Source organism: Solanum lycopersicum, chromosome 9 (assembly GCF_036512215.1).
Source record: "Solanum lycopersicum chromosome 9, SLM_r2.1".
In the NCBI taxonomy this organism is placed as follows: Eukaryota; Viridiplantae; Streptophyta; class Magnoliopsida; order Solanales; family Solanaceae; genus Solanum; species Solanum lycopersicum.
The window spans coordinates 67,439,057-67,580,812 of NC_090808.1; the positions used below are offsets into that span (position 1 = coordinate 67,439,057).

Here is a 141,756-nt window from a genome sequence, read left to right on the forward strand (position 1 = left end):
ACTGCACTATATGATAGATACAATGTTTGACTAACTGTACTGTTTGTTGGTGAATAAAAACAAATAAAAATATTTTTATTTATGATTTGACTTTATCGTATTGTATTGTAATCTATGAATTTACTAAAATTATCTTTAATTATTCTAGGATAGGAGATGTGACTAGAATTAAATAACATAGCATAAATTATGAATTTACTGAAATATCCTTAAGTATTCTAGGAGAGGAGATGTGACTAGAATTAAATAATATAGGATAAAGGGTAAAAAAATATTATGAAATATTATGTGTTAAGTAACAATGGGAACACATGTTTCATCAAATGGGGTTTTTCATTCTTACGGAACAACGAAATTTGACAATATAATACAATACATTATTAAATAACAATCAAAACAAACATTAAAGGTACATTACAATACAACGGACAACAACGACCCAAACAGAGGGTAAAATGATTAAGATTAAAATCAAGACATCTTGCTCTATCAAAAGTTGAAAATATTTTGAATTGTTAATTTATAGTAATAAATATGTAAATTTTATTTCAAGAAAATTAAAAAATTCTATGTCGAAATTTACCCTGAATATTATTAGTTAGTTTTATGTACTTTTTATACGTGTAAACTTATGTGAAATAGTATTAGTTTAATCAAGTTAAACAAATTGAAACGGGAGTAATTATTTTTAAAATGGAATTAAAAATAACTGTGAGATACATGGACATATATTAAATGAAACTTATTAGAACAACTTGTTATTTCAATAGAATAGTTACGGTCAAATAAAAATACATTTTAATTAAAATTATCTGAATAACACGACTCATACATATATTAATTAAATGAAACTTTATTTCAATAGCATTTTAAATTATGTAATTTTCACTTCTTTTTTTAATTTTCTCGACAATGTGATTAGTAACGATCGAGAGTCAGAAAATTATATAATTTGTATATAATTAAAATTATTTTTTAATGTATATATATAATAGATATTGAACTATGTACCTCTTCGGGTTTTTTTTTGATATATTTTTAGGTGTAAACACAAAAATTAAGAGTATACATACACGTTGGGTTGTTAGAAGCACACAGAATAAACTAATAATATCCTTATTTCATTTGAATTAGGAGTATTTCAAATTAAAAAAGAATGATTAAACTATCTAATTAAATTATTAGAGAATAATAAGTTATTATATTTTTCTTTAGAAAACAGTTTCTTCTTTTTTTTAACAATATTTAGTTACTTAATTTTCTTTATTCGGTTCATTTTTTCTTATTTCGTTAATCTTTTTAACCAAAACTCTCTTAAATTCTTCTTTATATTAGCGTTATAATTATACAATGTCCCAACTTTTATTAGAAAGAAAACTATAGCAAATTATTATCTCGATTAAATTTGATTGTTGCAATACAATTGTCATTTTATTAAGAAAAAATTGACCGTTGAGTTATATAATATTTTTTATATAATTTTTAAATAGATAAATTTATCTAAAATATTAATTAATTCGATCTAGTTAAACAAATTAAAATGAAAGTAATTATTTAAAAATGTGTATCGAGAGATGCAACACTTATATTAAAGGGAATTTATTGGAAGCACTTGTACTCTTGTTTGTTTGAGAAAAGATAATATGAAATTTTGTTATTTCAAATAAATAACTATTTGTCTATATTAATGGGACCTTATTAGAAGCACATGTACTCTTATTTGTTTGAAAAATATAATGTGAAATCTTGTTATTATTTCAATAAATAGCTATTGTTAGAGTGCAGACAAAAAAATACATATAATAATTAAATAAAAATTTATTTAAATAACATTTTAAAATTAGATAATTTTCACTTCTTTCTCGACTGAGTAATGAAAAATTATATTGTTCATACATGCTTAAAAATATTTTTTTAATATATATATAATAGTGGTTGAACACTTGAAACATTTTTTACTTTTTTATTTGTGAAACTCACCTAAATCTCATTAGTTTAAGAGCTAATTACTTAGATGCACACTATTTTTCAATATTATGAATCTTATCAGAGTTGTGCTTTTAGATACATGTATTTCGATATACATGAGGTCAATATTAGGTATAATTCGTTCTAGGTACACTGCATTCAAGTGATTCGTATGTATCTGAGATACATAACAAATCTCACATCACCTCTCATCTCACTCGACACTCTCCTTTATGTCTACATATAAATCACAACAGATACATACAAAATATTCCTCCCAAGTAACTACTCTACCTAGAATATTTTTCTCGATTCCTAAATTTTACTACATTTTATTTTTTTATTCGATTAATTTTTCTCGATCTTGATCTAAAACTTTTAAATTAGATTTAAAACTCATAGAATGAACCAATTTGAATTAGAACCATTTTAGTTGCAAATCTTTATTTTGTTTGAGATTGAATTTGATTGTTGCAATATAGTTGAAGTAAGTTGTCATTTTTCAAATATTGACTGACCATATAACTTTTCATAATAAGCGGAAATATTTAATGCAAACTTTTTTCATAATAAATAGAAACGTAGAAATGTTCCATATAAAAAAAAATATAAAAAGTGATATAATAAATTGGTTATTCTGATATTGTAGGCTAGATGATATTTTGATATTATACATCAGATGAGCTTAAGATGAACTTGAATTTTTTTTCGTGAACATTCGAAAAATAAAAATAAAAATTATATTTTTTTGTGTGAATAATATTAATATGTAGGTAGCACCCAATTTTGAAACGTCCCTAATGGGTCTAGTTGGGTTCACGAATCCTGATTATAAAATTTAATTTATATACATTGATAATATTAAAAAATATTTGCACCATCAAATTTATCTAATTACTTTAGGTGACTTAATTATATAAACAAATAACAACTAAAATTAACACTTTTGCCCTCTTTTTCGAAGGATAAATTTGTATTTTGGTATTGTATCGCAAAAGGGAAAATATATAAGTACTCTTAATCTATGTTCAAAAATCTCAGAAAGACACTTATATTATACTATATTATAATGACACCAAACAAATTTGAAATAACAAAATTTTTTTTGTGATGATTTTCGATTATATTGATAACTGAATTAGATACAAACTAAGCAAAATAACAGAAAATGGAGAAGTCAAATTATAGCTCCATGGCTCGATAGATCTACAGAAGAGATTGAGAATGAAGAAATTGGATAAAAGGAGAACGATTTTGGAGAAGAAGATAACATGCAAATTCATGCCCTCTCTATTTTGTTAAGTCGTTTAATCAAATTGACTGAGTTGACAAATTTGACTAATCCCAACAATTGAAGCTCACTAACTATCAATCAATCTCAACCCTTCACGTGATAATTATTACGACTATATTCTAAATAGGTCTCAGCTCATGACATGTTCTATTATTCCTCAAACTTATTTTATAAATAATTTTTTTAATTTTTTCGACTTACCTGAACACTATTTTTTGAGCTCAATACTTGTTCATAATTTTTTCAATCTATCTATTTAATAATGTTACATATACAAAAAATGAATAGAAAATTATTATAAAATAACTTTTCAGTTATAAAACTTTAGTATAGTATAATTGTATCTCGTTATTGCAAATCCTTATTTTGTTAAAAGGGCGAGTACCACTACGGTCCACCGGTGCTACTCAGAGCTCAGCGCTAAGAGAGATATGAGCGGCACTTCAGGTCTTCTTCAGCTATGGCAAGTTCCATCCTCATCACTGTTCTTCGGCCGTTCCAAAGGTACTGTTTTGTGTTTTTCAATGCAGTGAATTTAACCTAAAACACAATTTTTTTTCTCCAGATTGTTCTTACTCCGTGCACTTTGTAGAAAATTTCATTTCTCTATATTGTCTACCTATTGGTCCTACACGAGATTTTCAAATAGCTTGAATTTTGGTAAGAATTTGATGAACGTTCCGGGGCGCAGGTCTGTACTTGGTTCCTGTGCGTGTTATGTATCCAATGTCATGTTTCTGTAAGCAAATGCAAACTACTACTTATGCAATTGTTAAAGGAAGCTATGTATCAAATCCACAGAACCAACAAGAAAACAAAGTATAGCTACTCCATTACTTTCAATTTTAGATTTCTAATACCATTTTGAATTAATTTTTATAGTTGGATACTTACTGTGAATTAGCTGAATGATGTTCTTTAATTGTTTTTGTAGGAAAAATTGACACCTAAGGTAGAAAATGTAGGTGCTTTTCAAAAATTACCCATGGTAATGCCGTCTGTAGATATTCTACATTCAGCACTGAGGAAAGCAAAGAGGGTCTCGCCTACAAAGGGTAATCTCGTGTTCTGCATTTATGTACTTTTTACTTCCACCTCATCGTTGTAGTATCAGTTCTTGTACTTGACTTAAGCATGCACAGATGAAAGGAATGATTGCATTTAGTTAAAATGTTTAACAGGCATTGCTAATGCTGCAAAACGTGAGAGAAATAAAGGCGCAAAACAAATTGACGCATTAATGAAGGTGACAGACTAATGCTTCTCATTGGTGGATACATCTATAATTTTGATATTCTCATACGAAACAAAATTTACATTTATCATTCATTTTGTATATGCAGGAGTTGGCTGTGCCCTTGAGGACATACAAAGAGAACTTCCCAAACAAAAAATATTTGCACCCTTATGAAAGATCTTTGATTGAGTTAACGCTCGGAGACGGAAACTATGAAGATGTAACTTACAATCACCCTAGTATCTTGTTCCAAATAATGTTATTTCAGGGAAATTTAGGTCATCGGTAACTTTTCCTGCAGGCAAATAGCTTTGAATTTTGAAAAATGATTTTTTGACTCTTCAGAAAAGTACATGTAGTTTAAATTGGAAGTCTTAAATGTCTCTGTCCTGAAAATTAAAAGATAGTATAGAAGAAAAAAAGGATCAATGCTAGGAGCATACATCTTGGGGTTTGTTTTGTTTTATGTCGTTTTTAGCTAATCTAAGTAAAGCTCTGAGTTTGTGAAGTTATTTGACACGTATATTTGACAGACATGTAATGATTCTGTTGGGTCCTTCAGTTGGATGGAGTGATTTTCAGGGTCTGGCTTTATGTTTCAATATTCATTGAACTAGCATTTTAGATATCCTCAACCCCTCTCAGGAGGTTATGGTTTTCATTTTTTGCATGTTTTAATGAAAGGTTCAACTGTTGAAACTCTAAATTTATCTGAAGTTTATCTTTATTACATTTTGTTCAATATTTGGGACGTAATGCTGGCACTCTGCTAATTTTGAGTTAATTGATTGAGAAGAGAAACTAATGTATGTATTCCGGGTTTTTTTTGGTGAATTGAGGTGTCAACATTTAGTGGTACATCATTTTTTTCTCTGTTCTTGTATGGACTTTTTTTTTTGGGGTCTTTTCCTATGAATAGAACTATAATTTTTTTTTCCTTCTCAAAAAGGCAAAAAAAAAAAAATGAAGATGTGTATCCATTTTTTTCATTTTCTTCTCTACCCTAGATATTTATTTCAATACTTTTGGTTTGTACCTCTCATGTCTAACATCTAAGTAACTACACTTTTGCAGGTATTGGGAAAGTTAGAAGCTCTAAGGAAAAAGGTGGTATCAGTTGGAAAGGAACATGCATCATTATGTGCTAAGGTTGGAAAACTAATTGCATAAAATAGTAACCTACTTTGTATTGTATGCTGCTATTCTTCTCACGTCTCCACGTTATGTTGAAACAGTTTTAGGTAAAATAGCCCTCTTGATGACATTCTTCTTTTTGCCCCGTATGTATTCCATGTTATTGCCAAGATCTTTCATAGAAAATTCTCTTCCAAGTTGTAAAATACCAACTCTGAGACATGTGATTGATTTCTTCTTGTTACAATAATGTCATCTACATATATCAAGAGGAATATGATACCTCTGTGAGTTTGCAGTGTGAACAATGAGGGGTCTGCCTTACTATAGGTGAAGCCAAGGTGTAGAAGATGCATGCTAATCTATCAAACTAGGGTCTTGTTGTCTGTTTTAGACCATACAGTGCCTTCTTTAACAGATAAACATGGTGTGGATACCTAGAGTCAATAAATCCAGGAGGTTGACTCATGTATACCTCTTCTTGCAAGAGACCATGTTGGAATGCATTTTTGACATCTAGCTGCCTGATTTCCTACTTAAGCTAACAACAACTGAAAAATCTACCACTCATCAACCCATACACGATCTTGAGAATGGATGACATGCTAACAGTTCATGTTTATTACAGATGTTATTATGTTCTATTTTCTCATTATCGATTTGATGAAGTATTTAAGAAGTTATTACTTTCTACTTTATGGTTTCTGTTTCTATTTAAGATACAAATCAAGTAATTGATGCAATTTGTGCCAGTCATTATCTAAACGAGAAGCAGAGGAGCGACTGAATGAGGTAGTCTGATAGTTTCAGTTTTACTGAATTTTATATTTATCTGATATAATCCATAAGTTGATCTGTGAAAGAGTGTCTTTGTAGGGATTGAAAAGAATTGAGGAGATATTTGATGGCGATGGAAAAGCTGTTGATGAACTATTGAACATTGCCAAGGTAAGGCCAGTTAGGGATTCGCTATGAGTCGTATAGATGAACTAAAAGTAGAAAAAGAAGAGGTTAGATCTATGCTGACATTAGTATACTGAAAACTGAAATGAAGTTTCAAACAATTATTACTGCGAACCTTCATTTAACACATCAGAAGGATGTCAAGAAAAAAAGGGACATGATGCAATTACATCCAGTGTTATCTTAAGAAAAAAGTGCAAAACAACTTCAAGGTCTGTCGGGGCTTTACGCGCAAAGTGCAAATAAAGCGTAGGCTTTAATAGAAAAAGATGCAACTGGAGAAAACATACCAATATATATGTTTAGTCCAAGAATAATAATTATAAGCATGAATAAAAATATATGGATAAAGAAACTGATTTTTTGTTAACAGTTAAGTGAAATAACAACTGCTTAGTGTCTCCTCTTCCTGAAAGTATACAAGTATATTTGTTTAGTCCAAGAATAATAATCATAAGCATGAGTATCATATATATGGATAAAGAAATTGAATCTTAGTAAAAGATAAAGTGAAATAACAATTGTTTAGTGTCGTCTCTTCAGGAAAGTTTGTCTTAGAGCCTTGATGACGACATCTAAGCACACATTTAGCGAAGCAAAACACTCAACATGTTTTGAGCCTCGCTTTAGGGCTTAAGCACGCTCCTTTGAGCTTTGACAACATTGATTACATCAAACGTCTGTGTCTATGATTTTACAACAAAATACAGTAACATTACATGTCATGATAGCTGGCTTCCTGATTGTGTGGAAGCATTTTAGTTGAATTTCCTAACAGATGATTATTAAACAATGATCTTTGCTTGCGTAATCGAAGAAAGTGGTTTCTGCCAGTCTCTGACAAATTTCATGGTGGCAGACATTACGGGCAATGCCAGTTGTCGATCTGGAAACACCAACTCTCTGTCTTGTCGGTGCTCCCAATGTCGGAAAATCATCTTTGGTTCGTGTACTTTCGACAGGGAAGCCTGAGGTATGTACTAAGCTGGCTAGCTTTCGTTCCAGTTTTACTTGTTTTTTATCTGGGATAAGGGATTTCACCCATCATTCTTTAGATAGTTATACATAATAATATGTATGCTCTTGAGGAAGGCAAATATTCTAGAGTTACCATCCATTGAAAAAAGGCTAGTGCTAGTTTTTCAACCATGGTTTTTACTTGGGTGCGAAGAAATTTCTTAATCTGAATCTTGGTTTGCCTTCAAATGCTTTTCTAAAATTTGACCCGTATTAGTTTTGCAAACTCAGGTCTCAAATGTTAGTATCTGTAAAAGTAATAGTAAGGAAAAAGTGAAGTGGAAGATAAGCAATGAGATGGAAGCTTATGAAATGACCAGATATGATTATAAACTAACAATTATTACCAATCAATTTAGTTTCCTCTTTACCTAATTACTTTTAGTCAGTTATTTTATCTTGCTTGTTATATAGATGTTTCTTATGCTAGTATGGCAATATCACAGGCATGGATTCATTGGCAGACAGATGAGTTTTGAGACTTGTCTGCAGCTTTACGAATGAGAAAGGAATTTGGTTTGATGGTTTGACTAGGACTAAATCCAAACTATACATACTTCCTTGCATGCCCCTATCAACCATATAGAAAATTTTCGATGTACTTTCTCCAGTTGATGGCATCCTTTTCATCACATACTTTTTTTTCCTTGATTGAATTCCCATTAATGTAACTGAATCTAATCAGATCTGCAACTATCCCTTCACTACTAGAGGAATTCTGATGGGTCATATTAATTTGAGTTACCAGAATTTTCAGGTTAGTCTTTATTTCAAAGTGAAAAGGTTTTCTCAAATGCTTCATACCTTTTTGCTTCTTGTGCTATTGTACTGATTAAGCATTTTCATCTTCAGGTTACTGATACCCCTGGTATCTTAAGAAGAGCTGATGGTAAAAGTTTCTTCTTGATTTACCATTTGAATAACATGAATATTTTTCTTATGAACTCCTTTACTTTCTCCTACATAATGTAAAGAAACCGATGACACATTGTCACTTTTGTTGGTCACAAAGATAATTTGTACCATATGATTTGTACAAATTCTCTTGGTTTATCTGTGGATAATGATGTGTTTATGGGGAAGAGAGTTAGTTGGATTAAAACTTGGTATACGATTGACAGAACTTTTACCTTTGCATGCAAAAATCTTTTGGGTAAGTGTACTACTTAGACGACAAATTATTATACTAATAGCTGCAATTTTGCTTATCCAAGTAACAGTATAGTTCTCCAAAGAACTAGAATAAAATTGGCTTGTTTGAGATGAGGAGGTATTGCTCAATTTCTACATTAGAATGAATCTAGTGATGGGAAGTTGTCTGGAATAGGTGTAAATAGAATTTCCCACGTTTTGACTTAAAAGAAAACTAATGCAACTACAGTATTCTTTTTGCTAGCTTCTTAAAACAGTGAGACATTACTCATACTTCTCTGAATTTCTTTCTTATAATCTGGACTTTTGTATTTTGCTGTAGACCCACTTAGTGGGATTTCTGGGTATGTTGTTCTTGTGTTTTGTTGTCAAGGATTACATCTCTTATCTTTTTATATTTGTTTTTAACAGTTTTTCCTTTTATTTTGATTGAACCTGCAGAGGAAAGGAATAACTTGGAAAAGTTAACACTTGCTGTTCTCACTCATTTGCCTACTGCAGTACTTTATGTTCATGATTTATCTGGAGAATGTGGGATGTCACCTTCTGATCAGGTTTCTCATTGATTTCTATGTTTCTGTTTTTTACTGGAACTTTAATCTTCAAATCCACTAGTGGAGAGGAATTCTTAATTGTTGTATACTGGAATGATTTAACCTGAAGGTGGGATCTATTATATATGTGAAGTAATTATGCATGTGTTGGAACTTGCGCATTCATGATTTTGATAAGCTATTTTATATTATTCTCCAAATAATGAGAAGATGGATAAAACGGGAACCATCATGTACTAGTAGTGTATATGGACAAAAAGTTGACGTACTAGACCTTGCATATTGGTGATTTAGGATGAACTATTCTCTTCAATAATGAGAAGATGGATCATATGAGGATGGTCACGAGCTAGTAAGGTGTACATATTTTCTCTATCAGGAGCTAGTGATGTATATAGTAAGGCGGTAGCTGTGCTATTTAAGAGATTCCAGTGAATGCTTCCCGTTGCTTTCTAACTGTTTTATTGTTTCTTCTATTTGATTTGGGGATTGGCTGTCTCTACATAAGAGCATCTGTCTGCTATATAAGGTTTCGTCTGCCATACAAGAAACTCTTTTCTTGTTTCTTTTGTTTGATTGGGGGATTGATATGCAATGTTGTAAATGTTCATCAGTCATCTGGAAAGCTTAGGAGAACGTCAATACGCTTTGTGATACTGTTTTTTGCTACAGCCAATTTTTAGTCTTCTCTATTTTTTCTCATAGTATAGAAAATGTTTGATTTCCAAGTGTGGTTTATGCAGTTTGTGATCTATAAGGAAATGCGAGAGAGATTCAGCAGCCATATTTGGCTTGATGTCGTGTCCAAATGTGACTTACTGCAAGCATCTCCTGTCATCTTTGCAACAGATGATTGTAATGTTGATAACTTTGAGCTGGTGAGGTATAGGAAGATGGGACCTGATGGAGCCCTAAATGTGTCGGTAAAGAATGAGATTGGTCTTCATGAGGTACCATTCTGTTCCCCTTCTGGCATATTGCTAGTTATTTTTAGCTTGGACACAAAATATATAGCTTATGAGCACCTATCTGAAATTGGCCGTGAATTGTTAGTTTGTTTTTATAAAGATTTAATTCTGTATCAGCAGCAGAGGCAGAGACATAAACATGGATGTTGAGTATTTTTACTTAAGTTTCTTCTGCTTTCACTATCCATAGTTTCTCGGAGTTCACCCTATAGGCTGATAGAACTCTATAGTCAGCATGAAGTGCTATGTTATTTCGCTGAAGCATTTTTCTTCGTTAGTATGTTCTGAAATGTTCGTTTGGGTTCTTGTAGTTGAAGAAAAGAGTTTACGAGCTGCTTGTTTCTCAATCAGAAAGGATCAAAAATCAACAGAGCAAGGAGGAAGAGCTGGAAGTTCCAAGCTAGTTCGTCTAGTGAAATTCCTACCAGATCTCTAACCTGCTGGTAATTAGCTGCAGGTTTTCGCGCTTGGTAATTAGCTGGATCATGGTCTATCGTGTATGTACATTCGTGATTCGATCTGTGGTGACACTAACACACATCTGCAGGTCCAAGAATATGACATGTTTCGACGCGTATTTCTCGTGCAGTTGGACAATGAGGTGCTCTATAAGATACACAGATATTCAGATCATTTGTCAAATGGTGCAGATGGGGTTGCCATATTCTGTAAGTTTTAGTTATAGCAATCTTTGATAATTTTTCTTTGGAAAAATCTCTCAAATGCTTTTTAAATTTGATTTATTTTATCTTTTTGTAAATGTTATTAAAAATTTCTCTTATTTAGTGGATGGAGATATACCATTTGAATTTTTTTACAAGAACATATAAGCATTTATTTTTTCTGAAATAATGATGTTATAATGTGTCACAATTGTTAACATGGTGGTTACTATCATCTTCTCTAGACTCAATTATGAAAATTGAAAAGTCATTTTAGCATATAGTTGACATTTATTATAATGCAAAATAAAAATAAAAATGAATAGACAAGACGAAGAGGACATTTTAATATGGACACATGAGCTTTTTCCAATTTTTTGTTATCCTCAAATTGACCCTAGTGTCACGGACTTTTCAATCTAGATAAGACTCCGTGCGGCACTTGACGGTTTGCTCACGAATCTTTCACGTATTTCACAAACTCAAGTAAGCCTCACAATTTTGGATCGCTAAGAGAAATCAAGAAGAAAGACAAAAGACAATTTTGGAAGAAAAGACTTGTATTGATATGTTGGTTGATAGATGTATTACAAATATAATGACTACCTATTTATACTACTCTAAACACTAAGAGTAAATAAATGCTACTCTATATACAAGCCCCTAAGTCCATGCCCACAAGACATGCTTCTAAGTCTTCCAAAAAAGGACTCCTAGCCTTGACTAGTCTGCCCCACGTCCTAGAGGCCTTGAGCAAGCCTCATCAAGGCTTGAAACTGCTGCCCCTGAACCTTCTGTGACGGCTGTAACTGCTGTAACAGCTGAAACGACTGAAACTGCCGAAACGATTGTAACGACTGCCCCTCCAATTGCTGCCTGCTTGGGCGCCTGCACCTTGGTCTGACCGGTGTGGGCCACTAGACCCTTTGCGCCTGCTGCTGGCTGCCTAGGCAGGTCACGATCTGCCTGGGTATCGGGCGGGTCGTGACACTAGGCTCAATGTGAGTTTGAATCATTTAGTTGCACTTTATGATAAAGAAAAACGAACATTATAGAAATATCTCATTCAGTTTAGAAAAATAACGTAAAGTTCGTTGAAATGCATATCAAATACTATTGGAGAAATTATCATACTTTATTAATTTTCTTTTGTTTGACTGATTGAAGTCAAAGTTCCTACCTCGATTGATAAATTTAATGTGTTGAAATTAATTATCAAGAAATGTCACTTTTATTTTCATTGAAATTACTCCTATATACAGAGTCGTTTTTGTAGACTAAACTTCTTTAGGAGCGAAAGAAATTGTTGAAATTTTATGATAAATATTCACTTTTTTAAGAAAAATTGTCAAAAAATTAAGCAAGAAAAAAAAGATCCTATTGGCTAGGGTACTTTTTTTTTTATTTGTTTCACTTTGACTGAAAAGTAATATTTAAAATTATAATATTCTTAAAAACAAATACGAAATTAACATAAAACATGTGTAATTTAAGAATTTACCTTTTTTATAAATTCATGAAGTTATGAAGATTCACAAGTAGAATAACTAAAACATTTATGTTTTGATTAATTGAAAAAATTAAACATAATTAAATATCGTAAGGATCTACTCTTAGAAAATATTATTTGAGAATAATTTGATTAGCTCCAAGAGATAAAAACAAGTAATTAATGTGTCTTTGAAGCCCTAAATTGACATGATAGAGAAGTCCTAAAAGTTATCTACGTAGTTATCTTGGGATGATTTATGAATTCTTCGTTCTTAATCAGAGATATAAATTTGAATATATAAGAATAAAAAAGTTTGTTGGGAGCGAGCAAAAATTGAAATTTGATTAAATTTTAATACAAATATAAAATATAAAGCAAAAAACAAAAACGAAACGCAAAAGAACACATTAAAAGAGCCTTTTGACTAAGCACAGGCTCACTGTACGCAGTGGCTGAGATTTCAAACAAGCAATAACTATCATCAGTTTGACTTTGTTTTTCTTTTTTTTTTATCGATGTTCAGTATTCATATTGAAATTTGATTAAATTTAAATATAAATTAGAAAGTCTTAAAGATAAAACATTCTCTGCCAAAAGAGACTTTGTAACAAGAGGGACTCATACCCTAGACTTCGGATTAAGAATAAAGGACTACTTAGCATTCTATCACAATCCTAAATGCAATCATTAGTTGTAATCAATTTGGTTAAATCAGATTTATATCACATAGAACTCATTAAAGAAAATTGGTTCATACAAAAAAAATATTCTTCATTCACATAGGCTCAAATATAAAACCTTATAACCAATAAATTGAATTTGCATCATACATAATCAATTACAAAATGCTTAACACAAATTTGAGAAAAATTATAATCTCAAACACTTAAAACTCTGAACCTTAATCCAAGCACTTTAATTAGAGTCCACCAAAAAGAGAGAGTTCTAAAGTTCATTGATTATAATAAATATAATATTTTAATGTCAAACTTTATATTATTTTATATTAGCACACCTACAAACTTAGAGATACATAGTAAGAGAGACAATACTCTATATTTCTAGGCTCTTTTTTGAGCCACTTAAATTTAAAAATTTTGCTTTTTTATATATTGTGACAATTACCATCGACTAGCAAATTTAATCGCGATTCATTTTAATTTTTTAACTTTTAATTTATGAAAAACATGTAAGTTCTTGTTTTAATGTGTTATATGTTCATTCATAGAAGAAAAAAGAAGAAGAGTTTTTTGGAGGCTGAGAATTGACTATACTTGCACATGTTTTTGTATGGTATATCTAGAAGAATGGAAATATAAGTCAAAAAGGAAAATGAGTGAGAGTGATTTGTAATAAATCTTCAAATGGAAGAAAATTAATAATGTCATATTCATTGACTATTAATCAACTTTATTCCAAACCCTAATGTGAAAACTTATTTAGAAATAGAATCATATTCGTACTTTTTTTAAAAAAAAAAAATATCCCCACTTTTGGGACCTTTAATAATTATTAGTATAGTAAAATCTGATACTTTATGATCAAACGATGTACTACAGTGAATTTAATTGTTTCTTTTTTAATTGATGGTTTTGAGTTTAAATGTTGAGTATAGTAAAATCTATAGTAAGAAGTGTTCTCCTTGTTCTCCTGAATGAGCCCTATGTAGCATGAATTTAAATTAATAAAAATATAATATGAATATCGAATATCAAATCAAACGAGAAACGAATAAAAAGAATTTGTACCATGCTTAGCAAATATGCGAATAAAAGAATATAATCCCTTTACTGATGCAAATATTCTTTTTTGTTATTCTAGGTGTATCTTGTTATATACATTCTTGAATATCGTGTAAAACATTTTTAAACAAGTGATGAAAATTACGTTTAGAATTTAATTTGTTTTGTGTTTTTTGACTTTCATATATCACACCAAATTATATAAAAAAAAAAGACAAAAATATTACATATGAAATCATGCCATAGTTTAGGGTTAATTACTTGTCTATTACGGAGCATAATTATTTTAAACTGCTTTAAGAAAACACCAAATTTGATTAAGACGACCTTAATTAAGATAATTAATATAAATTTAAATTCATCGAAAGTTAAAGCGAGTATCAAGCATAAACGTCGTCTGATATATCTTTTATTTATAAGTTAAATGTGAAAATTTATTTTTTAAAAAGACGCTAAATAGTATTATTATGAAAAAAATCCCTTTTTAATAATATGGATAAAAGTCCAAACAAAAATAAAGTATATATATATATATTGCATAAAATGTCAAGGCTCTACTAATACCCGCTCCGTTCCGTATTATTTGTCATGTTTTCTATTTTCAAAGTCAAACTATAAAAATTTTGATTAATATTTTAAAATGTATTTTTTCATTATATTAGTATACAAAAAATTGCAATTTATAGTACTTTTCATATAGTTTTAGAATATCTAAATTTTTGTTTAAAATATCAAATTAATGTAATTCAGTTTAACTTTGAAAATTAATCAAATTTTTGAAAAGCGCAACATGATATACAATACCGGATGAAGGGAATAATGAATAAATAACAAACTCAATTGGACTATGGCTGATCTAATTAATGAGATATAATAAATAAATATCCAAAGTCAAAAGATTTGGTTATTAGGGTTACTATAGTAATTTCGATTCGTATAGAAAAATTTCACATTGCAGATCTTCATAAAACGACTTTATATTCAGAGGAATTTTAAATTTTAAATTTTTGATTAAATATAAATGATTACTTATCACTTTATTCAAATGCCTCGTACTCAATATCACGAGAGTGAAGACGAAGAATATTAAAAAGAGAAAACAATATCATTTGTAAAACTTGTTTTTTTCTATTTCCACTATGAAAATAATTTAATTTACTTTTAAAAAGTTATTTTCATAACAAAAATAATTTTCAAAAAAGTTTGACCGATCATTAAACATAAAAAAGTAAAAAATATTTTTCTTTCACACAAAACACACAAGTCATTCTCTATTAATTTTTCTTTCTTGTTGGCTGGAGGAGGTGGGGTTAGAGTTTTAGACATCTAAGTTTGGTAGCAATAAATTAAATTAACATAATTATTGTATAATTAATCCATTAAAACAAGGTTGAATATTCTGCAAAAAAGTAATTAAAAAAAAAGGAAGATTCAAATGCCACGTAGCATATAGACTAATTGTAAAGAAATGTGCTTACAAAAAGAATTCAATCTTTAATTTAATATTTAGTCAAATCAAACACTAATTATTACCTAAAAAATTACTAATTATTTATATATCAAAGTTTGGTTCGATTTCCTTCATTGGCGGTTGTAAAATCAAAGTAGGATTTACTTTAGATTTTTCTTTTCTAACCAACTTTGAGATATTTTATTTGAATCGAGTGATTTTTTAAATAGTTTTATATTTATCGTAAGCTTTACAGATTCACCCGTTATGAGATTATACTGAATATATATATGATAAAATAAAATTGACAAATTTATTATGATTCATTAGAAGATTTTTTTTTTTAAACATGGATCAAATAATTCAGTTGGATTTTCTTAAGGTCAAAATTAGCACAAGATTTTATATATGGATTTTTATCTAATGTGGGTCACCAAAATTTAGAATCTTAGGTGGGAAAATTAAATGAAATGAGAAAACACTTTTATAAGTTTCTCTCAACAAAGTCAAAGGAAATGAGTAAATGGTCAACATGGCAATTGCAGTATTTATTAATTAGCGGCGGAGTCAAAATATTTAATTAAAGAATTTAAAATATAATGAAATAAATATATTAAAAAAGTTGAAAATATTTACTATATATACATAAGATAAAATAATTTTAATTGCGTACAAACACAATAATTTTTCGATAAAAAGGGATTCGAATGGAATATTTAACCTTTATTAGGCTTTGACTCTGAAGTACTTCAACATGTTGATGATTAAGATCTCTTCATTCTTACTTTGAATGTTGCCCTAAAAAGCGAGTTTTATAACGCATCAATTTGAATTAAGTCAAATTTCAATGACTATCAAACATTAAATGAAAAATAATTTTCTTAACAAAAGTTTTTTTTTTTGTTTCTCACCTAACTTCGAGTTTAGAAAATAGAAAAATCTTAATAAAAATTTTCAAAGTGATTTAAATAGACGTTCATTCCACTGCTTAAATAAAATATTAACACATGTACAATATAATAATTATTGATAAATCAAGAATCAATCAAATTAAAAGAGTTTGAAGAAATATTCTGTATTTTCTTATTTACAATTAATAAACTATTGACTATTTATATACAAAAAAAAAATATAATTACAAGCATAGCATTATGTCTTACACTACATCAAATCATATCTTACAAATATTAATATTAATAATAATATTAAAAATGTGATTTCTACATAATTAAAACACAATATTCTTCTCGGACTCTTAAAAAATCACAATTCACATATGCTATTTTTAAATCATATCATATAATCAACACAATCCATGTTCCCTTAATTATTTATCTACCTCCACTAAAAAAAATATTTACTAACAAAAGTTGATTGAAATTAGCAAATTTAAGTATAGTAATTTTTTTAATATAATTATACTATCAAGATTTATGTCTATATATAACTATCTTATTTATAATTAGACGATATAAATATTCTTTTATATTTTTTTTAGTATCTGATATTCATATTAGGTTGATCATAATTAATTAATTTAAATATATGTCACATAAGGCTCATTTAAGAAAAAGAAAACGTCTTAACAGTATCTTTTTTATATTCACCAGAATCTCTGATTAAAAATAAAAATATTCTATTCATCCCATCCCGAAAATATACTTTATACTTTTGAAATGACTTAAGATAGAGAAAAGTTGTGGTCTATATAAAGGTAGTAATGAAAACAAACTTTCTATACTTTCTCAATAATATTTGACTTAGTGGTATTTTATCCATTTCTCTACAATTATGACAACTTCTCAATATGTGGATGAAAATGGAGAAGATGATGGATACACAAAAGATGGAACTGTGAATCTCAAAGGCAATCCTATACTTAGATCCAATACTGGTGGATGGAAAGCTTGTTCCTTCATTGTTGGTATGTTATGTTATTAGCTCTCCCCCCCTACCCCCTACCCCGCTGCGGTGTCATAGCCACATATAGCTTAGGATGACCGATTAGATATCTTTCGTAAGAAAATTATAAAATGGCTAGTTAGATATCTTTCGTCAGAAAATTATATTACAGTGTCTGAGGTTATAGACACGCAAATAGGCATTTGTATATAGTCAACACTCTTTTTGAAGCCTAGAAGAGAAAAAAGTTCATGAGTTATGTTAATGTCATATGTCCATGAAAACCATTCTAAGTGTAGGAATCATCCTCTACACTTACTTCTTTCCACTTGATCAATATTTTTAATGTTCGTGTAAAACAAGAGCTTAGTGTATCTGATTTTTTTAAAAAAAAGTAAAATATGAATATATATTTGTTTTAAGGAGGTTAATTAAATAGATAAATTAGATATAAAGTTAAGAAAAAGAAATATCTTAGTACATTTGTGGCCTTAGACATTAGTACAATTATAAATTATTTCAGAAAAAAATTAAGATTAAATTATTTTTAACGAAAAAAGAATATAATATTATCATATAAATTAAGACGAAAAAAATTATGTACGATATAGGGGCGCCCCTAGTAAACCATTTTCATCACTTTTAGCACGTGGCTAGACTTTGTCCAATCGTATAATTCATTAAGAATAAAAAAGCTATAATAATGTAAAATATATATAAAAAATTCTTTTAACCTATATTAAAAATACTAAACGACAAATATTTTATTTCAAAAAATGCTAAAATTATAGTTTTATCATAAGATATTGATCTTTATAACTTCTTGTGTTTTTATTTTAAATATATTCAAAGCTAATGATAACAACATTTAACCAACTGGCTGAAAAACTAGTCAAATAGTAAAATAAATATACACAAAATATCTTTTTTTTTACTAAAAGAACTTATATCTCCAAATATATTCTTTGATACTTCCAAATGGATAATGGAGATCATATTTAGACATCCCTTCTTCAAGAATTTTATCGTTTATTCATTGTTATTTTGTTCGTAGCTGATAAAAATATATTACTAATTTATTATTAAATAGAATTAACAATGAATTTTATTGTTTAAATAATACAATTTAGCGATTGCTAAATTCTTTTTATGATAATGCTCTAATAATGCATATATAGATGTCCCAAGTCACTATAGTAAATCTATGTCCAATATATGTGTGATGTCTTAATTAAATGTTTTGAGTTTGAGTGTTAAATTAATTTTAAATTTTTTTTTAAAAGTGTCATATTTAGAACTGAGTCTTGCAGAATTAAAATTTAAACGAAATTTAATTATATGTCTAACGTGACATCAGATGGAAAACAAAACAAAAAACCTATGTCCCACCTACTCATTAAATCTAGTAAAATAAATATGTTAGTTTTTATTTTGTTTAAGGAATCAGCTGATTTATTTATCCAATTAAATTATAAGATTTAGGAGTTATTTCATAAGGTAGGTTAAGGCTAAGAGTTGAGATATTAAATTTATAAGTTTTCAAGAAAATAATTTATTTAAATATAAATATAAAATTTATTAAATTTTAAATTTATAAATAAAATTTTAGATACGCCTCTAATTTTCGTAGAGTTTTTGAAAAGTCATGTAGTTGCATTTTATTAATGAGTATACTACGTAACTATGTGGTACTCATATTCTAAATAAAGAAAAAACTCTAAAAATTTAGACTTTATAATCTTAAAGATACATATTATATATCTTTTTTTTTTAATAATCTAAATATATATACTTTATTTAAATTGAAGAAAGAAATTAAAGTCCGTTTTATTATATCGACTATTAAATGCATTGATTTCTCCATCAATCTTTTGGCAATTAAATTAATAACTTGTCCTACACATTCATTTTAAGTTCCACCAACTCTTTGTTGCAACCAACTCAACCATAAATAAATAAGTTAAAATACTATCGATAAATATCGTGCAGTGGCTGATAATGCTTTATTTTTAATTGAAAATTTCAAATTCTAATCTAAGTATAAAAAGATCCTTTATAGGAAGCTTTTTCCCTCAAAATGACACCCTATGCCATATGAATCTAAATTAGTCAAAATTCAATATAACTATCGAACATCGAATGTAAAACCATAAAAAAAAAATTAAGTTAGAACAACCCAAGACCGATGAGCTCATTATCAAGGGCGAATCTAATAATTTCTCCTCCAATTATACTATATATATTATTATTATTATTAATGGCGCGACTAAAATTTATAGTTTATCATATCATAATTTTCTTACGTATTGAATTTACATAGATTACTGATACAAAATAAATATTATTATTTTAAAATACAAATATAATATTTAAATTATTTTATTGAATTTAATCGAATTCGTAGTTATTACCGTGACTTCATCCTCAATTATTTGACTTTGTTATTATTGTTAGCAATATAATATTTTGTTTGATGAATTTGCAGTATATGAAGTTTTCGAACGTATGGCATACTATGGTATATCATCAAATTTAGTAATATATTTAACAGAAAAATTGCATCAAGGCACTGTTAAATCATCAAATAATGTCACAAATTGGGTTGGAACTATATGGATGACTCCTATTTTGGGAGCCTACTTTGCTGATGCTTATCTTGGACGTTATTGGACTTTCTTGATTGCTTGTGGCATATATCTCTTGGTACGTATCGATAATTTTCGTAGCTAATTTCATATTTTTTACTAGCCGTAAACAGCGGTAGAGTCACCTAGTTTGAACCCTCTTTGACAGAAATTTATATTATTTTCATATAATTAAAAGGAAAAATGCACAAGTATCCCCTCAATCTATGTCCGAAATTTCAGAGACACATATACTATATAAAGGTTTATTATCCCTCTGAACTTATTTTATAAGTAATTTTCTACACCTTTTCGGCCTACGTGGCACTAGCTTGAAAAAAAATCAACCAGCGTTGGGCCCGCAAGATAGTGCCACGTTGGCCAAAAAGGTGTAGAAAATTATTAATAAAATAAGTTCAGGGGAGTAATAGGACCTTAGTAAAGAAGTATAAGTGTGTCTCTGAAATTTCAGGCATAGGTTGAAGGGATACTTGTGCATTATTCCTTATTAAAATAATTTTTTAGGTATATACCGTAGATGCCTAACTCCCTTTGCTTACTTCATGTGTATATTTCTTCAGATTTTGAACTCTCTTATAAATTTTTTTGACCCCGCCTGTTATTGTGAATGCACCAATCCAAACTCAAATATTTCTTTTGTTAAAATGACATTTAATTTAAGACAGAAGAAATATATGAATAAGGGCTAGGGTTATCTGAATATGAACGAATTAAAATAAATTGAGTTAATAAATAAATACGTCACGAATATATATTGTTGTGTAATTTCCATAAACCAAACTTGTTGACTTAATGTAAGAATATTCATGTCCAATAATTGGGTAAGAAAAAACTCTTATCTTTTATGTCATTAATATGAAAGATTGACTTAGGATGAATTGTCATGTTCATGTATATAATTTAAAATAATATAAAAGCTAAGAAAAATTTCATAAATTATTTATTTTTGTAACTTGACAACTTGATTTTACGTAATTACCAAAAAAATAAAAAACAAAATAATGAAGTCACGACAAAGATATAATAGGACCATGCTATTATATTTTCTTGTATTTAATTCTTCCAATTTAAAATAGTTTGATGTTTTAATCTCGAGTCAAAATAATTATAATATTTTATAAAATCAAGAAGATATTTGATTTTTTTATTGATCCATTTTTTTTAAAAAATACTAATTATTTTGAATCGAAGGGAGCAATATTTGTCAGTTCAGTCTATTATTGACTCTACAGAGTCTATTTTTGGATTTTTGCTTGAATTTTCCACTATATACAAATACTTTTTTGTTGTTTTTTTCTGCAAGTTGTTTTCCTCTAAATTATGTTCAAAGTTGGTGTACTTATCTAGAAAAATTAGTTCAAATTAATCAATAATTATCTATTGGTGGAAGCTAGCGAAACGCATGATGTTAAAATTAGATATATATTATAAATATTATTTAAGTTAAAAACGATAGAATTGACCAATAATTATCTATCAAGTTTGAGCCTTAGCTAGTTGATGTAAAAGATTACTCAACTATAAAAAATGAGAAAAACACCATTTTACATATGATGAAAAGGTCATGTAATGTCTGTAAGACTCTAGCCAATAGACTAAACCTTCAACTCATTTCAAGAGGTGTCAGTTTAATCATTATATACAACGTAATTTTTCGACGAAGGAGTGTCGCTCGACACCTCTTGGACCAAGGTAGGTTCGCCACTGGGTCGATCCTATACTATTTGAACTTATCTTGAGAACACATTATGAGAGATGTTTGAAACAGGTTAATTGATTGATTATATGCATATCGTGTCTTGAAAATTGTAATATTTTACTGCATGTTAGTACTAATGACAATAGGAGACGTTATAATTAACCAAATTTCATTAAAAATTGTCACAGGGTATGTCATTACTAACCCTAGCAGTATCAATCAATGGCCTAAAGCCTCCTCATTGTTCCAATCCAAGTTCAATTGACTGCAAAAAAGCATCCACACTTCAACTAGCTGTGTTCTTTGGTGCACTCTACACCTTAGCGGTCGGCACGGGTGGCACGAAACCCAACATATCGACGATAGGAGCCGATCAATTCGACGAATTTCACCCTAGGGAAAAATCCCAAAAACTTTCATTTTTCAATTGGTGGATGTTCAGCATTTTCCTAGGGACACTATTTGCTAACACTGTGCTTGTATACATTCAAGACAATGTGGGCTGGTCACTTGGATATGGGCTTCCAACATTGGGCCTTGCTATATCTATAGTGATATTTTTGGCTGGATCATCTTTTTATAGACATAAAAAGCCCAGAGGAAGCCCATTTACAAGAATGGCTAAAGTCATTATTGCTTCATTAAGGAAATGGAAGATTAAAGTCCCTAATGATCCAAAAGAGTTATATGAGCTTGATTTGGGAGAATATACAAAAAATGGAAAAGTTAGAATTGACTCCACTCCTACTTTGAGGTTTGTACATATTATACTTGTTCCATCGAAATTTCTAAGAAGTCAAAAGTGTTTATTTTAGAAAGTCGAGTCGTTTGACCAAGCTTTAGAGAAAAAAAAAAGAATGTTTTTGAGTGTTAGCACTCTTTGATAAAAAAAAAAAATACGTTTCAAGATAAGCAGATTTTTGAAGCTTGACCAAACAGACTATTAGTTATATACACTAACAGTATTAGTGTATAACCTTATTTGTTTAGAACCTACCCTTACTATAAACAAGTACTGGTATTTTAATTGACACGAAGTTTAATATATTAGTTTAGCGTGTTTATATGATATAGGAGTGCTAATGATGAAGGAAGAATATACATAAAAAAAAGTGTGTAGTTCAATGAAATTTAATACGATTTCTCGATATGACGGATTTTCATGTTTGATGTAGGTTTTTGAACAAAGCTTGTGTTAAAGTAGATACAACTAATCCATGGATGTTATGTTCAGTTACTCAAGTAGAAGAGACTAAGCAAATGCTAAGGATGATACCAATTTTGATTGCTACATTCATTCCAAGTACAATGTTAGCTCAAATCAACACACTCTTTGTCAAACAAGGCACAACTCTTCAGAGAAACATTGGTAGTTTCAGTATCCCTCCAGCTAGTCTAAGTGGATTCGTTACCATATCGATGCTAGTCTCCGTTGTGTTATATGATCGTTTCTTCATGAAAATCGTCAAAAGATTGACGAAAAATCCAAGAGGGGTAAACATACTTCAGAGGATGGGAATTGGAATGGCTTTTCATATTGTGATCATGTTAGTTGCATCGTTTGTTGAGAGGTATAGGCTTAGTGTAGCAAGGGATCATGGACTAGTCGAAAATGGTAAACAAGTACCGTTAACTATCATGATTTTGTTGCCTCAGTTTATTCTTATGGGAACTGCTGATGCATTCTTGGAAGTAGCCAAGATTGAGTTTTTCTATGATCAAGCTCCAGAAGGAATGAAGAGTCTTGGAACTTCTTATTCAATGACTAGTCTTGGTGTTGGGAGTTTTCTTAGCAGCTTCTTGCTTTCGACAGTTTCTCGTATCACTAAAAAGCACGGGAATCACAAAGGATGGATATTAAACAACCTGAATGTATCTCATCTTGACTATTACTACGCGTTCTTCGCGATACTCAACTTATTGAACTTCTTCTTTTTCCTGTTTGTGAGCAAGTTTTATGAATACAAAGCTGAAGTCTCTGATTCACTGTCTGTGCTAAGGCAAGAATTGGAGATCGAATCGAGACATCGGGTAACTAATAGCCAAGAAGGTTCAACCAACACACAGGTGAATGGTTCTACATAGGAATTTAACTAACATTTATATTTTGCTCCATACTTCTTTTCTGTTTTATAGCTAGGTAGTGTATACTATATTGTTTATGGCTTGAATCCTCCAAAAATTCCGCTGCACCCATGTCAGATCCTCCGAAAATGCAGCCTCAGTATTTTGCATTTTTAGAGGATCTGACACTGATGCACCAGTATTTTTGAGAATCTGAGCAATATAGCTATACCAGACAATAGTTTTGTGTACCTCCCCTCTCTTTGTTATGATTTTCACACGATTGTAATGATAATCATTTAAATATAGTTGTTTCGAGATATTCAAGGCCATGCTTATCTTATTGAACAGCATTTTCAATTTCATAGCTGATATCTCTAAATGAAATAGTTCATAATCTGAGTAGAACTTGATGATCTATTTATTCTACCTTTGCTAGAAATACCGTCTCCAACTCGTATGCTAATATGATAATATTCACTATATACAATAATATGTGGTCAAAATAATGATCTCTCAAGACATGCAGAAGATAGCAGAAGTATTGTACATTAGCGCATTCCACCACGTAGAGTAAAGTACTCGTAATGCCTAGTTAATGAGGAAAATAAGAAGAAATATTAGTACACTTGCTATTACTCTCAAGTGATTCAGGGTTTTTTAACTTATCATCCATCCTTTGAAATCCTTCAAATGAATCAATCTTATAGCAGATTACCTGTAAGAATCCGTCTTTCTTCCGTTATCTTTACCCTTTTTTTTTGTACATGTGATATTTTTTTTATGATATGTTGGCATGTTTTCTCTAATATGGCCTCCTTTTTGCTAATTGGAATGTTTTCTTCAAGAAGTGATTAGCAACTTTGTCATTTCTATGACAAACTACCCTCAAGATTGTATTGGGATCTGCTCGATTCCATCGTCCTGTTGTTGGAGGCATAGGTAGTTTCTGTCCTGATCCCACAACTCCCATTCCGCTAGTTTCACATGCCACGATGCTGAAATCTTCAACCAATTGCTCAGTTGATTGTCCCATTAAAGCTATCACCCCCTCGACCGTCTCAGCTTCTGTGTCCACAACATCCTCTACTACCAATCCTTCACCACAAGTACAGAACACCCTCTTTAGGCTCTCAAAGTCCTCTTCTATTATCTGATGATCCGCTCTCGAAAAGATTCTTTTGCTTCCTCCTGCTAGTAGAACCATGAGGTAGGCCTCAAATGAAGCCTTCATTACTTCTTTTAAGGCCAATGGCTGAGCCTTGTCAGTGAGGATCGCGCATAAAAGAGTGAGGTTTTGCTTGAGTGCCCTTAATGCGGGTCGTATACGTGTGCTCTGAACATCCCTGATATAGAGGTTACCGTAGAATACGCAGTGAGAATCGAAGAAAATGAGACGATAAGCAGCAACTTCTGATACGTGTTGTAATGCTACTTGGATGGCTGAACGCGTGTGATCAAAGTAGGAGTAGCTTCCTATCTGCCTATTCTTGCTGTGACGACTTCTTGGAGTAGGGACAGTTTTCGAGGAGATTGATAGAGTTTTATCAAGGGAATGGAGTTGTAGAAGAAAGTAATGCAAGGTGTTTAGCCTTATATATAGGCGTTGTGTCCCTCGGCTCGTTGAAAGTCGGGGATGATTGCCTTCATCTGCTATATGATGGTTCTGTTCATCTGCTCCTACACTGCAAACAGCAAACTTCCACAGTTTGGAAAACCTCGAATCTTGGCTACATCTTGTTAGAGGAGGAAGTGTCGGAATGTAGCTTTGCTTTGACCCTATAAAAGGAACCAAAGACAAAAGAACAGATTAACTATTTGAGCACTACAGTTACGAGTTTAGCAGAACCTAGTAACTTTGGCTCAAACTTTGTACATTCGTTAAAACATTTCATTTAATATGTACACATTCAAAACTCGTAAACTAAAAAATATGGCGTTGCCTCGTTCTTTAGGTATGAAATGAAACGAGTTTTAGGAATTATGTTCTTACCACATGATGTGGCAAAGGTAACATATTCCTTGAACAGATGCTCAAAGCCAACAGCAAGATCCTCTACTAAGTCCTCTGACATGGCCATCGGGATTTCGAAGAAATTGTCCACAGCTTCTTTAGCATGTCTCATTAGATCAACTGCTGATTGTGCATATGGCTCGCTTTTGGATTTTGGATTCCACGTCTGCATATCAAAGTTTACTACAGTGTCGGAACCAGTATTTTCACTAAGTGAATTCAAAATATAAAGAAGTAAACACACGAAGACTTACTTCAGTTTCTTTTGCCCTCATTATAATCTCTTTCCCTTTCTTCAACCTTTCTTGAATCCATTTCCGCAGAAGATTCATTATGATTGAATCAGTTTCATAAGGAATCATCTCTGACAATGTGGCTTTGCCTCCATCTTCACATTCATCCGAATCCTCCACGACCATTTGGATTAATACTTTTTCGAGTTTTCCAGCCTTCTGCAATACAGAAACTGTCTGTTTTGTGAGTAAAGTCGCGCCCGTGAGATATTGCTTCAACAAAGTTCCATAGCAAGAATGTAATGCCACAGCTGCTACTCCTGCTGCAATAGGATGCCATTTCTTGAGTATAGGGCTGAAAGTTTCCTTCTCCTTATTTGCTAATTCTTCAGTTTCATAGGCTAACTTAATTAGTGTCTGACTCACATCTTCCAATTCAAAACTTGCACCATCTATGCTCATTTCTTCCAATATCTGTTTTGCACAATAAGAATAGTGTTACATCAAAGAAACTTGAAGATAAATAAAACTAAAAGGACGTCGACAACCATACGGTCTCATGTTCCATCTGTCCTAGCCTTAGTGGACAGAGTTATCTAGTATCTATTACTAGTGGGAGGTGACAGGTATCTCGTATCGGGACACTAGGGTCGAAACCTATGCTGCTCAAACCCTTCAAAAATCTTTCACACCTCTTTCGGATCCTTCAAAAGTGCATAGCTTTTGAAGGATTCGACAAACACCCTCGAGAATATTCTTAAAGAGTCCGAGCAACATAGGTCGAAAGAAAGGCTAAAAATACTAAAGTTTAACATCAATGACTCAACTTCATAAAGTTAAATGTAAACTAAGGAATGTGACATGCTATAATGAGATTGAAATACACATTCGTCAGTATATATAACTTAAATCCAGAATACTAACCTTAGCAAATGCATCCCTCATTGACGAACGAATAAAGTAACAAACTTTATTTCCATCTGAATCATCCTCCGCGAGTTCATCCCTTTTCTCCAAAACATCAGAACTATACCCCGGAACATCTTCCTCTAATATCTTCATGGACGCGAAGAATAAAGGAAGATTATTCTCCAACAAACCAGCACTCCCCCTATTGAAACTATCGTGATAGTTAACCAATCTTTTCTCCGACCATTCCCTTATCAATATCAAAACATTTGCCAACATCTTAACATAAAAAGGATCATTATCAGCTTTCTTAGCATCAGTAGCAACTTCAGTACTCAACATGATCATCGCTGCGCCTAAAAGATCAGGCTCAACCTGACCAGTAACGATATACTGCTCGAATAACACCCAAGTGAAACACAAGTTATGAAGTGATTTGTTTACACCCAAAATCACCCATGTTTTTTTCATCAATTCAAGGAGCTCGTCGACTTCATCAAGAACCATTGTATCGTCTTTTAAGTCGAAAACAGAGGATAACAGAGCAGTATAAATGTGGATATTTAAAGGGAATCCATCAGCCCAATGACAAATATCAGTTGCTGAACCATCACTTGTTCTCCAAGCTAAGGACACTACTGAATTGCAAAGTGCTCTCATTGTCTCCGAATTCTTCCCAGTGTCGATAGCTTTCGTTTCAGCTGATCTTATGATATCTCTGAAGCGTTTCGCGGATGTGTTTGATTTTTCTACTGGCAATGAAGGGTAAAGGAGAAGCCCTGCTTCAAGGATTCTGAACTGACGTTTTTGCCATTGATGATACTCGTGTGAATCGTTGAATTCGGATGGTTTAAGATGGCGTAATAGCTCTAATGGTAAGATTATTGTCTCTGCTCGTCTTCCCATCTGTATAAAATTTCACAAATATTTGTTCAATTTGCCATACTCTTCAAATTTTAAACTCATTCACATAAAAAAAAGGTCTTATATGAGCTAATGTTGCTCGAACTCTTTAAAAATGTCGCTAACTGCGTGCTCGATTCTCCAACAACAATTTATCTTTTGAGAATCTGATACACGTTTAGCAACATTTCTGAAGAGTCTGCATAACATAGTTGTGGCACTACATCAAAAATGAGTTTTAGCGACAATCAATTAGCAATTGCCACTAAATATGTATTTTTAGCAGCGACATGTCTAAAACATAAACATTTGAATCTTTTGATATTAAAAGTGTCATAATATTTCGATGGCAATAAGTAGTTTTGCATTAAGGGTAAAATGAAAAGGGAAAATGATTTTCATGAGAAAAAAAAAATAGGTATACTAAGGGTGTGTTCGGTGCGAACTAAATATTTTTCTTCGTAACAAACACGTCGGTTTGGGTGCACCCAAACCGCTCTTCAACCGCTTGCGGCAGAATTTCGATAGAGCTACAAGCCTAGTTATTTTTTTTTTTGTTTTATGTTGTGTGCTTTTAAAATGCATGCAAAAAGACATTAAACATGCAAAATAAGACATAATGTACGTACTTGTCCAACAAGAGTTCTCATGAGAGTTTTACGTAGCCTACTATCACTTTGCTCCGACACCCTCATTTGCCGCCTCATTATCTCGGCCGACGTCATCGGTCTTCGTGCCCTCGAATGGGGCACGGTGAATCCCACCTTAGGGCTAGTACCGCCCCCGGGGGACGAGGGGTTGCCTCCGTAAGAGCTAGCTCTTCGTGAACGTGACCGTTTCAACATCTTCAACCCTAGCGCGGTTTTCACCTTGCTAGTCACGGCCATCCCTACCCCGGATGGCTTCACCGGTGATCCGGGGCTGGTAGATCCAGCCCCGGACCCGCTTCCATCTCCTCCTTCAGACGGATTATGATACGAGATAGCCATCCTACTCCCGAACCCCGGTGATGACCGACATGCGGTGAAGAATATCTCGTAAGCCGCGTCGCGGAAATGGTCACGATGAAGACCGTCAATATTTTCAAATGGACAAATAAGGTCAATGTCAATGGACGCAACATCTTCGCCAATAGTATTTGCATGGCGAAGATGTTGCGTCATGGTGGTCGTAGTAGGTGCCATTATATATATGAGCTAGCTACTACGACAAACTATGTGACGGATATTTTAAATTTGTCAAATATCCGGCCGTAGAAGGCGGAGAGAGAAGCCGGTGAACATTAGAATTATTATTATTTTTTTCGAGGCAAAGAATGAAAGAAGCGAGAAAGAGAGAAAGAAAAAACAAATAGTAGAGAGAATAATAGATGGTTATGTGAAACTCTTAATTTGTATTTCTCCGATAATAACGAAGAACCAAAGGTGGTGAAACAAGAGATAATTAGACGCATACCTAATTTTTTAAAAAATTAGTAAAGAAAAAAAATGGTTTCTCTTATTTATTATTAAAATATTTTGACACCATTTATTTATTTCCTTAATCTCTACAAGGTAACCACACAGGTTTTTGTTTTTAATTTGATTTTCCGCTCGATGTCTGATATTACTGTTCAACTAAATCCAAATTCTAGTTGATTAAATGTCGATACGCATAAGAACGTCATGCACACATGACACAACTAGTTATTAAAGATGGATTTGGGACCCAGACAATAATTAACAACTATCTAAAAGGAAGACGGATGAGAAAGAATATTTTTGTAACGTATATCAACCTAACGCTGTTAGTTTTTTTTAAAAATGAAATATACCCTAAAATGTTACTGTGATATACGTTTATCTACTTTTGTAAAAAAAAAATTTAAAAAAATATTATTTTAATGAATTACTTTATAAAATGACTTAGTTTGGTCAATAATTCTATATAAATGTCTATATATGATTAATAAAATTCATATGAAACATTTTTTCGTTCATATTTTCTACCTTACTGCTTACACCCTCCCTAATAACAATATCAATTAGAAGAAATTTTTTTACTATCATACATAACATTAAAAAACAAAGTTAAGGATTTAAATTATGAGTTCAGAATTTTATAATAATTATTTTAAGTGATAATAGTAGGTTATAAATTTAATATCTATACATATTTAATAAATTTATTAACACAAATACATCATTTAAACAAAATTTACAGAATTCAATCAAACTCGCATGCAGACTATTAACTCTGGCCTTGCATAATACGATAAACATTAATAACATAATCCTTTGAGATTAGAGAGTTCAGTTTATGTAGAGATTTATTTCTTTGTAGTTTCATCTCATATATATATAAATATATTTTATGTTGCTTTTTATGTTCTTTAATTTATCATTGTTCAATAGTAGTAAAATTATTTTTTTCATAAACTATGACATTATACATCCATTTATGATATTACAAAGTTTAGCCTGCTTGATTTATTAAAGAACTGGATTATGCTGAAAGAAATTAGTAGGCTTGAGCTCAAAACCAGTGCTTAATGTTGGCATAATTGGAAAATCTTCTTGTTTGGGTACATGATGAACACCAAATGTATACCATAATATAATATCCTTGTTCTTGATTTTCCTATCCCTTATCGTAAAACAAATACTCCCGAACGTTAGAATTAAAAAGAGTTGTCAGAAGAGACGTTAACAGATTAAAAAAGAAAGTAAGACAAACGACCTAAAACAAGAGAGTAGTACTATATAGAATCTATTGCGCGTATTACCTAAGGCTCCATACGGCTAATGTATCATCCCCATGGCTTTGATCAGTATACAATCCTCCTGCCCATTTCTCGGACTTGTTATAAGGTGTTACCCACACATTATACTTGGTAAAACCTCCGCGCGCTTGAGGGTAATCGTTGTCACTTAACAATGGACTTGTTGCAGATCCACCCGGGATCAAACAGTAGCCTATTTCATTCCCAATCTCTGTCTTCTTGTTCGGGTTCACCACTACCATTTCAAAGGCGCCTCGTGATGAACCTAGCTGAATCTTTGCATCTGATTCTGTTTCAGCTGTTTCACTAACAACTGTCCAATAACTCTTTCTTGGTGAACTTTTATGGATTACGCGTCTAGTTTTTAAGTTATTTTTCACAAAGGAGTTTTCATGACCGTCTACGTCTAAATCAAGGTGATAGGTAAAGAAATGATCATGATATGCACCTAGTGTGTTTTCTGCTATTAGTGTACCATACACTTCTTCTTTTATCTGATCGCTATGAGTATATATCGATCCCCTTACTTCAAGTAGACCAGTTAACCCAACCTGTACATGTCAATGAATTCGGAAAAAGTTGATACTTAGTGTAAGCTACGGCCTAAAACAGACGTTTTACCTTACTCATGATATCGTGGTTTACTTACCGTGACTTTGATGGTGCCACTTCATTTGAATTCATAGTCAGTAATGTAATCATAATTCCCTACAGTCGACACCATTCTCACCACCAGGCTTACCTCCGGTCTAATCTTTCGTATCTGCAGCTCCAAATTTTTTGAAATGAACGAGAAGTACTAAATAATCCGAAAACACTTTATCAAACAAGAGGATTATATACTATACTAACTTACCTTTTCTCCGGGAATTGCATCCTCTGTATGGCGCCACATGATATCTCCAGCATAACGTTCGAATATACAAATTACATTAGGCATTTTTCCTGGTGTACCATCTTGAGATATGAAGTAGCCATCAATAAACTTCGCGTTCTCTGGACAATCTTTTGATGGTTCAAGCTCTACAGCGCATAGACCAAATCCAAATTCACCTGCATTGAAATAAGTCCTGTAGTACCATTCTTCAGTTAAATCCATGTATGGCACAAAAACTTCAGACGCAAATCCTCTGTACATTACACTCCGAAATTCTCCTTTGTCATCATCAAACATCGATGCTAGTGATATGATTATTCCCGCTCTCATGTCATACGCTACGTGGAACTTCCAATCAACCCACCTAAAGCAAGAAAAAAAGATAGTACTCTCAATTCTCAAAACCCTCCATTTCAATTTGTTTGTCTAGTTTTGACTTGACACGGACTTTAAGCAAGTAAAGAAGACTTTTGAATATTCTGGTCTTAAACAGAGTAGATATATTGTAGAATGTACCAGAACGGACTAAAAAGGAAAGTAAGACAAACAAACTGAAACACAGTGAGTATACTCTTTACCTCACTGTGTTTCCATCATCTAGAGTAAAACTTGGTCCATCAGGCTGCACTATTTTTATTGAGTTAGATTCATGAGATGATCTACGCCGCTTTGATCCCATGTAATCTGTCCCATTAGCTTTAGGGACAGGAACAATCAAACGATCAATATAACTCGCGATTGTCATTTGATCAAGAAGAACAATAATTGTAATTCCTTCAATTGGTCTCATATAAAGATTAACTGTGCCATCTAAGTAATAGCAAATGACTTTAACCATTCTGTTAGTACTCTTCTTTTCCTCTCCATACCATCCAACAGGATAGCCTTGACACGCGACTTCTTTCAGCTTTAGCCTTCTCTTTTTAATGGACGATATAAATGGTGGATACGATAATGGTAACTCATTTGCAGCTGTTTGCTCTTGTAATGTAAGCATGGGGTAGCCATGTCCATTATAGATTTTATCTGATAAAATTGAAACACTCGATAAGTCTACGATGATTTCATGTGTTTTTTGATCAATTCGAGTGATAACAATAGCTTCGCGAGGTAGAGAAGGATGATGAGTGGATGATAGCCATGAAAGGACTAATTGTTTGTTTGGTTCATTTAAGCCAACATAATGAAATGTTACATTGAGTGGAAAATAGGAATTTTTGACTATGTTTGTTACTTGAGTTAGTTCAAATAGAGTGAGAGACTCCAATGGGTGGTTGTACTCAAGAGGGGATGATGATAATGATGTACTAACAAAGAAGAAGAAGATGGAAATTTTGAAGAACAAAGGCATTGTAAGTTGAGAAGCTATGAATCTCAACATTTGTTAATCCAAGTAAGACATGATTCTTACCCTTTATATGGTTTGCGAGTGTATTCTCATGATTTCTTTGTTGTTAAAATAAAAGGGAAAAGGACCAAAATACCCCTGAACTATTCGAGATAGGTTAACTTTACCTTTTGTAATGTTTTTGACTAAAAAATGTTCTTGTCGGTAATCGGCTAACTCAAAAATGTCATCCAACTAGACTTGACCTATTTCAAATAGTTTAAGGTTATTTTTTACGACCCATAATATATGGATAACTTGGAATAATATGTGTATAAAATCATGGGTGGATTTATAGGCAAATTTACGATGATACATGTAAACTCATGGTCGTCTCTGCGTCAAACTAGGTATTTTGTATGCATGTTTCTAGAATTGATACAATTTGATTTTTTGGTACCTCTAACCTAGAAATGGTAAATGGTCCACTTGGTTGAATGTTGAGTTACTTACCGAGAGGGACATGGATCAACTTTACCATATTATAAAGGTATGAATACATAAATATGCACTTTAACTTGGCCTCAAATCACATATATGCCTTCCAACTTTGAATCTGCACAAGCAGACACTTAAGCTTGTATAAAGTAATTAATAAGCTATATTCGATGCATACAATCTAATACACGTTGAGTCTGGCTATATTCGATACATACAAGTTCTATCACTTGCATTTATAATTCTTGTATTGCTTGTGAATTCATTTGAGATTAGAAAAAAAAAAAAAACAAGTTCAGTTCCATATGGAGCTTGTGACTTTAATTTTGACTTTTAACTTTATGTGAAATTGTTGCATGTGCTTGAGGGGGTGGCCCTAAATATGGAGTGGCCTTTTTCTGTAACTTTTATATACATTTTCAAGTGTTTTGGTTGATGTGTTGGTCCTTATTGACTTTAATGTATTTGGTGATTTAGGGTTATGACTTTTATACCCCATTTATTTTAATTTGTTTGTCTGTTATTTTACTAGAAGTTCAAAAAATAGAGAAGAGACTTTTGAATATTATGGTCGTAAATTAAAGAAATGTCAAATCACATACAGCCATAAACAAAGGTTTTTTCACCACGAGTAAAATAATTGTATTATAAAACATGATTTTTCCACTTATTTTCCACTGAACCAGCTCACTACGAAAACACATGGTGGAAAACAAATTTCTAATTTTTTCATCTGCTTTACTTCTTTTTTCAATGTTCTCATCGTTTCAATTAAAATATACATCCGATTAGTCCGGCCGTAAACATTTTTCAGTGAAAAATTTTAATAGGAAAATAGTAATTTTTTTAGTACTGAATGAATCAAAATGTTCTTTAATTTTGTGGTTTTAAACATGTTACGTGGAAAGGTAGAATCAACAAGTTGCCAATAAAAAGAGATATTCTTGTTTAAATGAATTAAAAGAATAATGACAAGCAACTCGAGACGGAGAGAGTAATAGTTACTCTGCTCTTTTTTTTACCATCTCGACGTTAGGGGTGGTGGAAAAAATTTAGTGTTCGGAGACTTGCTTATACCTTGTTTTTCATTTATCTAAAGACTTTTATCTCTCATATGTATCACTCCTACTCATGTGGCTTGTTTGGAAATTCGTTTCTATTTTGTTATTAAAATTGGTATTACTTGTCATATTTTTAGATCTCATTGAATTATACTGAATATATTGTTGTTTTCAGAGTTAAGGATTAAAAAAACACATCTAAAATATCTCAGTTTTTTTTAGGTTTACACCTGAAATATTAGGGGTGTGAATTTTCTACATGAACTCATTATACAAAAAATGATCGTTAGCGGTAATTGATTAATGACCGTAACATAGTTGCAGCTAAATATGTATTCTTAGCGACAATTATCACTCTTTGTAAATGTTCTCAATGCATATAGCAAAATTGTATCCAATGACAATTAGTTAGATAAAGACTAAGCATTCTTTGTTAATGTGTATATGTATTGCCACTAAACTATTTTTGTTGTAGTGACTACCGCCAAATATTGACCTATAGTATCAGTTATTCACTTTTTCTACTAGAAATTCCAGGTATGAAACCCAAAGAACGTACAGTTCAGATGTATTTCGATAAACATTTGATGATAGTTCAGGTACACCCCTGATAACCCCTGAAGATGACTCAAGCTGAAATTACTTATGAGAAAATCTGCTGTTTCAGATTCAAAACGAAAATCGATATTTTTTTTGGATTTTTGGATGATGAATTGAGTTTTTAATTTTATTTTTAAAATTTATGAATTTTGTATTAGATAACGGTCTACTTGTTAGTTTAACGGTCTACTTGTGCACATTCAAAGTTGAAGGGCAGAAACGTTAAAGGACACATTTATGTATTATGACACCTGAGTCTAACTCAACCCCAAAAGCTAGATCATGAGGGGAGAATTGTCCAAGTCTATATAAGAAGACCACTAGTCCATTCCATAGCCAATGTGGGACTTTTACCAACTCTAAAACCCCCCTTCACGCCTAGGCCCAACTGATGCGTGGATCGGGAGCCCAAACGGAGATAGACCTGGCTCTGATACCATGTGAAGATATGACACGTGCGCTAATTTATCCCCAAAATTAGCTCATGAGGGGAGGATTGTTCAAGTCCATATAAGGAGACCACCAGTCCATTCCCCAACCAATGTGAGACTTTTACCCACTCTAACGGCCTTGTTTAACTTTGCCTCCAAGGACGATCTTCTATCTAGATATTGGAAAATAGGCTTATGTCTATATAGGATGATATTATTGTATCTAGATATTGGAAAATAGGCTTATGTCTATATAGGATGATATTATTGTATCTAGATATTGGAAAAGAGGCTTATGTCTATATAGGATGGGCTCCATTTGGCCAAAAGAATAGTTCACATTACACACTCTATGAAACAATAAAACTTCTTTCCCTGGACTTTTTGAAGTTCTCTCTGTTAGTCCAAGGGTGATTGTCTACCTTTCATTCTCCTCAGGTTGGTGTGGTTGCTTCAAATGGAATTGTCACCAACATGGACTGAAACAGGCGCACGCCATCTCGTTACGAGATTTTTCAAAAATTTCATCCAAACAGGATGCATAATGTGAGTGCTGATCCCAAAAATAGCAGCAGAGACATGTCTGACAGTTTGTTTATTTCTTATTTTATCACACCCATGATCTTTTTATTTGAATGGTAGCGAAACGCAGAATGACCTTCTTTATTTAGAAAGTACACTTCTTTTTGTCCAATATCTTTGGCTCAAAAATCATATACTAGTCGAAAATCATGCTGCAAGACATATCTAGTGTGTGAATTGCGACATATTTTGTTCTACTCGGAGATTTTTGATATCTGGATGATGGTTTTATATGTTTCGATATACAGCTTGTTGGAAGAAGGAGGTTCAACTTTCACATTCCAAGGCACGGAGGGGAAATGCTCTCTCAAAGTTTCTCTTACAGTTCGTAGTATGCAGTTTTACTGGAAGGTAAAATGAAATTCCCTTTTGCCCCTACAAGTGATAAAAACTTAACCCAAAAAAGTTGAAAAGTTTCCCATCTGTTAACAGGTTGCAACTCGAGCTGACATAGGCCTTGCTGATGCTTTTATTCATGGAGATTTTTCTTTCGTTGATAAGAACAAGGGTCTTCTTAATCTTATCATGGTAAGGAAATGACTCGATATCTTTGTAAATAGCTTTTTGTTGGTACTTAGCTTCCCTGAGTTCTTTTTGCAGATATTTATTGCCAACAGAGATTTGAAAGCATCTGTTAAAACATCTAACAAGAAGAGGTAAAATAGTTTACTGACTTTGAATCAAGAAATGTTAACTTCTGTTCACATGTTAAAGCTCTTCATGACTTTTCATCGCTGTAGAGGCTGGTGGACACCACTGTTTTATACAGCAGCACTATCATCTGCAACATATTTTATTCGTCATGTTTCAAATCGAAACACCCTGACTCAGGCTCGTAGGAATATATCTCGTCATTATGACCTGGTAATTGAACTACTCAATTCTAGTGTATGATTTTGCTAGTTTCTATGTCGTATAGATGCTAAGCATTTTGGTGTTTATTGTTTCATTCCAGAGTAATGAACTCTTCTCACTCTTTATGGATGAGACAATGCTATACTCATGTGCAATATTCAAGGTTAGCTCTCGAACTTGTAAACGCTCTACGTTTCTGTCCTGTTATCTAATTTTCTTTCTTGTTTTTTGTAGAGTGAGGATGAAGATCTTAAAGTTGCACAGCGGAGAAAGATGTCTGTTCTCATCGAAAAGGTAAGTCATCATCAACTAAGTAAAAGTCTTCACTTTTTTCGACATAAATTTGATAATGATTCTGTTCTATTTAGGCAAAAATCAGCAAAGAGCATCACATTCTAGAGATTGGATTTGGATGGGGAGGTTTTGCCGTTGAAGTTGTCCATCAAACAGGATGTAAATATACCGGTATATCTCTCTCCGAGCAACAACTGGAGTATGCACAGTTGAGAGTTGAGCAAGCAGGTCTTCAGGTATGATAGTATGATTGCTATAAACTGACGCAAATTATAAGAGCTCCCAAACAAGCTAACATATGATTAGCAGGATTAGTATTTCAATTTACTGAATTTTTCGACAGGATCAAATTACACTTCTCCTATGTGACTATCGCCAAATGCCAAATAAGGACAAATATGACAGGATTATAGTATGGTGAGCTTTTATCCATCAACATTTGTACATATTGTATTACACATAACATGTTGAGCCAGTGTTATAATTGTACTAATGATTAATCATTTTCAGCGAGGTGTTAGAACATGTTGGTCATGAGTTCATAGGGGAATTCTTTAGTTGCTGTGAGTCAGCATTGGCAGAAGACGGGCTTCTAGTTCTGCAGGTAATGAATCAAAAGTTTAATCTTTGTTCACTTTTTTCGTTCAATTATTAGAAAATTGAGCACTCTCAAATTCTCTTGTTAATACAAGAACTAAGATAATATCATTTCTTACACTTGTTCCTTTGTACTGATTTCTACAAGTGTTGGCTTTCTTTAGTTCATTTCACTGCCAGACACGATGTATGACGAAAACAGGCTCAGCTCAGGCTTCATAAAAGAGTATATATTCCCAGGTGGATACTTGCCTGCATTAAGTCGCGTAACATCAGCCATGGCTTCTGCATCCAGACTATGGTAACAAAGAGTAGTTGATTTTGTCATTTCGTTCTAACATGCTTGTCGATCTTTAAAATGAATCTAATAAATGATAAAAATGCAGTGTAGTGCACCTGGAAGATATAGGAGTTCATTACTATCAAACACTGAGGTGTTGGCGAAAAAACTTCCTGAATAACAAAAGGTAACAAAGCCAATATAAGTAAAACTCGATTTCTTCATGAATCATTTGTAGCTTGATCTGTTCTAAATTCTGATACTCAACTATTGATAACTCTGTGTCACTAGCCAAATTCGTGCTTTGGGATTCGATGAAAAGTTCATCAGGACATGGGAGTACTACTTTGACTACTGTGCTGCTGGATTCAAAACGCGCACGCTAGGAGATTATCAGGTATATATGTAGAAACTATTTCGCCAAATTTGAGTAGTAAAACAGCTGATCAAGTGTTGCTTCTTTATTACCTTTGTAGATTGTATTTTCAAGGCCAGGCAATGTTGCAACATTTGGTGATCATCCTTACAATGTTACTATATAGGCCTTCAGCTTATAGAGTTATTCCTTTATTTGAATTATATATCGTAGTTTTTTCTTCGCAAATAAATCAGTTCTTCAAACACAGCATGAAAGACTTTACAAAGACATATCATGTCTCATTGGTTCATGCTGAATTATGTGATTAAATTTCTTGTATAATTATATTGTGTAAACTTCTTTCAATTACCTAATAAAAGTCATTCAAGCAATTTTACTGTTATTGTATTGAGATAGAAAAATTTGGGCTGGTTGAAATTTGATATTATTCAATTATATACTAAGGAAAGAAGCAACAATATGGTTTTGGAGTGGAACAAAAGAGGAAAACCTAATCAGACTAAAAAAGATATTGTTGGGGTTCAAAATATGAAGAAATAAATATACAAAAAAGTCAAAAGGAGTTCCACGCATCTACTATTTATACATAAAAAATATATATATATATTTTTAATCATGTATGAGTAGTGTTGTTTTTCGTCAAATGGGGCCCCTACTTGTAGGCTCTATCACTGACAACAACAACATATCCTGTTAGTCTCACAAAGGAGGAGTCTGAAGAAGATAAAATATACATATATCTCATCCCTACTTCAAATATAAAGAGATTATTTCTGATAAATTCTCGAGAAGAAATATGTTTAATACTAATTGTGAAGATTGTGTAACATTAATGAAAATAATCCAAAAAAGAATTGCCTCAACATTTTTTCCCTCAAGAATTTAAATGGTCCCTTTTTTCAATTTGCCAAAATTCATGCCCCCTTTCAGTGCATGTGAGATTTTATCCAAATTAATGATAAATGTGGTCCAAAGTTTGTTATGCAAGGATAAAAGAGGGATTTTCCAAAAAATTATCTTAAAATGTGATTATTTTTTTTTGTGACTTTTTAATTTTCAAATAAAACCTACTAAAATGAAATAAAAAATAAATATCAAAATTAATCCTAAAAAGAACATTTAACTCCAGAATTCACATTAATATCACATGGCTACATTCACTAATTAAGTATTCTTTATATAAATAAATAAAATAACTAGGAAAATAAGGCTCTTTATAATTGAGAAATATGACTTTCTTAATCGACGTACATATGAAAAATAACAATTCAATGACATTTCAAGTTTATCGTCTCCTACCTATCAATCAATGCCCAGGGGTGGAGCCACCTTATTATACTATGGGGTTGTTTGGATTCCTTCGATAAAAAATTATATTATTTGTACATGATTAAAATATTTTTTTATGTATATATACAGTGGCGTAGCCACATAGTGGTAAGGGTGTCCAACTCGTCAGGGAAAAAATATCATATATATATGGGATAATGCACAAGTATCCTCTCAACCTATGCCCGAAATCTCAGAGACACAATTATATTATATTAAGGTCCTATTACCCTCTGAACTTATTTTGATAATAATTTTCTACCCCTTTTCGTCCTACGTGACACTATCTTCTGGGTCCAACGCTGGTTGAATTTTTTCAAGTTAGTGTCACGTAGGTCGAAAAGGGGTAGAAAACTACTAATAAAATAATTCACGGGTAATAGGACTTTAGTATAGTATAAATGTGTCTCTGGATTTCGGGCATAAGTTGAAGGGGTACTTGTACATTTTTCCTATATATCATATATTACTAAAATCATATTAAAAAAAAGTTGAAAGTTGAATTACGATTTTGCCCCTTCTATAAATTAAATTGTTATAAAATATTTAAATATTTGATTGTATAAATTTAATTAAATGTCAATGACTTTTAGACTTCCTAAGATTAATTGCTAATTAAATATCTAATTTATTAATTTTATCATCTAAAATCTAATATGTATATAATAATTATAATTTTTTAAAAAAAAAAAAATCTTTACTTAAATTGCTATACTATATTTCTAATTATCAATAACCATGAATTTTTAGTTGAAAAAGAAGATGGAACTTTATTTCTAAGGGATAAACAATGAAGAAGTTGGAAAGTCATTACTAATGGATAAATAACCATTAAGAAAATAACTTTTATACTATAAATAAGAAACGGTGCATGTCCTATGCATAATGCATTAATGAAGTGTTAAAGATTGATTTATTGTTTTAGTAAAATATAATTTTTTTTTCTTTTACAGAATTTCAGAAGTTCTATAGTAATGTAGGCTGATTTAATTTAATACATATAATCAATACATCTGTTAAAGGAATCTTAAAGAACATCAAAGAAAATTATTTCCATTTTCCTTATGGACATATTTCAGCTCAGTAGGATTTCTTTAATTTTTGTTTTTCGACTTCTTTTTCATCATTTTCCCCTTTTATTTAAAGCAATATTTGCATGAAATAAAAGATGGTGAAATATGTAGAGTTAATGAATATATATCGAAATCATAAAATCGTCAAATTCAAACTTTATGGGATGATATATGAAGATTACTATCTCCATAATCAACATTAGCAAGATTAATGAGGTATGAAAGAAAGAAGAGTGGTTTCTTTGGAAAACATTTTTATAATTTTCATTAATTGATATATTCTTTATAATTTCTTGTGATTATATTATTTGTAGATGAAAAACAATGTGTACAATTTAATATGTTAGCATCACTAAAGAAGTAGTGTATAGTGTATTTGTTGGGAGTGATATCATGCTTAATTATTTTTATTCAATAAATTTCTAAAATTTTGCTCCATGTCATTTTTTACTAAGGTTTAGCAGATCATTATTTTGAATTTTATTATAATGATGAATATCGATAAATGAGAGTGTTAATGTAATTTTACTATACTAGATATATTTATTGTTCTTGAAAGAAATAAAAAATAATTAAAATTGCCACTAAAATTATTTTTAAAAACTCAAAGGGAAGCTTCAAAAGCTTAGATAATCAATTTCTCCGGTATACTGATTTTGTTAGTTTACTTAATTGGTTCATTATTTATAGTTTCCACAAATAAATAATAGGCTATTAAGATCAATGATTATTATACCATATAAACGAAAAGTCAATTCAAAATACATTTAAAAAAATCATACGTAGTTTTTCTCATTTAGTTATTCCTCTCACACTACTAATAAATAATAATCTCAAAAATATATTTTAACTAAAGTAAAGCACTCCATCGATAGTCGCATATCAAATTAACTGATTAATCTTCATTATGAATTTCATCAATAATTAAGAAATATAAGAGAACATAAATTGTATATCACTAATTTTCATACAGGACACAAGATATTTCAATCGAAAAATAAAATCATAAGAAAGTATCGATCAAAATATTAAAAAAAGATGTACAAAATACTTAAGCTTGACAAGGAGGAGCGGATAAAAACAAAAGAAAATTACTGTAATACAAAATGATAAGCAAGATTAATTTTTTGCTTGATAATCTCTCATCCTCCTCTTATCACTTACATGAAGACCATGCTAGGTATTTTATAGTAATAGGTAGGATGATTTTTGAATAGGTAAAATTAATTTGCATTAAATTAGTTCGACGATTTTAGTCCATATAAAATTTATTTAAAGGAAAAACTCTTCAGATACTCTTGATTTTTACAACAAAAGAGAATTAATTATTAATGTGAATTTGATTCATACACTGATCTAATGAGTTATTTATTAAATATTTAATCATATTTTCTAACATTTGTTTTGATTATTTTAATATAAGGGTAAAATAGTAATTCAATTTTAAATTTTAAATCTTTCCACTTATAATAATATATATGATATATGATATTATATGATTTCTTTATACAATTGATCGTAGGCTTGTTTTTATAAATGTTTTGAGTTCATTGTTCGATTCTACTCTTGATTTGTTGCTTAAAAGCGGCGGTGATTTTTCTTATATTACTATATAATAACCTACTTTATGCAAATATATTTTGATCCCTTATTAAAATTGTCAATCCAAACAGGTTCTAATTAAATATCATATTTGAAACGCGCATTTGCATGAATTAATGTCCTTTATTTTTTGAATTTTTTTACACGACTCAAAATTTAATCGAATTTCAATATAAATAATGACGTGGGTGGAAAATAAAATTAATAATTTTAAAAGGACAAATTGTATTGGACTTTTCATTGTTCTTGATTTGTCACTTGGAACTCTAGTTTACCAAATGTAGTGATAGGTCTCCATCATGCCACGTTTCTCTTAAAGTCCCCTTACAAAAATGTGGTTTAAAAATCCAAAATGACTATTCAAAATGCATGTGTTAATTGACTTTATAATAAAAATTGACATTTTTTATTTTACGCAATTATTAATAAATTATTAATAGATTGATTAATTTTTTTTTCTTTCAATTAGTTGCAGGGATAATATAAAAAATTGTTATACTTTAATTTAATAAGTGATCAAATAATATAATAAAATAAATACTTTGTAATAAAATGTTTATCTAATATAAAACAAAAGATGGTATAATTTGTTATGATTAGCTTCACTCTTCATGCTAACAACTTTTTTGAGAACTCAAATTTCATCTTTTTCATTAATTTCCTTATAAAGAGAAATTGAAACTAAATTACTCCACTTTAAATAGAGGTATTGAAGAAAATTTGAAAAGGATTAAGGTATTTTTGGTATAGAAGAAAATTATTTTATGAAAAAAAAAGTACTCTTTCCGTTTTTTATTCTACGTGGCATTTTTCGAATTTTGAGATTTAAATAAATTTATTTTTGATCGTAAATTTTTCATATATCTTTTAAGCATTTTGAATTATCAGTTATTATTATTTTTAAGGATCAGTTGATGCGCTGGGATGAAAGAAAGTTCTTCGGTGCTCCTCCGGGACGAACAGTAAAGGCACATGAAGGTATTGGCTCTTACTATCGATCGGATGGAGAGAACCGCGGCGCTTTACCTTACGAATATCTAAAGGCGAAGATCTCTTTTCGACTAGCAAGTTTACGTACCTAGGTCCTAAGTTTCTCATTACTCGGTGAAGTCTGATTTGAGCCCTGGTCAAACTGATCTCTCCGGCGGGCGGAGGATGGTCTCATATTAAGTAGTTTACAAATATACAAATTTCATTTAAAAAAAGTTGAAACTCTCATAGCAGATTTCCAGTCAAACTTAAACTATTTAACTTGAGAAACAAAAAAAATGACACATAAATTAAGACAAGAAGGAGTATTATTTTTTAATTTGTTTTTCAATATTCGATAAGTAAGTTGAAAACATTAATAAAAAAAATTCCTCCGCAAAAAATATATAAAGGTAAACATTTTAGAAAAGAAATCCACCAAAAAATAAGCGATTTTCTCATTTATTTTCATTTCGCGTTTGAAGTATTTAAAACTTTCGATGCCTAATATAAATTTATATGCATTTCGCCTTTTTAAAAGAATAATTATTTCAATCTTTCACCATTATAATGTCAAGTTAGGACTAAATCGAAAGACTTTGTATACAACAACAAAGTAGTCATTGTCACTTTAAATAATGTATTGCTTACTCTATAAGTTATGTTTTATAACTATTAAATTATTTAAACAAGATTTATAAGTAGAAAATATGAAATTTAAATGTTATCTATAACCATAAATAAAGATGATCTGAATAATATAAAAAAAATTTTACATTGTATATTAATCTATAGATTTGTTCATCAATATTTATCATTTTAAACTTTCTAACCGCCAATCTATATGTTATTGTGGATTCGAATCATAAAAATAACCATTAATATTTGTGTTATGATAAATTGTTTATATCACCTTAAAATACGATTCTTTTCTAATTTTACTAATGGCATAATACATATATTGGATCCTAAACATGGCTTCAAATTTTAATGTTGACCTCCAACTCTCATAATGCACAAAAAACACTTTAACTATCCAATTTTTAAATTAAAAAACACGTGAGTCCTACATGACACAATACACGTAGGACACCACGTATGACAAAAAATGACATGTAGGACATGTGTGTCTATTTGTTCGACTTTATACAAGTTTAAGTGTCTACTTGTGCATACCCAAAGTTGAAAGACATAAATATGATTCCAAACTAAGTTAAAGGGCATATTTATGTATTATGCCCTTACATGATATGTTGAAAATCTTACTAATACGATCTTAACTATCAAAAGGTGTTAGCTAATTTAGACCTCAAGTTGCCCTTTAGAGATTACGAAGGTTATAATTAGCGTTTGACCATAAATTTTTAATAGTTTTTAACATCAGATTTAGGTGCAATTTGGGTTTAAGTTTCAAAATGTGTTTCGCCATAGTTCTTTAAAAAAATATATCTCATCTTTATTATTTTTTTGAGAAAACATAAAATGTGATTTATATTTATAAGTTCTAAAAGCTATTAAAAAATACTCAATTGTACCAACCAACATAATTGCTAATTCCAAATATGTAGAATAACGTTCAATATCATTATCATAAATGTATAATCTATATACAAATAAATTCGACAGTGAATTATAATTTTCATAATAAATTAGATAATACATTATCCTAAAATCATAATACAATATTTTAATAAAAACTACTAATAGTAGTGCACTTACTAGCCATATTTATTATTCGTAAAATTACAATTAGTTACGAGGATACATCATTACAAAAGTAAAATAAAATTATAATAACGGTAGAAAATGAAAAACCTACGTATTAGCAAAGATTTATAAATACGTAGAAATATTTATACATTACAAGCAAATTAAATACTATTTATTATTAATGTAAGAGATAAAATAAGATTATATATTGACAAAGAAGTATAAATCATATATACAAGGAATCGTAACAATAATTATTATTTTTTAAGTAAAAGTATGATAATAAAAGTTTTATTTTTTCAAAATGATTTATTTAAAAATGTAACAAATCAAGGCTATTGAATTCGTCCAAACATTAACTACTAACGGAATATTGAAATCTGAAAAAAATTAGATGGCGTTTGAATGATTAACTATAAACAAAATTATTATTTTTTTAATTAAAAACATAATTCTTTATAATTAATAAAATCTATAAAAAAAAAACATGTTTGAATTTCGTTTAGGTTTAGAAATCTTTTTTTAGATGTAATTATTATTTTAAACTTGTTATATTATAAAGTTAATTTTTCATATCATTTAAATTATATTTATGTTGCTTTAAAAAAGATTGTTCTCATTCAAATAAGGAGTCACGTGTAATATAGGTACACTAAAATTAAATTATATTATAAATAAAAATACAAAATATCTTAACAAAATTTACCTTTAGGTATATACATGTTCTAGCTTTGATAAAATAGTAAATACAAATAATTTTTTTTTAATAAACACAAAAAGAACGAGTATTAATAAGAACAAAACTATATTATAATGAAAAATTTATATAATCGGAGAACAAATAGGAAACTTGTTAATTACTATTTAATCCTATTAAAGAGGGTTTAAAAACTTCATTAGTAACCTAATTCTTTATTCTCCATGGATATTAATTGATTGCTCCTAACCAGGTGAGTTCTTTAAGCTATATTTATTTCATTTTATATCATTTTATTTTTTTTAAAAAAATGTTGTTTTTTCGTTTTATATCATTTGATTTTTAGAAAAATTGGTTTTGTTTGTTTTTACCTTCATGTTTTCAATATGAATTTGGAATTAATTTGCATTGAGAAATCATATTGAGATTAATCTATTTCATCAATTTTTTTAAAAAAAATGTTAGGATAATTCAACAAATGGATATAATCATATAAAACAGTGTTTGATTATACATTTGAAAGATTATATTTTTGATAAGTGTAATCACACTTTCCATAAACTTAATTTTTATTGTAATTTTATTCAATGGTTAAATAATTTTTGTTTAATAAATAATTTAATGTTGTATAGGGTATAAATTTTGTTCAATATTTGGGGGATATTTCTGTCGATTAGTATTTGATAGAAGCATAATTAAAACCCTAATAAGAAATGTTGATAGATTATTTTACTCTTAAAAAAATTAAATTTTTTACATTAGATTAAATTATAATTTGAAATTAATTCAAAAAGATAGCTATTAAATCTTTATTATAAATAATGTTGAGGCACATACAATTACTTATAGGTTTTTTCTCTTGAAAAATGCATGGTAGAAAATGTATGGTGAAAAATATATTATAAGGTTCTTTTCACGGTAAATTAGTGAGAAATTAATGCACGACGAAAAATGTATGACCAAAAATAAATTCTATTATGTCCAAGGAAAAAGAATTATTTTTTAAAATAATTTTTATCCTCAACAATAATTACTTATTCTTCAAATCATTTCACAAGGCCTAAAACTAAATGCATCAATTAATATAAACATCATTTATTAAAATGTGTACAAATTAAAAGTGAATAAGTAAAAGTAATCCATCTTCTAAATCCATCTACGGCCCCTGAAAGGTCTTTTCACTTGCATATGTAACACGAATTTAAATTATTCAAACGAGCGAACAGTATACACTAGATATCTTCATTCTTTTAAGAGTTAATATAAAACCTTATCTTATATACTCCCTTCGTTTTATAAAGAATAATCTAGTTTGATTTAGTACAGAATTTAAAACAATAAAAAACTTTTAAATCTTGTGGTCCTAAATTAAAGTCATGTCAAATATACTGTCCTTTAATCTCGTAACCTTAGACATGTCACGTGAAAAATTGAAATTAAAATATTATCAAAAATAAATAAGAAATCGTTCTTTTTTAAACGAACGAGTATTATATATATATATATATATATATATATGATGCCCACTCTCATTTCTTTTTCCACTGTGTTCTGTGTCCTTTTGTACTGAGCCAACCAATCCTCACTGCTTAATTTTGTGCTTTTTTTTTTCTTCCTACATTTTCTTCTTTGCTTCAACTTCAATCATTAAGGTAAGTTCATTTCATCACACAATGGCTATGCATTCTATATTTGTTTTTCTACTAATAATGCCAACGACTAATAATAGTCATTCAACTAACAGTTATTATCGGAGAAATCCACCCCTTCTTATGATTGTATTATATTATATTGTTATATAAAATGAAATGAAGCGAGTATTAATATTTTTTAAAATTTGATGATTATTTTTTTTATTGCAGTTATAATATTTGATTGAAGACGAGAAAAATGAAAGTAGCAATTGTAGGGGCAGGGATAAGTGGATTGGTTTCTGCATATGAATTAGCAAAATCTGGGGCTAAAATTGTAATTTATGAAAAAGAAGATTATATCGGCGGCCATGCTAAAACCGTTACCGTTAACGGCGTTGATCTTGACCTTGGATTTATGGTCTTTAATCGGGTAAGTACATATGTAATTTTTTATATCTGTGTTCGATAACAAGAAAAATAGTTTTTTCGATAATTAGATATTTACTTACTTTCTAATATTTGATAAATGAATTATGAAACGTCATTTTGAAATCATTGTATGTGTAATTTCGTAAAACAGTATAGGAGATGGAATGGATCGAAGATAAATTATTTATATGTAATTTAGTAAAATACTATAAGAAATGGGACGGACTGAAAATCGAGGATTTGGAGTGGTGGAGGTAGGATTGAAAAGAAAAAAGATAATGGACTTGTTTCACTACAAAAGTTATTTTCGTAAGATAAAAGACTTCGATCAAACAAAAATGAAAAATAAAATAATCATATAAAAAAGTTTCATAAACTTGTTTTTTTGTTTGTTTGTTCTGATATTTGGTATTCAATTTGAGGTTGGATTAATTTTGATTCATGCTTAAAAATATAAACTATTTTTCCCTTTTTTTTTTAGTTTGTTCAAAAAAAATATCTTTTTTTAATAATTTTTAAAGATAATTTTTCATGTGATATAGTTAAAATCATAAAGTTATAAAAACATTTTAGTATAATCTACGTATTTTTAATTTAAGACTATCAAGTTTTTTTATATTATGTATCAATTTAAAATCAGACAAATAAATTAAATAAAAAATATATATGTATAATTATTTTTTCCACTTGTATACCTTGTGTAAAAGGTGATTTTTTCAGATTTTTTTTTCTGTCTCTCTCTATATATATATATATGTACGTATACGAAGGAGACAAGAAAGAAAGATAAGGTTTTATCTAAATAAACAAATAAGTAAGTATTTTGATGTGACATATAAAATAAAATAATTTTATAATGAAATATAGAGTTATTTTATTTCACATTTAATTAAAAATATTAGATAATATCACATATACATGACGAAGTAACAAACGAACATTTAGAAATAAAACAATGAAGTTGATCAAGAATTTAAAAGGGGGTTTTATAAAATTTTACAAATAATGAAAGAAATATCATGTGATATAGTATTATAATACGAATATTTATTTCTTGTGGGTTCAAAACGTACAACGTGTATCACTGTGTATCGTTCATAGGGACATTACATTGTCTTATCTTTTCATCAAGATACTTTGTCATTGTCTCCCACCAAATTTTAAAGGAATATTGCAATATTATTAATCGATCAGCGTAATTTCATAAGTAAAATTTAATTATAAAGAATGTGAGTCTCGTATTTGTATTTTATAGAAAAAATAAAGAATATATATTTCTTGATCTCTAAGAATTTTATGACTATGTGGTTTGATTCTTGTTGAAGCATATGTTATAGAGTGTGCGGGATTTAAATACGAATTTTTCATTTATTAGATAAAGAAAATTATCAAGATATAGTGTTACGTCAATTTAATTCGAGCTCTTTTATCGAGAATATTTATTGACTTTATTTTTATCTTTTGAAGATTAGAAATATTATTCTAGTAAACTTTCGACTCATATAAAACAATAATAAAATCATGTATAGAAATAAAATTCCACACTAACATAACTTTTTAATTATACAATGATTATATATTATTTATGCGCTATATACACTAGATAAAATAGTTAAAAATAAGGACTATAGTTATTTTTTGTTAATGAGTTTTGCTAGGCTGTTATGTGGTGTAAAAAATTCAAAATATAAAATCCAATATTGTCATTGCATGGTTCCTAAAGGGCTCGTTTGGTCGGGGAACAAGTTATTTCAGGATTGTTATTTCATTTTTAATATAGGATAAAAATAATATTACTAATCTGAGGATAACTAATCTCGAGATAAATCGTCTCATGATTTTATCTCAACTAAACATGAAATAAACTCATCCTAAAATTAGTTAGCCCTTATCTCTCATACCAAACGAGCTCTTAAGAATCAAACGTCTATTATTGATATATGCGTTAAGTAAAATGAAACGTTTATTATCGATATAGACTTAAAGTAAAATGAAACAAGTAGTTAAGGAGGTAACTAACAACAATTTAACTTTTCTTTTTAGGTATTAACTCTATTTTAAAGAAGAAATTTATTTTGATTAATTCCTATGCGTCACATGTTTGTAATTGTCGTTTATATAAATGAGAATAAAAGTTAATTTTTGGACGTGTTTACCTAAACTAACAAATATAAGAAACAATAAAAGATTCCAAATGAACATTAACCAAATCAATCTATAAACTTACGACAGTGCAATCATTTTCATACTTTATAAAAACAATTATTTTTTTTCTTTAATAGAATTGAAAATTAACATTTTTTCTCTTAAAAATCTAGTTTATCATATATTGAAAGGTACAGGAGAAGAAATAGACCCATCGTTACGTGGTCTAAAGTGAATTTCGGCTCAATTGAATTCATGTAGGACGGGTATGTACCGATTTATTCGTATCTGATTAGACATAAAATTTGAAGAAAAATAAAATAAAATTTGCACCTAAGTTTAATATGTGTTTTAAAATGAATACACTCTCTTTTATATGACATTCGGAAATCTTATTGCATATTTAAATTCACAAGTGTATATAACTATGTGTCACGGTTCAAGTCCATGACACATATTATTGACTTTGGGCCAACCGGCCTCACATATTTGTTTCTTGGGCTACTTTCATCATCGAGTTCAAAAGCTCGAATATTATGTGAACTTTGAACTATATATCTTATAAAAATGAGTTGGCTTTTCATCTCGATCATTCCGGTGTGGGATTTACAGGCCTCACAGATTCGTCCCTTGGGCTATACTATCATTTACCCCAAAAGTGCGTAACCATATGAATTTGAGTTATGTTTATAGAACTCTTCACTTTCCTCTTCTAATACGATGTGGGATTTTCTTAAGGTGTCACGTGCACCTCATCTTTAGAAGCTTATGAGTCTAGAAGTCTGTTGATCCTGTCTCTATCTCTCAAACTTCCCTTTTATAACTTTTTTAGTTAGGTTCTAAAAATGCATAGTTATGTGTCTAAGAAGAAAGATAAGAAATGTATTATCATCAGCGTTAAACTCAGTTGAGTTAGGCCCAATATCCATTTTCTTAAGATATTCCTTCATATTGGTTTATTGAATATTTAGCTTAGCCCCCATGATATGTTATCCACGTTCCAAATGTTCAGTCCTAAGTGTTACGGGCATATGGTCTTGAACAATACTCACCGATCAATTTCTTAATGGATTTCATGTGCATAGCTAGAGTTATTTTGAACTCCATATGGTTTGAACACTAGTATATGTCTGAAATGGTGTATTTGACAGGTAACTTATCCAAACATGATGGAATTTTTCGAGAGCCTCGGTGTCGATATGGAGATCTCCGATATGTCATTCTCAGTGAGCTTAGACAAAGGTCATGGTTGCGAATGGGGTAGCCGGAATGGAATATCTGGTCTGTTTGCACAGAAAAAGAATGTCTTGAATCCATATTTCTGGCAAATGATCAGAGAAATTATCAGGTTCAAGCAGGATGTCATAAGGTACCGATAACTGATTCTTATCAGCAATCAATTCGAGTTCATGTTGTTTGAGCCACTGTTGATTTACTCATCTCATTAGACACAAAAACAGTCCTCTTTGTTCATTTGAAGATCATGCTTCTTTCAATAGAAATCGACTAACTCATTCTGTTTAGCACAGTTTCTGTAGGAAAGACTAGTTTTTTATTTCGATGAAGCTTATTCATCTACTTCTGCAATGCAGTTACCTTGAGGAACTTGATAACAATCCTGACATTGATCGTAACGAGACATTAGGACATTTTATTCAATCACATGGCTATTCGAAGTTATTTCAGAAAGCTTATCTGGTGAGGCTGCTGTTCTAGTTTAGGAAATCTTGTTCATTTCTACAAGCAATTCACATATATGTTCCACACAGGTTCCAATATGTGCTTCTATATGGTCCTGCCCCTCGGATGGAGTAATGGGATTTTCTGCTTACTCCATCCTTTCATTTTGTCGCAACCACCATCTTCTTCAGGTAGAATATAATTCTCATACAAACTGTTTCACGAGCACGTTTCTGTATATCTTATAGCCAATTACTATATCTGGTTCATATAAGATGCTATATCTGAATGCTTTTATGTATATCATTCTATGCAGCTCTTTGGTCGCCCTCAATGGCTCACTGTTAGATGGAGATCACATACATATGTAAACAAGGTGGTACTTTTAGTCTTTTAAGTGCCATATAAAAAGATTACTGATTTCATACAATAAAAACTTCAAACAAGTAGAAATTTTCGGTTTCTTGAATGATTAGTTAAGATTATATCATCCTTCTGAGTTAGTTGAATGGTATACAAAGCAGGTTAAGGATGAGTTGGAGAAGAGAGGATGTCAAATAAGGATTGGCTGTGAAGTAAATTCTGTATCTACGAATGAAGAAGGTCCGGTTTTGTTTTAGCATTTTGAATCCCTCTATGTTCTCCATGTCTGTTTATGTATTTAAGTGAGATTTTCCTGTCCATATGTCCATACAGTTCATTTGGTGTAGAAAAATCTTCCGATAGGTAGAAACTAGTCGTGATTCTAAGTTCTAACTGTAAAAGGAGAGAGCGTGCAGGCTGTACTGTAGCTTGCACCGATGGTTCCAAAGACGTATACGATGGATGCATAATGGCTGCACATGCACCAGATACTCTGAGGATGTTAGGCAAAGAGGCAACATTTGATGAAACAAGAATATTGGGTGCTTTTCAATATGTTTACAGGTACTTTACGCCTATTATGAACTTGATTTTCTCATTCTACTTTGTTTTGTTTCTTGAGAAGTTCATCATTTAGGCTGTATCGGTGATATGAATGGTTCATCTTCCTCCCAGAAATAAACATATAAATGTATGTCCGTGTTAGATAGAAGTATCTGTTATAAAGAGATTACTGAAGCTTCTCTTGCTGCTTGGTTTGAAAGAAGTTAAATAGTATTTAGAACCATAGTGTTACGACGATTTATAATGTCAACATGAACACTCATTTTCTATTCCTCTGCAACAGCGATATTTTCCTTCATTGTGACCAAACTCTCCTGCCTCGCAACTCAGCAGCGTGGAGCTCATGGAATTTTCTTGGAACCATGAACGGTAGAGTATGCGTGACATATTGGCTCAATATACTCCAGGTATATGGTGCTTCTCTGAAAGTTTAGATACTGCAAAAGTATATTTTATTCATAGTATTTATAGTAGAACAAGTAAAGACCAATTAATATATTCTACGGAAATCTGTCAGCTTTATTTGTGGATCATATTATAATCAAATCTGCTAGCTCAATGGTGGAGCAGATTATGACTAAATGTGCCAACTCATTCAACAATCTCCTTTCTATAATGTTTTCAATAAGGAAGTCTTCTTATATTTGGAATGTGTAAACCAACAGAACCTTGGTGAGACAGAGAGGCCTTATTGTGTAACTCTTAATCCTCCTCACACACCGGATCATACATTGCTTAAGTGGACCACCGGCCATCCAGTACCTTCAGTTGCTGCATCGAAAGCTTCATCTGAGCTTTATCAAATCCAAGGCAAGAGAGGAATATGGTTTTGTGGAGCATATCAAGGTACTTTAATAATATTCTCCTGATTCTCTCATCTTTGCTTCCTTCAGTGCACTAATTTTATAACCGCGTTGTTCTTTCACCACTCATTGATGTTAAATTGCAATACTACTTTCAGGCTATGGCTTCCATGAGGATGGACTAAAGGTAGTACTATATATATATATCCTTCATACAAGCTTACCACATTTCAACTTGAAGGAGAAATGAAATCGATGAACAAGAATACACGATAATCTGTTTTTTATCCTGCTTCTCAGGCAGGTGCTATTGCTGCACAAGGACTACTTAAGAAAAACTTTAGCGTCCTGAAAAATCCCACACACATGGTACCTACCTGGCCAGAAACAGGAGCACGCCTCCTCGTTACTAGATTTCTCAAGAGTTTCATCGCGACAGGATGCTTAATGTGAGTTATAACAGTTTCATTTTCTATCCATCCAGTTTCAGCAAAACTATTTTAATGAGAAAGTATGCTCTTATATACTTAAACTACATAAACGAATCATGCATACGTTGTTTTTAGACAAAATTTTTCTGTGCTCAGCCTGTTAGAAGAAGGAGGTACAATGTTCACATTTGAAGGAACAGAGAAAAAAAGCTTTCTCAAAGTGTCTCTCAGAGTTCATAGTCCACAATTTTACTGGAAGGTAACTAGAGTTAGCTTTTTTTTCCGTTTCTCGTATTCATCGAGCAACTAAAGAAGAAAAATGTAAAGGAAGGATAAATTCTTTGACATAAACTAATCACTTACAGGTAGCAACTCAAGGTGACTTAGGCCTTGCTGATGCATTTATTCATGGAGATTTCTCTTTTGTTGATAAGAACGACGGTCTTCTTAATCTTTTCATGGTGAGAAAATGACTCTATTTCTATGTCAATAGCTTTTTTATTGGTACTTGCCATCCTGAACCCTTTTACAGATTTTTGTTAACAACAGAGATTTGAAAGCATCTGTCACAAAGTTTAGTAAGAAAAGGTAAATAGTTGAACAGAAACTATAATCAGAACATTACAACTTCCATTGACACGTTAAAAGTTTTTTTCGTTACCTGTATCTCCAGAGGATGGTGGACACCACTTCTTTTTACAGCTGCAGTGTCATCTGCAAAGTACTTCATTCGACATGTTTCAAATCAGAACACCCTGACTCAGGCTCGTAGGAACATCTCTCGTCACTATGACCTGGTAAATAACTTGTACAGTTAGTCACTTTCTGCTGTTTTCTTGTAACTTCATCATCTGCATAAGCTGATAAGTATATTTATCGCTTCTTTCAGAGTAATGAGCTCTTCTCGCTCTTTCTAGACGAGACAATGACATATTCATGTGCAATATTCAAGGTTAGAGGTCGAAGATACATTTTCTGTTCTTTAACCTTGTTCTTAAGGTGATCTTTTTTTTCTTTTGTAATTTTTCTAGAGTGAAGACGAAGACCTGAAAGTTGCACAGGAGAGGAAAATTTCTCTTCTCATCAAAAAGGTGAGTCGTCAACATAATAAATAATCCCTCGTTTCTACATTAAGTTCGAGCCAAACTTGATTCTGATTCTGTTCTTTTTAGGCAAAGGTAAAGAAGGAACATCACATCTTAGAGATCGGATGTGGTTGGGGAAGTTTGGCTGTGGAAGTTGTTAAGAGAACAGGATGTAAATATACTGGTATAACTCTCTCCGAGCAGCAACTGAAGTATGCAAAGTTAAGAGTTCAGCAAGCAGGCCTTCAGGTACATAACTTCAAATAACACATGATACATTGGAACCAATTTTGGAGAATTGTGATCAGTACTAACTATATTCAATGAAATGCATTCACAGGATCATATAACATTTCTCCTATGTGACTATCGTCAATTGCCAAAAATGTCTAGATATGACAGGATTATATCATGGTAAGTCGTTGCATACCTAAATGTACAAGTCAAGACAGTGTGATATAATTGTACTAATAATCATTTTCAGTGAGATGTTAGAAGCTGTTGGTCATGAGTTTATGGAAGAATTCTTTACCTGTTGTGAATCTGCACTAGCAGAAGATGGCCTTCTTGTTCTGCAGGTAATGAATATACGTTCCACATTGTTCACGTCTTCCCATCAATTTCCTTACACTCTTCTTTACACAAACGTTGGCTTTCGTTAGTTCATTTCAATACCAGATGAGAGGTATGACGAATACAGACAGAGCTCAGACTTCATAAAAGAGTATATATTCCCCGGTGGATGCTTACCTGCACTAAGTCGAGTAACATCAGCCATGTCTGCTGCATCTAGACTATGGTAAACCAAGAGTTGATTTTCTCATTTGACACAAGCATAGTATGTTCTTTTGACAAATGATACAAATGCAGTGTTGAGCACCTAGAAGACATAGGAATCCATTACTATCAAACGCTGAGATGCTGGCGGAAAAACTTCCTGGAAAAACAAAGGTAACAACAACAACATACATTGTGTTTAACATGTTTCCTACATGAATCATTCTGTAGCTTGCTCTAAAGTAACAAACTATCTTTAATAACTTTGTGACTAGCCAAATTCATGCTTTGGGATTCGACGATAAGTTCATCAGGACATGGGAGTACTACTTTGACTACTGTGCTGCTGGATTCAAAACGTGCACGTTAGGAGATTATCAGGTATGGTGAAAAAACCTTCGAAATACTTGTAGGCGTAAAACAAGCATCCTTTTTTAACGTATATATAGTAGATGATGAACTCCTTCCGCCCCTTGTGAATGTTATGTTGCTCAATTAATACTTGCAAACAGTTAAAGAATGAAAATAAAAATGGACCTTGATCTTCACCTTAATACATGGTTTCATTGCTCAAACTCTCCAAAAATATTTGCACCATGTCAGATCCTTAAAAAATGTCTGTTGATATTTTTGAAGAGTCCGAATAACAGAGAGTGCTTCTACTTTATGTAAATGCTTACAACATGTAAAATTGTTTGTTCTCATTCTGTTTTTTTCTGTATATATAGATTGTGTTCTCAAGGCCAGGCAATGTTGCAGCATTTGGTGATCCTTACAATGGTGCGCCTTGAGCTTATTGGAGTTTATTTCTTTATACGATTGATCGTAGGCCTATTTTTATAAATGTTTTGAGTTCATTGTTTCGATCCTACACTTGATTTGTTGCCTAAAAGCGGCAGCGGCGATAATTTCTTTTATGCAAAAATATTTTGATTCCTTTACACGGCAAGAAGAACCTAGCCAAAGCCAAGAACCTAGCCAAAGCCGCGAGCACAAGGTTTACTCTTATACAATAGCTCGCAAATCAAAGAAGTGTATTTTAAAAAGTGATCATAAATCATTTCTATATGGGTTTAATGATTATAGTTTATTAAACAATTTCCAATACTCAATCCATATAACTTACTGTGTTGCGTGTTAATTATTGTTAAGATGACAAATTTGGCAATTACAACTTTAAGAAAACCATGTACTCATGAAAATTACTGTATATGTGTGCCTTGTCAAGTTTCGAAATCATTCAATACAGCGATATAATCACAATACCACTTTTGATTGATTAGAGAAAATCGAAAAATATTTTTCTAAATAAACAAATTCCTTAAAAATGATTTAGTAACTTCACCAATGGAAGTAGCGAAAACAAATTCCACTAGTGTTCTACATTAATTGTATCATCGCTATTGTCCAACACACCTCATCTTCACCTCGACTCCTGAAAACAAAATGAGAAAATTGCAGTATGGAATGGAGTCTTAACAGGGAAGCCAACGTTTTCGAGTTTACTCACTCCTCTTCCCTGTTATCCATTAAGTACATGAGCAACAAAACCATCAGACTACAAGTTGTGTTTGAGCTCTATTCAAAACAAACCGAATCCAATATTTAAGTGGAGAAGGATAGAGCGGGCAACTCATCATCCCCATTTCTCATTCACCAGACGAAATATACTCACAATGGCCTCAACTTTGTTCACAAAGCAAAGGAGCTAGTAGACATGTTATTCAGGTAACAACTGTAGAAGATGATCTGTCACAAGTAAATAGACATGAACATCTAGCCCCTTGAAAAGTTAGAATGATCAACACTCCATACAATCTGAAACTTCCATCCATACAAGGAAAGACTTATCACGCGATTTCAAAAATGAATGTGCTAGGATATCTCCAGTGTTTGACGAAAAGGCAGTATGCTAATAAGTTAACCTACTGATATAAAGTAACACATGTGTGAAAAGTGTTGTAGATGAAAAGTCGAATCTTCTTACACAAATGATGCGACTTTCCATCATAAAAGGCTCAACTAACGACAAACTCCAGCCACAATGGAATTCTGATTCTAAAAAAGGCATAAACTACTAAGTTATCCTACTGATATAAGATGTAGCATAAACACGGCAGACTGGAAAGCCGAATCATCTTTACACCAGTGACCTAACTAAACCATGTTAATTTCTAACAACCGATCTGAGAAAAGAATCCATTGCATTGTAAAAAACTGTTTCAAACCTAAAGAAGAAATTCTGCAAGTTAAATTGTCAAAGTACCTAAATCAAGTTATTGAGACACTAAAAGACTAAGTCACCAGTTTCAAATGAACCAATCGACACTCAACAGCAGTTGGAAGCAACATATACCAAGTGGATGGTTGTTAGTCTCGACCCTGCACAAAATACAACTCAGCAGCGCCTGCTTGGCCTTGGTCTGCTTCACCATGACAACTTTCAGGACAATACCCCATCAAACAAGCCAATCCATAGTAAGATACCTTTCTTTACTAACATCTCCAGCACCCAGGCCGTATTTATCTCCGAGTGGGCTGTTCATCACATTCAGTACTCAGGCCTCTCCTCCTGTACAACACAAGGTCAAATACAGGGGGAAATGATTATGCCATTCTCAAAATTCAACTACCGCTAACATTATCGCTATCCATTACGTACTGATCTACCAAGTCTGCTACAACTGCTCTCCTATGAGTAAGTAGCACCACCAAATCTCATGGTCCAACTACAACACGCAAAGAAAAATAGAAAGTGTTCTATTCTTCTTATTTAACATTTTAACTTAAAATAATAGCACCGAACATCCACCTGCTTCAGAAGACAGGTTAAAATCCACTTCAAATACTAATTCCCCGACTGATGGCTCAATCAAAAAGTAAATTCACGCAAGTTAAACACAAGCCAATATATCTGGACTATGGAAACAAATGAACCACATTAACTAACAAACATAATCATAAGCAAGCGAGATTAAGACTGCACTTAACAACAATAACACGAAATAGGTAATACTAGCGACAGTACTAGTTATTATAAACTAGAAATAAATACTGCAAACTACTAGGGATTCAAGCAATCCAACCAGTCTCATTTAGCAGGTGACACCTCGCAAGAGCAGCACTCTGCATGTGAAACGCAAAAGTGACGCAAAACTCTCCAGTAAAAGAGATGAAGTCCGAGACAACACGAAGCATCTCATTCACTGCTGCTGAGCTTGCCGACTGGGGGCACCACCATATCCACCACCATATCCAACTTGGCCACCATGAGCTCCATTTGGTGGGGCACCATAATTACCAGAACTTTGTGAGTTATCAGATCTCCATGCTGAATTCCCATAGCTAGAGTTTCCACTTGCATCAGCATAGCCACTGTTCATGTAACCCCCAGCACCTGATTGCATGTCTCCTGCAGCACCACCTCCAACGGGTGAGTTACCACTAGGAGCACCACTAGCACGTCCAACAGCACCATAACCAGATTGATTTCCATAGGCACCCTCATTACCAGCATAACCCCCATAACCATAACCTTGGTTCCCATATCCTGCGGTTCCAGTTGGAGATTGACCAGATCCTCCACTAGCAGGTCCACCACCACCACCACCAGCATTTGCAGCACCCCAAGGGGCATTACCATAGCCCATATTCCCATACCCAGAAGGACCCTGAGAGCCCCATGTGCTTCTTGGTCCACCCGCTGGACCACTTCCATAACCAGCACTGGCTGCATTTGGATTTCCATAGGCTGCAGCAACTGCAGCAGCACCATAGCCAGGATTGGCACCCCCATAGCCCGGATTTGCTCCGCCATAACTTCCATAACCTCCATAGCCCATACCATTGTTGGATGGCCCATAGCCATAGCCTGGGGTACCATACCCAGACGAACCATAAGGATAGCCAGCTCCAGCATTTTGAGTTTGCATGTACCTGTTGGAATCCATTCTACTGTCATAAGAACTTGGATTGTTACCTGATCCACCATACCCCTGATAACTTCCACCACCCATACCACTACCGCCTCCGCCGCCCATGGAACGGCCACCAGCACCGGGGTTAGCATCTTTAGGAAGAGCTTTCTTTACTTCTACCTGTTTACCATTCAGATCATGAAAGGGCTTCTGTAAAACTCTATCTACTGCATCTTCAGAATCAAATGAGATGAAACCAAACCCACGAGGTCGGTTGGTCTGCTGGTCATACATAATTACTACATCAGTGACATTACCAAAACTTTCAAAATATTGTCGGAATCCTTCCTCGGTCAAAGTGGGAGGCAATCCCCCAACAAAAATTTTCTTAGTCCTGGTGTTTCCACCACCTCCAAAATTTCTGGCACTATTTGTGTTTCCAGATTTTGAGCCCTGCTGCTCCTCTCTCGACAAGGCCCTCTTAGCATCAACCTGAACAAGAAATATATCAGCTAACCCAAAATAGAAGCATACATGAAACAACAACACCTCCCAGAAGATCACCATGAAATATCTTACAGCAATCAGGTTATCAATTAAAATCATACCACACGAATCATATTTGCGATATAGGAAAACTCTACAGAAGCTCATGCCTGATAGGGTGAGTAAAATGTGTGCAACAATAGATTTGATACAATCAACAGACAATGAGTGACTTGAGAGGCATTGGAACATGAATCTTCCCTAAAAAAAATTGAAAGGGAATTACATATCTACATAGGTAAAAGTCACTTGAGGAGTTGAAATGCCATCAAACAAAATAAAAGAGCATATCTGCAGCAGAAGTAGTCTTTGCAATGGAAAATCAAGGAGAAAAAAGGGACAGAAACCAGATGCACACTCATAACATATCAGCACAAATGCAAAACATAGAGCATGCTAAAGTTATAGCTGACAAACAAGGATGCACACAATTCCAAGAAGCTAAACTACAGAGAAAATCCACAAATGAAGCAGAAAAAACTCAACATACAGCCATATATGACATCGTCTACCTTCAATCCGATCCTAAACTAAGACTCAACACAACAACGCCAGCACCAAAAAGACAAGGAATTTACAGAGCACCCACAAAACAAATTAGGGAGAAAACCATAATAAAGCATAAAAATTTCCAAGGAAAATCTCACTTCATCAACGAAATATCTAATCTTGAAGAACCCAAATCAACCCTAAACTAACAACAACAAAATCATATCCAGTGAAATCACAACCCTTACACCTACTTCGTGAAGGTAAATAGACTATTCCCAAAGCACCCTCAGCTCAAATGCAGCAAAAAACCAACCCTAAACTGACAATAACATCGTACTCACTGAAATCACAGACCTTACACCTACTTCGTGGAGTTAGAGAGGTTGTTTCCAAAGAAAACTGAGCTCAAGTTCAGCAAAATCAACCCTAAGCTAGCACACTAAGAACACATCATCTCTAAAACCATAAATCAAGTAAATACACAACACCCACAAACAAAAGTAGACAACTTTACCACGATACGCAGCTAAACAATCATACCTCTAAGGAAAACCTTACCATACACCCCCATCAATAAAAACTCCATCTTTAACAACCCAATCAAGCTTAAAACAAAAACCCACAACCAAATAATCTCAATTAACAATAACCCAATAAAATCACACTTAACCAGAACCCAAATTAATGAACCCCCACCCCACCCACCCACACACTAAAGAAAAACGTAAATTTCAATAAATCTAAGAACCAAATCTTACCGTACGTCCATCAATAACATGTTCATCTTGTAGAACCCTATCAAGAACATTAGGATCTGCAAAAACAACAAACCCAAATCCTCTTGGCTTCCCAGAAATCTTATCCCTCATAACAACTGTCTGCAAAACATCCCCATATCCTTGAAAATACTCCTTAAGCTTCTCTTCAGTTGTTTCCCATGAAATCCCACCAATAAAAAGCTTTCCTTGATCTGAATCCATTGGGTTTTCTCTGAGGGATTGAAGAGAGAAGCGCCGACTTACAGAAAAAAAATTCAGAGAGAGAGAAAATAAGGGTTACAAAAAGTGAAGAAGAAAGACTATGCGTAGCGTAAGAGGAATCAACGGTCCAGATTTAATGTTATAAATTTGGTTTTTTTTTTGTTTTTTTTATTTTGATAAGTTGTAAGATATTTTTTTTCTTTAACGTCACTATTTTATGCTTAGATTTTGTTGGCCTCTTTACATAGGTTAAAAAAAAAAAAAAAGGTCAAATTGTATTAATCTATCATAATTAAATAATTTAAGTGCGTTTAAATTATATTTGTTTTTTTTTAAGTTTTTCATTCGGCTTCAAAGCTTAGCTTCGACTAAATTTAAATTGCAAACTGTTGGATTCATTCGGGAGTGACGCTTCCAACAAGATTATACTAAATGTATTATTTATTCAAATTTTATTTGTGAGATTATATTGAATGTATTATTACGCTTCAAGTGAACGGTTTGAAGAGTAAATCACTGCACATATTTTATAGAAAATCTCAGAGTAACAAATATAATGAGACTCTATAATTATAGTTTTAATAATTATACTTTATAAATATAATTTTATTTGTTATGGAAGCTGCGATTTTTATATTTCGCTTTCGAATATACAAATAAGGTAAGTATATGCGAATTCTGTATTTATGTATTTAGGAATTTTTCAGAACTCCGTTGGAAATTTTTCTTACCAATATACAAACATAATAATTTATTATGATTTTTTTTGGAAATTGTATTAAAAAAACTAGAAAACTATAAATATGTACAATTAAGAACCAAACTATACGAATCTGAATTTATATAAATCAAGGAAATTATATAAATTAAACGAATAACAAAAATTAGAAAAATTGTAGCTGCCAATTATAATTTTCTTAAACTATAATTATAATAGGCAAAATGTTTACTATTCTGCATAATTTTCTCAATATTTTATTATTCAATATTTCAATTTAACAAATAGTAATTGCCAAATTTCTATTTTAAGAACATAATATATTCTACTATGAATGATCATTCTTTTTCTTTTTCTTCTAAATTTAACATATAATCTCCTGGTTTTACCTTAAAAAACTTTGTGCTCCTTCATAATAAATCTAAAGAAATATATATTGACAATAATAGTATATTCCGTATAATTTCATTCGAAATATTTTTTGGCAAAAGTTAGAGAATTTGTGAACACTTTACCAAGCCACTTTTAAAAAATATAGTTATAAGTATTTTTGATTAATTATTATAAATTACAACGTAAAATTACTTTGTCTGATTGATTAAATTAAGCTATAGTTAATTAGTTATTTGAAATAATTACTACATTATGCAGCATGAATTATTTCGAACAAATGAATATATATTGATAAACATGATTTTATTTTTCTTAAAAATGTTAAGCTATAGTTAATTAGTTAGTTCTAATATATAATACTTAAAGTGAAAAAATCACAAAATATACATAGATAAAAAGGTGGAAAATGAAATGGAACAAAAGCATATTATATTATATTATTTGTGATTTGGAGTTGGACGTCATTTTGATAGTTAGAATATTGAGTGATTATATTCTGATTTTTACAATAATTTCCACTCAAAGAATCAAAACTTTTTTCATGGTTTCTCATAGTATTCGATGCAAAGTATTAAAATGGTGTATATAAAGCGATCGAATATCATAAATTATAATTATTGAGAAAAAAAATGTTATATATCGCGAAATTATGATATATAGTCAAACTTTTTTGGCTTAAATATTTAATTGTTATGATGAAATATTTTTATAAAAAACATGTAATAAAACATAATATAATATCGAAAAATGCTATCAAAATAAAATTTGATTGTTATAATGAACTATTGATATAAAGAATGATTGTTAATTTATTAGGGAGATTTACTACAACATAATTTATTTGGAGCTTTTGATTGTATAAATTGAACATGTTAATTGTATTTTTTCCCCATATACTTTTGTAAGTTATTGATAAAATTAAATAAACAATGAAATTTTTGGAAAAACATACCGCATTTGTATAAAAAAATATATTGAAATTTATTTATGGAATAGAAAAGAAAGTAAACGAATAGAACTATATTTAAAATTTATGTTTATTTAAACGCAAGTTGCAACTTATTATAATATGAATTGAAATTTGAATTTTCGTCATCCTCAAATATTCAAAAATTATAAAGTATATCAACATACATACATTGTGATATTGTAATGAAACTTCTTGATAATATATAATTTGAATTTAATCGAAATTTTAATACAAACTTTGACCATTGAGTAGAAAAGAAACCACACAATTTGTAGTATATTGAAAGTCAATGTTTTCATAATTTCCTCAAAATTTTATGTAGCAATTTAATAGAGTTGGTACATTTAATTTTCACTAAACCATTCCCTCTTAAATGAACCATATGCAATGTTAATCTAAATTTATTGAGTTAAAAAAATATCAAATATATAAATAAAAAAAAATCTCAATAAATCCTTTTTTTCTTTTTCCTTTATTCCAATCCTTTTTTTCCTATAAAAATAAAAGATCAAGTTAAAAAGAAAGTGGTTGTTTCTAAAGTTATTTAAAAAGAATTTTAGAGAACAATCCTTTAATAAAAGAGAGTGAATTAATGGCGTTATACAACATTTTTAAAGTATGTTTGTTTTTTATCAGGTTATTCATTTTGGAATTTCATAGAGAAAAAATATATTTTTTTTCCTTCGACTCTCACATTTACTTACACCCTATTCCTATCGCACCCACTTCTTTGAAAAAACAATTTCGATCATAATGAAATTCTTCGACGCGACATAAAATTATAAATTTATATCAATTGTAGGTATTATGTATTTGATATTCAGATCTATTTTAGTCTAAAACAGTCTATATTAAAGATGATTTCATAATTAATGTCTAAATCTACAACTTATGGTTAATTAAGATAAAGAAGTTCTAACAACTCAAATTGTAATAGTAAAAGTAAAACAATAACATCAAATAAAATACACACAAAAAAAACAAAATATACACAAATCTTACTCCATCCAAAAATCACAATGTTATAGCAAAGTCTCGATTCTATAAAAACAAATACCACCAAACGAACTGTTCCATACGTGAATTACGATAAATAAAAATATCTCTATCTCTTATATTATTCTTATTTAACGTATTAAACAACCTGATCAAACTCGTCATACTAGTAATATTTTTTTTTTGTGAGCTGGCAAACTAGCTTGAAATTTTGTCTTTACCCACTACCCCACTTATAATTATTATTATTTACTTAGTATATACTTTTGTTAACGTTCCTATTTTTTTCAAATACCGTTGGAGGCAACAAACATATTTAAATCTTCATTGCCAAAATATAAAAACTCTGCAAATTACACAGTCTAAAATTCCTTCTCCATTCTTCTCTGTCGATTTTTTCTTTTTTGGGGGAAAATCAAGAAAACAGAGATCTTGAAAACAAAAACAAAAACAAAAACAAATGGGATGTTTTCTTGGATGTTTTGGTTTTACAAACAAGAAACAAAAGCGTATAAAGCCTTGTAACAAGTTTCAAGTAAGTTGCGTCTTAAAATTCAATTTTTTGTGTTCATTTATTTGTAATCTAAAGACTTGAGTCGTTTAGATACAGTGACGAAGACAAGATTTTTACTGAAAAAAATTGGATCTTTGTTTTTTTAGATGAATCCTTTCGCCTCTTTAGCTTAGAAATGATGGTTGATATGTGTTACCTGAGGTGGGGTAGAGGCGGAGCTAGGTCGGGGTTTATGGGTACAGATGAACACAGTAGCTTTTTCGGCAGATCCTGTATTTGTATTAGAAAATTTAAATAAATATCTATGTGTATTGGTTTGTGGATCTCTAATAAAATTGATTCACAGTGAAAATGTATTTTATATTAATGCTCAAATTCCTAGTTTTGATTTCGCCTCGTAAAAAGGTTAAGTTTGCTTACATGTATACTCTACCCTAGCTCCCTATACCTACTCGATGGGATTATATTGAATATGTTGTTTGAATTGACGTAAAAAAAAAATATCATTTTGTTTGAATATGAAGAAGTTTGCTTTTTTTTTTTTTAAATATTGTTTTTTAGGTGCATCAAAAGTATGTACCACTGGATTCTGAGAAGGAAATTGTTGTAAATTCAGCAAATTCTGAGCCCAGGTGAGTTTAGCAATTCATGTTTTTTTCTTTTTCCACTTTTTGATAGTAATCATGTCTGGATAAGTTTATGCATCTTGATAATTTCATTGAGTTTGCTTTACTTGAGTCGAGAGTGTATCAGAAATCATCGGAACACATGAGTTATTTCAGTTTATCTCAGCTAGTAGTTAGTCGTATTAAGGGTAATACTGTGTACACATCAGTGTCTAAAAATTCCATTTGTCTGTCCCTAAGTCTCACTTGTGAGATTATATTGGGTATGTTGTTGTTGTTATTGACTATTTCTTCGGGGTTATGACAATCAAGACTTAGGCAAATGAGAAGAATACATCTAAAGTTTTTTTTATCTCGATTGAGATTTGAACCTTAATCTATTTTCATTGACTGCTAGGTTATATCATGTTAGGTATTCTCATCAACTTCATTAACGACTAGGTCGTTTTCATGTGTTGTTTGTTTGTAGGGATAAGCCAAAAGAATCATCAAAACGTAAGGTGAAAAAGAAAGTGAGTTTCAATTTGGATGTGAAGACTTACGAGAGAATACAAGATGATGAAAACAACACAACATATTTCTCAGAGGAAGAGGAGAAGACAAATAAACAAGAAACAGCCAAAGCAAGTATGTCTATGTACCCTTCGAGTCATCGATACTATAACTGCAACAATAGCTACGATGAGGAGGAAGACGAGATAATACTTGAGGACAGTGATATCGATGATCTAGATGACGATGAAGAAGAAGAAGACTATGGTGTTAGTGATGACGATGATGATGATGATGTTGGTGGTGATGAATCTGCAGATTCTTTGCATATTGAAGCAGAAAACAAGTATGGAAATGTTGAAAAACTGAACACAGATGAATCGAATGTAGTAAGTCGAAATCATAGGAGTTCTGTGCTTCTTCCAGTTGAAAATCTCACTCAATGGAAAGCAGTTAAAGCAAGAGGAGCACAACAAGTGAAGCATCAGAAGGAAAACATAATCAAATTGGATGGAAAACCAGTAAACAGCCATTGTGTGGACCTAAATCCCAAATACAACTCTAAGCCTAAGTCTAAGCTTCAAGGACATGATATTTCAGTAGATGCCAGCCTCTCTAACTGGATGGTTTCAGCAAAAACAACATCAGTAAATGGATCAGCTGTGTATTACAATCAACATAGAGCTGCAGATGAAGTCGTGCTCGATGAAGTCAATATCATATAAACAGAGAAGGTGCAGTACCTAAATACATTTGGATTGATGTTTGTGTAAAGAATTGATTGTTTTTTTGCATGATTTATGTGTGCAGTGTGTTGTATTCTCTTCTCCGCGAGAGAAGAAAAGACAATAAGATTTTCATCTGGGGAACCTGTATTTGGTTGATAGCATATCATATGCATGTTGTAATTCTTTTACTGTTACAGAACAAAGCAAATGGACAAAGAATTAAAGATGTTATAAAATCATTCTTGCTAGAACAAAGTCATCATCTGTAAGGCTCAGCACTCATATACATTATAATTAAGCAAAAGAAAACAAGAAAACCTGAAGGGTTCTGTATGTTATCTACTATAACTCGAAGCACTCATATACATTATACAATAGAGGAAGTTATTCTCTCTATCTGATTGTGTTCAACGAGAAAGGGTCGTTTCATTTGGCTCAGATAACTTGAACCAAATTAGAGACAGTCGACTCTCTTAAAAACTGCTGTTATTGTATGCTATAAAGATGTGAATCGAAGGAGATTCAACATTCTTGACTCACAATTGGTTTGGTAATGCATTTAATAAGAACTACATTATCCTACAAATGCAAGAATCTGAATCATCTTCATCCGAGTCACTTGCATCACTGCAGGAAAAACAAAAAGCTATATGTAAGAGCAATCCTGATAAACTGAAGAACTGTAGTATAAAATGCAAACTTCAGATAATGCCCAAAAGTAAACGGCTAACAAGAAACAAACTTGTACGTTCCATGGCAAAGGGGTAAAGTAGTTACATCCTATCTTTTTGATGAACTAACTAGAGAAAAAACAAATGTTCACCAACTAGATCAAGTAGTGCCTGCAACTTCAATTGCCAGATGACCAACACAAACATTACTCGTTAATGAATTCAAGATCTAGTGCTTGGGATGTACAGCATTAAAGTCAAGTCTATAGTGAGATATTATCTCATCTTTTATGATGTTTCATACGACACATAGCCTAAGCTTATATAGTACACCCCCCTTAGGGATGTTAATGGGGAAGATGGTGGCAGCAGGGCAATGCTCAGGCAGAGTAGGCCAGGGGAGGATGGGGCGGGTGAATGCTTACTTTTCTAAGATATACCAGGCCGGGGCCATGGGTGCCTAAATGCCTCTACGACGTAACCATATTAACCAACGATGACATAAAGGTGCAGTGGGTCATATTCTGAGTGTGTTATTGCCTCCTTATGGTCTGGGGTCACCTCATGAGCTAGCTAGCTTTTGGGATTGAGTTAGGCTCAAGGTCCATTTTTTCTTACTACCGTTTAGAAGATCATTATACTTCAGTGCACAAAAATGGAAGAAAAAAGGTTCTAAAAGGTGTTCAGCGGGGCAGGGAGGGGAGTGACAGAGCGGGTTAAAACTATGGCAGGGAAAGGATTCATTGATCCTGTTTATCATCCCTAGTTCCCCTAACTGAGCCTCTTAGCAATATCCATAAAATTATTCTTAATAGCTGTGCGAAGTCAGACAAGAAACATTCAGAAAGTTAGGAACCATAGATCAAAACACAAGTGAAAAGGCGTCAATTAGCACCTGCAAAACAACTTTCAGCATTCTGGCCAAAAATGAGAAAATAAGCTTATCACCCATTCTTCACTTCATAAATCGTTCTACCCTTCCTTTTCATAGCATATTCCAGTATACAGTAAGCTTTGACCTCCTAGTTCATAAGTCAAAGAAAGACGGGGGGGCAGTGTTACTAAAGACCAGAAAGAGTTCAACTCTAGTCACCTTACCAACAACATACTTTCTGGATGCTAAAATTTTCTCATGATGCGTGTAGTCTTTGCCCAATTTTATTCCGAAGAGGTAGTAAAGAAAACTGTAGAACACATTTCCAAGCAGAGGACAATATGCAATATTGCATTGTTGATATCAGTATCGACACTCAATACATGAGAAAGGGCTTTATTTACCCCAAGCTATTTAATCCTACTTCTCTTCCCGAGATGCACAAACATTTCTTAGACCAAAATTTCTTAAAAGATTATACATTATACTTGCTTCTGCAAGAGTCTATTAGATGTTTAAGAAACTTACAATCAATACAATTCATGAGCAAGTTAAGATGAAACAAATACTGACAGCTCACTAAATGGATATATTCCTCAAACAAGATGCTCCTAATTCCTAAATATGTGGAGTTGCCTCTACATTCACTTTACAATAATAATAAAGTGACAGCATACTGCATTTGGATGACATACTACTTAGACCTTTTTCTTGTGGTTTTGGATAGCTTGAGCATTTATACTGTAATATTGCCCAATGCGTATAGTGCAGCTTATATTTTTTGAAAGATCATTCCCATGAATGCAGCCAGGACCTAAGCATGTTCCTTTCAGGTCCTATGGTTCATCAGCTAATAGAATAAGAAATCTAATGATCATTGGCTTCTTTTCTTTTTCTTTAGGATGAAAGCGGTGTCTATGCTATTTTCACACACCTCAACTAATCCACCGGATAGCCTGCTACTGCCCACAGTCACAGTTGCCGGGAACCAGTCTATGCCCACATTCCCATGGCAACTCATAATAACAGTCTATATCATGCTGCTTATATTAGAATGCCATGAACACTATCGTGAATAACTAATCTATAGCTGCGATTCACGCAATCAATATGCTTATCACAAAAAAGATTTCCCCACACAGACTACATATACATTATCTAATACTCTATTCAGATTAGACATAAGGCATAAACAGAACATCACACTTAAATTATTTTCATCTTATACTTTCACTTTTGCTAAATAAAAGATCTAATACCAGACAGGTTCCTATACCATCAATAGTTCTACAGAGAATCATTGCTTTACCACATTATTCTAGTGATCCACCGTCCGAAAACATGAACTTGATTAACTACTGTGATTTTCCACAATGAGCAACAAACACAAATCACACATAATCAGAGACTTCAGAACCAAATTTTGTAGACCAAAACTTCTACAGATTAACCATAAGCTAAATGAGGAGACAACAAAGAGAATTTTTTTCTTCTATTTGTTTTTTTTTTTACCTTGGCTCAAATTCCAAAACCTCAGTAAGTTTATTCCCATTTGTATCATTCCACTGAACTTTCCTCTTTGGCTTAGCTATCTTTTTTGACAATCCACCTTTCCTAGAAGGCAACAATGCTTTAGACTCATCATCTTCATCTTTTCCACCATTCAACACAGAATTAGGAAGAGCTTCCACACTATCAACATACTGAATTTTCTCCCCTTTTAAATCTTTATTACTTTTAGTATCCATTCCTCCAAACACACAACAACAACAACAAAAAACAAATCTTCCTTCTAAATTCCTTTACCTAAACAACCTCAAAATCATATGATTCCAATGCAAAACCAACAACCCCATTTCAACAAAAAACCTCAAAAAGCTCAAATCTTTACAAGAAAATTTCAAGATTTAATGCATTATCTTCATAACCCACAAAAACCCACCTCCCAAATGATATCAAAACAAGGAATTTGTAGATTCTTGATCTTCAAATCCTCATAAAACTATATGGGTATGTATCAAAAAAAGCTAAAAAGCTAATCTTTGTATTGGTTTAGCTTTCAAGAATTGGCTTTTTTGTTAATTTTCCTTCTCTGAATGTGAAGGAAAATGGAAAAAGTAGAAGAATTGGTATAACAATGAATCAAAAACCCTTGAATTTGTATGATTAGATTTGAAAAAAAAAAAAGAGAAAAAATAGAAAGAAGATACAAGATACAGTGTGTGAGAGAGAAATGCGTTTACTTTTGTTATTTGTGGAAGCTAAATACAGTATAAACTTTCACAAAAATAATTAGGATTAATATTCTATATTTGCATGTAATTACTGTAGCTGACAATCTTGACTCAGTGAAAGTACATAGAATAATCCACAAATATATGATTCAATAAATAAAATTATTATTTTTAGTTATTAATATCGATTTAAGTTTAAATATAGATTTTTTTATTGTGAGTATTTCTCTCAAATAAAGTCCTAGATATAAATTCAGATTAATCTAATGTTCATATAAATATCGGTATATATATGTATATAATTTGTTGAAATATCATAAGTGAAATTTGATGAGTATAGAATATAGGTAAAATTTCACCATTAAAATAAGTATCAATTCGACTGTACCAAATTTAAGTACAAAGAAGAAGAGAAAAGTGTAGAAAATATAGCAACTACTAATTAACAAGAAAATTGATTCAAGAGCTTATAAAAAAGGGACAAGAACAACAAAATATATATCGTGCAATAATCTAAACAATATTTACGACAGATAATGATATATATATCAAAATTAGACACTACAATCGTATAGCTAGTTCATCGATAAACATCAATAAGTCTAAACTTTCAAAAAAATAAAAAATATTTTATTACATATTTTAACATGTTGTACACATTATTCATATTTTTCTTTATCTAAAATTATATTTTCGTTGATAAGAAGTTTCATTACTCATCCTTTCTATCATTTTCTTTTCAATTTTTAGATTTTTTAAAATTTAACAAAAGTTATTAGTGACCATTTTTTAATTAAACAATAATTATTCATATATAAGTCAATTTATGTGGAAGCAATAGGTTTTACAACATGAAAATTATTGTTTTTTAAATGTTTGATAAAGTTTTAACTAAGGGGATAAGTGTTAATAAAAATAAACTCCAGGATTAATTAAGAAGTAATTTCTAGTTATTAATTAATGCCAAAAAAGGAGTTAGTTGTGAAGATGACAGGTGGGAATATGGGGCCTAATTGTTGAATATAAGAATACTAAAGTGGAACACTTTGAATTTCTTCACATGAAGATGTCTTTTTTTTTTTATCTATATAAAAAAATTAAAATAAATTTATTTATTTATTAAATGAATATAAGTTGGTAAGTTAATATTATCATCATTAATTGAATATTCCTTAGTTTGGAAGTATTTCTTTCATCTTACAAACCATGTCCCCCTTCTTGTTTTTGATTACTTATTTATTTTTACTTTTATTAAAAAATGATGTCCTAAAGTTTATTAAAATCTTGAAATTATATAGATGGAAATGTTAGGCCAATTAGAGTAAACAACTTTTCAGTATTACACTGCAATTAATTTATTATGTTAAAAGAAATCGCTTTTTATTCATCATATAATATACAAGTTTGTGAAAATATAACCTATAAAACATTGAATGAATTTAGATTTAAAAATATCTTATTCTTTTTATGAAATGTTTTTTCGTATTTAATCACGATATTAATTCTTTCTTAATTTGACGAATAATTATAGAAATCTTGTGATTTGTTTAATGCTATCAAATTAGAGCAACTTAATTGATTGTGGTGTATGATGATATGGTGATCTTCTTTACTTAATAAAGATGAAATGATAGTGGCATTATTTTTTATTATAACTATATTGTATACGTATACATCTCGATTAACTTTTTAAAATATATAGTATTTCTCATTCATGGTAATGATATTATTCTTATAAAAAAGAGAAAAGAAAATGAACATGTTACTTCGATTTTATTTTATTTATTTATTTTGGTTGGGCTACTTTGTTGTCAAATCATGGAGAAAAAAAAAGTTCAATCACTCATCCTATTGAATTTATATTTATATATGAAAAAGAAAAAAATGTCAATGGTTAAAATAATAAGTGTCATAAAAAAAATAAAAATAAAGTGGACATGATGGAGTTGGTTGATACTCTATATAAAATAATTAATTAGTGCAAAATAATTTCTTTAACTTATCTCTTAGATGATTTCAAAATTGTCTTAAAGAATTCTTTAATGTAGTTTTTAATTTTCCAAAAAAAAAAAGAAAAATGGAAGAATTAGGGATACGGGCGAATAGAAAAAAAATGGAAAAAAGAATTATAAGATAAGAAAATCGAATTTCAATCAATAAAATTGAAACTATTTTTTTAAATAAAAAATAAAAATATTTTAGCAAGTGAAAAGTGATATAATTATTAAACTAATGTTATAAGTTATTTACTTTTATTATTCCTATTCTCATTATTTTCTATATGTTTTTTTTAGGATCAAATTTTCTTTTTTTATTAATTGTCTATCCGAACCGAATTAGCACTTCTCAGATCAGGCTAGGCCTCTCCAGCTGAGCTGGGCGCCGGGGCCCTGGATGCGCTAGCGATTGGCACATAGGGGAATGGTTGCCCGGGTTTCTCGGCCTGGTATCCTGCACCTCGCGCTCATGATATCTACATTCAACTGTGCTCCGGAGACACGGTCAAAGCACGCCCGTTCAGTGTGCTTTATATGTTTTAATTGATTCAAGTGTTTATTAAAAAATATATCTTTATATTTATATAATAAAAATAAAACTAGATACACATTACGTATCATGATATCACCTTTATTGTTCGCTTACGTATCAAACACAAAAAAAAATCACTTTTTTCTTTCTCAAAAATATTTTCCAATAAAAAATTTCCTTTGATAGCAAACATATGTACACTTAATGGAATAATTACCAAACAATTACAATAATGGAAAAACGTTTTTTTTATGCTAAATTAGAAGAATATATAATAATTAGTATATGATACTTTTTTAGAACTTTTTGTGGTGGTGGGGTGTTTAGCAACTGGCATGATAAGGTATGTTTAGAAAATATACAAAAATGCATATGATTAAAGATGATTAAAGGGTCCATATGAGGGCAAAATAGGAAGAAAAAAAAAGTTCAAAAATATTAATGACTCTCAAATTAATTTTTTTTTGTTCTCCATTTTTTTTTAATTTCTATTTGATCGTGTATATTTATATTAGGATTTGATAGTATTTAGAAATAATTTACATCGAAAAATTTCATATAAAAAATAAATGCATTTTGATTTATATTCAAGACTCGAACTTGATTCGAAATTTATATTTTAACGATGAAGGAATAAGTATTGATTACTCTACGACAACCCTGATTAATTACAATACTAGAAAAGGAGGGAGACTTTATTTATTAGACTCTTTCAAATAAAACTGAACAAGAAATTGAATTTGATCATTTCAAAGTTTGGTTAGGTTGAGAATAATTAAATAAATAGATGATTATTTATGCATTATAAATTCGTCATTGAATTTTAAGTTCATTTTACTTATTAAATTTATTATATAGTCAATGAATTTCTTAACAATATAAATTTAAAGTCCAAGTAAAAAGTAATGAATTTGTTCCATATCTAATATTGTAACTCCTTCTCCATACGAGTTGTTCAATCTAGTGATATTATTGGAGAAAAAAAAAAAGAAGTAAGAAACGTGTAATGATATTGGGAAAAAAGGATAAATATATCCCTGAACAGTCGTAAATAGTATAGAGATATCCTTTATCATACTTTTGAAATATTAATGTCCTTATCGTCCAAAAACTAGAGCTATATACCCTTTATACTAACGGACCTAACATATTTACTATTCTATCCTTTGTGGCTGCTGAATGTGTATAGCAAATGGTAACGTCTAATAATTTAAAGAAAAAGACATAGTAACAAATTACCAAATTTGTGCATGATGTTATGGCACTAGTGGATAGTGATGTATGGAATGATGCAAAAAATAAATAAAATATAAATAGTATCGGAGATAGAAATTTATATAAATTTGATCGAATTTGATAAATTTTTTCAAAATATATTCGAAAAACGAAAGATTTTTTCTATATTTATTGACCGGATGTGGACAATGACACTCTCTTGAATGACAAAAAAAAAATGAAGACATTCATTGGATGTAATAAAGTGCTATAAATTTAATACATTGGTGAAGTATATTAAATTTTGAACCACCTCAAATTTAGATCTATATTAATCTAAAAGTACTTTATAATCATAGTGGTTTAAACCTTATTAATATGTATTTTTTCCGTCCTTAATTACTTGTTCAGTTCTGAAAGATACGTAATTATTAAGAAAACAATGATTGACGTAGTGAATTTACCATTTTATTCTTATTAATTACGAAATGGATGAATTAAAAATATAAAATTTTCAAGAAGTTCTACCTTTTTTAAAAATAATTAATTAAGAATATCATAGATAAAAAAAAAGTTATGCATTTTTTATTTGTGAAAATAAAGAAATAAAAAAAAATTAGACAGATAATTAGGAACAGAGGAAGTATTGATATTTGTCTTTGTAATTGCCAACTTCACTTTGTTAAAAGTAGGTAAAGCTAGTGTGTTGAGTACTTCATATTTTCTCTAGAAAGTTGTCATTATTTTTTTTATTTCTTGATTTTTCGTATTTTAAAGATATTTGTCGTAATTATCGAATTTAGTTGAATTCATTGAATATAGATTATATTCACTTCTATAAAGACGGATGCAAACTTGTGACATCGATTCATCTGAATCAAGTATCTTTATTACGCGCGATATTTGGTTCATTGGACTAAAAATGAGATGTGTGGGATATAAAATAAAACATGTTCTTGGTGTATATACACTAGATAAGTTGGGATAAACTTATATTTCCAATTTTAACCTTGAGTTTTATGAAGGACTTTGGAGGGAAGAGCCTTGGAAAAGGGCATCATTGTCATTTGTAGTGTTTTATCCCCAAATTACTAATCTCAATTTCGAAAATTCAACCAAATGTAAGATAAACTTATCTCACATATAATCGCGAGATTATTATCTCTTGTACCTCCAATCAAACGATACAATTCGTGAAATTAGAAATCTTTGCACAATTTTGCTTCTGATCTTGATAAAGCTACTTTGAATAAATTGACAAGATGTCAACGATTACCTAAACTGCTTAAGACAATCCAAATCAACTCCTCCCGTGGTAGAAAAACAAATAACTTCGAGTTCGAATCATAAATTCACCTTACCTGAAAACACCCTTTTCGATTTAGTAGATTTTGTTTTAAAATCCAAGTGTAAATTGGAATTAGAAAAATATACCAACCATTAAAGAAAGACGATTAAAATATCTCAAGATTGGCCCCCACACCATAATAAGATCCAACAAATCAATATTTTTTTTTAAAAAATATATAAGTAGTTCCAAAAATTCATTAACTTAATTATACAATAAGATCTCTTCTTGATTGATTTTGCACACATGCAACAACCAAGTGAAGTGGATACCATATAATAATGATCAATAATGGTTTAATAACCGTGCACTAGTAGAGTGTTTCACTCTTAATCAGAAGTCTCGAGTCCGAGCTTTGAGTATGGAGAAAATCTTGTTAGGAGCGTTATTCCCGGATGGGCCTTGCAGTGCACGATCTGAATTTAGTTGGGCTCCAATGTGAACTCCGGACACCGAGTGAAAAAAAATAAATAGTTCAGTAACCAGTGCATAGAATCATATATAACATGATTAATTATTCCATCTGTTACCTGATCTTTGAAGACAAGCATCGACAGATAATGATCATATGAACTGAAGACAAAAAAAAAATGTAGTGCCATTTGTCTTGTTTGGTGAATAAATTGCTTCAAAATACACTAAAAATGATTGCAAAATTAGAATCTTGCATTTTACTCAATATAAAAACTGAACTACTTCTACCACAACAACTCATCAGTAAAAAAGCTTGTTTTACATACCTTCATGTGAAGTTCATTCCACTTTCAAGATCAACATCCAAAGCATGGCGCGTTTTGAACGTGCATCACCAGCATTGAAGGAGATTCTGCTCAGATTATACCGGTAAAATGAACTATACTCGTTGTTCTTCGTACTTCAAGTCATGTACTCAAGATTTACTTCTCAGTTAAGTCCACGAGTATTCTTTTCCTGTAGAGGCTAACACAACAAAGCGTTTTATTAGTTATAATATATTACTTTGCTAATCTCAACACCTAGCAAATGATGCAACATGTTTTTGTATATTATCATGGTGTCCTCCTGGCTAGCTTGCTTGCACCTTAACTAATTCCACAGGTATATGCTATCTCCGAACTCTATCCACTTTCCACCAAGGCTTAGACAAATAAGAAGAGATCACTTAGCGTTTAAGATTTCATGGTTCTCAAACCACTAGGGGAACCGTTGAGTGCAACAAACGTATTCATCTGGATGAGCATTGCTGATCATAGTGTAGGGTCGGTCTAGTATTCGAGTTCAGTTCCAAATTCAATACTAGGTAATTCTAGTCTATCAAAAACATACAGTGAGCTCGCTAAGATTTTCAAGATAACATAATAAGAATCAAGTTGAAGAGCGTCTCATAAGGTAAAGAGGAGAAAGTACAGAACATAAGGCAATTATAAAGATTAAGCAGGAATCATTAGATAAAGTAGAATTAAGTTTTGAGAAATACATGATTAGTTAACATTGCCGATGAATAGTAATTTGTTTATAGTTATGATGTGGAAGCAGATAGACATTGAGTGTTCAGAAAACGGATTCTATTTGGCCAGATAAAAGAAGGCGTTGTACAGGTAGAATTCCATTGCTGGGGCTACATTTGCCTTCTGATCTATTATCAAATGTTGCTTTCAACAGTCAATTAGTGACAGCAACACCGAGAAAATTTAAAACATGCCACTTTTTGTGATCACAAGTCGGTATTGGACTTACCGAAGTGCTTGAAAGAGACGAGCCAATCAGCCAAGCACCATATTCTCTAAGTTCCTGCTAAGTTGGTCTTGCTGCATAAACGACATGCAGTTATTGAGAGCATACTCATACAAACAAACTCATTGGACTGAATAATCACGATTTTATATCAAGTTAGACTACAATTTGGGATCAGCATATGAATCCTATCCGCATCATTACTATATACAACAGATTTATATGAAACCGACAAAGAAAAGACACATCAATAAACATTAAAATAGAGACGTCCATTTAGAATTGTTAAGCTGGAACAAGTGTAAGTAATTAACCTTTAGAATTTACCTGATGAATTATAAGCAGTACTCCGACGTGTTTCTTCTTAAGTTTTTGAATAAACGTATATGTAAAAACCAAAACTCTTACCATGAACATGCTTGTTTTTTCTTGAGACAGAGATGAAAGGGCTATTGATGCCGACCATCACCTTCATGAATTTGGGTCCATTGAATATTACATTCAGGTAAGAGCAACTAAAAACCACAAGCATACATTGCATACCTGATTGAAGTTCATGGCACAAAAGACAAGGTTTGTCTAAAGGAAGATCCTTCGAACTGAAGAACAATTCAAGCAACTAGTTTTATATTTAAAAAACGAACTCCAAGTTGAGAAATGCATTTTTTTGCTAAAATGTCTGCTGATTTTCAACAATCCAAAATATGTGTCCATAACTTCTTTTTTTTTGAAATATTTTGTCAGTCATTGGTGTCAGATCCCGATCATACCTACTTATCAATAGCAACCCCGATTCTGTCTCAAGCATTCCTGGTCTCAACTCGTCTTTCACGTTACACTATACAGAAGGTAAAGGCTATCAGTGCTGAAGTTGTGGAGATTGTTGAGCCTCCAAAAGAAGGATATCAGCTGACTATACGACTCAATTTTGGTAGAATGCCGCATGGTAAAGGTTTGGAACTCCTCTCATCAATGCTGCCTACCACCCCTTTATCCTGCTTTAGAAACATCTCAGAAGCAGAATAATCGATCATGCAATAATAAACAATAAAATGTGGCACCACAAGTGAAAACAATAATGAATTTAAAGTGGTTAGCAACTGCCACTTTGTTATGGTGATGCTAAGATATAAACTGAGCCATCAATAGTCGAACCAAATTGAACTTCTTTCAATTACTACTTTGATAGCATTTCACACTGCGGCGGTTCTCATAAAATTTGTGTTGTCTTTTGTTCATTTCAGAGGCTATAAAAATGATAACAGACATTGCTGCTGTTCAAGGTGTAATTCTGAGTTCTCAGCTGGAAGAAATGCTGATGAATGTGAATTCACAAGATGTGGCTCAAGGGATGTACAAACCAATCAAACTTGTTTATCACCCAAGAGAGCCGTTTTATGTCATAAAACAGGTACTTCACATTATGTGATAATGTTTAAGGACAAGTAAATGAACACACCATGCAGATAAGTAGCTCTGCGCATCGTAAGACTAGCTCAGTTAACATTAACTTGGCTGTAGTTGATCCTCATCGTCGGAACATCAGTAGAGGGATTAAATTGCAATGTAGGGCAGCCATAAATGCTGAAGCCCTTTCTGAGAGACAATTAGTTCATTTGGCATGCAGCTGGCAATACTCAAAATAATGAAGAAAAATTAAAAATTAAAGTGAGAACATATTTCCCGAAACCATCAAATTTCAAGACCATTTCAGACTTTAATATCTACAGGTGATTTTTCTTCAAACCATCAAACCAAAAGTCTTACCGTCTTGGATTGCAAACCTACTTCCAGTAAACATACACATTGCAAACATTATATCCACAGTTATACCGAAAGTACACACCTTATCTCACGCCAAGTCAGGAAACTGTGAAGGAAGAACTGGTTGCAGGCACTAGAAGCATGTTTTAGATCAAATTATAAACTATGCCATATAATACTTCCAAACTACTGAGTACAGCTACTGTGTTTTGCTAAGTTCAAAAAGTATGACACATGCATAGCAACTATATGATGGGATCTGAGTCAATTTGGCATATTTAAAGGAACTTGAACGAAGAGAAATAATTGTATTAAAAAAATGTACAGAAAAATTCCTTCCTAAAATATGAGATTTGTTTGAGAGAATACAGCCTCATGCTTCTTAATATGTAAACTAACATTTGTGACAGCCCCAGAAAATCACGGCAGTATTCCCAATGCGTTTCAAGGAGAAAACAGATGTGATCATAGCAACAACTTTCTTCCAGGTAACACAATTTTATAACATGTACGACTTTGTAATTTTATAAGCATGCATCACTTTGTTCAAGTGTCCTGGACATTGACAGTTTCCGCAGCAGGAACTCATGGATGTTGCAAATACAAAAGCATGTGCCAAGGCACCCCATTGCATCTGGTCCCCTATCCCACCTCCTGAGCTAAGAGGAGAAGCAATTGAAGACTTGAGCACAAACGGAGGATTTGTCTCTTTTGGTATTTTCTATTAACAACTCACACGTCTACGCAAATTACTGTTTCTCTCAAATAAATGAAAACATTGATAGGGGTAAAAGAAAAGTATTTATAGCTTTGGAGAAAAGAAAACGTACTAGAAGAACCTCCTAAAATGAGTAGTGATTTGAATAAGAAATTAATGAAGAGAAGAGGTCTACATGTAAGCTCAGAAGATACATATATTAGTGTTCACCTGCCTTCTCTAAATCTTGGAATTGGAGTTGGCCTGATATTTACCTTTTTATCATGGCATTCACAGATATCACTTCACGCCATATTGAAGGCAAAAGGCTAGACAAGACGGTGTGGAACCTTCTGAACTTTTATGCATTTGTGAAAAATCATGTAAAGGTAAAAAACCCTTTTAAGCGTGATAGCATTATAGCTGTTAACATCTTATGCTTATATTCTGCATCAAACAGACCACTCGAGGATTCATACAAAGAAGGATGAGAACATGTCTGCAAAGCCTGGTTGAGGTAAGGAAATGATCAAATAATCATCCGAGTGGCACATTATAGTTCATGAAGTATAAACAGTACAACCGCACTCTGAGATATCGATTTTGCAAAAATACACAGTGATGAACTACTGTATGATTGCAATTTGTAGGTCTTACAGAAAACAGAACCTCAAGATGAGCAACAAAGTAAAGAGGTGAAAGGTATGAACCTTTGATTTTGAGGTCAGAATATTTTTGAATAGAAACCTAAAGAGAAACTAACAATCAAATATAGAACGACATGATTTATGATGCTTGTGCACATATAATAGAAGCAAAGACACACAGAGATTCTGTGAGTTTATCATAGGTTTCATAATAAAAAGATCATTAATTCTATTAGCTTGGAGCCACTTACCTTCCATATGAGTACTTTTTTCTTTATTTTTTCACAGTTTTTCTAACTCTATACATCCTTTTTCTTTAACTTTCTGCTCACTATTTGTCAAACAACATTCATGCAGGATACAAGCACATGAAAAAGTTGGTAAAGTTCACAAAATTCAAAATAATCAGATATAGAAGTGATTTCACCAGTAAACTTAAAAGGATCCGTTCGAGATTAAAAATCCATGGGTTCAACCGTTTTCGTCGAAAATGGTTGACATTCCCCATCTTCTCCTCCAAGACAAAATACAGAAAGCTGGAAAAAGATATTTCTCTTCAACACAATTAATAAATTTTGCTTATGGTTAGATTTACTGAAAAGGGACAAACATATCCTTTAATCAGGATAGTTGTTACACTCTACCATGTAAAACATCTTTCTATTTGTCACTTTCTCAAATGTTGTCAATACATATAGATACTCATGTACCATGTACATTGTAAAAATATTCAAGTAAAATAAACGAGTTGGTTAGCAGTTTTTTTATACTTCTATCACAGATTAAATCCAGATTTGCATATTACTCTAGCTGTTAAGCAAGAAAATTCCTTTTCTATTTGATAACCAACAGGTTGAAAGTGATTATTTTATGCAACTGTCCATAAACATTATGCGTTTTCGTAAACAGCCTCTCTACCTCCATGAGGTAGGGGTAAGGTCTGCAATGATAAAAACATTTATGAAGTGAAAAAGCTTTGTAAAAGTGGGCCTCAGGAATGCAAAACAAATCTATGGGAGGAGTTTAGGCTAATGTTTGCTTTAGAGTTGGTGACTGAATGAGATCAGATTCTGATTTCTGATGGAACCAATGGTTATGCCATATGCCTGAAGTTTGTCTAACACAAGAAAATATAAGGAGAAGGGGATTATTTTTGCGTAAAAATTACTAAGGAGTTCAGGGGATTATATTTGCATAACAAATACTAAGGGGTTTATGGGATTATATTCATGTAAGAGATACTACTTCTGTGATCTGGATACTTAAGACTCAAATCACTTGTCTTTGCATTGTAGATTGTACAATGCAACGTATATGCTTTAAAATAATTCAGGCAACAGTGATGATAATAAGAACCCAAAGTCCCCAACAGCAGCTTTCTGAAGCACTGGTCTAGAAAAAACCGCTATAGGAATGCAAAAAAACATGGTTCACTCATTGTTGTTCCCTGTTTGCATTGTATGAACTCTTCAAGAGGAAAATCTAATCATCCTTATAGCATCAAGACTTTCTGTCTTTGTTCGTTTGGTATAATTTTCATTTGCAGATAATGTAAATTAAGTTTTATATTTCATAGGCTCTCTACCTCTAGAACAGAGATGGCCTAGCTTCTTTTGTAATTGACAGCAGTCCTTGGTCCAAAAATAAAAATACCTATTTTTTTCTTCTAATTTAGTACAAAGATACTTTAAAGACAAGTAAGGAGCTTGATTGATTCGAAGAGTTCTTTCTTTGGCCACCAACATTTTGCCATTAACAATCAGATGAACATAGAAATATAGAAAGACAATTATAATATAATGAATAGTAGAAACTCTCCTTTCATTCAACGCTAAGGTACATTGGAAAAGACAGAAGATCAAGAAAAACAAAAGGCTAGAATTTCCTATATAGTATAAAAAAAAAATCTGTAAATTCAAAACTTACAAGTAAACCACTTCTGCAGTTTTTTTCAAATGCTTCTCTATCGAAGAACATCCAAAGTTTCTCATTCTAACTCTAATTCAGGAAGCGGACGCATCAACACACCCTCTGATTCAACCTGAGCTAGCAACGGTCCACTTGTATCGCCACATCTCATTCTCTTATCCCGATTCAAGAACGCAAACAACCCAAAACTCATGACTATCACCACAATAACATGCACTATAAACAATAGATGTATCAATGCTGTTCCCCTCAACTTATTCTCATCAAGATCACATTTAACATCATTTTTCCCGTTCGATAAACCCACCAAAAGATTCTCACATCCATCTAATGAAAACATATCAGTATATAATGACAACCCAACTTGCAAAACCCAAGTCCCTTTCAACACAAGTACACAGGAAAACAAAAACTCCACAAAAAACAAAGATGGCTTTACTGCTAGACACAAGCAACAACCACCACAAACAAATGCCAACTCCCCCAAATGTCCATACATACCACCACTAACACCAACAAGTCCTTTCCCATTCATCAAGAATTCAACAGCAAAACAAACACCAGCAAAACTGTAAACCAAACTATCAAGAATTGCATAAAGATCAAAACTTTCTTTAACAACAATAAGAATCATAAACACCCAGAAGAAGAAAATGACTACAGATTGCTGTAAGAATGAGAACTTATACACTACATTGTTCCCTGAGAAAGCTAAGAACAGAAATATATGAGAGAAAGAGGCAATAGGTAAAATGATTAAAAGGGAGTATAAATCAAGATTTTTCCATCTGACTTCTGAGAAATACCATGTTTTTGATCTATAGAGTGATGGGTTTTTGAGGTAATTGCAGATGCAGCAAAGAAGACGATGAATACCAAGTGTAAAAAGGATAACAAATGCTGAAAAATGGGTAGCTAATGACATCTCAAAATGAGACAATTTTGGATTTTTTTTAAAGGATTTTGATGAGATTAAGGAGAAATGGAAGATTGTTTCAAGTTCATCAATTGTGATGTTTGTTTTAGCAAAAGTCAATACCTGAAAAATCCCAAACGCCGGCTGATGGCAAGAAAGGAGAAAGAAAGCTTCAAAATTGAAGAAGTGTTTATTATTAATGGATCCCTCTAAGTTTGTTGTTTGTTACTTTGAACCCCTATAGACAACTTCTGAATTTTATTTAGACATTAAAACTACCTTCTGTTTCGATTGAACACTTGAATACACGAAGATGTTGAGATTTTCAACATGAAAATTTCTAGGGGTTTTACGATTTATAATTTATGTACAAAGTTATTTCAAAGTTGAAGTACTTCTATTTGATTGGAGCATTTTTTTTTGTTTCACATTCGATATTCGAGATTTACATTAAAAATCGAGTAAATCCAAATTCGTATCGAGAACTCTCACATTGGAGATAAAGCATTCCCTAATAAAGGCAATTCCGTACTTGAGGGAATTCGAACCTGAGACCTCTTGAAGCAAATTATTATGTGTTTAAGTTTTCTAATTCGAATACATAAAAAAAAATTGATAGCAAGTTTAAAAGATTCCCTATATATATATGCAAGTCCTTTTCTTTTTGTTCTTTTGCGGTTTATAAGTATTAGAGGTATTTTTAAAGTAAAATTATTTTTATAATATAAAATATTATTATTATTATTATTATTTTATCATATAGAAAATAGGCAAGTTTCACATATAACAAACAAAAAATTCATATTTGTATGCTATAGTAAAGTTAGCATAATTTCGCTCCATAGCAAATCTATAACTGTATAATTCGCTATACATATACAACTGTATAATTCGCTGGCCTAAATTGTATAATTCGTTGCCCTCTTTATACATATACAATTGTATGATTCGCTGGCCTAAATTGTATAATTCGCTGTCCTATTTCGCTGCAATTGTATAATTCGCTGACCTATTTCACTGCAATTGTATAATTCGCTGGCCGATTTCGCTGCAATATGTGTATAAAATTTGTTTTGCATACAATTGAATCGAAGTAAAATGTTTGTATATTGTATAATTATAAGTGTATAGGAAGAAGATATATGTTTTTCTCTCGCTTTATACAAAAATAGAAACACAATTTATACACTTCTGTTATATAAAACTAGAGAAAATTTTATTTTACTGTAATTGTATAATTCACTGGTCTTTTCCGCTGCAATATTTGTATAAAATTTGCATTTGTATACAATTGAATCAAAGTAAAATGCTTGTAAACTGTATAATTAAGTGTATAGCACAAAGATATATGTTTTTGCATGTGTATATACAATTTTCTCTCGCTTTATACAAAACAGAAACACAAATTATACACTTCTGTTGTATAAAGGGAATGAGGCGAGCAGAGTGAGAGTGACGAGCGAGAATGGGAACGTGGCGAGCCAGAGTTTTGGGAGAGAGGCGACTGACAAACTTTGACAAACGTTTACTATAGGGCACAATTAAATCAAACAGTAGCTACTCCATTTATTTTAGATTATTAATTTGATATCATATACAATTATCCCAAAAATACAAGAATGATCCATGGGTAACACAACCATTTATAGCTTTTTCATTTGAGGTTTTTTTTTTTTTAAAAAAAAAAAAAAAAACGAGAAGTCTTATTTTCTGGGGCATTTGTGATATTTTTAATAGTGGAATCTCAGCTATATATATTCATACATGTATTTGATTGAAATCATATTGAAAAGAAAAAAAGTTCATCAAATCAAAGAAAACAAATTCTAATATCAAAGACGTTTGAATGTCACAACAATTATATAATTTGTGATACAAACAACTTGAATAATATAATTCAAACAAATAACAACACAAAATTGATAATTGAATAAAAATATTCTCCATTAATAACGTTTAGATTATCTATTATTATTACTAAATCTTAAAATATTTGATGTTCTCTAAAATATTCTAGTTAAATAAATTGTACACATAATTTTTATTTGAATTCTTTGATTAGTGACACTTTAACTCATCAATTTACATAAAAGATGAAGCTACACTTTAATGTGGATACTATCGGTAGTTCTCGCTTACTGTCTACTTATCTACGTGCTTGTAATTCCAAAAATTCCTGACCGATTGATTACTGAATGGGCTACCAAAATTTTGTTTAGGCTTGCTGTTGATGTCATAACCTAATTCCTTGCTAATGTGGTAGTATTGCTTGCTAATTTTTTAAATAGAAGAGACTATTTTAAAAGAAAATCAAGGTGAATAGTTGAATATTTATTCATATAAATAAATTGAACAATACAAACATTAGAAAGAGATAAAGAGTACATAATCTAGGTATTGAATATTAAATATTGTACTACCAATTGCATTTTCTTAAATTATTTTTGTAAATTTAGTATCATTTCAAAAGAAAGATTTTTTGAAACTTGCATTTGTCGATCTTCTTCAATTGCTTCCATGTATTCATCACTATTCTCATCAAATATTTCATCTATTTGGTTCATTACCAGTCGGAAAAGAACCGGTTCAACCAATTTAAAATTCGATTGAACTAGTACCGGACGGACGGGTAAGGGAATCGAACCTGACTGGACGGACCGATAAGGGAATCGGATCGGGCCGGACAAAAATCGATCTATCTGCCAATCTTATTTTGAAGAAATCATTCGGTCAGGATTGTTCGGAACTAGAAAGATACACAGAAGTCCACGGTGAGTGAGAACTAACGCTAGCATCCTCAAACCAAATGTTCTTACCGATGACTCCATATCCCATTCACTTAAATGAAACACCGATGCAACAATTGATCAAATAAGTTTTTTTTTGAAGGATAAAGCCATTGAATTGAGCTTTTCTATCACGATCCAAAAATGGACGTGATGTCACTCGTCTTATTCCACCAAAATAAGTCGACCTAAAACTTGACTATTACAATAAAATGCGAAAATTGACTCAAAAGTACCCAAAATTTGATTGTCACGTGTACAAGCCTCTAAAGTATTTCAATTTATTCGAGAAAAAAAATGAAAAAAATGTATATTTATAGTGTAAATGAGTTAGAAAGGAGTGGGGAATTTTTTTACCGTTTTGGGCCCCATCCCAACAGCTAAAAGGGCCCAACAGTCGAATTAAAGGATACTTAAAAAAAATTTAAAAAATCGGGTAAATCGGTTCCTTACCGGTTCAACTGGTAATGGACAAAACGGTACGGGAACCAAACTGAAACCGGACCGGATCGGATAAAAAACGGTCCGTCTACCACTCTTATTTTTACGTAATCATTCGATCAAATATGTTTGGACCTACAAAGACACATTGAAGTCCATGCGTTAGTGAGAACTAACGCTAGCATCCACAAACCAAGTGCTATTACCGATGACTTCATATTACTTGTCAGCTAAATGAAACATCGATGCAATAATTAACCAACTCAATTTTTGTTTGAAGGATAAAGCCATTGAATTGAACTTTTATTTTTCTTAGCAAGATAGAATATGAGCGATGAATCAGAAGCTTTACGAAATTTGAACAAAAAAACATTTTCGAAATCCAAAATTTTGAACATCCAAAGTTTTTCATCCTAACTCTAATTCAGAAAGCGGACGCATCAGCACACCCTCTAATCCAACCTGAGCTAGCAATGGTCCACTTGTCTCGCCACATCACATTCTCTTATCCCGATTCAAGAACGCAAACAAGCCAAAACTCATGAACATCACCATAATAACAAGTCATAAAACAAGGATTTTACCTAATAATGCAAGAACCATGATCATGAAGATTAGCAAGCGATACTACCACATTAGCAAGGAATTGGGTTATAACATCAACAGCAAGCCTAAACAAAATTTTGGTAGCCCCTTCAGTAATCAATCGGTTAGGAATTTTTGGAATTACAAGCACGTAGATAAGTAGACAGTAAGCGAGAACTACCGATAGTATCCACAAAAGAAATATTGGTACCGATAACTGCATACTGTATGTCACGACAATGGCCCAGCTATATGAAAAAGTAATGCAGCACTTAACAAAATCATTTTTTCTTTGACAAATAAAGCCATTGAACTTTTTTTTTTCTTTAGAAAGATAGAAGATGAGTAATGAAGTTTGTTAAGTTCCCTGTAAGAACTTTCTATGAGCAGAAAGGGGTATATCGGACCAGACCGGACGGACGGGTAAGGGAATCGGACCTGACTTGATGGACCGATAAGGAAATCGGATCGGACCGGACAAAAATCGATCTATCTGCCACTCTTATTTTGACGAAATCATTCGGTCAGGAATGTTTGGAACTAGAAAGATACACAGAAGTCCACGGTGAGTGAGAACTAACGCTAGCATCCTCAAACCAAATGTTCTTACCGATGACTCCATATCCCATTCATCTAAAGGAAACACCGATGCAACAATTGATCAAATAAGTTTTTGTTTGAAGGATAAAGCCATTGAATTGAGCTTTTCTGTCACGATCCAAAAATGGACGTGATGTCACTCGTCTTATTCCACCAAAATAAGTCAACCTAAAACTTGACTATCACAATAAAATGCGAAAATTAACTCAAAAGTACCCCAAAATTTGATTGTCACGTGTACAAGCCTCTAAAGTATTTCAATTTATTCGAGAAAAAAAATGGAAAAAATGTGTATTTATAGTGTAAATGTGTTAGAAAGGAGTGGGGGTATTTTTTTACCGTTTTGGGCCCATCCCAACAGCTAAAAGGGCCCAACAGTCGAATTAAAGGATACTTAAAAAAAATTAAAAAAATCGGGTAAATCGGTTCCTTATCGGTTCAACTGGTAATGGACAAAACGGTACGAGAACCAAACTAAAAACTGGATCGGATCGGATCGGATAAAAAATGGTCCGTCTACCACTCTTATTTTTGCGTAATCATTCGATCAAATATGTTTGGAACTACAAAGACACATTGAAGTCCATGCGTTAGTGAGAACTAACGCTAGCATCCACAAACCAAGTGCTCTTACCGATGACTTCATATTCCTTGTCAGCTAAATGAAACATCGATACAACAATTAACCAACTTAGTTTTTGTTTGAAGGATAAAGCCATTGAATTGAACTTTTATTTTTCTTAGCAAGATAGAATATGAGCGATGAATCAGAAGCTTTACAAAATTTGAACAAAAAAACATTTTCGAAATCCAAAATTTTGAACATCCAAAGTTTTTCATCCTAACTCTAATTCAGAAAGCGGACGCATCAGCACACCCTCTAATCCAACCTGAGCTAGCAATGGTCCACTTGTCTCGCCACATCACATTCTCTTATCCCGATTCAAGAACGCAAACAACCCAAAACTCATGAACATCACCACAATAACAAGTCATAAAACAAGGATTTTACCTAATAATGCAAGAACCATGATCATGAAGATTAGCAAGCGATACTACCACATTAGCAAGGAATTGGGTTATAACATCAACAGCAAGCCTAAACAAAATTTTGATAGCCCCTTCAGTAATCAATCGGTTAGGAATTTTTGGAATTACAAGCACGTAGATAAGTAGACAGTAAGCGAGAACTACCGATAGTATCCACAAAAGAAATATTGGTACCGATAACTGCATACTGTATGTCATGACAATGGCCCAGCTATATGAAAAAGTGATGCAACACTTAACCAAATCATTTTTTCTTTGACAAATAAAGCCATTGAACTTTTTTTTTCTTTAGAAAGATAGAAGATGAGTAATGAAGCTTGTTAAGTTCCCTGTAAGAACTTTTTATGAGCAGAAAGGGGTATATCAGACCAGACCGGACGGACGGGTAAGGGAATCGGACCTGACTGGACGGACCGATAAGGGAATCGGATCGGCCGGATAAAAATCGATCTATCTGCCACTCTTATTTTGACGAAATCATTCGGTCAGGAATGTTTGGAACTAGAAAGATACACAGAAGTCCACGGTGAGTGAGAACTAACGCTAGCATCCTCAAACCAAATGTTCTTACCGATGACTCCATATCCCATTCATCTAAAGGAAACACCGATGCAACAATTGATCAAATAAGTTTTTGTTTGAAGGATAAAGCCATTGAATTGAGCTTTTCTGTCACGATCCAAAAATTGACGTGATGTCACTCGTCTTATTCCACCAAAATAAGTCAACCTAAAACTTGACTATTACAATAAAATGCGAAAATTAACTCAAAAGTACCCAAAATTTGATTGTCACGTGTACAAGCCTCTAAAGTATTTCAATTTATTCGAGAAAAAAAATGGAAAAAATGTATATTTATAATGTAAATGAGTTAGAAAGGAGTGGGGGTATTTTTTTACCGTTTTGGGCCCCATCCCAACAGTTAAAAGGGCCCAACAGTCGAATTAAAGGATACTTAAAAAAAATTTAAAAAATCGGGTAAATCGGTTCCTTACCGGTTCAACTGGTAATGGACAAAACGGTACGGGAACCAAACTTAAACCGGACCGGATCGAATAAAAAATGGTCCGTCTACCACTCTTATTTTTGCGTAATCATTCGATCAAATATGTTTGGAACTACAAAGACACATTGAAGTCCATGCGTTAGTGAGAACTAACGCTAGCATCCACAAACCAAGTGCTCTTACCGATGACTTCATATTCCTTGTCAGCTAAATGAAACATCGATGCAACAATTAACCAACTTAGTTTTTGTTTGAAGGATAAAGCCATTGAATTGAACTTTTATTTTTCTTAGCAAGATAGAATATGAGCGATGAATCAGAAGCTTTACAAAATTTGAACAAAAAAACATTTTCGAAATCCAAAATTTTGAACATCCAAAGTTTTTCATCCTAACTCTAATTCAGAAAGCGGACGCATCAGCACACCCTCTAATCCAACCTGAGCTAGCAATGGTCCACTTGTCTCGCCACATCACATTCTCTTATCCCGATTCAAGAACGCAAACAACCCAAAACTCATGAACATCACCACAATAACAAGTCATAAAACAAGTATTTTACCTCATAATGCAAGAACCATGATCATGAAGATTAGCAAGCGATACTACCACATTAGCAAGGAATTGGGTTATAACATCAACAGCAAGCCTAAACAAAATTTTGGTAGCCCCTTCAGTAATCAATCGATCAGGAATTTTTGGAATTACAAGCACGTAGATAAGTAGACAGTAAGCGAGAACTACCGATAGTATCCACAAAAGAAATATTGGTACCGATAACTGCATACTGTATGTCACGACAATGGCCCAGCTATATGAAAAAGTGATGCAGCACTTAACCAAATCATTTTTTCTTTGACAAATAAAGCCATTGAACTTTTTTTTTCTTTAGAAAGATAGAAGATGAGTAATGAAGCTTGTTAAGTTCCCTGCAAGAACTTTTGATGAGCAGAAAGGGGTATATCAATGGCGATTTAACAATCTAAGAAGAGAAGAAAGTAACTGTTTCATTGTATTAAAGCTTCAATGAAAAAATATCTAATACAAGCTATTTATAGACATACTAAATATAGTAGATTATAAAGTTGTGGTGACAAATACACGGGTTGGATTAATTGTGGCGATTTAAAAATGGGTAAACATAAAATGAATAATCATTCAATCCGTCCATATATAATATGGACAAAACTGAGTTGGGTATTAAGTGGGTCGAGTAAAATACAATTTACATATATTTCATGAATAAATAGTTCTTTACTTAAGAATTTAATATAGAGAAAATATTTTAGTCTTTTTTTTTAGTTTTAATTTATTATAAAAGTAAAAAAACTTAAAAAAAAGTTTCGAGGTTGGGTGGGGGGATAGGGGATGCCGGGGGTGGTGAAAAAATTTGAAGTTAAAAATATTTTTCAAACAAACTTAATATTTATGAAGGGAGTGGGGTTGGTTGGGGGTAGGGGGACGATGGTTGGGGTGGGATGGGTCCAGGGTAGGGTGAAAAAATAAATATTTGAAGTTGAAAATATTTTTTTAAAACAAACTTAATTTTTATTGGGTGGGGATAGGTGGGGAGAGTGATTGGGGGAGAGGGGGCTGGTGTGGGGTGGGTTGCAGGAGGTCGAGGGTGGGGTGAAAAAAATGAAATTTTGAAGTTCAAAATATTTTTAAAAGGGAAAAGGGTCAAATATACCCCTAAACTTTTCGAAAAGGTCTGAATATGACCCCCGTTTAAAGTTTGGTCCATTTATACTCTCGCCGTCCAACTATTGATCCAAATATGCCCTTATGGGCGTTAGTTGGCCACCTCGAAATATCCAACTCATTTTACTTTTCTTTAAATGCCCAAATGAATTTTTCACGTCATTTTAATATTTCAACTTGACATTTATATTATAAAAGAGAAAGGGTCACATATGCCCCTAATAATCCGACCCATTAAAAACACTTTTATGACCATATTTTAAATGACCTATATGACCCCTCTTTTAAATAACTTATACGATCCATATCCGATCCAAAACCCATCCTTTTTAACCCACAACAAATCCCTAATTTCCTAAATTTCATTTTCACTGAAAGAACGTTGCGGTGCTGCTAGGGTTCTTGGAGACTTACACAAATTGCGGCGCTAGGGTTAGAAAATCTACGAGTTGAAGGTAAGTTTTCTCCTTTCAGTAAATTATATATTCGATTAGGGTTACATTTTCTTGTTAGTTAGGGTTATTTAAGTAAAGTCGACGGCATGTGTTGTATTTGATTCCCTTCGCTATCGTAGAACATCCGCAGTTTCTCATCCTAACTCTAATTCAGGAAGCGGACACATCAGCACACCCTCTAATCCAACCTAAGCTAGCAATGGTCCACTTATATCGCCACATCTCATTCTCTTATCTCAATTCAAGAACGCAAACAACCCAAAATTCATGACCATCAGCACAATAACATGCACTATAAGCCAAAGTTTATATTGAATTTAGAGTTTGAAATTTAATTTAAAGTTTAAAGTTTATATTGAATTTAAAGTTTGAAATTGAATTTAAAGTTTAAAATTTATATAAAATACAAAGTCTGAAATTGAATTTAAAGTTTAAACTTTAAAGTTTATAATGGATGTAAACTTTCAAAGTTTAAACTTTAAACCTTAAAATTCAATTTTATATTAATGTTTAAAGTTTAATCTAATATTAAAATAATTAACAATTAAATTTGTAAAATGACAAGAATTAAATAGAAGAGACTATTTTAAAAGAAAATCAAGGCGAATAGTTGTATATTTATTCATATAAATAAGTTGTACAATACAAATATTAGAAAGAGATAAAGAGTACATACTCTAGGTATTGAATAATAAATATTGTACTAACAATTGCATTTTCTTAAATTATTTTTTGCAAATTTAGTATCATTTCAAAAGAAAGATTTTTTTGAAACTTGCATTTGTCGATCTTCTTCAATTGCTTCCATGTATTCATCACTATTCTCATCAAATATTTCATCTATTCAGTTCCTTACCTGTCGGAAAAGAACCGGTTCAACCAATTTAAAATTCTATTGAACCAGTACCGGACAGACCGGTAAGGGAATCGGACTAGACCGGACGGACGTGTAAGGGAATCGGACCTGACTGGACGGATCGATAAGGGAATCGGACCGGACCGGACAAAAATCGATCCATTTGCCACTCTTATTTTGACTAAATCATTCGGTTAGGAATGTTTAGAACTACAAAGATACATAGAAGTCCACGGTGAGTGAGAACGCTAGCATCCTCAAACCAAATGTTCTTACCGATGACTCCATATCCTATGTCATCTAAATGAAACATCGATGCAACAATTGATCAAATCAGTTTTTGTTTGAAGGATAAAGCCATTGAATTGAGCTTTCCGGTAACGATCCAAAAATGAACGTGATGACACTCGTCTTATTCCACCAAGATAAATCAACCTAAAACTTGACTATTACAATAAAATGCGGAAATTAAATAAGTTACTCAAAAGTATCCCAAAATTTGGTTGTCACGTGTACAAACTTCTAAAGTATTTCAATTGATTCGAGAAAAAAATGAAAAAAGGTATATTTATAGTGTAAATGAGTTAGAAAGGAGTGGAGATATTTTTTGACCGTTTTGGGCCCCATCCCAACGACTAAAAGGGCCCAACAGTCAAATTAATGGATACTTAAAAAAAATTAAAAAATTGGGTAAATCGGTTCCTTACCGGTTCAACTGGTAATGGACAAAACGGTGCGGGAACCATACCGAAATCAGACCAGATCGGATAAAAAATGATCCGTCTACCACTCTTATTTTTGCGTAATCATTCGATCAAATATGTCTGCAACTACAAAGATACACTGATATCCACCGTTAGTGAGAACTAACGCTAGCATCCACAAACCAAGTGCTCTTACCGATGACTGCATATTCCTTGTCAGCTAAATGAAACACCGATGCAACAATTAACCAACTCAGTTTTTGTTCGAAGGATAAAGCCATTGAATTGAACTTTTATTTTTCTTAGCAAGATAGAATATGAGTGATGAATCAGAAGCTTTACAAAATTTGAACGAAAAAGCATTTTCGAAATCCAAAATTTTAAACAAAAAAGCTATTTTCGAATTTCCCGCCTAAACCAAAATTATGAACAAAGATGTTTCGGATTCCCGCTTAAACCAAAAATTATAATGGAAATCTATAGTGTATTTTAGGTACAACTGAAATTTATCCCTAAATACTACTAAAAATAGGAATTAGTGATAGGTCAAATTTTATAATTAACTAATAAAAGTCATGGACTTAAAGTTCTGATTTTATTTTTCTTTAAATAATCTATCATTTCTTTATTCAATAATTTATCATTTAGGAGTAGATTTATAATAGTGTAAATACAATGATAGTTTATTTAACGTTCGATGAGCAGAATCAATAATATTAAAAAAGAGAGTTAATTAAAATATAATGATATATATATATATAAAGTGTTTTAAGATTTATCATTACTAACATGTAAAGTGAATGATAGATAATTTAAAAATGCGTCTAAAGTCATAATATGACAGAGTAGCTAATTTTCTTGGTTTTTTCAAAAATATCCCTACAAAAACATTTTTATTTTGAATTGGCACAATACATAAACATACATTTAATTCCACTGTCATTTATATTCTTCAATTTTGAATGTGCACACGTAAATATTTATATCGTATTACATGTAATACATGATGAATGTGAATTCACGAGATGTGGCTCAAGGTATGTACAAACCAATCAAACATCACCCAAGAGAGCCGTTTTATGTCATAAAATAGGTACTTCACATTATGTGATACTTTCTTTATTCACTGAATATACAATTTCAAATTTTATGACAAGTAAATGAACACGCTATGCAGAGTGATTATTCTTCAAACCATCAAACCAAAAGTCTTACCGTCTTGGATTGCAAACCCTACTTGCAGTAAACATACAAATTTATCGACCATTTACTTATCCAATTAAATATTTTCATTATCTTCATATTCATTGCGTAGAAGTTACGATGACGATCTATAAAGCCAAGTAGACATGCTCATTTGACAAACAATTAAGTTGCTTCCATGAAGCTTCACAAGACATTGTCACATACTATTATATTAACGGCTGGAAATTCTTATTTGAATGCATAAAATATGAAACAAGAAAAACATTTATGACTTTACAAAATACAAAATCAAATTTCCCATCTTAGAGTCAAAATTATATATTTGTCTTCAAACATTTTTACACCGTTTAGTTATTATCCACTAATTGCATGCCACCTAGCATTCCATGTTTTTTTTTTTTGGATCCTTTAAGATTTCGTGTATAATTCAGAACCATAGAGGTTCAAAACATGGGTTAAAATCACACAATTATGTTGTGATGATCGGGACTGCTTCAATCTTAATCAAACGTTTCGAGTTTGAATCCATGCAAATGAAAAAAGAATATGTTGAAAACGCTACGCTCAAAAATAAATTAGATAATGCGTGAATTTAGTTGACTCTACTATAAATAATGAACATCTAATGAAAACTTAAAAAATTAACAACCTAGTCACGTAAATTTCACAAAACTTTATTTAAATTGTTTTGATTTGTATCTTAATTTGATTATACACGAAATTAATGATGCAAAAATACATGTGAGAAAAAGAAAAGGTTCAAACTCCAAAATTGAAAAAAAAAATCAATTGATCAAAAGGGCACCACTTGGCATATGGATATGATCAAGATTACAATGGTAGACCCTACATGAAGAGAAAGAACCACTAGAATAGTAGATACAGATCTCCAAACTGATGGGATAAATAAATAAAATAAAATATTGGAAACAGATATAAATGATAAAGTTATCTTCATATTACGTATAGATTACAACAAAGAGACGTTCAATAACAACAGACTTTTTCCCTTTAGCGACAATATATATTACCAAAAATACATTTAGCAGCACTTGAGTTAATATGTATCACTATATTCAGAATCACTGAAACATTTAACAATATTAATATAGAGTGTTGGTTACAAATATTCTAATTTATTATTGCCGTGAAATCCATTATATGTTATAGTTATATCATATTTAAATTAAGGCACACCATTCGAACGCAACACTATTCGATTTATATTATCAGACTTTTTTAAAAAAAATAAATAAAATATGTGGACCATTAAAAAATCAAGAAGAATCTTTTATTTTTCAAGTAAAAAATTTGAAAAAAACCAAAATCCAATAAAAAGAAGAAAAAAGACAATCAAAAGCTAGCAAATACAATTGTGTGGCTCTAAATTTGCCTCTTCATTACCACTCAAAATACAAACCAAACATAAAAGGCTACAAAAATTACAACAACAACCTACCTTCATAAACCACACAAAAAAATCTTATAACATAAGCTCAAAAACCCCCCTTAGCTCCATTATCATCACTTTTATATTCAAGAATATTATTTACTACTAGTAGTCCTAAGAAAAAAGGTTATTTGAATGGCAATTACAAGTTCAATTGCAACAACTTCATTTTCTTCATGTGTTAGTGGTGAAGATTATGGTAAGTTTATGAGGAAAGTGCAACCATTAATGAATGTTAAATTTGGAAAGGCAGTGAGATCAAGGATAATGATGGGTAATGTTAATGATGGAAAAGGATTATTTGCACCAATTGTTGTTATCACTAGGAATATTGTTGGCAAAAAAAGATTCAATCAACTTAGGGGCAAAGCTATTGCTTTACACTCTCAGGTAATTTATCATTTGCTCGATATCCGTTATTATCCATCAGCATAGATGTCGTATAATTTTAAATGTCTATCGAGTGCATATGAGCAGAAATCATTTTGTTTTTGAAGAAATTTTATGTTTTTCATTCATAAAATTGTCTACTAACAATTTTTGTCTTTGCTTATATTGTTTTTGGGTAGATCTAGTCTTTCTTTAGTGTTGATATTATTGAATATGATCTATGAAAGTTCTAATTTGGGGATAAAGTCAATAAAAATAGCAAAGTTAATTGGTGAAAAATGATGAATTGTAAATTAATTTGTGATGTTCAAATTGAGAATTAGATATATAAGTTTAGTCTATTTGGACTGATTTTGGATTTATGACAAGAATTTTCAAGTGTTATGCATTTAAAATCATTAATTCTTAATTTAATATTAAGTCTAAGCTTAGAGGTTTTAGTTCTCAAAATTCTAGTTTATTGTTCTAAACAAGTAGGTTAAGCTTTTCAATGTTGGATTTGACTAATATATGTCATGTAATATTAAATTTATTTCATTTACTTTTTCAAAAGTAAACTTGAAAAAAAGTAAACAAACTCAAACAATTCATAAAAGATTTCAAAGAGGACAATTTGTTAGTATGTTTCTCAAGTTAAATGTGGTATTTGAGTCTCCAAAAAGGATAAAGGCCAAGAGGTCACAATTTCAATGGTAATATCAACCACCCATAGTAGTGATGGGCTTGTAGGTAACCCCCAACCCCCATCCCACTACCCCACTCTTCTACTTACCTAGAGGTCTGAGGTACGAGCCTCTGAAATGAAATCGCCTTGGGTAGGGACTACGCGTTTTATCTCTAAAAGTGGAACTTCCGAACACGAATCTGCTAGATTAGTTGGGTACCAATTGCAAGTATTCTTAACTAGATGTCTGGAGTTCGAGTCTTGAAAATGAAATTTCCTTTGATAGGGACCATTTTACACCTAAAGAGGAACTTCCAACACTCGTCCACCAGATTAGTCAGGTACCAATCGTAAATACCCCTCCCCCTATCCTTAACTACAGGTCTGCAGTTCGAGTCTTTGAGAATGAAGTCACCTTTGATAGGAACCATTAGATTATTAAACCCTAAGGTGGAACTTCCCGGTGCGGAAACCAAAGCTAATGTTGATGGATTTGTTTGATCAGGTAATCACAGAGTTTTGCAAGTCAATAGGAGCAGATCAGAAGCAAAGGCAAGGATTAATTCGATTGGCAAAGAAGAATGGTGAAAAACTTGGATTTCTTGCTTGATGGATGGCACAAAATTAATCATTATTGCCAATGTGTTATGATCAAATAGCTATAGCCTCTTTTGTGTAATTGAGACAAATCAATCAGATACAACTTTAATTTTATGTATTATTCAAACATATATATATGTGCTTTGTAGTCTAGAAAATGTTGTCTTCATGATTTCAATTTTTAACTTTTCACTCGAAATTGGTTAAGTATTAAACTTAAATTGTCGCGTGGAAGAGGAATTTAAATTAAAAGACCTAAGAAATAAATTTCTTTAACGTCTAGGTTTTGGTGAACGAAGGCACATCACACCCGTATTTGAGAGACATAATATATAAACAGACCTTAGCTGACAATTCTACTATCATAAAATTAAACAAATAAACATACGTAGAAAAACTCACACAATTTGGGATGTTTAACCATGTGAGTCTACGCGTTCAACTTTACTTTATGATAATTTAAGTAAATACTTGGTGCATTTCTATCTACGTTCCTCCAAAATTCTATTATACAAGCACTAAAGAGGCTCATTTTGAAGCATTAAATTACCCAATGAATCGACTAAGCTTTCTCCCATAGAGTCTACTTGAGATATAAAGTGATACCACATAAATAACAAACATCAGAACAAAATCTTTAATGCAATACATCCAAACATACATCAAGTTCGAATAAATTTCAATAAGATCAAAATTTGCAGCAGACAAGCGCAAAAAAGTGCTAATCGTACAATTTCAGTATTGGTAAAGAGCTTAAGGAGTGGTGTTAATTCCACACGATAAAGAAATTTCACACAGTATATCGGCTCTTAGCTGACCTCTCTCTTTTAGAATCATCCTGCAATGACCAAAATAATACGTTGATTAAGAAAGAACGAACATCAAGAGGAAAGATAAAAGACCATTGAATTTGCAATAATTGTAAGTGATGAGAGGGAAGTTACATGGAAACTATAGGATATCTTTTCGGCATCAATGATCTCCTTCCACTTCCTACCAATGCCCATCTACAACATAGAACAAACCAGTTATTTATAAAATGCAAAACCATGGAGCATCACGCCAGGAGGCAAAACAGTTCTTCAGACTACAGAGATGTTAGAAGACCAAAAAAAGGCATACATACGTGATTACAGACAATACAAGGGAATAATATACTAAAGAGACCTGAAAAACCCCTAGTTGAGCAATGTAAAAGAATTTCAATTCACAACTTGTGTATTACAATGCTGTAAGATGAACATGTACATAGGATTACTAAACGGAGAATGACGAATACTTGGGGAAAACATTCAAATTATACCATCTTGGGTTTAGTATCAATGTGCTAATTTCATACATCAAGAGAAGTTAATGCATAGCAAAACTATCACAGCACAATTTGGTACTTAAGCAATCAGAATGTTGTCCCTTCCTCAGTTTACTATCATCAGATGATACCGGTTTCACCACAGTAATCCAGGCTGTTGAGTTATATAGTTCTTACATGGATCATGGGAGGGCATTCAAAGGGTTAAATGAAAGACATGAGCTACTTTAGTCATTTCTTTGATCTTGGGCTACTTCACAAATGACCTAAAGAGTTTATGGTTGGATACTCAAATTGTTTGACATGGTATCAAAACTTAACCTTCACAAAACTCATATCTCACTCTTGTACATCAGATGGTGCAGTGTTAATAGTGTTTCACATGGGAAGTAAATTAGAAAGAAAATTATAAAATCTTTAGCTACATCACCCATAGCTAAATCTTCATGCTTCGACTTAAGAATTTAAAGATCCTTTGAATCATATACGCGCTATAAAACATGACCACACAATAATTTAGATTTCAAGACACATTTTAAGGGGTTTAAAGAAGAGCTCAAAGCAGCAAGTTGAATATGAAGCAGATCTAGATGCATATACATCCATAGAGCAGTGCAAGGGACAAGTGCCCAGAGCAAAGTGTTTTTTATCAGAATGCCTAAAGACAGAACAGAAATCAGCGATAAATAACATGAACAAAGCCATAGAGAAAGGAGGTACCACTACAACAAGCAAAAAAAAACATCTGCCGGAATGGTTAAAGAACAAGCGAAGAGAAATATATTAAGGACTTCCATGCCAGGAAAAAGAATAAAAGCTTCTGATCGGGTAATTTAAATTATATATTTAATAATCAACACCAGTGTTTCGTCCATAGGACGGAATGGGAAAAGGCATTTTCTCTTGATCTCAAATTTGGTGCTCAAATAAAGTCGCTTTTCCAGCTCTTAACAAAAAAAATAAATTAAAAAAATGGAGATAGGTCATATCAGCATTAAGAAAAAATTTAACGCAGCACAAGAACATATAAATTGAAATTAAAGAGAAAAGTCATCAAAATTCCTGCAAATGTATGTGTTTCAAGTACTCTGGTATATCATTTTCTTAAATAATATTAATAAATAAATAGCCAAGGTTTTTGAGAAACTAAACATAGATCTGTCATCTGGACCATCTTAAAGAATATTTCTTATCACATTTCAGAGATAGTGGAACAATAACACAGATTTCAGTTCTGAAGCTATATAACACCAGAGATAAAAAAAAACACCTGAGCTGCTTCATTGGTGGCTGTCTTAGTCCACAAGGAAAGTTTATCCTGACTCCTACGCACACTAGCAACCACCCCACATATATCTTCTGACTCATCAAATTGCTCGCCGACCAATGCCATCAGCTGTTTAAAAGAAGCACATCCAACAAACAATACATGAGCATCTTTAGCAAGAAAACTAATCAAAACATCACTTTATATGATATAACATACTAAATACAGAACGGACACCAAATGGTAAAGAAGAACTATTACTGTTTCTAGCCACATAGTCTCGAGATTAGCCTTTCTGCTGCTAGTAGCAGTCCACTTGCCACCATTGGCACACTCAGGATCTTCCCATTTGGGCTCAATCCCAGCTTTGAACAAATGAAAGTCCGCATTAACAGTAACCTTGCTGGGCTTGAATATTTGATCATATAAACTGCAACGAGGACAATCCACATTTAAGATAAGCTTCTACCCACCATTCTTTCTAGACCATAATACCTCATTAATCAATCAAAATCAATCCATACAACATATAGGAAATTTATGAAATTTAATATAAACAAGCACTTCATTTCGTTAATAGTGCACTGCTTTCATGGACAGTGATTTTAAGAAGCCAATTTCACTTATAATTACAGTAGTAGTAGTTGAAGAATATTAGAAATAGAACATTGCAGATACTAATATTATTCTCTAAAGGAACAAACTTTTTCAACATCACAAAATAGAGACAGGGTCATAAACCTGCTAGGAGGCACAAATTCAATCAGTAATCAGCAGAAAGAGCTCTCTGGTGAAGATCACATATACTATTAGATCAACATACATCAAAGCTATCTTAATTGACAGTTAAAAAACAAAAAAATCCTCAAACGCAATCAATTAATCACATTAAAAATCCAAATCCGGGCAAATTTAGGTTCAGTTATATTAGAAAAAATGATTTCATCAGAAATATGAATATCAATTTGTAATACAAGCCATAGATAGGGTTTCCACAATTTACGAGCACAAATCTGAATAAACATAACATGAAGAATCTATAAAAATATCTCGTTCCTATTATACATAAACGACATATTTTACCTCCAGAATTCCTCAACAGTTTCAAAAGTATAAGCTTTTCGAAGAGAACTTCCCCAAGCGACGCCTTGTTTCGGTTTAGACTGGTTATCGAACCAGAACGTCCACTTCCTCTCTAGCTTATGCGGCTGCTTCTCCACAGTCTCCGCTGCCGCTACCGACGGAATCTCCGTCGCCTCTACCGGTGCTTCGGTGGCCATTGTTTTCCCGTCAAAATCCTCTCCTTTTGTATAGCTTTTTCACGACGGAGAGGCGTAAAGGAATTAGAAAGAGAAACAGGTTTTGGCGATGGAGTTGTAATTTATACAGGCCCAATTGATTGATGTTAGTGGGCCTTGTAGCTAAAAAAGCCATGGAAAGATTAAGCCCATGGTTGGTGATAGAATGGGCCAACATTTTGTTTTATTTTTACTTCAAAGTCGAAAAAAATTAAGTCGATCTATAAATAATTTTGAGGGGCGTACTCAATGTCTTGTATGATAAAAATGTATAATAAAGATAGAACGGTAGATTATATAAAGTAGTGGTCAGATTGACTATGTTGTATGAAATGAAGTGTTGGGCCGATTCGAAGATGTAAGTAGAGAAAGTGAGGATATGGAGATGAAAGTGTGAACATGCTAGTACAAATAGGATCATGAAAGAAGATTTGCATGAATAAGATGAAAATCGCTTCCGTGATGAGCAAGATGAAGAAAGAGAAATTGAGATAATTCAAGCATATGAAGAGGAAATGCATAATTATTTCAATAAGGAGTTGTGAGATACTGACTATAGTAAATATGGATAGAGGCGGAGGTATGTCGAATAAATATTGAAGAGAGGTGATTAGACAGAACATGACACATATTGCAGCTTATCGAAGACATACCCTTAGATAAAAGGATATGAAAATAAAAAACTAGTGTATAATATTAACAGGTATTCAAGCATCGTCTAGTTTCTCCTATTGATATTGTACATTTTTGTTACTTTTCAATTTTATTACACGTTAGTTTCTTTGCTTCGATTAATAAATTATTTATTGTTGTCGCTATACTCTTCTCCTTCATTTTCTTACTTTTCTTCGTTATATATTTTTATTTTCATATTTCACTTTGAAATGTTTTATGTTAGCATTGATTTAGCAAAAATAATTTCTCTATGTTGCATAAGATAACCATAAAGCTTAGCACATAATATATATACCCTTCTCAAACCTTACTTATTATCTAATATATATACCCTTTTCAAACCTTACTTATTATTAGTATAAATTAATCAATTTAAATATAAATCGAACTAAACGGATCATATTTTTGACTGATACGTGTCATAAGCAGCACTAAAAACTGTAAAAAGCCACTTGTAACCTTTACAGAGGCTCCATTAATTCCCTCTTAATTATTTCACTTGTAATTAAACTTTGTTGATTTGATTAAATTTTATAGTTTGGTTAAAGTAATAATAATTATAAGAAATGGCAGAAACAACAATTACTGGTGGAATGGATCAGAGAAATTCAGCATTAACAACAGAGGCAACTCTTGCCCCAATCACTATACAACACAAAGTTAGAACTGACTTGGAAACTTCTATTCCAAAACCCTGTAAGTTTTTTTTTTTTCACGTAACACTGCTTCGTCGATCTTTTTAATACTACTATATTAGAGGCGAAATCAAAATTACGAGTTTAAGAGTTTCAAATTTTAGGACGGAAGAAAAAAATATTGCAAAACATTGCTTCATCAGTACTGTTGTGTTGATAGTTTCATCTGAGCTGTCAATCAATTTTATTAACGGTTCATAATAACAAAATTGAGTGCTACACAACAAAATGATTTGTGAAATCAAATAAATGACTGAGTTTTTAATCGATCACTTTGGTAATGAAGTTATTTTGGATACATTTCAAAAGATGAAATTATTAAAATGTGACATCGCTTATAAAACTCGAAAAAATATTCAGATATGGCTAGGGGTTTGGTTGCACCAGACATGGATCACCCCAATGGAACTTCTGGCCACAGTCACAATGGCATGAGCGTTCTTCAACAGCATGCAGCTTTCTTCGATCAGGACGATAATGGCATTGTTTATCCATGGGAAACATACTCTGGTAACTTATCGCGCTAGTATATAATTCAGTTCTTGTCGTCTAGAATAATTGAATTCTATATTTTTCGTCCTGGTTTTGAACAGGGCTTCGTCAAATTGGCTTCAACGTGATCGTGTCATTCATCGTAGCTATTATGATCAATTCTGTCTTGAGCTATCCTACTATCCCGGTAAGTTTGAAACAGAGTGATTCGTACTGACATGCATTTGATTTGTGAGTTCAATTAGCCAAATTCGATGTAATGTAATGGAGGCAGAGTAATTCCCCTGTTTTATGCTCGTGTGCATTGTGTTTCTATGTCTCTACGAGTTAGGGGTAAGGTCTAGGTACAGTCTGACCTCCTAAACCTCACGTTGCGATAGTAAATTGTTAATTTGCAGGGGTGGTTTCCTTCTCCGTTACTTCCAATCTACATTCATAATATACACAAGGGCAAACATGGAAGTGATTCCGGGACCTATGATAGAGAAGGCAGGCAAGTAAATATACGTATGAATCGTTTTGAACTCCTCGTGTTACAACCTTTCTGAGTATCATGAGTTAATAGTGTGTGGATTGATTGTTCCTTTAGGTTTTTGCCAGTGCATTTTGAGAACATTTTTAGCAAGTATGCTCGAACTGTGCCTGATAAGCTTAGTTTTGGAGAATTGTGGAATATGACTCAAGCCAATAGAGATACATACGATTTTCTTGGCTGGTGAGTTGTTATTCAAACACGTAACAACTTATTTATCTCCAATACTTGGTGCATAAGTTGCTTAAACGCGTCAAGCCAAATGAGCTATAGCTCATTATAGTTGTTTTAACCATTTTTTTTTTTGTCTTTTGGTTTGATTTGAAGGATTGCTTCAAAATTGGAATGGGGACTTTTGTATTTACTTGCTCGAGACGAAGATGGATTCTTATCGAAAGAGGCTATAAGGCGATGCTTCGATGGGAGTTTGTTCGATTATTGCAAGGCACAAATGGGAGGTGACTATGCTAAGCAAGAATAGGTTCACTTAGAAGTATAAGTCCTAGTGTTTTTTGATATAAGATGTTAAAAGATTAAGCGATTTTTCGTCTCACGGTCAGAGGATCTTACATCTTATCATTCCATTTTGTCTTTTCAAAGACTTGGCCGAACAAGCTAACTATCTCGAACAATTCAGAAATATGTATTTTCCTATGATTTTATCACTCCCATTAAAAAAAAAATTGACCTGTTTTGATATGCTTTTCTTTGAATCGAGAATCTATCAGAAACAATCTCTCTACCTCACAAGGTAGAGATAACACTCTATCCTCTCGAGATCCCAGTTAGTTAGTTGGTATGATGTTATTGTTGTCAAATAAGTTAACAATCAACTACTAGTAAATTGCATGTTAAGTAGAAATTTGTATGAATCATCTTTATTTTTGTATATTTACATTCTTAAATGTTCACATGCACCTTTAGGTTGTGTAGTAGTTGACAATTGCTTGCTCCAATAATTGTCATATTTAGTGTGAAATCAACCAAATCATCAAAGATTCTTCACAAAATTATTCTCCCAACATTAATCCACATCACAAAAAACAACATATAACATCCAAGAAATCATTTTCTTTTCCTCACAAAAACTTGACAAATTTACAAGTTCATAATCAAGCAACATAGTACATTGGATTTGGAAGTTTGAATGATCTTTTTGCACTTGGAAGACCATTAATGCTACTCCATTGGTCTCCAATAATGCCAACAATTCTATAACCTTGACTTATAAGTTTACTTCTTATCTCTGCCTTGAATGTCTGTGCATTCTTGCATTCATCTTCTTGATCTCTAAAATATTTACTTAAAATATAAGTACCAATTGTAAACATAAAAATAAAAAAATGATTTTAAAAAAATATATTCAAACCTTAGTATGAGGCTATTCCATCCATAGAAATCAACTTTGACAAGATTGTCGACAGTGGCGGATCTAAGATGTTCTCTTCTCGAAGAAACAAGAAAGATTTGAACTCCTAGTTCTTTAAGATGATTGAACAACTTTAAAGAATGTTCCAATGCTGTTCCTTTCCCTTGGCTCATCCAATCCTCCAAAGATGTCACATTTAGCTTATTTCCCCTATTCCACCAACAGCAAAACAAAAAAGCATAAGCAACAATCGATGAATATCGAGCCTTAACTCAATCATAAAAGCTAGTTCACGATCTGAGGATTATTTAATAGATCAAATACCCATCGATCCCACAATCATCGTGGGACAAATTCAACATCCCCCATGCTAGACTCGACATGGTCTGTCAACTTAATAGTGGATAACATAATATGAAACTCAACATCAGGTACACTAGAATTTGGATGAGTCTAGCTCTAATATCATGATAACAAATGAATCTTTTGCAAAAAGAGTATGTAGCTGTATATATGACTAAAAGATTATGATCCTTACATCTTACTAGTAAAGAGAAATCCATAATTCTCAACTTGAAAAGTTAATTCATAAGGTGACAAGGATCGTCTAAGATCATTTATTAAATCTCTATCTCACAAGTCATAAAAAAAACTCAACAGATAGTATAAGAGGTCGATCATAATATACATTGTTAGCGTAAAAAACGTAAATTATCACTCTTTTTCTCAATAGATAGTATAAGAGGTCGATCTGAATATATATTGTCAGTGTACAAAACGTAAAATATCACCCAAAAAAAGGAAAAAAAATGACAAAACAAAACTTACCCAAAACCATTTTTCTTGTAGTAAGGAACTGAGGAAAGAAGAGTATCATCAATATCAAAAATCCAAGCATCTTTTCCATCATTTTCCAAAATACAATTAGTACTAATATAAAGTATACATTCATTAATAGTTCTTTCAAAATCAACTTTATATTGAGTAGAAGTCATATATTTTCCAATATATGCAACACATTCTTGAGGAACAACAACATAATCTCTAATGTTGTGTAACTCAACATTCATTCTCCAACTCTCACAATAATTTTTTAGGCTAATTTGGAGACCACTATTGGTTTTGTGTTGTGACAAAATGTTCCAATCTCCAAGACATGAAGTTGAAAGAATACAAAAAATTGTAAAGAAAATTCCAAATTTTCTTGCCATTTTTTTTGAGATTTGAGAAAGTTTGAGTTTTAGTTGATTTTTATGGAGCTACTTATTGTAAAAGGGGGGGACTAGTGATGAATTTTGAAAATGGAAGGGGTCACATGGGTGATGGGAATTAGTTGGCACCATGTATATTATTTTGTCCTTAATAAAACATGATCTATAGGGTGGTAGATTGATTAAATTATGTCAATCAATGGTGTCATGAAACTTTATTCTATAAATTTTACTCCATTCATGTGATAATCAGCGTAATTTTATAAATAAAATTTTAAAAAAAATAAAAAATAAGCGAATTTTTATCTTCTTTTTATATGATTAAAAGATTTTTTTATAAAAAATTCTCGACTAAAAAAGAAATATTGTAATAAATATACGTCGAGTTGTAGGAAGGAATAATATTTATTTTATTTTATTTTTTTTAAAAAAGGCGTAAATAACAACAAAAATTTCAAACCAAATAGAAATTTATAATTATTATTAGAAATAATATTTGTCATATGGGTGCCACTAGAGAGTGCAACCTAATTGGCATATATCAACATACAACTATCTCACATGGAATTAAACCTAATCAAATTTAAATCCCCAACCAAACCCTTTCTAAATACTTAATTACAATATTCCTTGACATATTTATGTTAGAAACATATTCCATATCCACACATACTTTTTTGTCTGTGCACTCCCCTTCATTATATTTTTATTTTGGCGTGACGTTCGATATTTATTCAGAAATTTAATAATTAAAATATTTTAGATGTAACTAATTTATATATGTAAATTATTTGACTTTAACAACATATAAGAAGATCAAATAACTCATTATTCACCATAAATTTGAAAACTCAACCCTCTCCTTTCTCCTTCATAGAGATCAGATATCTGAAGTGTGAACAATAAAAAATAGAGACATATCATGGAGTATTAAACTGGATCAATTTCGATTCAGATAGTAAGTCATGAGGTAAGGATTATCTAAAATTTTGTATAGAGATCAAATAACTCATGATCAATAACATGATAACTCAACAAGATTGAAATAATCCTTATTAAAAATGATGTTATTTCTAAAATTTGAATTCAAAACTTTTGATTGAGGATAAAGAGATGCTTCATCACGTTAGATAGTCCCAAACATTTTATATTATTGAAAAAGTTGTTTCAAGTTTTGTTAAGACCATAAACAATGTACTTTAAAAATATGTTATATTTAGTTAGTAATTAGTAAATTATTTGAAGTATAATAAGTCAATAATTATTTCTTATCACTCTTGATGAGATACGTGGCAGAGTTCCATTGGAGGCTCATTAAATTAATGAATTTGCAAACTTTTATACCTACAAGAGACAAATGTCAACAGATTTAATTATTATTAAAAAAACATAAACCACAAAATTTAACAAATTATAATTTGGAATTAATCAGCAAGTAGGTAGCACGTCTCTTTACACATCTGTACTTTTTTCTTTTTTTTTTTGGTCAACACACCTTTGTCAACTTACAGCTATGTCATGCCATTTCATAATTATTATTTTTCCGTTCGATAATTGATATTTATATTAAAATTTAGCTAATTTTGAAAGTGCTTTTAATAGGATTTATTTTTTTATATTCAGAACTCATATTCAAAAACTTAACCAAGAATGAAAGAATCTCAATTATTTTACCATTACTTAAAATTTGTAAATCGATTTGTAACTCAATTGAGAAATATTAATCGTTTGTTAAGTTTTGTGATATAAACAATAACGAATATAATTGATCTATCTGTTTTTGCTAAGCAGATAGGTACATCATAGATTATAATTTATTCAATCTTAAATATTAATCTTTTAGACCAATTTTAAAATAATTGAAGTTTTTAAATTGGAAAAAGGTCAGTTATTAACGTCTTTTTGCAAATATACTCTTGAGGTTCATAGATATGAAACACGTAATCTCATCATTATAATATTAAAATGAAGCAAAAAATAACAAAATTATTTAACTGACATAATTTTATGGGTAGATATTTGTTCAAATTTGATTGTGATTTGATCTTAATTTGGTTTCAAATTAGAAAACGGCTAGATATAATAAACATAATATTTATAACTCTCAATATATTTCATATGGTACATAATAGCCATTTTAAAATCCGACTAAATCAAAATTCAATGGATGTCCCCTAACAAAGGCAATTCAAACCCAAAGCTTGAACTCAACCATCTTTCCTCGATTATTTTTTTGGACAAGTCTTTCAATAATTACGAAGCTATAATCAAAAACTAAATGAAAAGTAAATGACAGTGATATTTAGTAGCAAAATAAGTGGGTATTATATGAACTTATAAATCTTAGAGCAATACAACATTGCTGCATTTGTTTGTATATATGACAATAACAGCACTCCAAATAAAAGGTATCAAAACTGCAGGTTAACTAACTCTTAGTAGTTCAGACAATTGCATTAGCTGCACTAGCAATCCTTGGCCATAGATCAGCACACTCCTTTCCAATTGGACCAGTGATAGCAGAACCTACAACAACCAAATGCAGCTCATGAACAATTCGTACATCGACAAAATTGTGAAAACTAAACAGTTTAAATTCTTGATATATTAAGTAGATGATATCATTTTCAAAGCTTTAATGGCATATAGTTTAGATAGATACACTTGATGGAGATTAAGCATAAGACCTCACCTTTCATTTCTCCTTTGGGATTCACAATCACTCCAGCATTATCTGCAGAAGCATACAAGACGTGTTATAAGCTCAGCAAAAGCAATGATTTTCGTGCTTGAGAAGTAGAAAACATAACTATTGATACACACTCCACCCAAATAGCAAACTTCTATGCAAATTATATAACTAGCGGATACATGCTACAACTCGAGGAGTACATATATAGAGTCCAAATGGAGCAGATGTAAGCTTAAAAAGGAATCAACACATCTGTAACGATGGACACATCTATTTTCCAGCCATGTAACTGTATCAACCACAGTATAATAAGGTTGTAACCTGACTAATGTCTGGATATGTTTAAAATTCTACACAACAAGAAGATAACATTGAACTCAATTAAAGTAAAGACACTGTGTATACTTAACAATGCTACAAATTGAAAACATATGTAGAGTCCAAATGGAGCAGATATGAGCACAACAGGAATTAACAAATCTGTAACGATGGACACATACATTTTCCAAGCATGTAACTGTATCAACCACGGTATCAGAAGGTTGTTACTTGACTAATGCATGGATATTTAAAAGTTAGACATTGAAATAGCAAGATAATTTTGAAATCAGTTTTTGCAAGGACATCATTTAATATACAACCAAACAACTAAGAAAACAATAGCCCAAGTCGACATATCCCACATATACGTGTTCCAGAATGGAAGAAAATAGATTACTTCATGTTGGGCCCATATGGAGCAGAAAGTGCTTGAATAGTATAAGCACATCTGTAACGATAGACAACATTAATTTCCCAGACTAGTAACTGTATTAACCACGATATGAAATGTTAACACCTGACTAAGTCTGGTTTTCAAAATTAATAAAAATACAAACACATGTTTCTTAATTCATCAGAAACAGCTGCACAAGCAGATATCCTACCTTGATACCTACTCTCAACAAAAACAAGATAAAGAAAGACCTATGGTAATAAAACTTGCAATCAAAAGATACAAATTTGTCCCCTAACACACTTAATCGGAACATTCTTTTAACTGAAGAATTCACTTACTAAGATCATATGCTTCAAAAGTTCAATTTTTCTCTGCTATCTCTGGGTAGTGATCATCTCAAAGTGAGAAATCACAAAAATGAGGCTCATTTGAGGTAATCTAATTCGATTATGAACCAAGATAATGTGATTGGTTAGACTATAACTGTCCATACAAGTGCAGATAAGCTCGTATCCAAAAGACCAACTCACCCTTATGACTTGACACATGCACAAGGTAAAAATTGGATGATTATACTGTCAAACCAGCTCACATTCGCACACTACTTCTACTAAAACAAGAACGAATACCAAGTCCAGAAACAGATCACTGGATAATTGCACCACACCCTAACCAGCAAAACTTATGGAATAACTACTCACTGCTTCAAATTCAGGGAAATGAACAAAGCTAAATGTATGAATAACTATATTAGCAAGGAAATCCAATCACCCTAGAGTAACTCTGATAGATTGATATCCACAAAACCTCAATGTGTACACCAACTAATGTTAATTTTCTCAAAAGATCACATTTTTATAATCATTTCATATAGATACTTCACAACATACTACTATAAAATCAAATGACACCAAATCTGTTGTTGATTCACATAATTCATATAAATTAAAAACGCGAGCTAAGAACACAATAACAAGCAGCTCAAATCACATAACAACCAAAAATCTCAGCTCAAATCCTTAAGCTAGCAGAAAAATATTTACCTTCAAAGTACATGAAAACACCATCCTTTCGTCTCCAAGGTTTACGTTGTCTAACAATGACAGCAGGCATCACTTTCTTCCTCAAATCAGGTTTACCTTTCTTTACAGTAGCCATTACCATATCACCTACACAAGCAGATGGTAACCGATTCAACCTACCCTTTATACCCTTTACTGAAATGATGTAAAGGTTCTTCGCTCCAGTGTTATCAGCACAGTTCACCGTCGCCGCCACCGGTAAACCCAGTGACATCCGGAATTTGTTTCCGGCAGAACCTCCACGCCCTAAACATTATTTTTCAAAAAAAAATTAGGGAAAATTGAAGATAATTAAGAACAATCATCTGAATTTGAAAGCAACATAAAGTATACTGACCTCGCTTCGACATTTTTGGATCCTGAAAGTACGGTACATTAGGGTTTTGCTAGGGTTTTATAGAAATGGCAATTTAGGGTTTTAATTTGAAGAATGTTTGGTTATGGAACTCTATTTGGGCTTTGTCACATACAAATTGAGATGGGCCTGGCCACTTTCTTTAATTTACTTTTGTTTTAAGAGAATGTTAAAACGATACATACGGTTCAATCAACTAGTTTGTTAATGTGAAAAAATATTTAAATACGTAACTTATATTATCATATTCTATTCAATTTAAAAAAATTATAAAAATCTCTACTCTATCCTATTCTCGGATACTCACTTTACGCGATGTATCGAGACGTTGGGTGATGTATCCCAAATTGAGACGTGATGTATCAGGAATGTATCCAAAATCAGGGCACGTTGTATCAGGACGTTTTGGGATGTATTCAAATTTCACCAAATTCCTAATAATACGACCAATACGGATTGTGATGGAGAGGTTATATTTCTTTATTTTTTATTAGGGTCTCGATTTTGAGTCAACTTAATTATGAAGCCGCCTTTGTTAGAGAGCTTTACTCCTCATTGTGAGACTTTTTTATCAGAATTTAAATTTAGTCGGACTCTAATGTAGGTATGAGACATCATATGCGGAAAAAACGAGTTTATTAATATGGCTTATAATATATACCCCTGGTTTCCATTTTATGTAGCATTATTTGACTTGATACGATTTTTTTTTTTAAAAAAAAGTAACTTTTAGAAATTATCATTTATGGATTAATTTGGCATAACCCCAAATAAAATCATCATCAAAATTAATCTGCCGCAAACTAATTAATACTTTAGTAGGTAAGCCAAGTCAAATGATTTTGTTCAATTATTACACCCTCATTATTTAGATTTTATCACTTATTTGTGTAAATATAACCTTGCAAAATTATCCTTCAAAGAAAAAACATTAGACTCACATATTACTCATTATTACAAATAAAAATATTATTATAATGCCAAATATTTGTAATAATTTATACATATTAAAAGTCTAACGTCTTTTCATAAAATTTTTAATTTGCTCGAAATTTAAATGGCGGTCCAAAAACTTCATGAATCATAAAAGAAATAAAGAAAAAAGATTATTTACTAATAATGTGTAGGTAAATTTGAATGTTAGCACACGCGTTAAATACCTAGTTAGGTTAACAATAATAACAATAACATATTATTCAATATAATCTCATAAGTGATGTTTCAGAAAAATAAAATATACATAAATATTATCACCTTTTCGTAAAGATAAAAAACAATAATTTCTGAAGAATTCTCTATTTAATGATACCTAATTAGGTTAATTTCCATATATAGTAAATTATTTGTCATTTATTGAGAGGCCATTCACGAGAGTTTAGCATCATTATTAAAAGAAGATATAGTGGAAAATTAACAAAAAAAAAAAAAGATTATTCCCTCTTCACGCGTTTTTACTATTTATAAATACACTATTTTAGAAAATAAATCCAATTTAAACTTAAACTTTTGTTAGCACACACTTTAACCTAAAAAAAGTAAAGGACAATAAGTTGAAATTGAAAAAAAAAAATCACAAAAAAAGATTATATAAAGTGTAATTTTATAAAGTTAATGGGGAAGTTTTCTATAGTTAAAACAAATGACTAGGACTTTCTCTCGGTTATTAAATATGTCATAATATTTGTATCGTAACAAAATCTTTTCATTCCAAAATAAAATAAAAAAAACTTCTCATTACGGGCATAGAAGTATAAAATTAATTGTTTACAAACTTTAAAACGTGTTATTCATTTTAAACAAATTAAATATGTCAAGTAAACTGAAACACAGAAAATATTTTGAATACTTGATGGAGTTTTTTCGTGTTTTAGTTTCTGAGATTTCGACAAGACTTTCCTAGTTCATAGTTTCGAAAGATATTTACATCTAACAAACCGGAAGTATATGCAAGGGGTTATTTTGAACCTATCCCTAAACATAAAGGACTATTTTTGTAATTTTAACAAACTACAAGGACTTCATGTGTAATTTGTAAAACTTTCAAGATTATAAACTTGACAAACTTAATGTCAAATAATCATACACTATTTTGATTTTCTCATTCTTGTGAGCATTTTTTTCTAAGTTTTTTCATTCCATTTTTTAAAAAAAGAAAATGGCAGAAGCTTTTGTCTCTTTTCTCATTGAGAGAGTTGAAGGAGTAATGAAAATAAACAAAGGTACCATTTTATGTGGTGCAAAAAAGTATGTAAAAGATCTCCAAACAGAACTCAAGAAAATGAAGGTTTTACTCAAAGATGTTGAAGTAAAACAAAAGGAAAACAAAAAACTATGTGATATGATTGATAATATTCGAAGGATCGCGTTCAAGATTGATGATGAAGTAGAAAATTACTACTTTGAGGTAGCAAAAAGTCGAAAAATATGGCTTAAAGGTGTTATGGAACACTATAAGAGGATATATTATGGTAAGCAGAAGAAATTTCAGTTGAGAATGGTTATATATAATAGTCAGGTGAAATGGTATACAAGGAAATTGGAATGTTATGGTGTGAAGAAGATAGTGCATGAAAAAGATTCATGTAAAAAGATCGATGGCTTAGACAGGTGGGAAGAAATTACGACTACAGTTAAGAAAGTGGAGAGTGAGTTTGAAGATGTTGAGAAGTCGAAGCTTGTGAGTGTGTATGTGTTGAATGAGGATAAGGTGATGGAGAAAGCAAAGGTGTTGGTTCAAAGTTTTGAGAGAATTTGATGTTAGTGTCTAATCTTTAACCATGTTTCGATAGAAAAGAGATCATCAGAGTATAACAGAAAATCGATTTTTCTTGCTCGACCTTCGAATATTTTGTTGTTTGTTGACTTTTTTTTTTAATTATTGTTGCATGGTAATTAGTAAGTACTAGACTATTTCTTTGACTATAGTTTAAAGTATTTGGACTTATTGTAAAGTTATTATTTATCTCACTTCATTTTATAATGTGTTTTTCTAATTATAGTTGTTTATGGACTATATTTTGGTGTTACATAGTATGACATTTCTATGGAAGTTTTTTTTAACATGTTAAATTAATAAGAAAATAGATGTATTTATAAAGCTATACCGCGATTACGCAAGGTCGGTGGAAGGAGTCATACTCGTCTAAAGCACACATTCCACATCTCAAAATAGTGACATATAGGTGATACGGAGACAACTTTATACCGTGACACAAACATGGTAGATAATTTTGTCATGACACAAGCATCAAAGAATAATTTCATGGCTCGAACATGTCACAAAGAGACAAGGCTATCCCCTTCAATGCAAACTAGACAATGATTCATGGAAAAGATTTGTGACTTTGTGGTCCCAAAGTCACTAGCTAAATGCAAGGTTTTAGCACAAGAACAATATATTGATGCTCTGAGAGTATTGCATTTTAGCAAAGAAATGTTGTTCAAGACTTTTACCAACCATCAACTCCATGCTTAGAGTTAGAGGTTCGTGCCACACTCACGAGGGACTGAGAAGTTAACGAAGTAGAGAGTTAAATGAGATGTAAGAGTCAAAGGCGAGCCAGAAAGGCTTCTCAGCGTATACTGGGCAAGTATGTATCCAAGAAGTCATATACTCAAAATAAAACATGTTTTTTCCAACATAGTCATGTGCAATCTCATCAACTGGTAGAACATAACATCAGCAGTACTTTTCAGAAAAACTAAAGTGTGCTTCTTGATCGAAGCGATCAACATCATGAGTAAGAAGGAATCTTCATCTGTGTTAACACCAGCTGTTCTTTTCCAGAAATAACAAGACTGTTTCTTGTATTACCTATATCATATCTATATGAGCTATCGATGAGATCAGCATCATCAGTGAGGAGTAATCTTCATCAATGTATACTTCCTAGCTCCTGCAGGTAACGGAATCTGATTAAATATAAAGAAATCGAATGAAGTAGTTCAAAATCAGCAAGTATTTTGAAGTGAAACACGCGTGGGGATGGCTTTAAGTTACTCTATTCTACAACAAATGGTGCACTATGTAAGCATTTCAATGTACTAAAGGCTGGTAGGTAGAACTGTAAAGGAAGGAATATAATTTAATCAATTGGCAGATTGATTCTGGTCTCGAGAAGATAGAAAGGGCAGGAAGAGATTTGTGTATTACATATCATAAAGCTCTAGAGAAGTACTCAGGTCAATATGCGCATGAAATAGTTGACAGATTTCACTGCAGGGCGAGTATAAGAAAGAGAGGTAAAAAGTTGAACTGACTCTTTAAAGGCCGGTGTCTCGACAAGATTTACTTCCACAGCAGCACTTGAAAGCTTTCACTGGATGAGTATGATCGGTGAAGTCAATACCATAATCCTGCAATGTAGCAAATTTGTAATGATACTTAGTATATCTAAGTCAACAACTAGTCTAAACCAAATTATACTGATCTTTGACTTAACTCATGTTTCCTATATCAAAATGACAAAGTTCTAATAGTTATAGAGTTCAACATAGATAGGGGCTTTACCCAAGTTAACTCTTCTAAAGCATTAACTTTCCTCGTAGTGAAAAAAGCAATCTGCAGTGACATTAAAAAAAAATGCTTGCTGTAGTTATTGCACGGGTTTCTAAGTAACAGAGAGATACTTCAAAAAGCGTTAAGAGAAAGATAGATAACAAGTACATGGTAGTAGTGATGATCTGGAGTCTCTACTTCAACTGGGATCTCAATCAAGTTACCTTCATAACATCTGGTCAAGATAAAATTACAATGTGGTAAGTTTCAGTCCACATTGCGAAGTAAAAAAGAATCAATGCACTTTTCTTGAATGTAAATGTGATTCTTAGAAACAATAAAAGCAAAGAATGAGCTGTTGATCATGCAAAGAAGAAAAAAGGGACTTCTAATGGTGCTCAATTGGGGGTTTATTCCATGCCAAATGTACATCAAAAAGAAAGCCATAACAAAAGGAATCAATATGATTATTATATCTCTACATGCAATATATAGGGTTGCATCTAATTTTTACCTATCAGTTTTCTTTCCAAACTTGACGAACCAAGTAATAGAAACAAAGAGAAACATGTTGTTTGTTAGTAAGTAACAGCAGGTGGACATGAATATTATCTACTTTGTAAAAGAACTGTACAAAATACATATCACCGGTTTAATGTAACAGGGGAGAAGAAGAAAAAGAAGAAAGACAATTACAAAGAGAAAAGGATGAACATTAGAGCCTAACCTATGATTAATGAACCTTGCAATATTGCCATAGTATGTTGCATCCAAACAAAGTGCCTCCTCATCCTTCAGGACACCTTCCGAACCCCAGTCTGCATCTAGCAAAACCGGATATGTGTGTCTCTCACTAGCAGTTTGCGTGTTTCGCTCATACAACTCTGTGTTGGTCACTATTTCTCCTACATATTCACAAACAAAAGCACCTCTAGGCAAATCCTCCAGTGCCCTGAGACCCCAACCTTTCCCATCAGCTGTCATAAACACCTGACATGCAGGATAAGAATGTGTCAAACACTTCTTACTACTCTAGGTTTCTTCAGAAATATAGATCATGCACAAAACCTTTCTTTCCTTTTCGGATAAATCAGATCATTTATATTCACACCAAGATGGAAAAAACAATATATATTATAGTTCAACCACAAAAGATTACTCCCTCTGTCCCAATTTGTGGCACACTTTCCCTTTTAGTATGTCCCAAAAAAAAATGCCACATCCATATAATTAGAAATAACTTGACTTTAAAATTCCCCTTTTATGTCATACAAGGGCCTAAGGTGTGTTTTAGACCACATTTCAAAAGTCTCCCGTTATTTCTTAAATTTTATGTCAAGTCAAAGGTGCCAAATAAATTGGGACAGAGGGAGCATCATGTTTTCTCAGACCAATAATTTAAATGACTACTCCTAACATCATTCTCACTAGTACTGAAACAATCTCCTATTTTTTATGTTCATAAAGAGGCAAAGTTATGGTACATGAAACTCTTGGTTTGCAATATTTTTCTTACCTGCAATGGCACTGCTATGCCTCGCTGAATAACACGATTTCCACATCCCCTGCTGCAGCCACATTTATGCCAGCACTCTTTGATAAATTTCCTCACCAGATGACCCTTGCACAGGCCAGACACGCTATTATTCTTAGACCTTTCAAGGGGACAGTCCTGACAATATACTAAACCATGCTTTTGGGGTTCACAACTCATTGAGATGCAACTCTCAAGAAACTTCTCCTTGAGCAAACCACCTGATGTGTAGGCAAATTCACCCCCTGTTTCACCAGCACAAGCACAGGGTATATCTTGGGACAAACAATCCCCGCTGCAGTTTGAACAACAGCTGTCATCTGATATACGAGCAAGAAGAAACTTCACATATGCGTTTTGGAAAATAACATTTTTAGGTATGTACTTGAAGACAGGCAGGACATGGCTGAATGCATTAATCAACGAAATTTTATGCTCCTCTTGACCATTGGAGATGTCTTCAATATAATAAACAGAATTACGAAGACCAGGAGATGAGTGTTCACTTTGAACAAGCACTGAATTGTTCATAGTTGAAGAGGCAAGGAGTTTAAGAAGCTTGTTAGTGTTGTCCTTCTCAGCACCATTAATCCTTGTACCATTAAAATCCACCATGTAGCACATTATATCCCTATTTCCTGAAGCTGTAAATGTTGGAATTTGAGGTAAGATTTTGATCAAATTCGACAATTTGAATGAGCCATTGCTAGTGTCTGGAGCAAAGTGCAATTCATGATTAGTAGCATCATATCTGACACCTACTGGGTGAAGTTTCTGGGACCATATCCCAGCTGATGGCTCATTTGCTGTCCTGGTCCTGGTGCCAGCTGTCAGATAGCATTTACACAGATTTTCCATCAGACTTAGCAGAAAACCAGGTTGAGAAAATCTGTAGGACTTCATATACTTTTCCTCCATCCGCTTAAAGACTGCATCTAAACTTGGTGGGCAAAAATCTGATGAAGAATATATCTTATAGACAAAAGAGAGTTTCACTTCCCCGTTCGGGGTGGAAGCAATATTTAGTCGTGATGAATTTGTTGCATCTTCTTTATTTCCTTCTGTACCCAGATGTTCAGAGTTGAGACGCTCCAAGTCTTGTTTTTCAATTCAAAAAAAATATGACAGAATTAAACTTCTAGACTATAGATAACATTCGCATTTTGTAAGACTTGGAATTTGACTACAAAACCAAGAGGAAAAGAAAACAAAAAAAAATCCCAACTTCAGACATACAATTTACCAAAAAAAAAGAGAAAACTTATGACCCCTTCTGATTCAATAAATCTTATGTTCTTCATTCACATAGCTTTTTCCTTTTCATCAACCAAAAATATCATCGGGCTTACTATGAGCAGAAACTAATATGTAATTACTATAAACCATAAGAATCTTGCTGCTAGCTTATATGAAAGATAAAGCTCAATCGAGAGTGGAAGGGGTAGCTTTTTTTGTAAAAATTGTGTATACAAATATAATTTCACATCTTTGATTTGTATCAAGATCATTAGAGCTGGAACAAATTCATAGAACTTGCACTCAGAAAATTGTAATCATTGAAACTTCATAGAGAAGAAGAATATATCACTGGAGAAAGGATTGATATATAGCAGTATGACTTTGCTGTCTTTCTTTGGCTTTCATCAGTTAACACATTAACTTAAAAATATATAGTTATTGTTGTTAGCAAGTCAACTCCTCCGATATCTCTCCCTTTTAGTCAATAATTTCAATATTCACATCCTCAGTTAGTGAATAATCACCCAAACTAGCATAAATGACAGTCAAAAGAGACTATAAAGAAAAATACATCTAGAGGATATCATCAGAATGGGTATCAAAACTCACAAAAAAGAACAACCCGTTGACAATTTCAAAGTAGTAAACCATGTCTGGGGAGAGAGCAGAATAATCTTATAACAGTTCTCTATACATGGAGGGAATACCTGAAGGAACAACAGCAAGAGGAACATCAAAACCTGGCAGGGTATCAGAAAGTGGCATTGCATCACTGAAGCTATACTCAACCAGAGCACCTTCTTTGGATACATCAGTAGAACCCATAACATTTGGCTCTTCCAGGCTACTACTATAAGCTAGTCTTCTTTTGGGTTTCACAGCAGAATATAAACGAGATGTGTCTCCCCTTTTCTTTAGTTTCAAATGAGATGACAGAATACGAGTTTCTTGCTTGTCATCATCAGACAGTACTACAATGTCATTATCCTCCTCTGAAACAGGAGAAGCCTCTGAAGAAATCTGTTTCTTACCTTTGCGCTGATGATGGTTCAAGAGAAAGCGAGGCTTCATTTCAACATCCTGAGTTTCACAAGACTCGGTGGTGATATCAGCCATCTTCTGCTTGCCGTAAGGCTGCAACTCTGAAGTACATGTGTCAACACTAGGGCCGGCATCGTGTTTAGCAGCTGAAGAATGATTTCCCTGGGAGTAGAGCCTAGATCTTTTCAATGGTGGTTCATTTTCTTCCGGTTCATCTTCCATCGAGGATTTCTGCTTTTCCTGATCATCGGAGGAAATAAATGACATGCTTTCACATCGAAAATTTTTGAAAGGAAAGAATTAAAGATGAAGGAGCATCCTACTTTTCTATTTGTGCATGATATCAAGATAGATATATATATTACCACACATAATCTTCATAAAGGATTCACATGTCGCAAAGGGTATCATGTGGTTATGGACAAAAATAAGCACTGAATCATAAGTAACAACAATACCTTAGACTCTTCGCTGTCTATAATAGACTCCAAAAGAACAGAATAATTCTCATCTTCAATAAGCTTCCAGTTTTTGTTGTACAAATTCAGAAGGTTCCTCAACACTGGCTTCACAACTGTTTCACTATAGCCAAAAACCTTCATTGCCTCAAAGGCCTTTGTAACTCTAGACTTCGAGTTTGGCGCCATTTATTATACTAATGTAGAACTTTAAGGAGCTCAATGAGGTTAAGGTATATCTTCTTCCTTTCAATGCCCAAAAAAAACAGAAAAAACATTACATCTGCATTTAAACCACAAAAAAAAAAGCAGAAACAATGTCTGAATTTTACCAACATGATGACTGGAATAATTTATGCATAGCATAATAACTTATTAGATGACATTCCATGTTGAACGGTATTCGATACAGATCTATGAGAACTCCTGGCATTTTTTCAGAAGCTAATAGGAAGTACTATAGAATGTTGGTTTTATCAAATAACTACATGAATTTTTAAATAGAAAACAGATGATATTGTTAAGTATCTAACCGATATGTCATCATCATCAACAACAACAACAAACTCAGTGTAATAACCTCACAAGTGGGGTTTGGCGAGGGTAGTGTGTACGCAGCCTTGCCCCTACCTTGTGAAGACAGAGAGGTTGTTTCTGATAGACCTTCAGCTCAAGTAAAGTATAATAACAACAAGTATTGATAAACCGATACTTCATCATGTTCAGAAATTCCTAAAGAGATCAGTCTGAGACAGTATAAAAGAGTTGACTGCATAATAATCAGTTCATCAGTCATCATATATACGTCGTAACGCAATTTTCTCCCACTGTTCACTAAGTCATGTTTCATCACTGACATCTTCGCTATTACTATTTCTTTTAAACATCTTCTCTACAATCCTTTTAAACACGAGTAAGAGAAAAGTCATCTCATGACTGGAACTGGCGCAAGGCAAGGCATTCCACATTAATTATGTCCTTCAACCATCCAACACACCTAATCTTCGCCCCCTAACCCTTATTCTAGATTATAACAAATGTTTTTAAGAAAATATTTTTTCTGCTTACGTAACGGATACAAGAAAATAAGTATAGAACCTACTTATTTATATATTTTGTTGAACGTGATGTTCAAACCAGCTTTAACACACCTCAACTAATTCCATGGAATACTTGCCTCCCACCGGCAACAAGTACCACGAATCTCTATCCACCAAGTCTAGGACAGATAAGAACGGATCACCGACTATTTTTGTCTCCACTGAAATTTGAACCTGAAACCTCATGGCTCTCAACCACTTCATTGACCACACAATACACACCCTTGGGTGCAAGATCCCGACTTATTTTCCTAAAAAAACATTTTCCTTCATATCAAACACACCCTAATCCTCAGTATACATCAGAAACAAAACTAACGAGATATCACAGCATCAAAGAATCAAAACCCTTATTTAACAGATGAAACATAAAAATAGAAAATAATAATTGAAACAGAACCATGAACACCTTAACATGGGGAAATCAGAATCAAATTTTATACAAAAGCAAAAATACATAACAACGAAAAAACAAAATGTAGAATAGCACAGATTCCAAACTCCTCTGTTCTTCCATATCCAAACTCCTCATCCCTTAACCAGAGACCTCGAGTTCGAAACCTAGGTATGAAATAATTCTGTCTTGGTAGGAAGTGAGAAACCAAACAAAAACACACACAACAACAATAACAAAAAAATACATTTCAAAAGTTAAAATTTTTATATCATTTTCTTCATTTTTTCTTCTGCATGAAACCATTTTCACTCTCTAACATCAATGGGTTATATACGCCAACACAGAATCACTCAATGCAAGACTGACCCCAGTAGTTTTTCATCGAAATTCTTCCACAAATCTCAAAAAATCAAATAAAGTTTTCACCTTTTTACCTTAAAAAAAGCTTGAGGATCAAGAAACACTCATGTGGACCATACTCCAACGAATCGCGTTCATCTGAACTCAATAATTTTAACTTTTAAGCAATAAATATGAACCTATAACTTTATAGATATAACGATGGATTCAAGCCCTTTATAATTCAAATTCTGAATTCGCCTCTTCCGATACCTAAAAAAAGAAAAAGGATAAATCACTATACCTTTTTATGGAAAAGTTGAAGAAATAGCTTTTACTTTAGCATTTGGACTCCATCAAAAAATTCTTTTTTCAACAATGGTGAGAGATAAAAGCTCCAATAAGAATTTTCTATGTATATATATAAAACCAAATAAGTTAATTCTAAGTATAGTTAGTAAATATGATTAACTAATAAATGTATTTAATAAAAGAAATTTTTGGGAAATCTTATTCGTTGACTGAAAAATGTTAAAATTACCTCTGAATTATGTAAAAAAAATTATTTATATCTTCCGTTACATTTTGAAATCGAAATTGCCTCAATCGTTAGGTGGAGAGATTCGTCTCACTTGTCAGATTATTAAAAATTTTAACTTTTGAAGATATTTGTGATCTTTTGGAATAACTTTGAAGGCATTTTTTTATCTCAAAATGTAATGAAGGACGTAAATAGTATATATATTTTGCATAATTCCAAAGTAAATTTGACTTTTTTTCGTGAAATAAATTGTATGACATTCTATTTTATTTTCACAAATTAATGAAATCTAAATTTTGTACTTTTGGACTATAAACTTTGAATATATTTTTGTGAAATAAAAAGAAATTTCATATGACATAAATTATTAGATAAATCACGAATAAAATTTGTAAAAATATCTACAAAAGAAAATAGATATACTTTTTAGTTTTTACTGTCAATTGTATTTCTTTTTTTTCCTTTTTATTCTACAAATGAAAAAAAAAAGTTTGTTTTTATTTTGGAGAAAATGACATGAAACAATTTTACTGATGTTGATTATAGGTTGAAATAATAGTTTTCCTAAATTATTATTATTTTCAAAAAATACTTTTTTTAGACATGCAAGTAAAATTAGATATTATTTGTTTTATATATATTATATCGAAAAACTTGATTTACATATATTTGAGATGCACTGACTTTCTCCTCTCACGTCCCTTATTTCACAATGATTTTAAGTATTTATATAATTATCAATTTTATATATCAATGTATCTATAATCAATTTTATCTAATACTTTGTCCATATTACCTTATCCTATTTCAATATATTGATATGGCCAATACATTTAACTTATTAAAAAAGGGAAAAAAGAAATTGACATTTCATTAATTTTGTAACGATCATTATATTTCTAGCATAGTTATTATGTAGGCTGTTGAAAAATTGTTTGAGATATATTTGGAATTCTACGATAACATTTAAAACAGATGAATACTTATCACTTTATCACAATTTTTATTGATCGCCACTAAACTTTGATCAATATAGACCATCGATTGTTTCATCAAGACCGTTGATTTTGTAGACTAATCTTGACCACTCATCTTCACTGATCCAACGGTTCATATCACAAAATAAGATTCCCCAAATCTCTTATTTCCTGTTTGGGAAAACAATCTAAATCAAACAGAGGTTTACAGAACACTGCCTTTACCATTTCCTCTCAATTTGTCTCTTTTTACTCAAAACAAACACTGTCTTATCAGCTTTTCTCAAAGGTAATACTGCAAAATATTTACTCATAATAGGGGGAGAATTTGAAATTATGTTCTATTTGTAAAAATTAAATGTGTACTCGTATTATTTGACTATACAACTACACGTTTAATTTATTAATCACTAAGTCATATCCTTGAACACGTATAGTTGTGCTATTTGATAACAATCATGCTTGTGTTAACCTTTTTTTGGTCACTTTCATCGAAAAATGTGACCTTATTATAGGTATATTTTTCAAATTTTTTTTGTATATGTATACATAGTTCAAGCCAAAAGCAGTAAATTCAAAATAGAACATGTCCAAATGCCTATACTACAGTTCCATAACAAGGTCATTCATCAACAAGCTTGCTACTTCCATATGTAACACTTGACGCTACAACAAAACGAAAGATATAATACATAAACATAACCTAACTTGACTTCAATGGACAATTATGTCCTCCAACTTTGAGTGTGCGTAAGTAAGAACTGAAGCGTATATAAACTTAAACGAGTAGACACGCGTGTCCTACGCGACATAATACACATGAGATGCCATGTAGGACACATAATTGTCATGTAGAGTGTCATGTAGGACGAATGTGTCTATTTGTTCAATTTTATACAAGTTTACGTATCTACTTGTGCACACCCAAAATTAAGGGTCATGGTTGTCAACTGACGCCAAGTTAAGGGTCGTGTTTATGTATTATGCCTTAACGAAAGGATGAAAACAATTGCAACATAAACATAAGGAACCAAAGAGTTTAACCAACCGTCTTCTGACCCCACCCCACACTTCTGGGATTACATTGAACCCACACTTCTGGGATTACATTGAGTACGTTGTTATCGTTGATTAGCACAAAGAAGTTTACAGGATTGAGTTTTACCATTGACACAAAGTATGTCATCTTAGATGAGTTCCAAGAACTTGTGTAAAGAAAGCATGAAAATGCAGTGATTCATCAATATTGTCTACACTGTGAACATAACATCACACATGCTAAAATCAATGAGAAAGAGAGAGAGAGGCCTCTTACAATCAACGATAGACGATATTGAAACATAACTGAAGTTTCCGTTGATGCCTGAAAGTTGCACTAGAGATCAAAGGATCAACAAACCACTCAAGAATCAATATGTTTCGACTTTCATTAACTTAATCAACGGTACAAATGGATGTCCCCCCATCCAATAGACGATTTGTACACTGACCGCTGCTTCTAAAGTGTATCATTCATTACACTAACAAAATGATAATGTGAGCTAACAAACGAATCTCCTATCTAATACTCTACCAGCTAAGAGAGACAATCATATGTTATATCTTTGAACCATTTCTAATGGTCGATTTGTCTGACTTCTTTTAAAGAAAGAGAGCTATAACAACAGATACCATACTTGGTGTCATCTTACTTCACTTCCTGTACAGTTTCGGTCGTAGGAAAGGACTATGTCTATGAATGAAAGCAGCAGCTATGGCGAAAGACTGCAAAGCTGATAGAGTCGAATGAAAATGGATGTAATACAAACCATCATGAATATTCGACATTTTCATGACTGGTGCACTTTGTTTCAAACCCTGCAAAATCGTGGAAAAGAAAATCGGTTAGTGACATTTCAACATTCCACATATTTAAATGCATAGTTGCTTGAAGAACATAGAGAACAAAAACTTATAATGAGATAGACCTGTATATAGAGATCAAAAGTTTGACAGTCCCCGGATGTAGTTTGTGATGAAGCTTCATTCCCAGTTTTAAGAACTGTGAGGGGGCACCCGAGATCCCAGCCTCCACAATCACAGTGCCCACCAGAGCTCCACCGCTCCAACAGGCTTGACGGCCCAGCATGTCTGCTTCTAGGTCCACCATGAAAACCACTTGGAATTATAACATCTGTGCTTGTTGAGCAATCACTGGTGCCACGTGAACGACATTCCACCGATATCTCAGGAGGTGCATTTTTACTTCCAGTCGGAGATTTCTTGAGAAACTTCATACCCCAGCCACCCTTCTCTGCCTCCTTGGAGCTGTCATTAAGAGGATCTCTGGTAACAACGGCAGCCAGCTCAAAATTTGGCGGAATCTGCTGATCTAAAAGAGCATTGCCGCATGAATAATAATCATCATACATATCTATGGATGGCGTCCACGAAGCATCTTCAAGAATGGCGCTTGTTCCCCCGAACTTGGATAAGCTTCTCTGCTTATAAGACTGACTAGTTCTGAACACATCTGTTACTTTCTTTGCCAACTTTTTGTTCTTCCTGAGGATATGACTTGTTTGTATCTCATCCATATATTGATCCATGGAACCAAACACAACAAATCGCGTCTCCATAATCTCCAACTTGGTTGGGCTGAGTGTCACTGAAGTTGACACAGTCATTTTACCTACAAGTTGTGATTCCCTTGCAGAGAAGGCGCATTCCTTTTTGCTTTCTTGTCTTGAATGAAATGTGTAAACATAATCGAGAAACTTATCATCAGGTGAGTCAATCTCCAGCAGATCAGCTACATAAACTTCCTTTTTACCATCTATGGAAAAGACATAATGTGGTAAACCATTTTTCCATCTCCTCTGGAACATTCCTTGAGAAATAGGGGCAGCTGCTGAAAGACATGATTGATCTGAGCATGTCGAAGCTGTACTAGATACAGAAAGAACCCTTCTGTGTACATGCTCAGATCCATGATCTGTCATCTCCTTCTGTAGCTTCTGTGCTGAACTGACACTAAAACCACCGGGAGAGCTCATGAAATCAGAAAAACTTCCTTCTTCACTGTCATTTATATTTTCCTTTCCAGAATCAACAGTACAGTTAACAGATCCAAATTGATTAAGTAAGGGACTCTTTAAAATGTTCAGCATACTCTTACTACCAGTTATAGCACCAAGAATCCACTCCGCGGAGGAGTCAGGGACATAACTTGACTCAATCCCCACAGTTTGAGGACATTCGGTCGCCAGATTACCATTAGTGTGGAGATTTTCATTTCTAACCTCTCTTGAACCTGAACTCTTTGATATAATTTGCATCTTTGAAGAGAAGTTACATGTGGAGTGTATGTGTACCAATTCAAGGCAGCGAAGGAAGTATCTTTCGTCAAAACTTATTATATGCTTCGGAAGCTTATTTTGTAAGCCAAGAGAATTATGAAAGAGCAATTTCTGAGCGCAATTTCCAGTAAAATGCGGGTTTTCTAATCTACGTAGGTGCTGTGGTTCTAACTCTTCTATTAATCTTGTCGACAAACAACTATTCTCCTCTGCTTGTTCTTCCTTGTTCACAAGCTGCAATAAACCTTCTTTATTAGGTTCATCCTTGTCCATGTTTCTGTTTTCCATATTCCACCTCCAAGGTGATTAAACATTAGAAAACAGATAAAATGAACTTTCTTCCTTCACCTTCCACAGTATAAACACGGTTATACAAAGAGACCGAAATCCACCAGCACTACAAGAATTTTTATGCATAAATCAGAAGACAGAATCTTTACAAGTTAAATTACTCAAAAGATTAAAACTTGATCAAATAATGAGCTACAAGAGGGTATACAAAACAAGTGTTTTGTAGGTGAACAAGATTACAAAATGGGGAATCGAACTCAGGTAGCCAATCAACTTAGCTACTAAGATTCCCCGTCTACAAAACAAGTCTCAGACTGTAACAGCTGAAAAACAGAAGAAAAAAAAATCAAATCTTTGGCAACAAATCTCCTTACAAAAACAGAAATCTACTTGTGGTGAACTTCCCAATAGCTGGGAGAGATACAAACAGTGAAAAGAAAGAACAAAGAAGAATGAACAGTGTTATATATATATATCTCATTAAGCTTAAGCAGATCCTAGTTACATTTCAAGAATCAACAAAAACAGTATAAACAATTGCAAGTTTGCAACAACTCCTAGACAAATTGCACAAAAAATACAAACATAACATGTTCAATAAATAGTAAGCAAAGTACTAAACATCAAACATCAGAAGTAAAATCAAAAGTTCAATAACTTCCTCACTCACCTCCAAAAAAATATGAAACCCCACTTCAAATTCACCTTGCAGATCAAGCTTTAAGCTCTTTCAATCCCCTTCAGAAACAACAAACACCACATAAAGATAAACTTAATGTTAGCCAATTTCAAGACAACCCCACTAAACAAAGATAAGATATACAATTAGTCCTTCAAAAAGTCTATTTTAAAACAAAGTAGAGAAAGAAAAGCAAGAAACTTTGGCTATTAAAGAAATAAAAATTACTTCTACAAAAGTATACCACATGGAAGAAACCTCATCCACCACTTTCACCTCCAACAACAAAATAACTGTTTTTAGACGAATCTTGATTCTAGAAGAAGAATACCAAACCAAACATATAAATAATAGATAAAGGTGAAATCTTTAGCTAAATTCAACTAAATGGGGTTCAAAGATGAGATGGGGTGCATTAAGCCATGTTTGGTTTCTTGGAAAAATTAGGCAAAACTATAGAATAGGCAATGGTGGGGTCCAAGATTTGCTGAAATCTTGCATTTTCAAGGTCCAATCTATGGAGTAAACCAAACCCCCCTTAACCCCACCACCCCACATCTATAAACGAGTGAAAACATGATAGAGACATACAGAAATATGTATGTATAGGTAAAAGAGTAAAGAGAGAAAAAGGCAAACAAAAATGCCTTAGCTGGTTAGCACAATAAGATCAGTCATGGACTATTTGGCAACTTGACACTATGTCATGTAATTTTTCCATTTTTTTTATATATAAAGATTTTATTATTTTTCTAAATTAAGCTCGGGTTTGAAAATAGATTTTGAAGTTGAAGTATGACATTTCGTGTTTTTGAAATTGTAATTAGATACATACGTATATTTTTGGAAAAGAAAATTGAAGTTTCGCGAGTGAAAGACCTAAAACTAGTTAAAAGTTGAAGTCGGTTTTTGAGAATTTGAAAATCAACATTCTAAAATCTGATTAAATTTCATGGTCAAATAGATATTTGAAGATCAAATTTATAATCAAACATATATTTCAAAATAGTTTTTTTGAAAATCTATAATGAACGCTAGTTAAATAATTAGTTGTAATTTAGTCATAAACTTTAAATACTTTTCACTTTATTTGGAATTTATAGAATTGAAAATAAGTTAAATTTGAAATAAGACAAAATATTTCACACATTTAAAATACAACTTTAAATTGATTAAAAAACTTATCATCAAACACCAAATTTTAATATTATTTAAAAAATATATATTTTATGACCAAACGAGTACTTGTTGTTTTGATTAAGGAAAAAAATTTATTTATTGCTATAAATAAGAAATTCAGAAGAAGAAAAAAAAGTCATTAAGCAATAACTAAGAAATTTCTCATAATTTTTTTTTATTATCATTGATTTAAAGTCACAAATGGTCACTATTGCATGCGGCTAATTAATGTTGTTACATTTTGTTGAAAATAAATAACTAAAATATTACTTGTATCAATTATTTAAATTGGGGCAATTCATTCAATTTATGACATTATTTTAGAACATCATATAAGTATATGATTTTCAATGTCACATCTTTAATATAAAAAAAAAATATTTACACGTAAAATCAATAACATACGCAAAAAACTTTCTATATTAATATAATTTTTTTAAAAAAAACAATTTACTATAAAATGTTATATTTTACATTTATACCTAGTATTTTCATATAAATGGTATCCTACTCTTCTATGATGTCGCTTGGAGCAAGGTATATACGTGTTTACGTAAGAGACCGCGTCATAAAATTTAAATATATAAATAAATATATTTATTTTTATAATTATTATTCTTTTATGTTTTCTATTCGATGTTTATCCGCATTAGATTTTCAATTAAATTTGAAAATCGCGCATTGCAGAACTCATTCGAAGAGGTGCTTTGAACAAGATTTTTTTCGTATTCAGGTCTCAAATTCAAGACTTCTAATTAAAGTGAAGCAATTTTATAAATGCATCATGATCTGTGATATTTTATAACTATTCAAATTATATAATATGGTTCACAAAATTAGTAATTCTACTAGTATGCCACCATTGACCATCCAAATGCAAGAAAACAAAAAGACACTGCAAAGATATAAATAAACATAGGTACCTAACAACCTTGAATCTTGATACCTTTTATCCATCACTTTTCTTCAAACATGTGACTTCTCTAATATAATATCGGAGCGGAGTGTGGAGTCAGTTTATGATTAGGGGTTCATTCGTTTTTCTAATGATACAAAAATTATAAAATTTAATTTAATTTTATGTATATATATTGAACTTTCTTTAGTTCGTTTTTTGTGTTTACTATTTTAGATTTTAAATCTTCTTAATTAAAATTTTGACTCTACGATTATATTTATATTATTATTTTCTGACTTAGATCATGTACAGGGTAGGACATATTTTTTATTTTTTTGTTTTTTTGGGGGGGTGTTATGTTTCCAACATGTTTTCGAAATTAATGTTATAGACATAAGAAATGTTCTTTTGTGAAATTAATGTTTGGTGGTAGATTTGTCTGTGAAATAAATTAAATATTATCATGTTTCAAATTATTGAATATTGTCATGTTACTAACTTTTTCTTTAATTGTTATTGTTGTTATCTTGACTAATTTTTTATTTTATTTTATCTGCGGCGCAAAAATCTCAATAGATTGGAAACTTGTGATGTATTTGGAATAAAATAAAACAAAACAAAACAATAAAATAAATAATAAAAGAAAAAAAAAGAACAAAATTTTGCTTTTTAAAAAAATAAAATAAAAGTGATTAGAGAGAATAATAAATTACCATCCCTTATAAAGTTAGAATTAAAGTTAATTGACTTTTTAGATACTTCCAAAGAGGATATAATTAATTTCAAGTTTTAAACCTAATTACTAGACTTTCGATTTATTCGACATACCTATATGATGGAATATTTTTTCAAACTTCAAGATGATTGATTAAAATATTTAATTAGTTATATCATAGTTACGAAAATATTGAAAAAGAAAAGGTTATTTTTAAATTAGGTCGAATAGAAGGATCGTGATCAATCGTGCTTTATAAGAAGATCGATTAGGGAATTTGTCCTGATATGCTGTATAATTCTTTCAATAAATGTATACCCCTTAAATATGAAGCCACTACAAAAAAAATGATCATTAGCGATATTTAATTCTTAATTGCAGCTAAATATGTATTTTTAGCGGCAATTGTCACTCTTTGTATATGTCCCTAAAGCCTTTAGCGTCTTTGGTTCTAATGACACTTAACTAATACCGGTAAAGACATTAGCACTCTTTATTAGTGTCAATACTTAATGCCGCTAAAAGTTATTTTGCTATAATGAGCCAAACATTTTCTATCTGGCGTTTTAATATTATTCAGTTTGAAGCATGACATTCAAGGATCGAAAATAAATCCTCTGAAAATCTAACTCTAAAAGGATACTAAAGTAAGAATATATTTTGCTAAAGATAAGGAATAAATGAACCAAAAAATGTATTGCACGGTAAAATTGAGCAATTTCGATTAGTATACATATCGATAAGTTTAAATTATTTCCCTTGATTTGGTTTTAGAGTTGTTGTTAGGTTATTAGCATTTTAATATTAATATTTAACCTATTAAATTGCTTTATTTTGGAGTTATAAGAATGGATGACTTCTACATCATCCATTAGCATTGGTTATCCATCAATGTATTTCATTCTTAATTCCTCTATTACTCCCTTTGTAACCTATGTAACATATGTAACTCCCTTTGTAACATATGTAACTCTCATTGTAACCTATGTAACTCCCATTGTAACCTATGTAACTCCTAAGGCCATTATCTTCACTATTTACTACCTCCATTATCTTCCTATTCATTGCTAGGAAAACTTCTTGTAGTATAAATAGTGGTAGTCTTCATTTGATTTTAGAGACACACAATTCATAAGAGAAAACAAAGAGTGAAAGAGTTAGTCTAAAGAGAGTTCTTATTAGTTGAAGGGAGGTGTTTTTTTTTGTGGAGCTTTGGACTCAACTCTTGTCCAGAGTTGTTGAGTTATACTTTGTAAAGGCTGTTGTATCCTGGAGGGGACAAGTCAAAGAGGACTACTGTTGGACCGGTGAAAACATTTGCTGCAGTGGGCTTGAATCTCCTTAAAGAGAGCGAGATATCCGCGCCTCAGCCTGAAGAGATTACTTTCTTCATTTTATTTTCAATTATAATCTTGCAATTTTATTATCTTGTAAGTTTTTTCACTAACAGTTGTAACTAGATGGACAAAAAGCTAGCATTGTTATTGAAATAGAATCGACAACAATCAACATGAGTTGTGGTTAGATGATCGTGATTCATTTATCCTTAATTAAATGTTTCAAGTTCAAGCCTAAGCCTCTCGAAATAAAACAATATCATATCGAGCGCCCTTCTCAAGCCATATTAATTAAGAGTGTAAAAAAATAAATATAAACACATGTACAATCATATAACTTTTGTACACCACATAATTTTTCAATGAAAGACGTGTAATGAACCACCCTTCCCTATTCTAATTAGGTGGCTTGCTCATAAGTCCTGCAATGTAAGAATCTAAATTTAATCAGACTTTAATATAAATATCTAAAATAAATTGGGAAAAAAAAAATATTTGACAACTATTTTCTTATTGAGTGGTATGCAGCAAATATAGTTGTTATATTTAATTTCTTATAATATATTTTTTTTATGCATTAAAACCATAGACAACTATTAAGATAGTGCATGCACATGGTGATCCATTAATTCACATAATGGAATGAACAATTTGTTGATTTAGACTTTTCAAATGATGAATGAAGTGATCCACTTATTACACAAGGTATTCATATGTTTTGCCTTGATCAATTGATTAGTTCAATGACTAAATCAATCATAATTATTAGATTTCATATCTAGAAACGATAAGGTTCGATGCGAAAAAAAATATTTTTATAAATTTAAATATAAATACATTTTTGTAGATATTTTATAAGGAGACGGAAAATATTGTTCCAAAAGAATATAGTGGAATGGAAGTAAGCGAGGTGGTAGCTAGCAAGGAGTAGGGGGTGGGAGGAGATACTATCACGTATAAATATGTTTTTTATTCATCTTACAAGATCATTTTTTTAATAATATTTTATGATGTTTGACAAGGAAACAAAAAATATTATCGTAAAAATATGTGGTAGGATGACCATGTAGCGTAAAGTGTCATTTTTATAGAATTTGTTTTCTCGATTCCGTCAGTGAAGTTATTTTTCTAAACGTTTGATAAGAAAACAGAAAATATCATCCCAAAAATATATAATGGATGAGGGTGGTTAGGGTATTGGGGTAGAAAGAAGACAGTAATATTACGATGTTATTTTATTATAGAACATGTTTTTTCTACTTTTTTTTCCGATTCCATAAAATATTTTTCTAAATATATTAATTAATTAAATATGTGAAATATAAAAAATACTTTTCACCGTACCAAATTCCATTAAGCTTTCTTATTTCACTTAAATTGTTTGTTAATTGTAAAATTCAAAGAAGAGAAAATTAGACATTAGTCTAAATTTGAAAAGTATACTATAAATATATAAACATAACACGTTAATGTAAGATTTGAAGACTTCTTATTTTAGATTAAATGGAAGTTATAAAGAATTTTGTTTAACATTTTATTAAACCTTTTGAATTTTCTCGTGTTCAATATATGCTTTCATCGTTTTAATTTTTGTGATATTTTTTAAATTTTGAGATTTAAATAAGTTTATTTTTTATTGTGAATTTTTTATAAATATTTTAAATTATCAATTATTGTGTTTTATAGTACTTTTACGTTGTTTGTAGATATATAAATTTCATTTCAAAAAAAATGAAGATTTCATACGCACAATTCTGATCAAATTTAAATTGTTTGACTTTATAAAACAATTTAATTATCTCACATAAATTAAAACAAATTGCAATGTATATTGTCCCTATTAAATAAAAAGGTCCAAATCAAAGAAATTGTAACGTGTGACAATTTCTATCGCTAAACAATAAAAATTCATCAATCTAATATAACAATGAGTTATTAAAAAATTAGTGATGGTCTATATTGTCTATGCAACAAAGACAACAACATATTCACTATTTATTTATTTTTCAAATTTGAAATTCAAATTCATAAAATGGACATGAATCCAGAATATGCTCCAATTATTGTAACACTAGAAAGTGTTTATTAATTTTTTTTAATAAAAACATTATCTGATTGATTTTGAATTTAAAATTTTGAATTTCAAGAAATAAATACAAAAGGGACATGACTTTATAATCTATTCACTTCTTTTCAGAGTTACAAAGTCAAATTTAGTAGTTACACAATTAATTAAAATTGTTTCATTTTTGAAAACTCAAATTCAGGTGGTGGTAGGGCCAAATTAGAGAATCACTCACTATGAACCAATTACGTGGTGGCGGAATGATTGTGATTTTTATACTTTTAATTAATAAAAATTTTGAATTCGAGCAACTCAAGAATGAAAAAAATATTGAGAGTATCGTAATTAGAAATAGTCATGCATTCAGACCAGTCAAGCTCTAATTCGAATATTAAAGACAAAGAAAAAAACATGTGAACAAATGAGTATTAATGCAATGAATCGCAATGAAATATTTGATTGACATAGAAATGTTTGTTTGTTTGTTTGTACAATTAACAACTATTTAATCAACTAACTCTTGAGAAATAATAAATAAATCCTTGTTGTTCATCAAAGTCAAAAATTTTAAATGGTGACAAATTATTATTACTGTTTTAAGGTTGATTTTATCAAATGTTTTTACTCAAATTATTTGCATTAAATTTCTTGTATTCCAGATTATGGGAGTGAAAATGACTTGTTGATTTAATTACCATCAATTTAGGCAAATTTAATTAGTTTGAAATTGGAAGTGTCAATGTGATGCTTGTGATCTTTCACTTCATCTTATCTAAATAATAAACGGTGGTCAGTACTGCAGTATATATCTGTTGAAGAAGAAGAAAACTGACGATAGGAACAGGTTTAATGCAGTTGACTGACTTGTCTACATAGGTAGTCTAATCTTAGTATTCTTCAGTGGTGTTGTAACTCGCCAGTCAGCTTCGTTGGACCTGTTTCTTCGACATGTTCCAATCCTCAGCTTCCTTCTTCATCAATATTTGTTGTAGACAAGTCAGTCAACTGCGTTGGTCTTATTCCTTTGACATGTTCCAATTATGAGTTTCCTTCTTCTTCAACGGTATCTTTCATTTTTAATCAAGAATCTCATATTTCAAAATTTTAAAATAAAGTGTCTCATGTAAAAGACGTTTTACTCCTAAAAAGTGAGATTTCCCAACACAACTAATTCAGAACTCGACTAATTAAATTCAGATTCACTTAAAAAAAATTATTCTAAGGATAAAACACTTCCTATAGAGATCAACTTTATTCTCAAAACTCAAATTCATTCTCTATCAAAATTAATTTTATTTTCAAAACTCGAACTCGAGACCGAATATTCACCACCCCATTAGAATCTTTTGGAGAAAATGTAGCATGTGGCCAACCATATATCCTGTCTTATTAACACCTTTTTTTGCAAAAGTTTGTAAGATGATTTTAAAATGGAGTTTTCAATTGCCCCTCCAAGAAAAGGAAAACTTTGTACTTTTTATAAAAAAAAAATATATTATAATATATGGTTTTATAAATCAACATATATAATCACAAGAGTTTTGGCAGTTACATAAATAATAAATTCATGTCTTTGAAATATATTAAAGAAAAGCACATCAACTTTGCTATCATTTAATTTTCAGAAAATGTATATCTAGTAGTACAATTTGAGGCTAAAAAAAATTAAAATTTGAAATTTTTAAAGTAGGGTTTGGATGTATATTTTACTCGAAAAGTATTGATTTTTAATTAATTATATTGAAATATTTAAACTTCGAGACCTTTTTTTGTGAATGGCAGCCAAGTATTTGGACTTCTTTGGCACCAAATTTCATACATATAACAATTTCTAACATTTTTAGAACCATATTATATATAATAAATATAGATTTTCATGTACAAAGAAATCACAAATATTTCAAAAAATGCTCCAGACAATTTTTCATAATTATTTAATATATGGGAGTCATTAATCAAGAGCTTTCTGTTATCAATATCAATGTATACAAAGTTTATACATAGTTCATACATACCATTACAATACACATCTTATATATATACACATTCCAAAACATCAAATAGGAGGACCAAATTTGGAGGAAAAGCTTGAAAATAATAACAAATCACCGTTCGGGAAGAAGGTCTGAAATATATTCGAACTTTGATCGAAATTATTATTATGATACCAAATTTTGGAAAAGATTTTTTACCCTCTTGTACTATTTAATAGTGTATTTTAAAGGTATATATGTGCTCACGTAAACATAAAAATATTGCATAATTATAAACAGTAATGTGTTCACGTGAGCACATATATGCCTTTAAAATATACTATTAAATAATTCAGAGATAAAGTTCTCCAAATTGTTCATGCATGTGACTTTTTTTTTTATACTGACACATTTTTATTAGTTAAATGTCAATAACATACTTAAATTATTGATAGTGCGAAAAATATTTAACTTCTAAAAACACGTTTGCTGACTGAAAAAAAATGTGTTTTGATTTTTCTAAAGTGAAGTCATTTGTTTCAATTTATATTTTCAGTTGAGATTGTTAAATATGTTAATTATGTGTTATCACTTTTTGTCATGGTGAAATTGTTTTAATTTCCACGTAACAATCTATGTGGAAACTTTTTTTATTAGTAAAAATTTAGGTGTATTTTTCGTGCTCAGTGGCGGAGCCACCTTATCATTAGAAGGTTCTTAGAGATTTGTTTTTCAAATTTATTAGTAAAAATTTAGGTGTGTTTCTCATATTCAGTGGCGGAGCCACCTTATCATTAGAAGGTTTATCGAATTTTTTTCGGCGGAAAATTAAATTAATTTTACATGGTAAAATAATTTTTTAGGTATATAAAGTAGATGTCGAACTCCATTCGACTACTTCGTGTGTTCATATTTTTAGATTTTCAACTCCCTTACTGAAGATTATAGCCCACTACTGCTCATACTCCAAATAGTTTAGGTTTGAAACTGAAAAATTTAAGTGTGTTTTTTGGCATTTCATTATAAAAAGGAAAAGATTCAAATATATAATTGAACTTTGAAAAAAAAAAAGTTATGTCATGTGTTAAAAAGTTTGGTTCATCTATGTAATTTCCGTTTGAGAAAAGACTCATCCATGCCATTATTTGTTAATGATAATAATTTTGATTTTGCAAAACCATTTTTTACACGTGATCAATTATGATTCGGCCATGCCATTAATTAAATTATTTTTAAAGGAATAAGGATCAAATATGTCATCAAATTTTGAGAAAAGACTCATTTATGCCATTAGTTAAAAGTTTGGTTCTTCTATATCATTTTTGTTAACAAATATTGACATGTATGAGCCTTTTCTTAAACGAAAATGGCATACATGAGCCATTATTTAAACGGATAATATAAATATGATTTTTCTCGAAGTTCAATGACATATTTGAATTTTTCCTCCTTTAAAAAAGGCATAATACATACATTGAACCCTAACTTGGCTTCAAATATTAACTTTGACCTCCAACTTTCGTAATGCACAAACAGACACTTTAACTATCCAAGTTTTAAATAAATAAACGCATGAGTCCTACATGACACAATACACGTAGGACACCACATAGGACAAAAAATGACATGTAGGACATGTGTGTATATTTCTTCAACTTTATACAAGTTTGAGTGTCTATCTGTGTGCATCCAAAATTGAAGAGCATAAATATGATTTGAAACTAAGTTAAAAGACGTATTTATGTATTATGCCTTTTAGAAAAATGTCTGAAGTTTGGCGTTGTTAAAGCCACAACTTTAGTAAAAAAACAAGTCTCAAATTTGGCATTGTCAAGGCCACAAACTTAGGTTTTTTTTTTCTAATTATGGGTATTGACAAGGCCATAACTTCGATAAAAATATCTGAAGTCGATCTTAACAAGTCATTATATATCTTAAGCCAAAAAAATATATATTTGAAGTTTCCAAAACACAAAAGTCTAACTTACAATAGCATAACATTTACAAAATTTACATGCCCTAACTAAAGAACATTGATTAAGTTATTACAAGTTATTCTTTGTTTTCTCTAATTAATTAGTTTATGACTAATTAATACATCCCATTGGAAACAAATTTCTGCAAAAATTGTATCCAAAATAAAAGTTGACAGCTGATCAAATCCAAGATTGCTTGATGCAATATTTGATTCACATCACACCAATAATATATATATATATATATATATATATATAATGAATTCCACCTCTTCTTCTTTCACCACCTAATACTGTCACACAATATATTTTAATGAGTTTAATTATATACATTAATAGTATAAAGTAATTTTTACATTATGAAAACACCTAAAAAGTAACTATAACTATTCATAGAAAAGTTGTGATTAGTAACATGACAATAAGTCAGATTATCTGCTATAACATGCGAGGGCAAATATAATTTCGGTATATTGAGTTTATTTGAATTCAATATTTTTGATATAGAGTATAAATTTATACATAAGAATATATTAAAAATTATGAAAAAAGAGTCTGAAAAATACTTTAATTTTGGTAGAAATTGTTGTTACGATACCAAACTTTATGGAGGACCTTTTACCCTCTGCACTATTTAATTGTGTATTTTAAAGGTATATATGTACACACGTGGACACATTACTATTTTAAAAAATGTAATATTTATGATGTTCACGTAAACACATATATATCTTTAAAATACACTATTGAATAGTACAAGGGATAAAAGGTCATTTCCAAGTTTGTTATCGTAACAAAAATTTCTATCAAAATTAAAATATTTTTCAGACTTTTTTTTCTAAAATTATAATAAATAATATATATGAACTCCATAAATTTTAAGATATGTTGGGTTGAATATTATGTATTAGGTAGGGCCCTCGGCCTTTTTTATTAGGCATAATACATATATTGGATCATAAACTTGATTTCAAATTTTAACTTTGACCTCCAACTTTCACAATGCACAAACAGACACTTTAATTATCCAACTTTTAAATAAATAAACACATGAGTCCTACATGGCAAAATACACTTAGGACACCACATAGGACAAAAAAATGACATGTAGGACATGTGTGTTTATTTGTTCAACTTTATACAAGTTTAAGAGTCTACTTATGCACATCCAAAGTTGAAGGGCACAAATGTGATTCGAAGCCAAATTAAAGGGCATAATTATGTATTATGCCTATTTATTAATTCAATCCATTTTGATCGTCCAAAGAATTTGGTTGGCTTTAGCTAAATATGTAACCCTAAATGACCTATGGAGAAATCTTTTTAGCTAAATATGTAACTATAATGGTACATTTATGCGTTATGCCCAAAAAGAATGACATGTTTTTATATTTAGTGGTAATAATTTTAACTTTTAAAATGACTATTTTATCCTTCGTAAGGCCTTTTAAACCTCACAAGTATCTGTACTTTATTTTAGAGCACAAGTTCCAAGAAAAACTTCTCTTTTTAAATTTCGTGTCTAGACAAATAGATAGTTATTTTTTTTTAAAAAAAACATAGGGATAAGGCACAAGGACCCCCAGACCATGATCGGAAATCGAGCAACACTCCCCTCCCCCGAATCCATTCTTTTGTAATTTTGTACGCCTTATTGACTTACTTGGCATCCAAATATCTCCCACACGCCTCAACTACGTGGAGTCACATAGTGTCCCATGTAAGCCAAAAGAGCAATAGAACCTTAGTTTAGTTAAGATAAGTCTCTGAAATTTCGATCATATTAATCTAGGTATACTTATGCCTTATTCCAAAAACACAAGAAGGGTTGTTAGAAGAGTACCTTGTTATATGTAGAGGAAGAACTTATAGGAGCATATTGTAGAGCTTTATAGGAACTCTTTAACTTAGTGCATTTGACCATCTGTACAATAGAGAGGTGTGCACATATCATAGGGACCATTAGTAGTTGGTACATGACAATTTGAGGTGAAAATTGTGGCATTGTTGTCATGATGTGTTGAAGATGTAACCATATTTGGATGATACATTATATTATTGAGTCCAACATCTTCATGACTAATTGTATCCTCTTCAATAGTACCACAAGAATTTGCTTTACTTGCCTCACCAAATTCATCATTTCTTGCAAATCTTCCCTTCACTCTTGGCCTACTATCTGCTAGTGTTTTTCTGCATGCATACTGCGATTTTTTGAAATAGGGTTAATTTCACGTATAATCACTGAATTTCATAAAGTTATTCTTTTTGTCGCAATTAAAATTTCATAATGCTAAATTGAGGTCAATATATATAGAGGATTGTCCTTTTGTTGTATTGTCTCGAAGAGACAAAAACACTTATATGAATAATGCTAATTCTCATGTTGTTTCTAGATTCATTTCGTCGAGAGTCTTCCTCTCTCCGCCCCTTACTCATTTTTTGAAAAACACCGTCCTAAATTTTCTTTTTGTATATCAAGGAAAGTACCTCGCTCTCATCTTTTTGCATTTTTTAAAATTATTATTATAGAATTTTCTCGAATCTCTATAAAAACAAAATAAAAACCTCCGGTGAAAGAACAAATAATAGGAGAGAGGAAAAGTATGGGAAAAAAAGGAAAGAAGTCTAGTGCTAGAAGTGCATCGCCACACAGAATGTCTTCGTTAAAAATTTATATTGTAAACATAAAAAAAAAATTATACCACATATCAAATATTGAATTTCTGTCTTCGCCATTGCTACAAAAAATTTTAGGAGGAGGATGAGATGGAATAAAAGTTAAAATAGTAGGAAGATGTAGACCTTAATTTTTTTGCTGAAATTTCTCTCATTTCTTTTCTTCATGTATCTATGAATTTTCTCCCTCCTTTCTTCAACTGAACACCTACCAGATTTGAAGTTAGGATCTTCAAAACTTGTGATTTCTGTGGCCAAAGTGTTAGAACAACCACCACCACTAACCAAATGTTGACTCTCATTGCTCAATGCCTACATAAACATATCAAAAAGAAAATCGCTTTACATATCAGTATCAGAGTCAGGATGTTCATTCAGATAATTCAAAATATATAAAAAAACAAAGAGGTTCAACATATAGTATTCATTAAGATAAATTTGACCTTTTTATACAGTGTAATTTTCCTGCAAAGGAGTAGCTCAGACATAACGATAATCACATTAGACATAAGGTGGTTTATTGCCTCGATCAGGGAGAAAAAACTTTTTTTTGTTATCGAAAAATCCCTC

The 141,756-nt window shown here is 31.6% G+C and overlaps 18 protein-coding genes and 1 long non-coding RNA gene across 44 annotated transcripts in view; 8 read left to right on the plus strand and 11 right to left on the minus strand.

Moving 5' to 3' along the window:
* Positions 1 to 3,418: 3,418 nt before the first annotated feature.
* Positions 3,419 to 11,139, plus strand: LOC101259578 (nucleolar GTP-binding protein 1). 4 transcript variants are annotated; one of them, XR_743335.4, is made up of 15 exons: positions 3,419 to 3,766; positions 3,954 to 4,081; positions 4,197 to 4,317; positions 4,444 to 4,508; positions 4,606 to 4,719; positions 5,574 to 5,648; positions 6,387 to 6,425; positions 6,510 to 6,581; positions 7,456 to 7,569; positions 8,299 to 8,370; positions 8,466 to 8,502; positions 9,207 to 9,319; positions 10,063 to 10,269; positions 10,599 to 10,757; positions 10,835 to 11,139. XR_743335.4 is itself a non-coding variant. In XM_010328481.4 (15 exons), the coding sequence occupies exons 1-14, from the start codon at positions 3,694 to 3,696 to the stop codon at positions 10,689 to 10,691; spliced, it is 1,323 nt and encodes a 440-aa protein (XP_010326783.1). In that variant the 5' UTR covers positions 3,547 to 3,693; the 3' UTR covers positions 10,692 to 10,730; positions 10,835 to 11,139. The 4 variants fall into 4 exon arrangements, 1 of the variants encoding a protein (XP_010326783.1); XM_010328481.4 differs by having other exon boundaries at positions 3,547 to 3,766; positions 10,599 to 10,730; XR_011211543.1 differs by having other exon boundaries at positions 3,610 to 3,766; positions 3,828 to 4,081.
* Positions 11,140 to 17,363: 6,224 nt separating this feature from the next.
* Positions 17,364 to 24,265, plus strand: LOC101260176 (protein NRT1/ PTR FAMILY 5.2). The gene is made up of 4 exons (XM_004247709.5): positions 17,364 to 17,557; positions 20,021 to 20,238; positions 22,068 to 22,633; positions 23,055 to 24,265. The coding sequence occupies exons 1-4, from the start codon at positions 17,425 to 17,427 to the stop codon at positions 23,962 to 23,964; spliced, it is 1,827 nt and encodes a 608-aa protein (XP_004247757.1). The 5' UTR covers positions 17,364 to 17,424; the 3' UTR covers positions 23,965 to 24,265.
* Positions 24,266 to 24,406: 141 nt separating this feature from the next.
* Positions 24,407 to 29,342, minus strand: LOC101259883 (protein unc-13 homolog). 2 transcript variants are annotated; one of them, XR_002028632.3, is made up of 6 exons: positions 28,632 to 29,342; positions 27,115 to 28,005; positions 26,212 to 26,664; positions 25,937 to 26,123; positions 24,662 to 25,722; positions 24,407 to 24,534 (listed from the first exon to the last, which is right to left on the minus strand). XR_002028632.3 is itself a non-coding variant. In XM_004247708.5 (5 exons), the coding sequence occupies exons 1-5, from the start codon at positions 29,184 to 29,186 to the stop codon at positions 24,749 to 24,751; spliced, it is 3,060 nt and encodes a 1,019-aa protein (XP_004247756.3). In that variant the 5' UTR covers positions 29,187 to 29,342; the 3' UTR covers positions 24,407 to 24,748. The 2 variants fall into 2 exon arrangements, 1 of the variants encoding a protein (XP_004247756.3); XM_004247708.5 differs by having other exon boundaries at positions 24,407 to 25,722.
* Positions 29,343 to 30,392: 1,050 nt separating this feature from the next.
* Positions 30,393 to 33,071, minus strand: LOC101263760 (amine oxidase [copper-containing] alpha 3, peroxisomal-like). The gene is given in 5 exon segments (XM_010328581.4): positions 30,393 to 30,627; positions 30,767 to 31,314; positions 31,413 to 31,526; positions 31,620 to 32,004; positions 32,219 to 33,071. Coding segments are annotated over 5 exon segments (2,004 nt in total). The 5' UTR covers positions 33,022 to 33,071; the 3' UTR covers positions 30,393 to 30,473.
* Positions 33,072 to 35,862: 2,791 nt separating this feature from the next.
* Positions 35,863 to 38,926, plus strand: LOC101261068 (uncharacterized). Its single transcript, XM_004247712.5, has 14 exons — positions 35,863 to 36,103; positions 36,388 to 36,490; positions 36,572 to 36,667; positions 36,740 to 36,795; positions 36,880 to 37,003; positions 37,095 to 37,157; positions 37,229 to 37,288; positions 37,363 to 37,524; positions 37,632 to 37,705; positions 37,799 to 37,892; positions 38,050 to 38,186; positions 38,272 to 38,352; positions 38,457 to 38,562; positions 38,642 to 38,926. Exons 1-14 carry the CDS (start codon positions 36,015 to 36,017, stop codon positions 38,705 to 38,707), a joined length of 1,311 nt encoding a protein of 436 aa, XP_004247760.1. The 5' UTR covers positions 35,863 to 36,014; the 3' UTR covers positions 38,708 to 38,926.
* Positions 38,927 to 47,445: 8,519 nt separating this feature from the next.
* Positions 47,446 to 56,776, plus strand: LOC101260476 (uncharacterized). 2 transcript variants are annotated; one of them, XM_069288942.1, is made up of 26 exons: positions 47,471 to 47,576; positions 47,787 to 47,988; positions 50,306 to 50,398; positions 51,284 to 51,501; positions 51,725 to 51,830; positions 51,902 to 52,003; positions 52,129 to 52,188; positions 52,337 to 52,415; positions 52,592 to 52,739; positions 53,023 to 53,146; positions 53,405 to 53,585; positions 53,701 to 53,729; positions 53,843 to 53,991; positions 54,130 to 54,232; positions 54,339 to 54,434; positions 54,506 to 54,561; positions 54,647 to 54,770; positions 54,863 to 54,925; positions 55,005 to 55,064; positions 55,146 to 55,307; positions 55,399 to 55,472; positions 55,543 to 55,636; positions 55,721 to 55,857; positions 55,929 to 56,009; positions 56,111 to 56,216; positions 56,564 to 56,776. In XM_069288942.1, the coding sequence occupies exons 4-26, from the start codon at positions 51,299 to 51,301 to the stop codon at positions 56,624 to 56,626; spliced, it is 2,400 nt and encodes a 799-aa protein (XP_069145043.1). In that variant the 5' UTR covers positions 47,471 to 47,576; positions 47,787 to 47,988; positions 50,306 to 50,398; positions 51,284 to 51,298; the 3' UTR covers positions 56,627 to 56,776. The 2 variants fall into 2 exon arrangements, with proteins under 2 accessions (XP_004247758.1, XP_069145043.1); XM_004247710.5 differs by lacking the exon at positions 50,306 to 50,398 and having other exon boundaries at positions 47,446 to 47,576.
* A 1,246-nt stretch (positions 56,777 to 58,022) lies between these two features.
* On the minus strand, positions 58,023 to 61,876 carry LOC101260765 (heterogeneous nuclear ribonucleoprotein 1). Of its 2 annotated transcripts, XR_743336.4 has the most exons (3): positions 61,549 to 61,876; positions 58,922 to 60,244; positions 58,023 to 58,407 (listed from the first exon to the last, which is right to left on the minus strand). XR_743336.4 is itself a non-coding variant. In XM_004247711.3 (2 exons), exons 1-2 carry the CDS (start codon positions 61,768 to 61,770, stop codon positions 59,039 to 59,041), a joined length of 1,428 nt encoding a protein of 475 aa, XP_004247759.1. In that variant the 5' UTR covers positions 61,771 to 61,876; the 3' UTR covers positions 58,751 to 59,038. The 2 variants fall into 2 exon arrangements, 1 of the variants encoding a protein (XP_004247759.1); XM_004247711.3 differs by lacking the exon at positions 58,023 to 58,407 and having other exon boundaries at positions 58,751 to 60,244.
* A 3,294-nt stretch (positions 61,877 to 65,170) lies between these two features.
* On the plus strand, positions 65,171 to 67,462 carry LOC101264069 (eisosome protein SEG2). Its single transcript, XM_004247886.5, has 3 exons — positions 65,171 to 65,382; positions 65,923 to 65,993; positions 66,457 to 67,462. Exons 1-3 carry the CDS (start codon positions 65,308 to 65,310, stop codon positions 67,202 to 67,204), a joined length of 894 nt encoding a protein of 297 aa, XP_004247934.1. The 5' UTR covers positions 65,171 to 65,307; the 3' UTR covers positions 67,205 to 67,462.
* On the minus strand, positions 67,416 to 71,100 carry LOC101261364 (uncharacterized). The gene is made up of 2 exons (XM_004247713.5): positions 70,265 to 71,100; positions 67,416 to 67,834 (listed from the first exon to the last, which is right to left on the minus strand). Exons 1-2 carry the CDS (start codon positions 70,498 to 70,500, stop codon positions 67,777 to 67,779), a joined length of 294 nt encoding a protein of 97 aa, XP_004247761.1. The 5' UTR covers positions 70,501 to 71,100; the 3' UTR covers positions 67,416 to 67,776.
* Positions 71,101 to 76,328: 5,228 nt separating this feature from the next.
* LOC138338195 (uncharacterized) lies at positions 76,329 to 76,724 on the minus strand. The gene is made up of 2 exons (XR_011211628.1): positions 76,609 to 76,724; positions 76,329 to 76,521 (listed from the first exon to the last, which is right to left on the minus strand). It is a non-coding gene; the product is annotated as an uncharacterized lncRNA (long non-coding RNA).
* LOC101261659 (actin-related protein 2/3 complex subunit 2B) lies at positions 76,725 to 81,668 on the plus strand. 8 transcript variants are annotated; one of them, XM_010328482.4, is made up of 10 exons: positions 76,725 to 76,921; positions 78,230 to 78,296; positions 78,536 to 78,743; positions 79,036 to 79,202; positions 79,966 to 80,043; positions 80,125 to 80,269; positions 80,550 to 80,641; positions 80,713 to 80,769; positions 80,903 to 80,954; positions 81,257 to 81,668. In XM_010328482.4, the coding sequence occupies exons 1-10, from the start codon at positions 76,863 to 76,865 to the stop codon at positions 81,466 to 81,468; spliced, it is 1,137 nt and encodes a 378-aa protein (XP_010326784.1). In that variant the 5' UTR covers positions 76,725 to 76,862; the 3' UTR covers positions 81,469 to 81,668. The 8 variants fall into 8 exon arrangements, with proteins under 8 accessions (XP_010326784.1, XP_010326786.1, XP_010326787.1 ...); XM_010328484.4 differs by having other exon boundaries at positions 80,134 to 80,269; XM_010328485.4 differs by having other exon boundaries at positions 80,137 to 80,269.
* A 14,909-nt stretch (positions 81,669 to 96,577) lies between these two features.
* On the plus strand, positions 96,578 to 98,395 carry LOC101262255 (protein PROTON GRADIENT REGULATION 5, chloroplastic). Its single transcript, XM_004247716.5, has 2 exons — positions 96,578 to 96,973; positions 98,143 to 98,395. Exons 1-2 carry the CDS (start codon positions 96,719 to 96,721, stop codon positions 98,245 to 98,247), a joined length of 360 nt encoding a protein of 119 aa, XP_004247764.1. The 5' UTR covers positions 96,578 to 96,718; the 3' UTR covers positions 98,248 to 98,395.
* A 453-nt stretch (positions 98,396 to 98,848) lies between these two features.
* On the minus strand, positions 98,849 to 102,158 carry EIF(ISO)4E (eukaryotic translation initiation factor iso4E). Its single transcript, NM_001247843.2, has 5 exons — positions 101,897 to 102,158; positions 101,075 to 101,243; positions 100,817 to 100,942; positions 99,182 to 99,244; positions 98,849 to 99,075 (listed from the first exon to the last, which is right to left on the minus strand). Exons 1-5 carry the CDS (start codon positions 102,091 to 102,093, stop codon positions 99,028 to 99,030), a joined length of 603 nt encoding a protein of 200 aa, NP_001234772.2. The 5' UTR covers positions 102,094 to 102,158; the 3' UTR covers positions 98,849 to 99,027.
* A 1,126-nt stretch (positions 102,159 to 103,284) lies between these two features.
* On the plus strand, positions 103,285 to 105,162 carry LOC101264372 (peroxygenase). The gene is made up of 6 exons (XM_069289011.1): positions 103,285 to 103,482; positions 103,842 to 103,991; positions 104,075 to 104,160; positions 104,372 to 104,466; positions 104,563 to 104,688; positions 104,833 to 105,162. The coding sequence occupies exons 1-6, from the start codon at positions 103,353 to 103,355 to the stop codon at positions 104,984 to 104,986; spliced, it is 741 nt and encodes a 246-aa protein (XP_069145112.1). The 5' UTR covers positions 103,285 to 103,352; the 3' UTR covers positions 104,987 to 105,162.
* Positions 105,163 to 105,367: 205 nt separating this feature from the next.
* LOC101262562 (acid phosphatase 1-like) lies at positions 105,368 to 107,204 on the minus strand. The gene is made up of 3 exons (XM_004247717.5): positions 106,703 to 107,204; positions 105,875 to 106,084; positions 105,368 to 105,795 (listed from the first exon to the last, which is right to left on the minus strand). Exons 1-3 carry the CDS (start codon positions 107,083 to 107,085, stop codon positions 105,618 to 105,620), a joined length of 771 nt encoding a protein of 256 aa, XP_004247765.1. The 5' UTR covers positions 107,086 to 107,204; the 3' UTR covers positions 105,368 to 105,617.
* Positions 107,205 to 109,386: 2,182 nt separating this feature from the next.
* On the minus strand, positions 109,387 to 112,073 carry LOC101262859 (large ribosomal subunit protein uL14). The gene is made up of 4 exons (XM_004247718.5): positions 111,915 to 112,073; positions 111,539 to 111,823; positions 109,778 to 109,819; positions 109,387 to 109,611 (listed from the first exon to the last, which is right to left on the minus strand). The coding sequence occupies exons 1-4, from the start codon at positions 111,925 to 111,927 to the stop codon at positions 109,529 to 109,531; spliced, it is 423 nt and encodes a 140-aa protein (XP_004247766.1). The 5' UTR covers positions 111,928 to 112,073; the 3' UTR covers positions 109,387 to 109,528.
* Positions 112,074 to 115,512: 3,439 nt separating this feature from the next.
* LOC101264674 (probable inactive histone-lysine N-methyltransferase SUVR2) lies at positions 115,513 to 122,933 on the minus strand. Of its 6 annotated transcripts, XM_026032777.2 has the most exons (10): positions 122,634 to 122,811; positions 120,703 to 120,948; positions 119,911 to 120,484; positions 118,350 to 119,061; positions 117,947 to 118,259; positions 117,158 to 117,420; positions 116,599 to 116,665; positions 116,443 to 116,493; positions 116,193 to 116,288; positions 115,513 to 115,828 (listed from the first exon to the last, which is right to left on the minus strand). In XM_026032777.2, the coding sequence occupies exons 2-9, from the start codon at positions 120,889 to 120,891 to the stop codon at positions 116,196 to 116,198; spliced, it is 2,262 nt and encodes a 753-aa protein (XP_025888562.1). In that variant the 5' UTR covers positions 120,892 to 120,948; positions 122,634 to 122,811; the 3' UTR covers positions 115,513 to 115,828; positions 116,193 to 116,195. The 6 variants fall into 6 exon arrangements, with proteins under 6 accessions (XP_025888562.1, XP_010326789.1, XP_010326790.1 ...); XM_010328487.4 differs by lacking the exon at positions 122,634 to 122,811 and adding an exon at positions 122,843 to 122,933 and having other exon boundaries at positions 117,947 to 119,061; XM_010328488.4 differs by having other exon boundaries at positions 117,947 to 119,061; positions 119,911 to 120,475; positions 122,634 to 122,812.
* Positions 122,934 to 125,458: 2,525 nt separating this feature from the next.
* On the minus strand, positions 125,459 to 129,693 carry LOC101263157 (uncharacterized). Of its 6 annotated transcripts, none has more exons than XM_010328489.4 (4): positions 128,593 to 129,693; positions 128,356 to 128,423; positions 126,024 to 127,791; positions 125,459 to 125,913 (listed from the first exon to the last, which is right to left on the minus strand). In XM_010328489.4, the coding sequence occupies exons 3-4, from the start codon at positions 127,680 to 127,682 to the stop codon at positions 125,749 to 125,751; spliced, it is 1,824 nt and encodes a 607-aa protein (XP_010326791.1). In that variant the 5' UTR covers positions 127,683 to 127,791; positions 128,356 to 128,423; positions 128,593 to 129,693; the 3' UTR covers positions 125,459 to 125,748. The 6 variants fall into 6 exon arrangements, with proteins under 6 accessions (XP_010326791.1, XP_004247767.1, XP_069145347.1 ...); XM_004247719.5 differs by having other exon boundaries at positions 128,609 to 129,623; XM_069289246.1 differs by having other exon boundaries at positions 126,024 to 128,008; positions 128,609 to 128,969.
* Positions 129,694 to 138,448: 8,755 nt separating this feature from the next.
* LOC101264977 (two-component response regulator-like APRR9) overlaps positions 138,449 to 141,756 on the minus strand; it is a 5,347-nt gene continuing 2,039 nt past the window's right edge. For all 3 annotated transcript variants that reach the window (XM_004247889.5, XM_019215493.3, XM_019215492.3), the window contains exons 3-5: positions 141,313 to 141,498; positions 140,351 to 140,711; positions 138,449 to 138,800 (exon numbers count right to left, since the gene is read on the minus strand). In XM_004247889.5, the coding sequence (XP_004247937.2) occupies positions 140,415 to 140,711; positions 141,313 to 141,498 (483 nt within the window). In that variant the 3' untranslated portion in view covers positions 138,449 to 138,800; positions 140,351 to 140,414. The remainder of the gene's footprint in view (positions 138,801 to 140,350; positions 140,712 to 141,312; positions 141,499 to 141,756) is intronic.

Coding starts and splice junctions, on each gene's coding strand:
- LOC101259578 (XM_010328481.4), top strand. CDS start 3,694: ATGAGCGGCACTTCAGGTCTTCTTCAGCTATGGCAAGTTCCATCCTCA. Junction 3,767..3,953: donor GTTCTTCGGCCGTTCCAAAG/GTACTGTTTTGT, acceptor TCCGGGGCGCAG/GTCTGTACTTGGTTCCTGTG. Junction 8,371..8,465: donor TGAGTTACCAGAATTTTCAG/GTTAGTCTTTAT, acceptor TTTCATCTTCAG/GTTACTGATACCCCTGGTAT.
- LOC101260176 (XM_004247709.5), top strand. CDS start 17,425: ATGACAACTTCTCAATATGTGGATGAAAATGGAGAAGATGATGGATAC. Junction 17,558..20,020: donor AGCTTGTTCCTTCATTGTTG/GTATGTTATGTT, acceptor ATGAATTTGCAG/TATATGAAGTTTTCGAACGT. Junction 20,239..22,067: donor CTTGTGGCATATATCTCTTG/GTACGTATCGAT, acceptor AAATTGTCACAG/GGTATGTCATTACTAACCCT.
- LOC101259883 (XM_004247708.5), bottom strand. CDS start 29,186: ATGGCACCTACTACGACCACCATGACGCAACATCTTCGCCATGCAAAT. Junction 26,124..26,211: donor TGAGGGCAAAAGAAACTGAA/GTAAGTCTTCGT, acceptor TTTGATATGCAG/ACGTGGAATCCAAAATCCAA. Junction 25,723..25,936: donor TACCTTTGCCACATCATGTG/GTAAGAACATAA, acceptor TTCCTTTTATAG/GGTCAAAGCAAAGCTACATT.
- LOC101261068 (XM_004247712.5), top strand. CDS start 36,015: ATGGAATTGTCACCAACATGGACTGAAACAGGCGCACGCCATCTCGTT. Junction 37,004..37,094: donor TATCTCGTCATTATGACCTG/GTAATTGAACTA, acceptor GTTTCATTCCAG/AGTAATGAACTCTTCTCACT. Junction 37,525..37,631: donor TTGAGCAAGCAGGTCTTCAG/GTATGATAGTAT, acceptor ATTTTTCGACAG/GATCAAATTACACTTCTCCT.
- LOC101260476 (XM_004247710.5), top strand. CDS start 47,815: ATGAAAGTAGCAATTGTAGGGGCAGGGATAAGTGGATTGGTTTCTGCA. Junction 52,189..52,336: donor CACATACATATGTAAACAAG/GTGGTACTTTTA, acceptor TATACAAAGCAG/GTTAAGGATGAGTTGGAGAA. Junction 52,416..52,591: donor TGTATCTACGAATGAAGAAG/GTCCGGTTTTGT, acceptor GAGAGCGTGCAG/GCTGTACTGTAGCTTGCACC.
- LOC101260765 (XM_004247711.3), bottom strand. CDS start 61,770: ATGGATTCAGATCAAGGAAAGCTTTTTATTGGTGGGATTTCATGGGAA. Junction 60,245..61,548: donor ATGTTATTGATGGACGTACG/GTAAGATTTGGT, acceptor TTTCTTGTTCAG/GTTGATGCTAAGAGGGCCTT.
- LOC101264069 (XM_004247886.5), top strand. CDS start 65,308: ATGGGATGTTTTCTTGGATGTTTTGGTTTTACAAACAAGAAACAAAAG. Junction 65,383..65,922: donor AGCCTTGTAACAAGTTTCAA/GTAAGTTGCGTC, acceptor ATTGTTTTTTAG/GTGCATCAAAAGTATGTACC. Junction 65,994..66,456: donor TCAGCAAATTCTGAGCCCAG/GTGAGTTTAGCA, acceptor GTTTGTTTGTAG/GGATAAGCCAAAAGAATCAT.
- LOC101261364 (XM_004247713.5), bottom strand. CDS start 70,500: ATGGATACTAAAAGTAATAAAGATTTAAAAGGGGAGAAAATTCAGTAT. Junction 67,835..70,264: donor GTTTTGGAATTTGAGCCAAG/GTAAAAAAAAAA, acceptor TTTTTCCTGCAG/TGATGCAAGTGACTCGGATG.
- LOC101261659 (XM_010328482.4), top strand. CDS start 76,863: ATGGCGCGTTTTGAACGTGCATCACCAGCATTGAAGGAGATTCTGCTC. Junction 80,270..80,549: donor CGGAGGATTTGTCTCTTTTG/GTATTTTCTATT, acceptor TGGCATTCACAG/ATATCACTTCACGCCATATT. Junction 80,770..80,902: donor GTCTGCAAAGCCTGGTTGAG/GTAAGGAAATGA, acceptor TGCAATTTGTAG/GTCTTACAGAAAACAGAACC.
- LOC101262255 (XM_004247716.5), top strand. CDS start 96,719: ATGGCAATTACAAGTTCAATTGCAACAACTTCATTTTCTTCATGTGTT. Junction 96,974..98,142: donor CTATTGCTTTACACTCTCAG/GTAATTTATCAT, acceptor TTGTTTGATCAG/GTAATCACAGAGTTTTGCAA.
- LOC101264372 (XM_069289011.1), top strand. CDS start 103,353: ATGGCAGAAACAACAATTACTGGTGGAATGGATCAGAGAAATTCAGCA. Junction 103,992..104,074: donor TCCATGGGAAACATACTCTG/GTAACTTATCGC, acceptor GGTTTTGAACAG/GGCTTCGTCAAATTGGCTTC. Junction 104,161..104,371: donor TGAGCTATCCTACTATCCCG/GTAAGTTTGAAA, acceptor GTTAATTTGCAG/GGGTGGTTTCCTTCTCCGTT.
- LOC101262562 (XM_004247717.5), bottom strand. CDS start 107,085: ATGGCAAGAAAATTTGGAATTTTCTTTACAATTTTTTGTATTCTTTCA. Junction 106,085..106,702: donor TACAAGAAAAATGGTTTTGG/GTAAGTTTTGTT, acceptor TTGGTGGAATAG/GGGAAATAAGCTAAATGTGA. Junction 105,796..105,874: donor TGGAATAGCCTCATACTAAG/GTTTGAATATAT, acceptor TAAATATTTTAG/AGATCAAGAAGATGAATGCA.
- LOC101262859 (XM_004247718.5), bottom strand. Junction 109,820..111,538: donor TGTTTTCATGTACTTTGAAG/GTAAATATTTTT, acceptor ATGCTTCTGCAG/ATAATGCTGGAGTGATTGTG. Junction 109,612..109,777: donor TCCCAAAGGAGAAATGAAAG/GTGAGGTCTTAT, acceptor TGGTTGTTGTAG/GTTCTGCTATCACTGGTCCA.
- LOC101264674 (XM_010328487.4), bottom strand. CDS start 120,891: ATGGCGCCAAACTCGAAGTCTAGAGTTACAAAGGCCTTTGAGGCAATG. Junction 116,666..117,157: donor GCAAGGTTCATTAATCATAG/GTTAGGCTCTAA, acceptor TATCTTGACCAG/ATGTTATGAAGGTAACTTGA. Junction 116,289..116,442: donor CTTTAGAAGAGTTAACTTGG/GTAAAGCCCCTA, acceptor GCTACATTGCAG/GATTATGGTATTGACTTCAC.
- LOC101263157 (XM_010328489.4), bottom strand. CDS start 127,682: ATGGAAAACAGAAACATGGACAAGGATGAACCTAATAAAGAAGGTTTA. Junction 125,914..126,023: donor CTTTTGATCTCTATATACAG/GTCTATCTCATT, acceptor ACGATTTTGCAG/GGTTTGAAACAAAGTGCACC.